Source organism: Tasmannia lanceolata, unplaced genomic scaffold, assembly GCF_043159265.1.
Source record: "Tasmannia lanceolata isolate RefF3 unplaced genomic scaffold, GAP_Taslan_0.1 ptg000003l, whole genome shotgun sequence".
Lineage (NCBI taxonomy): Eukaryota > Viridiplantae > Streptophyta > Magnoliopsida > Canellales > Winteraceae > Tasmannia > Tasmannia lanceolata.
This window is the reverse complement of record NW_027518680.1, coordinates 62,342,468-62,486,646: the sequence shown is the minus strand read 5'-3', so window position 1 is coordinate 62,486,646 and position 144,179 is coordinate 62,342,468. Positions and strand designations below refer to the sequence as shown.

General features: G+C 37.2%; 6 protein-coding genes, 1 long non-coding RNA gene and 11 pseudogenes across 10 annotated transcripts; 10 read left to right on the top strand and 8 right to left on the bottom strand.

Annotated features, from left to right (window-relative positions):
• Positions 1-5,647: 5,647 nt before the first annotated feature.
• On the top strand, positions 5,648-6,669 carry LOC143864225 (VIN3-like protein 2). The gene is made up of 2 exons (XM_077375120.1): positions 5,648-6,138; positions 6,245-6,669. Exons 1-2 carry the CDS (start codon positions 5,778-5,780, stop codon positions 6,481-6,483), a joined length of 600 nt encoding a protein of 199 aa, XP_077231235.1. The 5' UTR covers positions 5,648-5,777; the 3' UTR covers positions 6,484-6,669.
• Positions 6,670-8,386: 1,717 nt separating this feature from the next.
• Positions 8,387-8,971, bottom strand: LOC143870025 (putative LRR receptor-like serine/threonine-protein kinase At3g47570 pseudogene; annotated as a pseudogene).
• A 2,658-nt stretch (positions 8,972-11,629) lies between these two features.
• On the top strand, positions 11,630-17,191 carry LOC143864210 (uncharacterized). The gene is made up of 3 exons (XR_013241119.1): positions 11,630-11,691; positions 12,786-12,826; positions 16,444-17,191. It is a non-coding gene; the product is annotated as an uncharacterized LOC143864210 (long non-coding RNA).
• A 16,292-nt stretch (positions 17,192-33,483) lies between these two features.
• LOC143870024 (inactive LRR receptor-like serine/threonine-protein kinase BIR2 pseudogene) lies at positions 33,484-34,263 on the bottom strand (annotated as a pseudogene).
• Positions 34,264-36,226: 1,963 nt separating this feature from the next.
• On the top strand, positions 36,227-43,839 carry LOC143870023 (uncharacterized). Its single transcript, XM_077376544.1, has 7 exons — positions 36,227-36,637; positions 42,436-42,477; positions 42,554-42,646; positions 42,725-42,826; positions 42,933-43,232; positions 43,497-43,721; positions 43,816-43,839. Exons 1-7 carry the CDS (start codon positions 36,227-36,229, stop codon positions 43,837-43,839), a joined length of 1,197 nt encoding a protein of 398 aa, XP_077232659.1.
• Positions 43,840-51,925: 8,086 nt separating this feature from the next.
• LOC143870022 (uncharacterized) lies at positions 51,926-55,214 on the bottom strand. Its single transcript, XM_077376543.1, has 2 exons — positions 52,516-55,214; positions 51,926-52,347 (listed from the first exon to the last, which is right to left on the bottom strand). The coding sequence occupies exons 1-2, from the start codon at positions 55,202-55,204 to the stop codon at positions 51,926-51,928; spliced, it is 3,111 nt and encodes a 1,036-aa protein (XP_077232658.1). The 5' UTR covers positions 55,205-55,214.
• Positions 55,215-64,481: 9,267 nt separating this feature from the next.
• Positions 64,482-65,780, top strand: LOC143864201 (VIN3-like protein 2 pseudogene; annotated as a pseudogene).
• Positions 65,781-71,680: 5,900 nt separating this feature from the next.
• On the bottom strand, positions 71,681-72,613 carry LOC143870021 (receptor kinase-like protein Xa21 pseudogene; annotated as a pseudogene).
• Positions 72,614-72,616: 3 nt separating this feature from the next.
• On the bottom strand, positions 72,617-73,231 carry LOC143870020 (putative LRR receptor-like serine/threonine-protein kinase At3g47570 pseudogene; annotated as a pseudogene).
• Positions 73,232-75,574: 2,343 nt separating this feature from the next.
• On the top strand, positions 75,575-76,579 carry LOC143870019 (uncharacterized). The gene has a single exon (XM_077376541.1). The coding sequence runs from the start codon at positions 75,575-75,577 to the stop codon at positions 76,577-76,579; it is 1,005 nt and encodes a 334-aa protein (XP_077232656.1).
• An 8,412-nt stretch (positions 76,580-84,991) lies between these two features.
• On the bottom strand, positions 84,992-88,352 carry LOC143864185 (uncharacterized). The gene is made up of 2 exons (XM_077375068.1): positions 85,653-88,352; positions 84,992-85,488 (listed from the first exon to the last, which is right to left on the bottom strand). The coding sequence occupies exons 1-2, from the start codon at positions 88,339-88,341 to the stop codon at positions 85,040-85,042; spliced, it is 3,138 nt and encodes a 1,045-aa protein (XP_077231183.1). The 5' UTR covers positions 88,342-88,352; the 3' UTR covers positions 84,992-85,039.
• Positions 88,353-96,436: 8,084 nt separating this feature from the next.
• Positions 96,437-101,629, top strand: LOC143864193 (VIN3-like protein 2; annotated as a pseudogene).
• Positions 101,630-102,684: 1,055 nt separating this feature from the next.
• Positions 102,685-106,124, bottom strand: LOC143870018 (uncharacterized). The gene is made up of 2 exons (XM_077376539.1): positions 103,418-106,124; positions 102,685-103,249 (listed from the first exon to the last, which is right to left on the bottom strand). Exons 1-2 carry the CDS (start codon positions 106,122-106,124, stop codon positions 102,864-102,866), a joined length of 3,093 nt encoding a protein of 1,030 aa, XP_077232654.1. The 3' UTR covers positions 102,685-102,863.
• An 11,641-nt stretch (positions 106,125-117,765) lies between these two features.
• Positions 117,766-122,592, top strand: LOC143864179 (VIN3-like protein 2; annotated as a pseudogene). The gene is made up of 2 exons (XR_013241116.1): positions 117,766-118,386; positions 122,266-122,592. The product of XR_013241116.1 is annotated as a VIN3-like protein 2 (transcript).
• A 2,177-nt stretch (positions 122,593-124,769) lies between these two features.
• On the top strand, positions 124,770-125,661 carry LOC143870016 (VIN3-like protein 2 pseudogene; annotated as a pseudogene). Its single transcript, XR_013244921.1, has 2 exons — positions 124,770-125,130; positions 125,237-125,661. The product of XR_013244921.1 is annotated as a VIN3-like protein 2 pseudogene (transcript).
• A 1,741-nt stretch (positions 125,662-127,402) lies between these two features.
• LOC143870015 (putative LRR receptor-like serine/threonine-protein kinase At3g47570 pseudogene) lies at positions 127,403-127,987 on the bottom strand (annotated as a pseudogene).
• Positions 127,988-134,653: 6,666 nt separating this feature from the next.
• Positions 134,654-135,376, top strand: LOC143864171 (VIN3-like protein 2 pseudogene; annotated as a pseudogene).
• A 3,721-nt stretch (positions 135,377-139,097) lies between these two features.
• LOC143870014 (VIN3-like protein 2 pseudogene) lies at positions 139,098-139,956 on the top strand (annotated as a pseudogene). Its single transcript, XR_013244920.1, has 2 exons — positions 139,098-139,458; positions 139,565-139,956. The product of XR_013244920.1 is annotated as a VIN3-like protein 2 pseudogene (transcript).
• Positions 139,957-144,179: the final 4,223 nt, after the last annotated feature.

Here is a 144,179-nt window from a genome sequence, read left to right as displayed (position 1 = left end):
CGTGTCGACACTGGCACAGAGTGTCGGACACGGAAAACCACCAAAATTTTGAAACATTGACACGTCTAAAATAGAAAGTATATAAAATCATAGTTTGTCGATATGGATTCGTGAGTCGAGTTTCAACATGGATATGAGTTGTCTTCCATGGCAACATCTAAAAATATAGAAATTGTGACACGAACGTACACATAAAATTATTGATTATTACACAAATATGTGTCCAGACACCCAAATTAACCGACACACCTAGCAATACAATTTAAAAGTGTCCAAAGGAGTGTCGACATGTGTGGACATGCGTGTTGTGTCGGACACGGCAGGACACATGTGTCAACTATAAATTCCAAGTGCCGGCTAAATCATAGGTACTTTCCTCTCTATTGGGTTCCTCAAGAACCACGCTGAGAATTGAATTTGATTTTATCATCTCGAAATTTGGATTTGCCAAGGCAACGCTTCCCATAATGAGAACATTGTTGTTAAAAAACTGGGGAAACATGTCTTTCTGTTGATGGTTATTACTGATTGGGCGGCTATGTCTCAAAGTTGTTCACATAACTGAATTATGAAGAGATAAAACAAAGATGTTATGTAATATGGTGTCTAACAAATTCTATCATTATACATTATTATATCTATTAACTTTCAAATTGTGTCATTATGCCTTAAAGTTGCAAATTTTGACAATGTGGTGTTTTGGAATTCTGCAGTTTTTTTTCTTCATAACTACTTGTATACAAGAAGGATTTTTCTTATGCTTTAATACATGTGATATGTAACCTTTTGAATTTCTAATATTTGTTTCTACACGTAATATTTGATGCCTATGTGTAATCTATATGACATCTTTATTAGTTCCATAATTCTAGGTATTTCATACCTTTTTTTGAATGATTCTAGGTATTTCATACTTATTACAAGCTTTTTCTCCTGTTAATAATTATTAATGCAACGGAAGAAAATTTCTACTTGAAAACTCTATTACCCTTACACTTGTAAATGGGGGAGCTATACTCATGTTTTACATGAATTGAGTGCTAGTACTTCTAGGAAACATGTTAAATATCCATTTTGTTTTCATTCCAAAAGCTTGAGTAAATTAGATATTTATTTATTATGTAATTAGAAATAGTGATTTGTATCTTATAATCTATAACTTTTTTGTTCCTGAGTGATTTAGAGTATGTGAAAATAAATTTCATGTTTCAAACGCATGTCACTCTTTTTTTTATAATTATCATGTTTTCTCTTATTACTGTCACATATTTGCAGTTATAATTTCGAGTATGTATCTTATAAATGTTTTTTTGAATTTTTTATTAATTCCATCTAATTTATACGTGTCTTATATCCTATGTCATTGTATAGAATACCTATATCTGTATTTGGGTCAGATATTTTGGAAAATATGGAGTCATATCTCCATTCCTGCGGCCATGTCCATATCCATGTTTGTATTTTGGGTATCATAAGGCAAGCTTCTAATGCTTCAAGGAGTGATTTTTCTCGGGCACTTTTTTTTTTGTTCTTCTCCTTTTGATTTAGCCTTGGGGTTCACCTCGGCCGCTTTGTAGATTTTCCTTGATTTGATTAGTATATCTGTCATTTACCCTTTGAAAAAAGGCTATGATTTAGTTGACACTTTGAATTTATTGCTGACACACGTATCCTTCCATGTCCGACATGACACGCATCTCCACCTGCGTCAACACTCCTTCGGACACTTTCAACTGTACTAGTATAAGTTATTGTGGGTGTGTGGACATGTTTTTGTGTTGAGTCAAGTGTGACATTCTGTTTTATTTTTGCATATTGTGTTTACCTCTTTTAATATTAACTATTCTTTTATTATAAACTCTTTTAAGCTCTTCTTTGACTAATATTTGTTGTGGTATCATATATACTTTCTATTTTAGCAGTGTCCCCATTTCTAAATTTTGGGGGTTTGCCGTGTTCGACACTTCGTGTCCGTGTCAACACGCAACACCTGTGTCTGTGTCCACTAATCATAGATAAAAGTTCTATTTCTGCTCAGGCATCTATTAAGTGTGCAGTGTAACCTGGTTAGTTTGGATTTTGCCAGTTTTCTATTTTGAGGAAAGGGATTTTTTTCCTTACAAGTACACATATCACAATCAATTACTTGAAAAAGTCACTTGGTTTTACTTGAGGTTCTTCGTTACATCCTGTTATTAACCAATTGCAATTACAATATCGGCACTCGACTATACTAACAGTTTCACTCGGTCGTACTGTCAGTTTTTGTGAATGATTATTTTTGTTTATCCTTGTTAACATGTTTCCAAGGAACATCCTGAGGTTGGGTGAGAAGCGAAAAGCATTCAGTTTAGGATTATCTGTACTTTTATGGTTAACCAGGATAAAGTAACAGTTACGTTGGTTTCTTACGAGAAATGGAATCAATGGATACCTGCACATGGAAAAGACATGTTTAGCTATTGTTTATGTGAGGGCAAAAGAGCTGAGGTACATGCCTGTTTACCAATTCTTCCTGCAATCATGTGATGATGTTTCACCTAAATCTCGCAAAAGACCTGTCACATGGTTGATATTGTTTGCTTTTATTGGCGTAGAGGATTTGATATAGTATTTGTTACCTTTTATTATGTTTCTGAGGTTTTGTTTAATTCCTCAAGACCTTGTTTCAACTTTGAACCATGAACAAGCTCTTTTTTTCCTTTGTGTGACAATCCCGGCAGGATTCCCATTGTACGAGAATAATGTATTGCTTTTTGGGTAAATTTTATATGTTACAGGGCATCAGTCTTGTTCACTGTTAAAGGGCTGGGAGGCCTTGCTCTATATTGTAAGCAAAATTTAAACAAAACCTACTGGTGATGTTAATCTTCAAACTTTTTTCTTTGGCGTTTATTAGACTTTGTAAGCTACGTACCTTTGAACCTACTTAATTGCATTTCTGGCTCCTAACTTTGGATTGTTACTACTTGAAGCATCAAAATCTCAACTTTTAGTCGCTTGAAAATTCTCGGACAGAAAATGATGTCCCTACCTTATCCTGATCTTTTTTCATTTCGTATGTTGTTTTTATGAGAAGTTAGCAACTGTAATACAAGATGTAGATCACTGTTTAAACACCCTTTCCCCTCTTCATCTGAGTTAATGATTAATTCGTCCTAGTTGACTCCGTTTACATTGGGTAAGTTATTGTCCTAGTGCGAGTTTACAAACAATGGTTGAATGGCTAACTAAAACTCTGCTTTCAAGTCAAACCCTTTCTCGTTTGATGCAGGTACGATGCTGGAGGCAACAGCTAATAATAGCGAAGGATGCTAGACGAGTTGATGTACTGTGTTATCGGGTCTCTCTAAGCCGCATACTTCTCGGTGGAACCAAGAAATACCAAAAGCTACATGAGATTGTGGATGAAGCAGCAAAGAAGCTTGAGGCAGAAGTTGGATCTTTGGCATGTGGCATTGTCAACAGGCACTCATCTGGTACAGAGGTTCAGAAGCTGTGTGATTTTGCATTGGAGACGCTAGACTCTATACTTTCTTGTGTTTTGAAAGTGTTCCCTGATTCTAAGATGCAGGGTATGGATTGCTTGGAAATCCCTATAACATGATAGTATATTTTGCTTGCTCGTAAGGCAAACATGGACAGTATCAAGAAGTCATTTTGAGTGCTTAACATTTGCAGATGCCAGTTTGATGTCTCTCACCATTATCAGCTTCGAAGATGCGTCTTCGATTTCTGTTATTGTGGTTTTGGGCTCAGAAGATGCAATATCAGGAGAGGTTGCAGGTTACACCGTATGGCATCAAAAAGCTGATACTACTGACTATCCAGCAGAACCAACCTGTACTTTGCTCATACCAAACACACGATTTTTGGTATCAGATCTTGGTGCTTCCTCTTCGAGACAGGGTTTGAGCTGAAGAACAAGCTAACTGCGCCCTCATCGTGGATGAAAATAGGGTTAAATGCAAGATTCAGAACATGCTCTTAAACCAGCCTGTGTGTGGAAATCGAGTTGGTGGAGAAGGCGACCATCAATCTTTGTGCCGTTGGCATGGTCTTTGATCTCATCCTCAGCGACATGGAGATGCCGCTGGTATAAAAGACGGGCCGAAGGTAAAGCATTCTAGTTCTTGTAGGGATAAAATTGCCATTTCATTCTTGTTGGTATGATCTTCATTTGTTTTCAGCCATACATTTATGGAATCGCTTACATGAAAATTGAATAACATTTCTTTACATGGGCTATGTGTCTCATCTCATGCAAAAGCTAGTTTTGGGGAAAAATTGTCATTCCATCACATCAAACTCAATCAGAGGATAAAATGACTAGAAAATTTACCCCATAGCGGCATCTAATTTTGAGTCCAGCAGTTCTGTACTCAAAGTCATTTATCAAACGAAATGATATCAGCACAACCATATTTTGATAATATGCATGAACTCACCTTGCTCTATATGCTTAACCTGTTGTTACAATTCCCAAAAAGCTTTAAACCACGTTGAACAGCTGGCTAAAGCACATGTGACAAGTTGAGTTCGTGCCTTAATCCTTTAGCTTCTCAAAATAGTGCCTAAATGAACAAAACGCCCAAAATTCTCATGAAAATATTCATGTTTATGATTAAATATATTTACAAAATAATTTGTGAATCTTCGATTAAATTCTTGACATTGCTATTGGATAGGCAGCATAGTAAGCACCGTGACTATCCGATCACAATCAAGACCTCTGACTAGAAATTCGATGTAGACAGGTCATAACATAATGTCATAGAATTTTTTCCAGCTATGAATCTAGCTACTTTCTATGATAGCTAGTTAAGCTATGGCAGAGATCACCATATTTTAACTTTCTAAGGTGGTGGTTTACTGTGTACAAAGTTCACCTACACAATGAGCTCCTCTCATGATAATAAGAATAAACATATACCAGTAGGTATAACTCTACGATACATGTTATATGACATACACGTCAAGATGTAATTCTAGATATGTTAATATATTCACGAACTGGGTGTTACTAAATTACACTTGTCAGAATTAGGACTGAGGTACATGCCTGTTTACCAATTCTTCCTGCAATCATGTGATGATGTTTCACCTAAATCTCGCAAAAGACCTGTCACATGGTTGATATTGTTTGCTTTTATTGGCGTAGAGGATTTGATATAGTATTTGTTACCTTTTATTATGTTTCTGTGGTTTTGTTTAATTCCTCAAGACCTTGTTTCAACTTTGAACCATGAACAAGCTCTTTTTTCCCTTTGTGTGACAATCCCGGCAGGATTCCCATTGTACGAGAATAATGTATTGCTTTTTGGGTAAATTTTATATGTTACAGGGAATCAGTCTTGTTCACTGTTAAAGGGCTGGGAGGCCTTGCTCTATATTGTAAGCAAAATTTAAACAAAACCTACTGGTGATGTTAATCTTCAAACTTTTTTCTTTGGCGTTTATTAGACTTTGTAAGCTACGTACCTTTGAACCTACTTAATTGCATTTCTGGCTCCTAACTTTGGATTGTTACTACTTGAAGCATCAAAATCTCAACTTTTAGTCGCTTGAAAATTCTCGGAAAGAAAATGATGTCCCTACCTTATCCTGATCTTTTTCATTTTGTATGTTGTTTTTATGAGAAGTTAGCAACTGTAATACAAGGTGTAGATCACTGTTTAAACACCCTTTCCCCTCTTCATCTGAGTTAATGATTAATTCGTCCTAGTTGACTCCGTTTACATTGGGTAAGTTATTGTCCTAGTGCGAGTTTACAAACAATGGTTGAATGGCTAACTAAAACTCTGCTTTCAAGTCAAACCCTTTCTCGTTTGATGCAGGTACGATGCTGGAGGCAACAGCTAATAATAGCGAAGGATGCTAGACGAGTTGATGTACTGTGTTATCGGGTCTCTCTAAGCCGCATACTTCTCGGTGGAACCAAGAAATACCAAAAGCTACATGAGATTGTGGATGAAGCAGCAAAGAAGCTTGAGGCAGAAGTTGGATCTTTGGCATGTGGCATTGTCAACAGGCACTCATCTGGTACAGAGGTTCAGAAGCTGTGTGATTTTGCATTGGAGACGCTAGACTCTATACTTTCTTGTGTTTTGAAAGTGTTCCCTGATTCTAAGATGCAGGGTATGGATTGCTTGGAAATCCCTATAACATGATAGTATATTTTGCTTGCTCGTAAGGCAAACATGGACAGTATCAAGAAGTCATTTTGAGTGCTTAACATTTGCAGATGCCAGTTTGATGTCTCCCACCATTATCAGCTTCGAAGATGCATCTTCGATTTCTGTTATTGTGGTTTTGGGCTCAGAAGATGCAATATCAGAAGAGGTTGCAGGTTACACCGTATGGCATAAAAAAGCTGATACTACTGACTATCCAGCAGAACCAACCTGTACTTTGCTCATACCAAACACACGATTTTTGGTATCAAATCTTGGTGCTTCCTCTTCGAGACAGGGTTTGAGCTGAAGAACAAGCTAACTGCACCCTCATCGTGGATGAAAATAGGGTTAAATGCAAGATTCAGAACATGCTCTTAAACCAGCCTGTGTGTGGAAATCGAGTTGGTGGAGAAGGCGACCATCAATCTTTGTGCCGTTGGCATGGTCTTTGATCTCATCCTCAGCGACATGGAGATGCCGCTGGTATAAAAGACGGGCCGAAGGTAAAGCATTCTAGTTCTTGTAGGGATAAAATTGCCATTTCATTCTTGTTGGTATGATCTTCATTTGTTTTCAGCCATACATTTATGGAATCGCTTACATGAAAATTGAATAACATTTCTTTACATGGGCTATGTGTCTCATCTCATGCAAAAGCTAGTTTTGGGGAAAAATTGTCATTCCATCACATCAAACTCAATCAGAGGATAAAATGACTAGAAAATTTACCCCATAGCGGCATCTAATTTTGAGTCCAGCAGTTCTGTACTCAAAATCAATTATCAAACGAAATGATAACAGCATAACCATATTTTGATAATATGCATGAACTCACCTTGCTCTATATGCTTAACCTGTTGTTACAATTCCCAAAAAGCTTTAAACCGCCTTGAACAGCTGGCTAAAGCACATGTGACAAGTTGAGTTCTTGCCTAAATCATTTAGCTTCTCAAAATAGTGCCTAAATAAACAAAACGCCCAAAATTCTCATGAAAATATTCATTTTTATGATTAAATATATTTACAAAATAATTTGTGAATCTTCGATTAAACTCTTGACATTGCTATTGGATAGGCAACATAGTAAGCACCATGACTATCCGATCACAATCAAGAATTCTGACTAGAAATTCGATGTATACAGGTCATAACATAATATCAAAGAATTTTTTCCAGCTACGAATCTAGCTACTTTCTGTCTACACGATGAGCTTCTCTCATGATAATAAGAATAAATATATTTATTTCATTTAAAAAGAATTATGCCATTGAATGTATACTATTACTTTTATCTTCACTGTCTTTTTTAATTTAAACTGTCCATTTGGAGGGCATTGAAAAATTAACATTTACTAGTAGATGAGATCATTTGATAAAATTCTTGGTGGGTTCTTCCAATCCATCCACTAATCTTGTTAATAATGTAAAGTAATCAGCCACCAAAGTACTCATGGTTTACCAGTCTCACGAGCAACTATATTACAAAGGTGGATGGGTAATTTAATCTCCTGCTTCAAAGAACTATATAACCTAAACAATTTTACTAGAAAGCATTTTCATTACATAATATGCATATACATCATATGGTTCCATGCCAATAATTTAAGTGATGATTATTATTATGTGCGCAGAATCTTGGCATCAAATTTTTAGCCACCGACCACTTTTTAATGGTTTTTTTTCTCTTTTGGATGAACAAACATAACATTGTTAAACAAAGGAAATAAAAAGTTCAATGTAGGGGAAACAACATTAAGGCGGGACACAACCATCTTCATCGTGGAAGTTGCATATCTCAAGATGAGGGTATGAGAAAATGTTTGGAATGATTCTTTTCCTCGAACCAATCAACTTCGATAAACACCTTAGTCATTACTAAGATAAGATGAACCCTCATGTAAATCTGGCATCCCAGTTTGCATATCTCGATAGATGCCACGTCCGAGATATAAGTCTATGATCACATGCAATTCTCTGACGACGTCATCCATCTGCATTCGATGTCTTGGCGATTTTGCACAACAAGAGACACCAATTCTGTACATTGAGACCATACATTCATGCATTCTAAGTCTCATATTGCTATGATTTTCGTTGTTAGTATTGTTGACAACTGGGACTTCTTCTGAGAGCAATTGTGGGTCAGTGATCTCCATTACTCGATCTGGTAGAGCCATCTTAACGAACTGATAGAGACTTCCGTAAACATGCTATCGGTACGTAGGACTTTTTCCTGTGAACATCTCTAGCAACGAGATTCCATAACTGTACACGTCTCCATATGTAGATGCCTTTCCACCCATACCATACTCTTTCCATTTCAACAGGAATATAAAAATCAAAGCTTTGATCTTGTTATAATGAAAATATGAGATGTTGCAAATTAAAGCTTCATCGCATAATTAAGTTAATTAATGAAAAATTCAGAATTTTTATAAGACAACAAAAAAGAATAATTTTTTTTGAGAAAGCCATTTACCTGGAGCAACATATCCAATAGATCCCTTTATCATCATCGAGCTACTGTTTTTGTTAGGACAAGTAGCAGTGTCTTCAAAAATAAATTGTGCTAACCCAAAATCACCTACATGGGCACCCATGTCATCATCAAGAAGAACATTGCTCGGCTTTAAATCACAATGAACAAGTGGTATTTGTCCATGGTGATGAAGATAATCCAATGCAGAGGCCACATCAATGGCTACGTTTAGCTTTTGTATAAGGGTCAAGTTCATCAGTGGATGTTGCCCATCTCTACTTTGATGCAACCACTTCTCAAAACTCCCATTAGGCATGTACTCAAAAACCAAAGCTTTGAAATCATTGCCTTGGTAATCAATACTTGAGCAAGAAGTTAAGATCGTACTACACCATCTTGACGAAAACGTCAAAATGATGCCATTCTAAGTTGTTTCTCTATGATAACACAATTTTCGAGGAACTTTAATTCCTTATACGACACAAGGAAAAGACTCAGATTTTACACATCTAGGGGATAATGCAAAAAACTGTAGAGAAAATGGAAACAACGAGCGAAGTTTGTAGTAGTGGGATCTAGCGAGCGACACATTCTCCGCAATAATCAGGAATCATTATCTTTTTTGGCAAACATAAGAAGACATTCCCTATCACCACTCACCATCATCAAGGGATCTTCGTCGTCAACTTTTGACACTATTTATCAAATTGTTAGAAATTTGGGGAATTCTATTCTTTTTGGAAATTGTTTTGTAATCAAACACATATCGATGTTTAATCTATATACGTTTGAGGGGGCGTGGTAGAATATGTTGGATCCAATGGTTGGATTCGGTAAGTTCTCACCGTTGGATCATCTTGGAGGAAGATTAGGTAAGTTGGGTAAACAAGGCAACTAGATAAATTAGGCAAGTGGATTGGAAGAGGCAAGCAAGAGAGATTAGGAAAGTAGATTTGATCTGGTAGATTTGATTAGGATTATTTCCTTCTATAAATATCTTAATTCCATTCCATGTTTATCAAGTAAGTGCTCTATATAAGCACACATTCATCCCTTGTAAAAGTATCCAAAAGTTTAGTGAAATCTCCTAAATTTATCAGAGAAATAGATGATTATTCATTTTCTTCAAAATAGAAAATTACAACTTTATTTAATCCTAAGAGGTGAAATGCAACTTTTCTAGTTAATAAGAGTCCTAGCTAAATATCCTTCTTACCTACAAAATACGTGAGAGTCGTAGCTAATGGTAGGAATACTACATAATATTCATTTTCTAACTAGGTAATATCTAATAAGAAGATAAGTGATAAAAATAAGATAAATAGCTCGCATTACTATCATTCGGCATTACTGGAAACAACCGCGCTCTTCTCCTCGTCGAAGCTCTTTCATCCGTCCGAGTGTTTTAAAGTTTCGTCTTCGTGCATCCATTTCCGGCATCAAAACCGACTTTGAGGGCATGTGTGGACGTAGGTAATGTTCTTTCTTGGAAAGTAAAACTTTCCAAGAAGGTTTTTTCTTTGGAATTTTGAACTCTGAGGTTTGGTTCACACACTTCAATTTTCTAGGCTTTTAAATTTTAATGTTTGGCTCACCTCCTTTAACTTTCTGGAATTGATTGAGGAAAGTTTTATACGATGAAAAATTTTACCTACATCCAAATATGCCCTTTAGGATTCTTCGCTAGCAAAACCCTTTTCTGTTTGCAACTTCCATGAAAAAGGAGTGAGTTACTACACATTCATTACCGTCCAATACTTCTCATTATAAGGAAAAATTTTGGGAAAAATACATTTACACCCTCTCAACTTTCTGACACATTCAACGATGACCCTATAGTTCCAAGTCATCAACTACACCTCCTGACTTTTCAATGGGTTTTTTTAACGTGACGGAATGGACGAAAACGAGGAAATGCCTATAATGCCCATGTCTTCTTCTTCATAAAATTCCTCAAAACTAGGACTTTTACAGCTGAAGGATAACCTCACCAGGAAACCTCGTCGTGAGGGTGGCAATCGAAAAAAGGATATTTCTGTCCTTCAAATATTAACCCAGGTTAGTTTGAACAATTCCCTGAGGTTAAAGTGACGGCCCGTCAACAGAGGGGGTATTACCTTATACACATTGAAAAGTTAGGGGGTGTAGTTGATAACTTTCAAACTGTAGGGTCATCGTTGAATGTGTCACCAAATTGAGGGGGTGCAACTTTATTTTTCCTAAAAATTATATCTCCACCCATACTGTATTGGGGACTCCATCACACCAGGTAGGCCCTTCCGTTACCTTTATTTGCAAAAAAGAATCTTCTGCTTTGACGATTTGCAAATAGAGTAATCAAGTTGGTTGAATTTTGCAAATCAGGTTAGTCCATCTTTTTGGGACTAAAACAAGAGATTTTATACGGTGTAAGCCCTTATAGTCCCTTATTTTTCAATAAGTACTATACGTCGGTTGTACCCAAAAAACCATTTTCCATAGGATGATCCCAGCCCTCCGATCTATAGAGGAACTGCTAGTTATGGGAACCTCTATAGATCTGAGGGCTAGGATCATCATATGGAAATGATTTTTTGGGGAACAACCTATTTTCGTTATGTTCCATCACATTGACGGTTTGGATCATCCTATGGTGTGGTCCCTACAATACTTTTTGAAAAATAAGGGACTATAAGGCTTACACCCAATAATATCTCACAAAATAGAAGTTTTTTTTTTTTTTTTTGGTCTCTTCACGTTACCAAATTTGTCAAATTGTCTGTCCAAGTACAAGGTAATTCCAACGTCATATCTCCGGCCGTTATCTTGAATCTAGAAGGTTCTTTTTTTCCAAACAAAGCAAATTACCAGAATTGTTTTGCAAAAGCCTCAAATTTATATCTCCACCCTGTCACAATGAAGAGAAGGGTGGAGATATCACTACCCTTGTGATTTTCTATAAAATGACACCTTCTCTTCTCTTGTTTTCCAAGTTAGGGCTGAGAGAGAAAAAGCGATGAAGAAGAAGAAAAAGAGAGATGGAGTCGTCTTGAGAAGGTGAGGAGTTAAATTCTTCCGTATTGTGTTCTTTTATTCTGACTGATAGATCTAGGGTTGTTGGTATTCATTTCTTTAACTGTTTTTCTTTATCCTGTCCTCTGATTCTCATGATAATGATGTAAATCTTTTGGCACTGTTTAGATTAAAGGAAGTTTTTTCGAAAAGTTTGGAAAAGAAACTTTGTTTTCACCAGAAGTATTTCTTGCAATCCAAACAGGGCCTTTGTGAATCACATTAGATCATAAATAACTTACCTCATGAGATTGGATAAGAAACCAGGTTAGAAAAACAGATCAGAAATGCCTTTCTCATGCAACGGCCAGCCGCTAAATGACTTTCTACGAAAGTCCCTACCAAAACCCTTTTTACACACTATAAAAGATAATTTGAACCATGGTTGTTCCATTTTTATCTAAAAGGACCTTCAATTTATATTATTTCCCACTAAATTTTGAAAAGGAAACCCATCATTAATAATTTCACATCACACTATAGATTCAGACTTTAGCTTAAATGGTTTTCGCATCACACACCACACGGTTACCTCGCATCGGAATTAATTACTCGCAGATATGCTTGAATGACCGTCCAATACTTTTCATTCTAACCAAGCTTAAATTAGTGTAAATCCTATCTCCACCCCTTTCGTTTCTCCCTAACAGAAAGCAAGAAATTGAAGAGGATGGAAATATCGACAAATTATAGGGAAAACACTCATGTAGATTGGTATTGATGCTGCAACAGAAGTAGCAGTTTTGATATTTGATCCTCAAGCAACACCTTACAAAGTGTGTTGCTGTTTGATCAAATGTCTAGGGCGATACCGCCAATACCGATCTACAAGTGCATTCACCCTATAAAATCTCAGAAATATAAATTTCTTTTAATAATATTAATATAAATACAATTGCTACACATTTTTTTATCCTTTCGCTGCACTCTTAAATTCTTTCATTCATTACAACTAGTTAATTGAAGCCCTAACAAACGAGCTTGATTAAAAGAGAAATGGTAGAAGTAACCAAAACAATAGATGAAAATACCTTTGTCTTTTTTTGTTTCCATGCTTATACGTAAATTCCAATTGACAGGATTAACATGGTGAATGAGATGGGTGATATAGGAAAAAGAGGTACGAGTCTAATCTTCTTTCATCTTTTATATGTGGATGAAGTATAGATTTCTTTGTTTTTATAACACTATCTAAATTGTTGGAGTTATCATATGGTGCTGGAGCCTATGTGGTGCGTCAAAAGTTCCGCCCCTTGATATTTGATCCTACAGAAGCCTCTTAAAAAGTGGGCTACCATTGGATCAAATATCAAGGGCGGTACCACATGCATGGTACTTCACACTAGGGCACCATATAAGCACTTGAATAATAAAACTTTTAAACAAATGTACATCAATGCTAGTGCTAAGAATATTAGGGACTCTTTGGATACACTGTATTAGTCGCTATTTATCGATGAGATTCTCAACTCAACTCAACTCAACAAAGCCTTTGTCCCAATATTTATCGATGAGATTATTTTAATTTAATCTTTTCTGATTACAAGCTCATTATTAACTAGATATCATGCATGCCTTCTAAAAATCTTCTACTTCAAGTTTCTAATATTGAGTATAGTTGAAGCTATAATAATTAAAGCTCTATAAACAATAAAAGGCAACCCATCTAACCCGATTTCTAAAAGAGTGCTTGCCCACAAAATCCACTTTTACTATCAACAATAAAAGGCAATTACCTCAACCCAGCCTAACCAAGGTAGCATTATCTCAATGCGAATCCCTCCCATTCTGAAACTTGGGTTGGAAAGGGTCAACTGCAACCCAACCTGCCTCTAAATCTCTCAACCCTAATCCAACCCATCTAACCTGATTTCTTAAATGGATCTGGGTTTGTTTTGCATTGGTCTATAGTGAAAGCTGAAAAAAAATATAAGGTCAATTAACTGTAAGATTTTAAAAATCACAGTAAAAAAATTTGGGGGACGCAGTTGGATCGACTTGCCCAAGACCTTAGTCATAATCCAATTGGGTTGTCTTTTCCCAAGCCTAACCCAACCCATGCCAAAATCCGGATGACCTAGTTGGATTCGGGTTGAGCCTGACCCAAGTTGCACCCGTAGTTACATTTAAGCCACAGCTAATTCAAGAGTCAAGACAGGAAATCCAAAACTCGACTGTACCACAACAAGCTTTTAACTTGCCGCAAGCTTTTTTCTAAGCTACCCACATGGGTTATAGTTGTCAATACTGCCACCAACAACTGGTAAACTTTTAAAAATATCTGGTAGATCGTAAGCATCTTTGGAATCCAGTTTCGTATTTGCAAATAAGCTTAGGGCTCGTTTGGATACCACCTGCATTTGTATTTTGATTTGGATTTGAGTTTTGGATACAAAACACATCAATCATCTTCATGATCATGTTTTAAGAGAGAGAGAGAGAGAGAGAGAGAGAGAGAGAGAGAGAGAGAGAGAGAGAGAGAGAGAGAGAGGGAGGGAGGGAGGGAGGGAGGGAGGGATGTCTCACTGCTGCCGGAGCAACGTCGAGGAGCAGCGATGGTGAAGGAAGTTGCCACAAATATTGATTTCCAAATAATGTCTCGCAGAAAAGATTTGAAAATCGGAATTGTTTGCACTGTTGTAGCTGATTTGGAAATCTAAGGTTATGATCCAGTTCAAAATATTAACTAAATCCAAATCTAAATCCTGTTGGTATCCAAACGTGGCCTTAATTTAATCTAATCTTATTTGTAAAATATTAGATATTGAGGCCTCTTATGAAGCCATTAAGTATATGTCATTTCCAATGCTGTTAGAGTCATTATTTTCAAATAATCATATTTAACTTCAAGACCATTTGCAGATAACATTTTCTGCAAATAACTCTGATGGAGATCCAAAAGTGACCCTTAGCCCATGTTTGGCAACCATGAATTTGTTTTTTTATGGAATATTAGCTTACCAACTGTTGAAAAGGGGGCAAAGAGAGTAGGAGAAAGAGAGAATTGAGAGGGTATGATTGGGGAGATCCTAAGGGGGTGTAGAATAAGGAAAACAAGAACTCACTTTTGAGTAGAATTTCTTATTTTCCCTATCTTCAGCCACTTTTCACCCTCTCCTCACTAATGCATTCCCGCCCAAGTCTCTCTCTCTCTCTCTCTCTCTCTCTCTCTCTCTCTCTCTCTCTCTCTCTCTCTCCAATTGATAAACCAATATTCCACGGAAAAACATTCATTGCTGCCAAACATGGCCTTAGGGCCTCTTTAGATGCTACAAAATTTTATTCTTAAAAACAAATAAGATGAAAAATGATAAATTTCTATTCATCTTAGACAATTACGATTTACTGAAATATGTCCCTGAGTTATGTCATTCAAAGATAAGCATAGAAGGAAAAGCTTATGAAAGATAATCCTAATCTAATACCTAAATGCTTTATTGCCTAATCTACAACAACTAACACCCTAGAACCAATTTTACTAGATTTGATATACTAACATAAGTTTCTTTTGGTTTAATCTTATTTCTAAAGAGTATTTATATGCTGACCGAATGTGAAGTTCCGCGTGTGGGCGGTACCGCCCTTGATATTTGTTCCAACAGCAGCCCACTTTTTTAATAGGCTGCGGTTGGATCAAAATCAAGGGTGGTACTTTTCACGTACTACCCACACAGGACTTCACGCTCGGCCACCATATAATTTCTCATTTCTAAATAGGACATTATGGCTTCTTTGGCTTCCAAAGAGGCCATTAAATATGGCATTGCTAAAACCACTTATAGCCATTATTTGCAAACAATGAAACAATCATATTTAACTGAAAACTACTTGCAGGTAAGACCATAAGCAAATAATTTTTACTGGCATCTTAAGAGATTCCTAATAACCATAATTGTGGGAATTACACGCAGTAATCATACACTTTTGGTTAGCCCATCACAGTTTCTTCAACATGATATGGATCATTGATCCATTTGGGTTTTACTATTGATGACAATAGCCTAAAAGTCACACACATATGATGATCTATATGCACACTTAACTCCTCGAGACCGTTCCAGATAAGCATGTTCAATCAAACCAGAGAATCAATCCAATTAATGATTCAAACCATCTCTCTCTCTCTCTCTCTCTCTCTCTCTCTCTCTCTATATATATATATATATATATATATATACGAGAAAGGGAGACCAATATGATACAATAAATATGGTATTGGAATAAGAGTTTGTTTACATTTTTTGGTTTAGGGGAGGGGATATAACAACAAATATTAGTTAAAAAAGAGTTTATAATAAAAGAAGAGTTAATAATAAAAGAGATAAACTCTATATTCAATAATAAAACATAATGCCACAATTGACACGGTAAAGAAGAGTACATTTAAAAGTGACCAAAGGAGTGTTGACACGTGTGGACACGCGTGTCGTGTCGGACACAACACAACACATGTGTCAGCAATAAATTCAAAGTGTCAGCTAAATCATAACAGTAAATATAGGATTGATGATTGGGTCACATTTTTAGTGAAATATATGAGCGTTTGCATGTTTTCACCTTTCTTTTTGTCATCCCCAACTTGCTTAATAACTTGAATACTGTGCTCTGGTTCTGTTTGACTTCTTGTTGAAGCTGTCCTTGTATAACTTTTATGTCAGGCTAATATCTTGAGCCTGAAGTCTTTATCTTGCTATCTATTCCTTGCTCATCAACTAATGTAGGATTCTGTTACTCCAGCATTTGTGCTTGATCCATCCAAATGATGGAGGGAAAGAGAGAACTTCTGTATGAAGTACGAAAACGGTCACAGGGAGCCCCTGAAATGGTACAGTCATGGAGTCGGCGGGAGCTTTTGTAGATCGTCTGTGCAGAGATGGGAAAAGAGAGGAAGCTGGCTTAACAAAGTCTAAAATGATAGAGCATCTTTTAAAAATTGTATCTGAGAAGAAATCTAAAAAAACATTGACAACAAACACTTCAGGTGACACCCTTCCCCAGGAAACACCCAAATCTCCTCCCAAAGACATAGGAAGATGGATCACCCATCACGAGTGGCCATTGTAACCAACCATTTTCCAGTTGACAATGGCAATTTAATGCACTGCAAAAACTTAGCTTGTAGGGCAATTGTACGAAAACAAGATGAGTTTTGCGAGAGATGCTCGTGCTGTATATGCTACAAATATGATGATAACAAGGATCCCAGTCTTTGGATGGTTTGCAACTCCAACCCTCCTAATCAGGGCAATTCATGTGGCATATCTTGCCGTATTGAGTGTGCTATTAAGCATGAAAGAGCTGGCATTGCTGAAAATGGACAATATACAAGATTGGATTGGTGCTTTTATTGCGTATCTTGTGAGAAAGTGAATCACTTGCTTGGGTAAAACTGCCTACATGCTTATTTCTTTTTATAATTGTGTTATTAAGCTTTACTTTATTGTTGGGGTTTGGGATTTTCTTCAATATAAAGACCCTATCGTCATGTTGTGTGTGTGTGTGTGTGTGTGTGTGTGTGTGTGTGTGTGTGTGAATCTTGGCATAGGCATGCTATTTAACATCTTTTTTTCTACTAATGTCAATTAGAATAGACCTAGAACTTTCTGTGCCTTCCCAGCATAAAAATGTTGGCCTATCTAGAGGCTATTAAAGATTCTCAAATATGAATATCTGATTCTTGTGATTGTGGTTGTTTCGAGTGTTTGAAGCTGCCAGAGAAATGGTGCAGAGCGGGCAGCCTTAGGCTGCGTACCATATGTTGGTTAAGGCTTCGATGCACATTGTTTGGACTATGGAAGTTGAAAAGGCTTTTATATATCTATTTACTGTGGGATTCGATGTAAAACACTTGGGATGGAAGGATGAATGAATGAGGCTAGCTCTTCTAGCATTTTGTTGGTTTCCAATGAGGAGTTTGTGCCAATATGTTGAGGACCTTTTCATTGCCAGGCACAGTAACCTGTTTCCTCCTATGATTTGTGGACACGGACAAGAGTGTCACGTGTCGACACTGGCACAGAGTGTCGGAAACGGAAAACCACCAAAATTTTGAAACATTGACACGTCTAAAATAGAAAGTATATAAAATCATAGTTTGTCGATATGGATTCGTGAGTCGAGTTTCAACATGGATATGAGTTGTCTTCCATGGCAACATCTAAAAATATAGAAATTGTGACACGAACGTACACATAAAATTATTGATTATTACACAAATATGTGTCCAGACACCCAAATTAACCGACACACCTAGCAATACAATTTAAAAGTGTCCAAAGGAGTGTCGACATGTGTGGACATGCGTGTTGTGTCGGACACGGCAGGACACATGTGTCAACTATAAATTCCAAGTGCCGGCTAAATCATAGGTACTTTCCTCTCTATTGGGTTCCTCAAGAACCACGCTGAGAATTGAATTTGATTTTATCATCTGGAAATTTGGATTTGCCAAGGCAACGCTTCCCATAATGAGAAAATTGTTGTTCAAAAACTGGGGAAACATGTCTTTCTGTTGATGGTTATTACTGATTGGGCGGCTCTGTCTCAAAGTTGTTCACATAACTGAATTATGAAGAGATAAAACAAAGATGTTATGTAATATGGTGTCTAACAAATTCTATCATTATACATTATTATATCTATTAACATTCAAATTGTGTCATTATGCCTTAAAGTTGCAAATTTTGACAATGTGGTGTTTTGGAATTCTGCAGTTTTTTTTCTTCATAACTACTTGTATACAAGAAGGATTTTTCTTATGCTTTAATACATGTGATATGTAACCTTTTGAATTTCTAATATTTGTTTCTACACGTAATATTTGATGCCTATGTGTAATCTATATGACATCTTTATTAGTTCCATAATTCTAGGTATTTCATACCTTTTTTTGAATGATTCTAGGTATTTCATACTTATTACAAGCTTTTTCTCCTATTAATAATTACTAATGCAACGGAAGAAAATTTATACTTGAAAACTCTATTACCCTTACACTTGTAAATGGGGGAGCTATACTCATGTTTTACATGAATTGAGTGCTAGTACTTCTAGGAAACATGTTAAATATCCATTTTGTTTTCATTCCAAAAGCTTGAGTAAATTAGATATTTATTTATTATGTAATTAGAAATAGTGATTTGTATCTTATAATCTATAACTTTTTTGTTCCTGAGTGATTTAGAGTATGTGAAAATAAATTTCATGTTTCAAACGCATGTCACTCTTTTTTTTATAATTATCATGTTTTCTCTTATTACTGTCACATATTTGCAGTTATAATTTCGAGTATGTATCTTATAAATTTTTTTTTTTGAATTTTTTATTAATTCCATCTAATTTATACGTGTCTTATATCCTATGTCATTGTATAGAATACCTATATCTGTATTTGGGTCAGATATTTTGGAAAATATGGAGTCATATCTCCATTCCTGCGGCCATGTCCATATCCATGTTTGTATTTTGGGTATCATAAGGCAAGCTTCTAATGCTTCAAGGAGTGATTTTTCTCGGGCACTTTTTTTTTTGTTCTTCTCCTTTTGATTTAGCCTTGGGGTTCACCTCGGCCGCTTTGTAGATTTTCCTTGATTTGATTAGTATATCTGTCATTTACCCTTTGAAAAAAGGCTATGATTTAGTTGACACTTTGAATTTATTGCTGACACACGTATCCTTCCATGTCCGACATGACACGCTTCTCCACCTGCGTCAACACTCCTTCGGACACTTTCAACTGTACTAGTATAAGTTATTGTGGGTGTGTGGACATGTTTTTGTGTTGAGTCAAGTGTGACATTCTGTTTTATTTTTGCATATTGTGTTTACCTCTTTTAATATTAACTATTCTTTTATTATAAACTCTTTTAAGCTCTTCTTTGACTAATATTTGTTGTGGTATCATATATACTTTCAATTTTAGCAGTGTCCCCATTTCTAAATTTTGGGGGTTTGCCGTGTTCGACACTTCGTGTCCGTGTCAACACGCAACACCTGTGTCTGTGTCCACTAATCATAGATAAAAGTTCTATTTCTGCTCAGGCATCTATTAAGTGTGCAGTGTAACCTGGTTAGTTTGGATTTTGCCAGTTTTCTATTTTGAGGAAAGGGATTTTTTTCCTTACAAGTACACATATCACAATCAATTACTTGAAAAAGTCACTTGGTTTTACTTGAGGTTCTTCGTTACATCCTGTTATTAACCAGGCGTAGGTGGGATTTTTCCTGTGAGGTTATTATGTATAAGGTTTAAGAAAGCGAGCCGAGAGAGTGAGTGGAACTTGTTAGGAACTCCGCCAACAAAATTATTGTAACTTAAATTCATGGCTGTGAGTTTTGGGCAATGGGCTGTTATATTGGCCGGTATTTCACCTAGATATGAATTAAGGCTTAGATTGAGATAACGCAAATGGGATAGACGACTCATGTGTGGGGGGATTTGGCCGTAGAATTGGTTGTTTGTGAGGTCAATTTCATTGAGGAAGGTGAGATTTGTTATGTGGGGGGACATGGGTCCAACTAAGCCTTGATCGGCGAGGTTCAAGGCAATGACCCTTTGAGGATGGCGACGACTGCATGTGACTCCCTGCCATTGGCAGAAATGGAGAGAATTGTTCCATGAGGTCAAGGCTCCCTTAGGATCGGTTATTACATATTTGAAGGCGAGCAAAGCAAGTGGATCGGTTTCGTTTCCTGTGGTGCCAGATTGTACTGATAAGAAAAGCAGAGAATGGAGGGTGACATGGAAGAGAAATGTTGAACTCAATAGCCCACAACTCATTTTATTGGGAAGATCCATGGCAAGTGAAAAGAATCCCTTGAACTCTAAAAAAGCAATAGAGTCATCTTCAAACCCATCTATTTATAGGGGGGGAGAGAGAGAGGGGGGTACATTTTGATTTTCCCTCTTCACTGTACTTCTACTGGCTGATTATTTTTCATTTCGTAAAACACATACAAAAATCGACTCTTAAGATTTTCTTGGGCCCCTTCACATTAGATAATTTTAAGTGTGCTGCCGTCCAAATGAGGGGCCCTGTGCTATGGGTGCAGAGATTCTCCTAGATTTCATGAAGCAACACCGTCAGCTGACTTTTGCATGAGAGAACAGCCACCTCAGATGAATTAAATGAATAGGACAAAAGCTTGTGAATAGTGAGCCTATGTGGGTGTTCTCTTATGCAAAAGTAAGCTGTGGAATGCCTTTATGGGAAATTCCTTGGCAAATCCCTTTTACCGATTCTAATGTTTTACCAAATTATTTATAAGTCCATTAACAAGTATATGCTATGATTATCAAACCAACTAAGATTGGAATCGTTTTTTTGAGGCTTTCAAACATTTAAATGGTCCAAACAGAGAGGAAGCTCCACTTGTATTATAGTAATTTTCCTATATTCACTGTATTATAGTAATTTTCCTAGGGTTCCATTTCTTTTGAACCTATTTTTACTGTCCAAAACCTCCTAGTTGTGAATATTATTTGTATAAGACGTACCAGCCTATGAATATCGCTGCTACGGAGCAAAACAAATTGAATTAGTCTCGGGAAGTGACATATCCACCCCTTTTGATTACATGGGACACCCAGCAGCAGTGTATCAATGACTGCAGAGGAGCTGATGTGGGGCTGATTGCCATGTACCCTTCTGCTGAGTGTCCCAAGTAATCAAAAGGGCGGATATATCACTTCCCATTAGGCTCTGTCAACTGGGATGTTTATTCTTCTTATCGTCTTGACATGAAGAGAAAGGTCTATCAATTTTATTCACTTATCCAATTAAACCAATGATTTGTTATTGGAGCAGATAGCAAGGACTATTTCAACGGACATACGTTTGTTTTTCTTTCGAATAGTTTCACATAATGTTATGTTTCTTTCAATGTAAAATGTGTGTAAAACAAATTTTACACCCATTTTTAAGTTGAAAATGGGTCTAAAATTTGTTTCTCGCCCATTCTATGTCGAAAGAAGCGGAAACTATTGGAAATTAGTTGATGTAGTGAGTAATAAGCTCTGGTTGTTCGCCTATCAAGAATTCTACCTCCTGGCTAATTTTGTTCCACTTAATCACTCTTTTATAGCCACATATATTTCTAGCTAAGGAATGGGAAATCTTTCTCCTATTACATCAATCAAATGTTTCATTTCAGTTGGTAAAAGCCATCTCTTTCTCAACAATACCTTTGTCATTTGATCCAATAGCTTAGATCTGTTCTTCCCTCTACTTTTTCTCCCTACAATTCGATTGTGTACAGCAAAGACATCAATTGACATTGCCTCGAAGAAGGTATTCTCTGGTAGTGTTTTGTTTTGGTTTTTTTTTTTTTTGAATTTATTCTCTCTACACTAGACGAATTGTTAAATTCCTTATTCACAAGGCAATCAAACTAAAGGTGATAAAGTTCGGATCGATGAACGCAGTCCTTAGGGTTGTGGAGGAAAAACAAGAAGTAGAATTCTTGTCAAAATATTAGAAAAGATTCTCTTCTTTAACAAAATTGCCATTACAGATGTATGGTGCACTTTTAATTGAGGAATACAAGAGAAAAACATACAACCTAGCCCACTAACTAGTTTAGGGACTTGTAAACTCATAAATAACTTAGTAACTCACAAACACTTTAATCTGCCTAGGTACTTACTAACACTGTCGACTAAAACAGTCATATCTCACTAACTACTTGTTCGAATTTTGCATCCCTATACTCATTGTAAACATCTTTCAAAGGGATAAAACTTCATAGTTTACCATTTTTCCAAATTCTTTCATCTAGTAGTCCAAACATTGCCTCGAAAATCGAGCAGCAAACATTGTAGCGGGTATCCACCTGTATCAATCTCCTTGGTTTAACACTAACTCGTCCCTGAGTTGAAGGAGTCACTTTCATGATCTGGAATAAGATCATAAACATTGAAAGTAGTGGAAACACCGTAATCACTGAGTAATTTAATCTTGAATGCATTGTCCCCAATTCTCTTAAGCACTAGAAATGAACCATCCACACATCTTGAAGTTTGCCAAAACATCACTGGTTCAAGAAAACACTTCCTCAAGTTTTGAAGTATCGAATAATGTTCATCAACTGAAACTTTTGAGGATAAAATCTTGTTTCATAGTCTCCAAGACGAAGAGATGTTATGTCACGATCTTGAACTGACTTGAATTCATAAATATTCATTTTAGGCTTCAACATAAGATATAATAAAAACGGATCAATATAAATTGATAAAAAAAATAGATGAAATATTCTTCCATAGTGCTCAAAAGAACTCAAAAGCCTGAAGGCAAATTTCATTCAATAATCAAAGTCCATTTCATTACTTTCATAACATCTATTTGTAATAAAATAAACCCTAAAATCTAACTTAAGGCTTAAGCAAGCAATCGTAGCCGTCCATCTAAAACTTACCTAAAATAGTAATCCCGTAATAGGCACTTACCATATCCTAAAACTGCCTATAACTTAGCCAAATCAAGTCCAAATCGCATAATGTTGGGCTCCTTAGATAGGTAATCGAAAAACCTTTCTAAAAACACCAAAATTACCTAGATAGGCATTTAAGTTCCATCAAATGGACCGTTACCATCGTCATAAGCCCTCTCACAATTGTTAATTTAAGTGTGCCCGATGACATTTACTTAGACTTAGCTGCCGTGCATATGAGGGAGCCCCGTGGAATGGATGTAGAAATTTTCTAGATTTCATGAAAGAGAGCGAAAAAAATGATCTAATTTGTTGAGGAACACGCTGTGACCATATATTTATTACTGGGGTTTTGCTAGGAAATTATTGTGTAAAGGTATTTCGCAGCGGACTTTTGCATGAGAGAACAGCCAACTCAGATAGATTAAACTGAATAAGACAAATTCTTGCAAATAGTGAGCCTATGTGGCTGTTCTCTAATGCAAAGGTAAGCCATCGAATGCCTTTCCGCCAAATTCATCAGCAAATCCCTTTAAACAATTCTTCTGTTTGGCCACATTATATATAAGGCATAACAAATATTTTAAGTTTGCCCGACCACGTTTACTTGACTTAGCTGCCGTGCAGATGAGGGAGCCCGGTGGAATGGATGCAGAGATTTTCATGTAAGAGAGCGAAAGAGACGATTTAATTTGTTGACGAACATGCTGTGACCATATATTTGTTACTGGGGATTTGCTAGGAAATTATTGCATAAAGATATTTGACAACGGACTTTTGCACGAGAGAACAGCCAACTCAGATCAATAAAATGAATAAGACAAATTCTTGCGAATAGTGAGCCTATGTGGTAATGCAAAGGTAAGCCATCGAATGCCTTTCCGCCAAATTCATCAGCATATCCCTTTAAATGATTCTTATGTTTGGCCACATTATATGTAAGCCATGACAAATATTTTATATCATTATAAAACAACTAGGATTGAATCTTTCAAAGATTTAAATGATTCTTATTGTTGATAACATTATATATAAGGCATAACAAATATTTGATATCATTATCAAAACAAGTAGGATTTGAATCTTTCAAAGATTTAAATGATTCTTATTGTTTATAACATTATATATAAGGCATAACAAATAGTGAGCCTATGTGGATGTTCTCTAATAATGCAAAGGTAAGCCATCGAATGCCTTTCCGTTAAATTCATCAGCAAATCCCTTTAAACATTTCTTATGTTTGGCCACATTATATATAAGGCATAACAAATATTTTAAGTGTGGCCGACCATGTTTACTTGACTTAGCTGCCGTCCAGATGAGGGAGCCCGGTGGAATGGATGCGGAGATTTTTCCTATATTTCATGTAAGAGAGCGAAAGAAACGATTTAATTTGTTGAAGAAGATGCTGTGACCATATATTTGTTACTGGGGATTTGCTAGGAAATTATTGCATAAAGATATTTCACAACGGACTTTTGCATGAGAGAACAGCCAACTCAGATGAAAAAAATGAATAAGACAAATTCTTGTGAATAGTGAGCCTATGTGGCTGTTCTCTAATGAAAAGGTAAGCCATCAAATGCCTTTCCACCAAATTCACCAGCAAATCCCTTTAAATGATTCTTATGTTTGGCCACATTATATGTAAGCCATAACAAATATTTGATTCTACCTCGCTGATCTATAGAGGGTTAGGATGAACCCTCTGACATTCAGATTGGAGGGTTAGGATCAACCTATGGAAATGATTTTTGAGGTACATCCTATTTAGGCTGTGGCACATCTAATGGACGGTTTGGATCATCCTATGGTGCGGGCCATACCGTACTTTTAATAAAGTGAGGAGTGCGATCATCAAAATACAGTAGTGCTGATAACATTTCCCTTTCATAATATTGGTCATAATGATGTCTGTCATGGTTGATGTGTAAAGGTTGTTAGATAGTTTTAAAAAAAAGGGGCGTATAAGACTTTTCCCATATTTTGGTAGGGATATCTGGCAAACGGCCGGGCCGGGCAGGATTTGACCCAGCCCGTACGGGTCCGGGTCAAACGGGCCTGGTCAAAATGACCCGGAAATTTTTCCGGGTCACTAAGCTTGGACCTGCACCTAGGACTGTCAATCGGGCCGAGCTTGGCGGGCCTGAGGTGCTCAAGCTCGGCCCATGTCTATACAACGGGCTTCGGGCCGAGTTCGAGCCTGACTAAATTAGAAAATTTGCTTGTCCAAACTCCACAATGGGCTTCGGGCCAAGTTCAGGCTTGCCTATCACCTCTTATTTTCTGCACGAGAAAAGCCTAAGGCAAGCATTGAAAAGCCAATTTCATAGAAAGCCATTAAACTTGTTGGCTTTGGCATGTGAGAAAAGCCACACCGATTGATTTTTTGCCAGATTTTGTCTTATTCATTTAATAAATCTGAGGTCGAACTATAGCCTATAGGATATGATGATCCAAACCGTTCATATGGAGTGGGCTAAAGAGGGGCCCAATTTGTATACTTCAACGATTTGGATCATCATATTAAGTGGGCTGAAGAGGGCCAAAATAAAGAAAGAAAAAAACCTATTTAATGTCGAACTATAGCCTATAGGATATTAATGTTTAAGTAACCTATTTAATTAATATCTACTGATTTTTAAGGGCATAAAAAATCTTGAAAAATTATATAGTAAATATATTATCGGGCCCGGGCTTATAACGGGCTGGATGACCCTTGATCAAGCTCAGCCCAAATTAGAGTTCGGACTTCAACTTTTGACTAAGCTTGGTTTGGCTCGTTCTCATTTTAATTATGGGTGGGCTTTTAGCGGGCCGAACGGGCTGGCTTTGAGCTTGCCCATCCCGATTGACAGTCCTACCCGCATCCGGCCCATATGTGCCAGGTCGACCCGCGGGTCACCCTGATTTTTTGACATATTTTTTAAGATTTTTTTATATTTGTATAGGGATTTGCTAGCCACCTTCGCTAACCATTTATGTTGACTGTTTGAGAGATTTGTCTTATTGTCGCATGGTGCAAACTGCAGAGATTGGCAGAAGTAGGATTTGTGAAAACGTGGCTAGCAATAAATAATAATCATGGGTACTAAGTTTTAAATGAGAAATTAAGGAAATATGGAAGCAAAGTAGAAAATTTATGAAAAAAAAAAAACGAAAGATAATTCTAAAATATGACAATTACAGAAAAAAATACATAGAAAAAGCAAAAGTTATGACAATGACAAAAAAAAAATACATAGAAAAATGGAACAATTGCCAATGGGGAATAAACATTAGGCAAAATTATCAACAGGACCCATGCTTTTCAAAAATTATCAACGAGGGACAAAAGAGGTCTTGTCAGTAAAAGCTGGACGAAAATGCCCTTTGGCACTTACAACACATTTTGATCTTGTTTTTCCCTTCTTCCCTCTTCTTTTACTTTTCCATTATCACCTTTTTTTATTTTTTACCCTACTAGTCATCTTTCTCCTAGTTCAACCACCATTGTTGCTGGCAAATCTTGAAAACTTGAATGTTGAGTTCTTACCATCTATCTCTTTGTATTTAGGTTTTGTTTTTCTTTTTTTTTAGGGTTTTGCACTATTTTTCATTCCTCTATTAATGATTTATCTTGTTTACGGTTTAAGCGATTTGTATTTTAGGGTGGGTTCTAAAGATAATGCATGGTTGGCTTCACTCACTTTTTTGGAAGACAAGTGGTTGATAAGAAAAAGTTGATGTAATACATGAATGGATGGCTACACATTTTTTTATTTACTTAAATTTTTTTTTATAATACACAAATTGGGATGTAATACATGAAGCACATTTAATGAAAACAACATCCATTCCTTTTATTATTTCTATCATGAGCAGAATTGTAATGCCATTAGAAGAGTTGCTATAGGCAGGGGGATTTGTAGCAGAAGGGGTTTATCAACTCTCTGGAAGGGGGGTTAGTAACTCTTAAAAGTAGGGTTGCCAATTTTCGAATGGGCTTATCAAGTGCTTGAAAATTTGCCGAGGGTACTGGAGTTTTGGAAGGGGGTTTTCAAGTCTCTAGGATTGGGGTTATCTAGTATAAAAAATAGGGTTACCAATTTCCAAATGGGGTGATCAAGTCCCTGAAAATTGACCAAGGGTACTAGAGTTTTGGAAGGGGGTTTTCAAGTCTCTGGGATTGGGGTTATTTAGTATCAAAAATGGGGTTACCAATTTCTGAATGGGCTTATCAAGTCCTTGAAAATTGGCCGAGCGTACTGGAGTTTTGGAAGGGGGTTTTCAAGTCTCTGGGATTGGGCTTATCAAGTATCAAAATGGGGTTACCAATTTCCGAATAAGCCGCTTATCAAGTCCCTGAAAATTGGTGGAGGGTACTAGAGTTTTGGAAGGGGGTTTTCAAGTATTTGGACTGGGGTTATCTAGTATCAAAATGGGGTTGCCAATTTACGAATGAGCTTATCAAGTCCCTTAAAATTGCCCAAGGGTACTGGAGTTTTGGAAGGGGGTTTTCAAGTCTCTGGGGTTGGGGTTATCCAGTATCAAAATGGGGTTACCAAATTCCGAATGGGCTTATCAAGTCCCTTATGAACACGTTTTTACTTCCTTTTTTTTTTCACTCGTTCATTTTCACGTTTTTTTCTTTCTACCCTACGATTCATCTTCCTCATCCTCCATTAAAAGGGAGAAGGAGAAATGCAAAACGCTAAAACAAATGAAAACAAAACCTAGATATGTAAGATAGATGGGAATGAACTCACGTTTCAAATTTTCGAGTTTTCCTGCCTCCAATGGTGACTAAATGATGAAGAAGATGACTGGTAAGATAAAAAAACAAAGTTGAAAATGAAAAAGTAAAAAAAAAAAGGGAAAGAAGAGAGAAGAGGCAAAAGTGAAAAAGCAAAACGTGTTGCTTAAGAAAATGGCATTTTCGTCTAGCTTTTAATGACAAGACCTCTTTTGTCCCTCGTTGATAATTTCTGAAAAGCATGGGTCCTATTGATAATTCCACCTAAATTTTGTCCCCCATTGGTAATTGATCCGAGAAAAAGTAAAAGTTATGACAATTACGGAAAAAAAGGCCAGAAGGTGCCAAAATAAAACCTTTCCTTTTGCACTTCTCTACGGGCACCCGCGGGTCCACCCGGACCGGCCCGGTTTTGACGGGCCGGGTGGACTCGCGGGTCAATTTCAAACGGGTCAGTGATTGGTTACCCGGACCCGGGCGGGTCGGGTGGACCCGCAGGTCCGGGTCACTTTTTGCCGGGTCTAGGGATATCCAAGGTAAAAGTATAGGTAGTCGTCCACCTAAAGTGGTTAGTCAAATGCTAGCCCGTGGGCCACCCGATAAGTAAGGCTAGATACCACCATACTATCTTTGATTTACATGGTCTCGGAAGGATACGGTTTATAAGAGGTGGTTGAAAACAAAAGTCAGGAAAGTAAGGCGACTTCCATGAGCATGAGTCACTACACCCCACTAGTTGATAATGACACCCATACTAAAAGATAAAGAGTTCATTATTTGGAGCTCATCTGGGTTGATATTTGCACCCGACCTAAATTCAATTACTGTTTCTCTTTGCAGATCACAAAATATACCTAGAACTTTGGCTCTAATTACTTGACCCCAAGAAATTTTCTCGATTACAATAACTTTACCTTGTTTTTTGGGATGTGGGTTTATTGAAACTAGTTTTCTAATCTCAATTATAGTGACTTTGCATATGAGATATGCATGTTTTCCCTCTTTTTTTTGGATAGGTAAGCTGGGGTTTGGCGGGACCCCTACCGATTTATTTGAATAGGAAAGATATTACAACATGTTTTCCCTTATATGCATGCCCAAGCTCACATACATATGGCATGTGTTTATTTTGAATACAAACTTATAGCATAAGCTTGCATGTTAACAGTTACTCTGAAAAGGGAAATAAAGTGTTTTAGAAACCTACTCTATATGATTTTTGGTAAAGCAATACATATGACACTCCATTTTGATATCTCCACCAGAGTATTAAAAACATCTATTACTTGTTTGATAACATTGCAAAAGTGGACTCTTAAGGAACACCAATTGCAATGATTTTGGGTGATTATGTTATTTTTGGAATGCTCATATCTGTATTTGATTATACCCCATAAAGTGAATCAAATGATATGACATAAGGTTTGGTCATATACTCAGTATATATACTGTTGATACAATTATAAAGCGGTATTCGATTAGGTTTGGAGGGCCACAACATCCTATAGCTATGAGGATACCTGTGACAACCGGTGCATTATCAATGCCCATTGACACATAAAGTACAACTTTATAAAACTATACTCAAAACCACAACTCTCTCTCTCTCTTCCCTTAATTATTATCCTAATTGTTGCCCATTCCTCTTTTAGTCCATCGATCCGGCTACTATTATTCGATCTTTAAGATTCTCAAGCTGCCATGGGATGCAGGAGGAGTGGCCATGACTGTTCATCTTATGGGTTGCATTATGTCCATTGTCTTTCCAATAAGATTAACCATTGATTTTCGCCTTAAGAGTCGATTCAATTGATTATTGATCCAAAAGAGATCAATGGCTGGGAATTAACCAGTGGGAACCACCCTTTCATCTGCCCATAAATTGAATATTGGACATTTTCGATTTGGGCGGTGATAAATTCACCCCCTTCTAGTTGGCATTCATCCCCTTTTAACGCCCCCACAAATGTCAACCTTTAATTTGCACGTTAGTAGCCTTTTAAAAGCAAAAAAAAAGAAAAAAACTACAGCACCAAAATCTCTCATCCAAGGCTCCTTTTCTTCTTCTCTTCACATTCCTTGAAGAATGAATCATTGCCCTTGCTTCTCCTAAATTTGTCATTAATCACCAACTTTCCCAGTTTAGTTCTATGGCTCTGTACTGTACCGTGGAAGCATATGAGCTTGTTCGTTAGCAAATAAATTGCAAGGTTCCTCCACTGTTAAGAAGTTATGCTCGTCCATTCTATAGAACTTATGAAACCCATCTTTCTGCTCGTTCCCAGACACGCAATTTCAAAAATTGCAGGCAAGCTAAGGAGGATTCCCAAATAGAGCAATTGAATCTGAGAGACAACGATAGCAAGGGTGGAATCATTACGGTCTGTGGGAGAGAGCTCCGATCCCGGTAGAAGAAATTGGGTCGCTGGGTAGGCTGTTATCAGATGAACAGTTTTCACCTCGCCATTAAATCCTCTCGTTGCGTTGCACGGAGACTTCCCATGGATTTGAAGAAAGATTTGAGTTTCTTCGACTTGAAGATTGAAGTGGGTATCTGTGGTGAGAAACTCTATAATTTCTTTATTTTATCAAGTTAACTTGAGAGTGACATTTTATTTCCTATTTTGATTAGTCGATATTTTTGTCAGATTCGCCATGTGGTTTTTCCCTCTTCGTAGGAGGATTTTCTACGTAAATCTTTAGTGTTATTTTGTGAGATTGCTCTCTTGATTGTTTGGTTCTTAAAATTCACATATTTATTTGCTTCATAATTTTAGTGGGTTTTCATCCTTAAAAAATCCAACAGATTTACACGGCTTCTTCAGACCTTGATTTACACTGCTTCTTGGCAAAACTTTCCAAGTGGGTACCGGCTCCAGATATCCGAATGCGGTTTCTCATTTTGCATAATGTCAGATTATGATAGTGAGACTCAGATAGTGTAGGAATAGCAGGTGAGAGTGGAGAAAGCTTACCCTTTTGATGGATCTGAGAAGCTAAACTTCTCCTTGCAGTTTTTGTGGTAGGGGAAAAGTCAGCTGAAGCAGCTCCCATCCCCATTAAACATTATTACGCTATTTCTCTCTGTAGAAATTTGAACTGTGAAGACGAAGGCAAATAAATAGGGGGGGACACCTTTTCCTCTTTTGTTTTGAACTTTTAACTGGCTACATATCTTCTCATTCGCAACTTGCTGATGTAGGAAATTGCTCGTCAGGCCAGCCATCTTGTGAATGGAGACAAAAGCTGTTGTCTCCATTCACGAGGTGGCTGGTCTGACATGTGACCGACCAACCGTGAAAAGCCTTTTGCGATGGACCTTAGCAAATCCCTTTTACCAAACCATTGGGCCGCGACAAATTTCGGTCTATTATTGGCAAGTTGGGCGTCCAAAATTTGCACTCTCCAACTTGGGGAGTATTGGAGACACTCGGAAGATTGCAAAACCGTGTGGGTCCTACACAACAATAGCTACCTTTATACATCATTTATCTCTTCCCTGTATCAAGGACTCAGTTACCTATTCCGTCATATCTTTTAGAATGTATCGTTATCTGTTGTATCCTATAGATTTTATCTCTTGTATATCTCTCCCTTATGTCATGGGAGTGGTTACTTAATTGATTGTATATATACTACTACAATGGAAAGTGAAGATTGAGACTTCTCCCAAAATTAAATTATCACATTTAGTTTGGAAGAGCTGAAAGGTTGGTGGAGATTGGCATTGGTCTCCTTGGGACTGAGCAGAATTTTTGCTTGAGCTTGTGGAGGGTCTTACTCGGGGCGTTTCATGCACATAAGCAACTAGAACTTGGTGTGCATGCTGCAACAAGGATTCTTGAGTTAGAAATTGAAGATGAGATTACTCAGTACTCACCATTTGTCTTTCCAATCTATATGCTGCCTTTGGTATGTGGGATGACGCAGTAAGAGTGAGGAGGTTGATGAGAGATAGAGGGTTAAAGAAGGAAGTTGGGTGCAGCTGGACTGAGATTGGAGACAAAGGCAAATTTCTGTTGCAGGAGATGTTTCTCACCCAAATAAGGAGGAAGAGATATATCAGAAGCTGGCAGAGTTGGATGAAGAATGCAGAGGAATGAGTTTGTGTACCCGCCCAGTGCAGTTAAATAAAGACAAGGTGAGTTAGTCCCACTCTATAAACATTGTAGTGGCAATATCAGCAGCCTATATAAAAATATGGGATTTGCATTTTGTAGCTCACTTTTGCAATAGAAAACAGCCACACAGGCTCACTTTTTCGCAGATTTTGTCTTATTCGTAGGGGTGTAAACGGATCGAATTCGAATCGGATATGGCTATATCCGAATTCGATTACAGTATACACTCTCCGAATTCGGATTCAGATTCGAAGTTGACGGATATTTAATATCTATTACCGAATTCGTATCCACCGGATATTATTCTAATTCAGATATTATCCGTATCCGTTTATCTGGTAAATTCAAAGATTTTACTGCAGCATAATATCTTTCTTTTCCTTCATACTCCTCGAATGAATTTTCCAAACCCCAAAATCAGACCTCTACCTTCTCTTCACAAAATTCACTCTCAAACCCTAAAATATATGAGATCCTCTTCTTCCTTTTAAAATAAAGGCAAAGAGAGACGGTGGGGATGGATGATGGTGTTGGTAGTGGTCTTTGGGTTTTTTCTTTCCAGTCTTTGGGTTTTTTCTTTCCTTTGGAATGGGTTTGGGCTATTTTGAACAGGGGAAGTGGTAGTGCTGATTGTGGAATAGGAAGAGAAATGGGGATGGAGATGGGGATTAGGTCAGAGATGGAGGAGACTGGCGGTGATGGAGGTGGCTGTGAGAAGGTGGAGAGAGGCGGCAGTGGATTTTAATGGGGTTGGAGGCACCAAGGAATGCCGAAGATGGTGTCTCAGCCTCCTGCTTTCTCCTCTCTCTTGCTTCTCCTTGCAAACATTAGAAGTCCCCTCTTTTAATTGCATTTTGGGTTTTTATATAACCCTAAGTTGAAAATTTGATCTGAGCCGTTCATTTACCATCAATGACCTAGATGGCCTTTTTGCTTTATAATTCTTTAGAAACTATGACATCTTCTTTCAATCACCATCATCCATTTGTCTCTTTCATCCTACTGCCCACATTTGTTGCTTCATAAAGAAGCCATGTCAAACTCCAAGAATGCCCTTAAAATGAGAGATTACTTCATTTTCTACCCAAAACACTTTGTTTTTGTTTTTTTCTAAAAAGAAAATTCACTTTTCTTTTAGAAACAAAAGATAGTGTGTGATTACTAAAAATAAATATTAATGATATTATTAATAATAAATAAAAAGGATTTACTTCTCGGATTCGGATGTTAAACGGATCGGATATACCATTTACCAGATTCGCATCCGCTAAGAGTTGGATATCTCATAAACGGATTCAGATAATATCCGCTTGAAACGGATCCGGATAATATTCGCTTTAAACGGATTCGGATGCGGACGGTAATCGAATTTTCGAATATCCATTTACACCCCTACTTATTCCTATGAAGTGGCTGCTCTACTGCAGAATAAAGAGAAGAATAAAGAGAAGACGAGTTGGTCCCATTCTATAAATACTGCAGAATACAACGGTGTCAACGGCGACCGGAGCGGGAGAAGCACCAACACAAAATCCCAAAACTCAGAAGGAGACAGGCCACACCGCTAATGACACCGGCAACGACGATGATGATGAGCCGGCAGTGGTGCCGACCGCAAACCGATTGGAGAGGGAGACCACAAAGATCATCATTTCCTTCAAAATCAGCACTATTGAATGACGAGAATGAAAGAGGGATTGCGCCTGAGAGCCGATTATCAGAGACGGAGATCATTGTTAGATGTTGGAGAGTAGAGAGCTCAGTAGGGATAGCACCAGAGAGCATGTTGTCATTTAGAAGGAGGGTGTTGAGGAACTTGCAATTGGAGAGACTGGAGGGGATTTGGCCGGAGAATTGGTTGTGGGAGAGGTTGATGGTGGTGAGATAAGGGACCCAGGTGCATAGGGAGTGTGGGATTTGGCCGGAAAGGGAGTTGCTAGATAGATCTAGGGTAATGAGGCTGAGGCAGAATTGGAGGGAGGAGGGGATTTGGCGGGAGAGTTGGAGGGAGGGGAGTCGGAGGTCTATGATGCGGTTTTCTTGCTGGTTCCAGCAGCTGACGCCGGAGAATTGGCAGATGAAATTAGAGGACGTGTTAGAGAAGTTCCATGTGGGGTCTAGTTTGTGGAGGGTGTCTTGAAGTGAGGCTTTTAGGCCTTGAAGGCAACGAACGTCGTCTTCGCTTTGGCCATAAACGCTCATGGACATGGTGAGAATTATGGCAAAGGCCATGAGTAGAAACCCAACTCCTCTTCTTCCTCGGCCTTCTCCCATGGCGGATGGATTAAGAAGGAGATGGACTAATCTTTTCTGAGAGGAAGAGAGACCCGATACTACTGCTCTGGGATTATGAATAGGAGTTGTTTTGGTGGAGAGAAATAGAGAGAAGAGGGGGTCTTCGTTTCCAGTTTCGTGGGAAATGTGGCGATAGGGGCAATGGCCATCTCCTTGATGACTTGGACCCGACTATGCTGGTCAAATTGAGAAGCTTCCAACAGACTTGGCAGCAAGCTTACAATGGACATTGGATTGCCAGAATCTGGTGTTTGAATGGATATCCTATTTTGATTCAGTGAAGGGAGAATTTGTGAAACAACCAGTTACTCCAAAAGCTTGAGCGGTTTGACTTTTACTCAATCATTTATACTTCTAACACTCCCCCTCCATGTGGCTAGGGGTGCAACTCGGGTTGGATTGGGCTATGTTGAAGCCTAACTGAACCGACCTAGCTCTCAAACTGATTAAGACTAACCCGAAAAAATTAATATCTCAACCTGAACCAAACCTGAACCCGATTGACCTGGTTATGGTGATATATATCTTAACCCCTTTTGGTTTTTATGTTCTAAAAAAATAAAATAGAAAAACGGTAAAACAATTTTTTTTTTAAAACGTCGAGTTTTGATGTGTGTCCAATCAACCCAAAACCTCAACCCTATTTTGAAACTATAAGGTTAGAAAAATGTTAGATAGTTGAAGGCATGGTTTTAAATTTCGACCGAAATTTCAGATTTCGGTCGGGACCGAAACGAAATTGCACCGAAACTGAAATGTAACCAAATTTCGGTTGAAATTTCATAAATTTTGGCGAAATAATTGATAAATTAATATTATTTTAATCCTTTACCAAATTTCGACAGAAATTTTGGTTGAAATTTCAGCTTTAAAAAATGATATTTTGAGAGCTTTTACCAAATTTCAGCCGAAATTTCGGTTTCGGGAAGGTTTTAAATTTCGCCCAAAACCAAAATTTAAAACCTTGGTTGAGGGGATCTATTTGTATTCTTCCCAAAAATTTAAAATCAAAGAGGAGTGAGAGCGACGGGGGAACTTGAGAGGAAGGGAGTGGAGAGATCATGGTTTGAGCATAAGAAATCTCTCCCCCCCCCCCCCCCCCCAAAAAAAAAAAAGGAAAAATTGCCAATGGGGACATCATCAAAATATGAGCCAACAGCGACACACTTTTGAAAAATTGTTAGAGAGGGACGAAATGGGGGTTATCAGCCCTCTAAATGGGGTTATCAAACTCTCAAAAGGGTTATCAACCCTCTTTAACAATTTCTCAAAATTGTGTCCCCGTTACAATTCTTGTATTTTGGTTGTGAAGACAAAACCTAAGGACTTGTATGAGGTACATGGGAACAATGATGAGGGAGATGTCCAGACCGAGGCAGCAGAAATCCAAAATTTGGAAGACGTAAATAGCTGCGAACGAATAGATATAGTAGGGACAGAAATTGATGAACCGTTGGAACAATTGACCCAGGCAATACCAGATGATGAAGAATGTGATACAGATTCAGATGATAGTGACGGCGATGAGAGTCCCTTTGGCAACGATAAATAAACGGGATCATATCTCTTTCTCTATTTGGTGTACTGCTTTGATGGTTGATTTGTTTGAATTTTGACAAAATGTCTCTCTTTTCTTAATGTTCTTACATTTGTAGACTTTGTGTAGTGGAAAACTTGTACCTATTCTTTTTCTAAGAAATGGTTGAGGGGGTATCTTATTTGGGAGTTTTGAATCACTAAATGTTGCTCTATTCTTAATGTTCTTAAATTTATAGGCTTTGTTTACTAAAATACTTACGCCTGCTATCTTTTGAAATTTGATGGATACATGATCATCTCCACTTAAATGTCAAGTCGTTAAATTGTTATCAACTTGCAATAGTTGTATGCTTATTATTTAAGATATCAATCTCAATTGTTAATCATGTACAGGTGGTCAGACATGAGGAAACGCAATCTCACTATGCCACCCTCACATTCTCAGGCCCAAGATACACATGATGATTCCCAAGTAGGACAGAGGGATGAGCAGACCGAGGATCTGGATGACCAGGTCGGGCACTTGCATACACAGCCCTCCTCTGTTCCTGAGACACAGGATGTTGTCTCCTCGTCGAGGAGGTCTTGGAAGAGACGTGGTCCCACTTACTGCAACGATACATGGGGACGCCCTAGGAGCCAAAGGAAGAGAGTAGTGTTTAATAAATTTGGCCAGCCCGTAGGAAAAATGGGGAAAAAATTCACAAATTTCTTGGGAACTGTAGCAAGACTTGGTGCTAAGCTACCAATTGACCAATTCGACTGGAGGCAAGTGCCTCACGAAAAGAAAGAAGATGCGTGGGAAGTTGTTCAGGTACGATGAAAATAAATTGTATTATTAACTTCCTATAAGTTATTTTAGGAAGCTAGTATTTGTGGACCCCGATCCGAGAGAGGCGGCGGGGAGGGACGAGCCCCACGCGCGAAGGTCTCTATGGATCATCCACGTGAATGGAGAGCTCTACCAAGGAACTCTCGAAAGAAGAATGCCTCTCACAGCATGAGTGGCGATAAAAAGGTGAGATACCTCTCGATTCGGGGACTAGCCCAGATTCGAGGCGTACCTTAAACAAAGAAGAGTCGCCATCCAAGGAAAAAGGCAAATGGGCCCTGGATCCCATACTATGCTCTGTTGCAACGGATAACCAGAGATATAAAATAAGGTTCGTGCCTGGTTACGAATTCGGAAGGTTTAAAGAGCACCTCATCCGTCCAAGTGCAAACACCTGGTCTCTTATGCCATTTACTTAATAATTTTGAAGAGTTTTGGACGAAAATCATATGAAATGGGAACACAAATCTCCGAGAAGACGTCTATCTAATCATGCATGTCTCGGAGGAATAATAAACACACATAAAAGAAATAAAAGTGTCACCTGAGAATAACTAGGTTATGAATGTCAAACCTAAATTGGTGTCTAAGTTCTGATGTGCAAACACATGCATGCTACAGCTAAAAGCATAAGGTCTGCGCAATAAAGTAAGAAAACACTGCAAAACATAGAAAAATGACTCGATACCATACAACCCTAAGACTCTAATCTATACCTAGGCCCGAGTCTTTAGATGATCTGATGTTCATCCAAAGAAGCCTACGTATCCCCGCCTCCACGAGAATCAAGGCAACGTAGTTCTTCGCACCTATTCTAAGCTATGATGCCTAAGACATCGAGACCTCTATCCTAGACTCGATCTAAAAGACCGGACTAGTTCTTAAAGCTTCTTGTGTGATTATTTAAATTCCAATGGATTGTAGATTTTAGGACACCCTATATGCCCTAACTAAATGCAGGTTAGCCCTAAGCTAATGCAGGTGGTTCCTATAATCTATGTGTAGCTAGGCTGTATATCCTAAGAAAAACAGTAGGATCTATCGCATCTTAGACCTAGTCATCAATTGGCGATGTGGATCGCCAGCTGACCGGACGGAGGCGTAAAACTCCTAGCTAGGACTCACTCCTAACTCTAACACAAACAAATAAAACACACAACAAACAAACAACGAACGAGGGAGCAACTCCCGACTCAAAAAATTCTCTAGCTAGGACAAACTCCTAACTCTAGAGGAAGATCTTTTCGAAAAAACAATATTTTGAAAGATTTTTGTAATTTTGAAAGATTTAAAATGCTTATTTTTAAAGATTTGGCTGGACTTGGGATGTGGATCCCAAGCTGCACTACGTACCCTGTTGAAAGGGATCAAGCCAACGTAGTTCGGAACAGATTTCCTAACTACTCCTAATGACTCAAGATTTTTGAGATTTTTGGTTTTTCATATGTTTTTGTTGTTTTTAAGTGTTTTTGACTCAAGGGGGACAAATCCTATCATCATAAGGGGAGGACAGACTCCGGATATCCCGCAAAGGTTGGACAGCATCCTATGCTTTGCGGGGGAATGAACAGAATAACAACTCTGCAAGGGTTGGACAGCATCCTATACCTTGCAGGAGCGGATAGAAAAACACATGATTTGATGAGAGGTAGGATAGAATCCTAACCCCTATGATGATAGAATTTGATTCTTGAACAAGAGGACTGACTCTCTAGACTAAGGACGGACTCCTATGCTAATGACTCTGATGAGACATGACTTGTCTCCGAAAACAGAAAGATAACAAGGGCCAATAAGACAAAACATGTCTCTAAAGGGTATGAGTTGTGAGACTTGTTAATGAGACAAAGCCTGTCTCCAAAAAGATGTAACTCTTTTCTACACGAGAAAAAACTTGTCTCATATAGGGGGGGGTCTCTAACGAGACACAGCCTGTCTCTAACGGATTTGAATTTCATGCTGAGACATAGCTTGTCTCCCTAAAAATGGCTCTAGATGACTCTTTCATTGCCCTGGCAATGAGAAGGACTTCATGTTTTGAGGGATACAAAAGACTGGGCAAGTCTTAAAAATAAATGAGGAGAGTGCTACTTGGACTAAGCGAGTCCCCTATGGATGGGCTTGGGCTATCGCCTTCATCGCCCTGTCATAATGAGAAAGGACAATGGGTTCAAAGGGTGTCTAAAAAGCTAAGAAACTTCTATCTACAGAAGGAGAAAGAAAACAAGGGGGACTACCATTATCAAAAGGGATGGGGCTGCGCATATCAAATGGGGCATGAGGGCTGCACTATGGACTAGCTCTTGTGTCAAAATAGGGACAGCACTATGGACTAGCTCTTGTGTCAAAACAGGGAATGATTCATGTAGCGAATTATGCCACACAAGGAGCATAGCCATGACTGAACATATGTAATAACATAGGGCTGATTTATGGGTGGAAGAGCTTGAACAATATAAAAGTTGACCAAGGCTCAGGTTAAAAGGCCCAAGAGAAAAGCCTAGGAGTTTCAAGATGGAGATTGTGCTATCACTCAGAGAATCACTATGACTACTGTCTCACTTTGCTGCTTTCCTATTTGTTTCAATGCAAATGTGACCATGAACAACCCAGACAAGTTTACAACCCAAAAAGGAACCTAAAATATGCACTTTGTCATTACTCCTTGAGGGTATGGAACCAAGACCCAGAGAATAAAATGGATACCCTCATTAAAACAAACCCCCAACATGAATCTGACATTGAAAGACTGGAAAACCTTAGCCATAACTTTCTAGCTACAACCAAATTCTCGTGGAAAAGGTGAAATTATTAGTTGTCACACTCCTTACACTGGAAAGGGAAAGACAGATTACAAATGAGTGGGTTTGTTAAATTTCTACAACATACATTTTAGGCATATCTAAAGTAACAATGAATTTCTATGTAAAATGCAGGGAACAGCCAAAATCAGATTGTAAGCTAATATTACTACATGACTTTCCCCAAACTTTTATGAGTTAAGCATATGCATTCCTCCCCAAGACAAACCATCACATAACTATTGTAATCCTTATACTGAGCTGAAAATATGTAGCTAAGCAAAGGAAAAAAAAAATACAAGAGCTGAGCAATAGGTGCAAAAATCAATGTTCTATAAGAATTTCCCTAAACACAACAGCAAGGACAAATCCCAAAATAGACTACACAACAGTCATGAGCATAGACATGATTCAATTTCCTGAATATTTAAACATAAAACTGCCAGTCAAAAGAAGGAAACCGATTGTCAATACAACAGTTCATATTTTTCTAGCTCTTCAAACAAATTTTTGCAGAACTGAATTTGACCAAAACAGAAATATACACAATCTAATCACAACCTCATGAAGTATTTCACCTAGACCTATACATAATCTCATCCACACACAATCAGATAATCGTATCAACGGCACATTAGCACAAATTACGTTCAACTATCGTCAATACTATGAATGACTACTATCAGGTAACCCTAACAAAAAAAATTGCTACAAATCATAAGAATGAAATGGAGTTTAAGAAGAGGAAGAAGTACTTACCCTCTCTTTTAGAGTGATAGAGCAAAGAACTAACTCAAGAACATCAGAGATGATGAAATTAGCACCTGCTATGTTGAATTTTACTCACAATCTTCTTCACTGCTCTCTGATCCAATGCTTCGTATATAGTAGCTCTCTTCCTCCTCTTCAATTGCTGTTCTTTCTAGCAAATTTCACTCACATATTCCCTTCTCTACTCTTGAAATGATGAATTAGGGCTTAGGTTAAGCAAAATGCCTAGATCTAGGTTTTTTCTTCCTTGAATCTAGGGTTTCTTAGGTTGAAACAAAAAGAATCAGCAGATTTAATAATAATAAAAAAGAAAATGAAAAATACGAGAAATCTCTTGACCGGAACTCGGATTTGCCGGCGGGAATGGGCTGGCCGGAAAAGAAGACAAGAGGTAAGGGATTGGGGTTAGGTTTTTCAAATTGTGAAGAGGATGGCTGCTATGATGGAGATGCAACAAAAAGAACTTGATGTAGAACAAATGGAGGGAAGATCGGCCGGATAAAATGGCCTAATAGCCGGATTCCGGCAAGCATTGATCGGTAGAGGAGATCGGAAAAAGACAAAAACAAAGGGTTTTAGATTGAAGAAAAATGACTGGATCAGGGGGAAAGGAACTGAAATAGAAGAGGTGAAGGACGATCGGAGCTTCAGCAAGGTGGCGAGAGGATGATGGTTGGATCTCCGGCGAGATCGCCGGTGAAGGAGATCAAAAACTCTCTCTCTCTCTCTCTCTCTGATTTTTTCCAAAATGAGACCCCCCCCTTTGCAAATGAGGCTTTGCTTCTATTTTTATACTTCTTTCTTAAGTGATATTGGCACTGCTGTTTTTGATGGGCGTGCAAATACGCAAACATTTGACAGGTACACAACGGTACCATGTCTTTTCCAGCCATTGCAAGTGTAAATCTACCCCACTTCCTCTCTACTAGACAGCCCCTTTGATTTTTGTAGTTGGATAATTCTTCTTCTCCTCAATCTCAGCCATCCATCCATCTTTTGTGGGTGGGATGATTTCATTTTACATTCTTATGAAATGAAAATTGCTAATTCTTCCCAAGTTCAGCCCCCTTAATTTTTGTCCTACTATAAAGGGTGAGTGTCCGTGGTTAAAGTAGCCACAGATGAGAGCAATGGGAAGTAGCAACGGTAGATGAACACCCTTCTCCTCCCTCTGATTTGTTTGGTATGAAATTGAAGACCTCTCCTTCAAAATCTAATCGGATGGTTTTTTTTTTTATTAGCTATGATTACTTTGCTGATTTTGGTATACCCTCCTTTTGATAATTGCACATTGCATTTGTCTTTTCCTCTTTTGGTTATATAGACAGCCCCTACAACTGTACTTTTGTTACTTTTTAACCTTATAAGGGAGGGAAGTTTACTACCTCCAAAGCTTTGGCTTACCTCACACAGTTGTCCTCCCCCTTGATCAATATGAGCCGTCCAACTAGTATTTAGTAAGAAAATTATACACCTTAAATGATAATGACACCCACTCTCTTTCTCACTCTTTCTCATTAATGATATTAGCACATCCACATTGTGATATTAACACCACTCATCTTGAGGATTTCATCCCCTTCCTCTCTTGATTAGATGTACATGGAAATTTGGTAAGGGCACTCTCTTGCCTTGATAAACCACCCTCCATTGGTAATGATACATACTCTTTCTTCCTATGGACAACCCTCTTGAAATAATGCACCCTCCTTTATGAGTTGATATAGGTACTTCCTTTGTCTCAATAATACACCCTTCTTCTTCAATATTGATAACGACACAAACTTGGCTAGCCTTTTCCAGCATTTTTTCATCCGATTGCCATGAAAATTCCTAAGGACCTTTGCAAAAATGTTAAAAACCTTTCAAAGACATCATGCCCTTCGAAAGAAATGGTAAACTAGTCAAAATTTGAACCCTCTCTGTATTCGACTTTGGTTCCTCAAGAATTTATTCATCTATGGGAAGAAGGGTTCGGTCAAAATGGGGTGTCTACAGTATTATTTTGATTTTAAATTTTGTTATAATTCCATGGTATTAAAGACTTCTTACATGTCAATTTAAGATTACTATGATGTTGATGAGATGCATAAGAGTTGGACATTGAGTAATATCGGTACAAAATGGAAAGATTGGAAGTGTTATTTGAGGAAAACTTACTTCGATCCTGGTTTCCCATGCACGGATGATAGAGTAATTGGTGACTAGTGGACGGGTCTCTGCGCCCATTGGCAGTCATCGCTTGCTCAGGTAACATGCAATCTTATTTTGGTTTTAACATTAATATAAAAAAATTAACATTATTATATTTGGTTGCTAATTTCAGAAGCGCAGTATAACGAACAAGGCTAACCGATCCAAACAAGTGATGATGCACACAAATGGGACTCAGAGCTTCGCATGTAAACGCTATGATCTGGTAATTTCATAAACTTCTAATTTAATTCCTCATTTATATATTGGTTTTGACATGATAAAATTGTTTTCCTGTTGACAGGAGAAAGGAAGTGGCAAGGTTCTTAGTTGCCCTGAACTATTCAAGCTTACTCATACGAAGAAAAATGGGAAGATTGTTGATAAAGCGTCAGAGGATCTGATAGTATGTTATTAAATATAATGTGCCAATACTATATGCTATTTTTTTATTTATTTGGCCGGTTTTATGTTAAGCTTTATTTCTATTATTTTTTTTTTCTTATTTTTAGGAAAAGTTTACACAGTACGAGATGGAGCATCCTGAGTCTTCCAGTAGCAACGTTGCAATTTCCAGAGACGACGCCTTTGCCCATTTCATGGAATCAGAGAGACATGGCAGGGTATGGATGATGGGGTTTGGTACGACCCCAACTGATTGTTTTGGACCATCACCGAATCGCATGGATTATCGGAGAATGATTGAAGAAGAGCGAAATGACAAAGAACAAATTAGGGAGGATTTTCGCCAGTTTAAGGATGAGGTGACCCAACAGCTTCATAATTTCATGTCAAATTTCAGTGGTACCCAGGTAATGTTTGAAATTATGTTGCATACAAGTAAGATACAAAATTGTAAAATGAGTTTTTTTACATAACGTTTCTATTTTATAATAATTTTAGAATACTGCCGATGCGACTCCATCACGAGATGTGACTTCCCCCCTGCAAGTCACCCGCCTTGCTCCTCCACAGAGATATAATTGATTTTACATTTTCATGCAGCTAATTCCAATACTTGACTGCTATCATTGACTGTGTAATTTGCAAGTTTTCATTTCCTTAATGTTGCCTAGGTTATTTTGATGAGCTTGGCACGACCGGGGATTGAATTGGCCAAAGGACTTCTTGTGAGCGAAGATCCGGCGACGATAGTTGATGGCACACCGATTGGGCCAGGATTTTCTCTTGTTAGTGTCAGGGTTATAATAGTAGGCGATGAACTTCTGATAAGACCATCAGGACGATGGAAAACTATTAGAGACGTGGCTGGAGGACATGTCGTTTGGCCATCTTTTTGTGTAAGTTTATGATATAATTTTGGTTTTTAATATATTTTTTATCATATATTTACTAATCGTTTTCTTTATTTTTGTTTTTTTACTTTCTTTGCAGGTTAAAGAAGCACTGAGCAATTAAGTTACTTTTATGTTTGTAGTACCTTTTTGTAGTTATGGACTTGGATGTTATCTGTTTTTTGTAGTTATGGATGATGAGTGACATCATCATTGGGGACATGCTAATCTATAGATAATCTTCATGTGAACAGTGGTTGGGGATATGCTAAACTCTTGTATCCGATTCCAAATTTTTTGTGTGGACGAGGTAGTAAAGGGATGATTTTGCTGGTGGTCATATTATTTTTGCTTAATGATTTTTATATCTTATGTGTGCATAAATAAGGAGGTTGATATGAACAACTGATCAGGTAGCAAAGGGATAGGAATTGAATTCAGAATTGTTTATTCTTTACTTTCCATTCTGATGTAATTTTTCTATACTTTCCTTAATGTAACTTTTACTTTTAGTTTTCTTTAGGAATTCAGTGTAAATAAGAAGTTATCAAGTTGTGGATGGGTCATGAGTCGAGAGTTGAGAAGTTGTTGCTCACTTTCCCTACAGACACGAGATCTACGATGAGAAAGGTAGTTCCCATCTATTAGCATTAGTGTAAATTTGGGAATTTGGCATATATTTTAGTATGCCTTCATGTGTTTATTGTGTTTATGTTGAGCGTTCTTAGATTTCTCTTGCTTCTTAACATACTTACACTGTGTAGGTAGGCTGGGGAAATGTAGATTTTCTACAACCTTTCGGTAGAGTCTAGAGTGCTACAGAAGGCTTTATTCACGGATTGGATGAAAAGGTACCCTTTCTTTAATGCTAGCTTATGCATATTTTAGTTGAGTTTTTGAACAACTGATCAGTCATTATACACTTGCTTATGGCCGTAATTTGTATGGATGATTTCAAATATGTAAATGTTTAGCTTGTTTTATGCTTCTTTGTTGTATAGTTTTGGTGAATTTTAGGCTATTGAATGAGAAAAAAGCTTTAGGTAGAAACCTGTTTGGGTGAACAAGTGAAATGATTTTCCACAAATTGAGTTAAATCCCATACAAAATTTAATAATATCATCAGTAATCATTTGTTTATTTCCATTGTTTCGTGTCTCTATGGTTGTTAATGATAAGTTGATAGCTTGGTGGCTGTTAAGCTATTTCCTAACGGCCATTCAGAGAGAGAAAGACAGTAGAGGAGAAAGGCATTAGAGAAAAGGGAGCTTTGCAAAGAAGCAATAGGAGGCAGTCAACGCCTCTGTCTGTTTGTGATTTTAGGGAATCATTCTTCCGAGCTATGACCATCACCAATTGTACTGACCTAAGTGGAAATTAAGATAGAGGAGATCGATTGGGGCTGATTTGCAGAGGTGAAGAAAAAGAGGGATTTGTGAGCCGCCCATTACAAGCTTCATTTTATTTTTTTCATGAGCACAGAGCTGCTGCTGCTAGTAAAAAAAAAAAAAAAAACAAGGTATATCTCATTGTCACTATCTTTGTATTTGAGTTTATGATTGTCTTCTCGCAATTCGTTTGTGTAACTGAGATTCTCTCCATTATGCACATAGGACATGTGATTTGGGGATCATTTCTTTATGATGTATGTGTCGACTGTTTACGACAGATTTATAGGGAGCAGAAATTATTTGGGCATAATTTTAGCCCCTATTTGTATTAACCCATAATTCAGCCCCAGTTTGTGCATGATTCAACCCATGAATCAGCCCCAGTTTGTGCATGATTCAACCCATGAATCAGCCCCAGTTTGTGCATGATTCAACCCATGAATCAGCCTTTAGTTATTGCAGATTCAACCCATGAATCAATCCCTGTTTTGAGCACACTTCAGCCCATGAGTTGCCCCTGTTTCATGCACGTTTTAAGCACATTTCAGCCCCTGTTTTGAGCACAATTCAGCCCATGAGTTGCCCCTGTTTCATGCACGTTTTAAGCACATTTCAGCCCATGTTCAGTCCTATTTTTAAGCAATTCAGCCCCTGATTTTCTGCTGATTATTGGGAGGATGGATCCATGAAAACTAATTACTCAAAAGGCTTAATCTGTTGGGTAATTAATTAAGGTTCATTCTTCGAGATTTTTTTATGTATATGAATGTCTTTTCTGCTTAATAATTATTTCCCACTCATTTGGCTATCCACTCATGGAAGCATCCTCAAATCTCTCTCCCCTCTTCCTCTTTGACTCCTTTTTGGCTCCAAAACCTTCATATATATTATACATGTCTTTTGAAAATGACCCCCTTTCCCAGCATTTTCACCCACTTTTGTTTGTCTTTAACTGAAAATTTATTCGTTTCGGTGACGTTGTATTTTCCCCTACACTGATACTGTGGATTACCTGACCTGAATTGTCATTTTATTACTCTGACATATTCATGCTTGCCTTGACAGATTAAATAGGATAAAGTTACAAAGCTTGTTGTGCTACCACTTTATCCTCAGTTTTCCATCGCTACAAGTGGGTCAAGCATCTGTCTTCTCCAAGGCCTCTTTAGGTTAAATTGCATTTTCATTTCACTTGTTAACTTCATCTTTCTGAGTTAGTATATCCTAGTTCATGATCTACTCTACTGAACTTGAGCCCTTTCTCAGGGAAGACTCATATTTAGCAAGGCTACCGGTTTCTATTATAGAGTCATGGTATCAGCGTGAGGGTTATATTAAGTCAATGGCTGACTTGATTGAGAAAGAACTGAAGGGTTTCTCTAAGCCTGAAGAGGTAGGTCTTCATGATGGGGGAATGCTACTAAGAGATTTGATATGTTGCGCTGCGAAGTGAAGTCTACATTGTTTGGTAAGTTTTAGACGCAACTTCTTTGACAAAGAAATTAACCGAGTTACTAAGCTATTGGAGACATTGGGTTTATGCTACATCAAAAGGACTGGCAAAGATAAAAGGGTTTGGATATGGAGTTCCTCCGGAGTTTTAAGTTGTAGTCCTCTAACCTCTCTTCTTGCAAAAGTGTAGAGCATTCGTGCTCCTCCCAAGGTTTTCGTTTTAGATAGACCTCCTTGGCAAGATCCTCATAGTAGATCACTTGTGTAATCGTCGTATGCTTATTGTCGACCATTGTACTCTGTATGGAATTTGGTAAGAGTGGACCATATATTTATTTGTGGAGGTTGGTTCTCAGGAGGTTTCGGTTAGCTTGGCTCTCCCATTTAGGATTCTAGACCTCTCCTAGATGGTTGACCGGAGAAAAATAGAAAATACTATGAAATGTGGTTTTGTCGGCTATAATTTGAGTCTTGTGAAAGGAAAGAAATGCTCGTATCTTTAAAGGCGGCTTAAAAGCCCAAATGCCATATTCATTAAGTTGATGGCCTTAACCGTAGTCTGGGTGATGATCCTTTCAAGCTTAAGGTTCTTCGTCTCCGCCTATGACCTCTTGTACGGTTGGACATTAGGAGTGTGCAAACCAAGATCATTCCATTGGGTGGTCAGCTGAAGCTCAACTTGATGGATCTAGCATGGACAACCCAGGAAAAGCAATAGTATGCGGCCCTCTTAAGAGACCACCATAGTTCGACAAGGTGGACCTTTTTCGAGGCCAATTGTTCCTTCGAATGGGAGTCGAAGGAACAAGTTCGGAGATATTTTATTTCCTCCCTCCTTGAGGGCTATATTTCCTTTTGTATGGCTTTTCTTCTATCTTGTGTCTTCCCCTTTTTTCTCTTAATAAAATCTTTATCATTAAAAAAAATCATCATTATGATGAGACTGTGTATACTTACTGAGCATAAAAAAGTAATAGACAAAGAACATTCAAAAAGTAGTTTATATAGAATTTCCTCATAAGTAAGAAGGTTCCTTAATTTCATTTGCTTCTTCTTCAATTTAATTTGCTTCCCTTTTTAATAGATCGTTGTATTCCAATTCATTTTGTACTCAAAACCAAAAGATCAAGAAGATACCCATCTCAATTTTTCATGCTAAACTCATCAAAGTCAACGCCCCAAACAATTACAAAATATATGCAGAGAATAAGAGAATAAACAGAACATAAGAAAAAAAGGCACTGAAAAAATGATTTTACTTTGTTATTTCCCAAGGGACAATAATATCAGAATATTTGACATCCACAAAATCAAAGTTGTCATTTGGGTTTGTATTTCAACCATTTTTTGAATGGGTAATGATATTTCCACCCAATTTTTTGAATGTAACAATCACCCTGTATTCATAAATTCTTCATTGAATTTAAACATCTTTTGAGGTGTTGTTGCTTGCCTAATCATCTGGCCCATCAGGTATTCTCTTTTATAATTGTTCTCTTTATTGTGGTGAATATATCAAGTTTGTTGTGTGGAGATGAAGATTATTCACAATGGTTTCATTTGGAAGGCTATGTTCTTTTCCTTCCCTCTCTTTTTGTGGGTTTTGATGAGCTGAATATCATTGCATGTTTGCTAATGGAAAATTCTGTTTTGGAACACTAAGGATTACTGCATTTACCCAGTGTTTTTATCTCGACGTACCCGGGAACTCAAGTCCCTTGGGTTTGACATTGAGGAAAACCCCATCCTTCTTAAGCCTCCTGGAAACCAAGCTATCCAATGTTCCTGAATCTAGAAAGGAAGAAAATAATGATGCTGTTACTCAACAGATTACTGGGAAAACAAAGGCCTCTAATTTCTCGGCTTCACTCTTGCGAATTGGCTCATGGGAGGTAATTATATATTTTTTCGTTAAATTCGTCAGTATAGCTACCTATTGCAACATATAATTACTTTCTCGGCTTCTATCTTGAGTTTTTCCTACCCAATTCTTGCTCTCTTTCCACTTCTAACAGGTTTCTCTTTTAGAACATGGCCTTCTTTTTTCCAATACTAAGTCGGTTGTATTTGCTTACAGCTAGTCTCAAGCTATGAAGGGGAGTTGGTGGCTAAGTTTTACTATGCAAAAAAAAAACTTGTGTGGGAGGTACTGGATACGGGGCTGAAGAACAAGATAGAATTTCAATGGTTGGATATAACATCCCTTAAAGCAACTTACAATGACAATGGAGCTGAAACAGTAGAAATCGAGGTAATTAAAGTCAACCTTGAGGAATTTTTTGTTTATCTTTCCTATATTTTGAATATAGGTCACAATGCACTGCCCATCAACTGCAAAGACCCCTTTAGAGAAAATCCATAGGCAACAGTTTTACTCTTGGTTCAAAAACTAGGGGTGCATCTAAGTTGACTCAGCTCCTGCAACTACCAAGCCATGTCCAAGTTGAGATGAGGCTGCCTTAACTGGCAAGGTTGGAGGTCAGCTTAGTTGACTAAAAAAATTTATTCAAAAAGAAAAATAAATACCATTCAAAAAGTTGATCAAGTATTGGTCATTCATTTGTTAAACCAAATATTCATCAGACCCTGAAAATTTGTATCCAGAGTTTGTAGTCGAGTTACTTGCTATGATTGATACTATAGTTGTGACTTAGTTATAATTAAGCAAAATGTCAAAATAGATTGCTTAAATGAACCTGATAAAAATGGAAAATATCAAAGTTCTTAACAAGAAGGAAATGAGCAATTCGATGATTGATCTGTTGTGGAAAGTTATTCTGATAACTTGTTGATCAATTCAATTGTTCTGCCACTAGTTCATGTAATCCTTTGAAATTTTATAGTTGTCAGGACAGCCACTTTTCTTCGAGGAGACAAAACCACAACCCCGAAAGCACAGTCTATGGAAATCTACTGTTGATTTTACCGGCGGACAGGCATCAAGTTATAGGTAAGAATCTCTTGTACCAATTGAGATCTCTCACGTGAGAATTGACACTATTCGTTAGAAGGTATTATAGGTAATAAGCATGCTGTATCAACTTGTACAGATCTTAATGATAAAAAAATCAATAAAGAAGTCAAGACTGAGAAATCCAAATTTATCCAAAAATCACTGAAGTTGCCAAGATGAGGAATCTGAGACAATGAGCAAACCTCATCTTAACCCCCCCCAACCCACCCACGCCCACACACACACAAACACACACACACACACACACACACACACACACACACAGAGAGAGAGAGAGAGAGAGAGAGAGAGAGAGAGAGAGAGAGAGAGAGATCTGAAGCACTTATATTTTCTTTTCACCTTTGGTTTTCAGGAGACACTTTCTGCAATTCCCTCAAGGAACTCTACAGAAGCACTATGAGAAGCTTTTGAAGTCAGATGACAGATTGTCCTTACCCAGCAAGAAGCCTTACCCAATATCTGACGTCCCATTCTTTGGGCTAGAGAATATGGAAATTCAAAATTCTAATTCTAATCAGTTTTTTGAGTTTAAAGAGCAGAGTCCAAATCAGCTGAATCAATTGCTTGAATTGGAGACAAGCAACGACATTTTGCATAGCTTCACCCTCACAAGAACACCATCAGTTCTTCAGCAGCTTTCTAAGCTTGAGCTTCCATTTGCTTTTTCAGAAACGACTTCTCTTAACTCAGGTGGTGGTTCTTTCTCCCTTTCTGTATCTAAAAATTCCTTGATTTTCAATTTGACAATGATGCATTCTCCTCTTGTTTCAAATGGGAAATGCACCTAGCACCCTTATTTTCTACAAGTATCCAGCTCACTACTTAGTACAATGACAGGGATAATACACGTTCCGATTAAAATTAGCAGTTCAGAAATCAATAAAATGACAAACAGAAATGGGATCTTTTAGAAATTTGTCTTTTAGAAATTTATTGAAACAAATTACGCTATGGTTTTCTGTTATATATTGGGGCTGCTTTTCTCAATTCTATTTTTTTGTTTTTGGCTATTCAACTTCATAAAATAACCAAAATAACCACATTCTGATTAAAATTGATGCATATGATCTCTGCAAAATCTTAATGACCTCTTGGATGCCACTAATATCAGTTCTTATTTGTAAATAAAAGTCATTTTAAGTTAATCTTATTGAAAAATGAGACATTAAGGTCTCTTTGGAAGCTATTACCTATATCACTTCCAAAACTATAAAACCAAATTATATACAATTGTATGATAAAATGTGAAATTTCGTCAGTATATATTACTTATATGCCTATCTTCTTGATTTTTCAGGAATCCAGACTGAAGGCATCAAGAATGCACATCTACGTTCGAAGAGGCAGTCCAAACTATCAAACTGGGCTGAAAAAAATGCGGGCTTTGGGTGTGGAACTTAAATGTCGCACTTGTAGCCTTTAAGGCATCCCCATCGATTTCATCCATCCTTTGTAAATTTTCTTTTCTGTTAAATAAATTAAAAGTTATTTTGTCAAAATCTACAGGTTCTATACTTTTGTAAAGCAGGTTTTACATGTGTCACAGGTTCTTATATGTGAAGCAGGTTCTCTACGTGTGACAAGTTTTAATTTGTACAGCAGGTTCTGTATGTGTGTATTGTACCCATGTCTCTATGTGTGACAGGTTTTAATTTGTCCAGCAGGTTCTGTATGTGTGTATTGTACCCATGTAGTATGTACAGCAGGTTCTATTCAGCGTTTCCGTATATTTGGAAAAAAAAAATTAACACTTTTACCAGTGGTTATAACCGCCGCTAATTATTACAATACACTAGCGGTGTAAATAGCCGCGGTTTTAACCGCTGGTATATCTCAGTGTTGTTAGTTGACCCACTGATATATACCAACGGTTAAAACCGCGGCTAATTATTACAATACAGTAGCGGTGTTAATAGCAGCGGTTATAACCACTGGTATATATCGATATTTACTAGCGGTTATAACCGCTGCTAAAAGTTATATATACTTGCGGTTTAAATAGCTACGGTGATAACCGCTGGTAAATGATGGACCGACGGGACATACACCAGCGGAAATTAAACCGCGGGTAAAGTATATAACAGCGGTGTTACCCCATATTAGCAGCGGTTTTAACCACTGGTAAATATCGATTTTGTTGTAGTGCCACCACTTTTTAATTCTTTTTTTTCTCTTCTGGATGAACAAACATAGCATTGTTAAAGAAAGGAAATAAAAAGTTCAATGTAGGGGAAGCAACCTAGAGAAATTAGAAACCGTGAAAATCAACATTAAGGCGGGACACAACCATCTTCATCGTGGAAGTTGCATATCTCAAGATGAGGGTATGAGAAAATGTTTGCAATGATTCTTTTCCTCGAACCAATCAACTTCGATAAACACCTTAGTAATTACTAAGATAAATCTGGCATCCCAGTTTGCATCTCTCGATAGATGCCACGTCCAAGATATAAGTCTATGATCACATGCAATTCTCTGACGACGTCATCCATCTGCATTCGATGTCTTGGCGATTTTGCACAACAAGAGACACCAATTCTGTACATTGAGACCATACATTCATGCATTCTAGGTCTCATATTGCTATGATTTTCGTTGTTAGTATTGTTGACAACTGGGACTTCTTCTGAGAGCAATTGTGAGTCAGTGATCTCCATTACTCGATCTGGTAGAGCCATCTTAACGAACTGATAGAGACTTAGGCCATCCGTAAACATGCTATCGGTAGGACTTTTTCCTGTGAACATCTCTAGCAACAAGATTCCATAACTGTACACGTCTCCATGTGTAGATGCCTTTCCACCCATACCATACTCTTTCCATTTAAACATGAATATAAAAATCAAAGCTTTGATCTTGTTATAATGAAAATATGAGATGTTGCAAATTAAAGCTTCATCGCATAATTAAGTTCATTAATGAAAAATTCAGAATTTTTATAAGACAATCAAAAAGAATAAATTTTTTTGAGAAAGCCATTTACCTGGAGCAACATATCCAATAGATCCCTTCATGATCATCGAGCTACTGTTTTTGTTAGGACGATTAGCAGTGGCTTCAAAAATAAACTGTGCTAACCCAAAATCACCTACATGGGCACCCATGTCATCATCAAGGAGAACATTGCTCGGCTTTAAATCACAATGAACAAGTGGTATTTGTCCATGGTGATGAAGATAATCCAATGCAGAGGCCACATCAATGGCTACGTTTAGCCTTTGTATAAGGGTCAAGTTCATCAGTGGATGTTGCCCATCTCTACTTCGATGCAACCACTTCTCTAAACTCCCATTAGGCATGTACTCAAAAACCAAAGCTTTGAAATCATTGCCTTGGTAATCAATACTTGAGCAAGAAGTTAAGATCTTAATGACATTCCGATGCCGAATGTTTCTTAAGGCTTCACATTCGGCGTTGAAGCTCTTAGTAGCTCCATGTTGTTGAAGGTTGAGTACCTTCACTGCAACAACCATTTCATTGTGGTCTACAAATCCTTTATAAACGGTACCATAACTTCCAGCACCAACCAAATTTTCCAAAGAGAACCCATTGGTTGCTCTAAGGAGCTCCGCATAAGAAAGCTTTAAACATCGATCATCCAAAGATGACGTAACAGAAGGATTCTTTCTCGAGTGTCTTATCCAATAGAAGGTAGCAAAGAAACAAGATGATATAGTAAAGAATAAAACCAAACCGACTATTGAAATTATTACTCTTAGAGAATGAGATATTCCACGTTTCTGATAAACTTCGGCAGGGCATGCTGGCAACTGTAGTTCTAGGATACCCCCACAAAGCTTGTTGTTTCCTTGAACTGAAATCCCACTCGTATTTCTAAAAATCCCTTCTTTTGGTACTTCACCCACAAGATCATTAAATGACAAATTTAGATACTCTAGAAAGAGAAAGTTTTCCATGGATTCTGGAATCTTTCCAGACAAGTTATTGTGCGAAAGATCTAGCTGTTGAATACCTTTTAAATTGATCAATGATAAAGGAATGGTTCCTTGAAAGAGGTTATGATCCATATAAAGGTATTCCAAACTAAGACAGTTGCCTAACGTGCTGGGAATTTCTCCTGATAAATTATTGTATGAGATATTCAATCCCCCAAGTTGTGTCAAGCTTCCAACTTCTGATGCAAGGGACCCTGTGAAAGAATTATGGGATAAGTCAAGGTATATCGATAGAGAGGAAAGCTTAAGAATTTGTGTGGGTATGATACCACTAAGCTTATTTTGACGAAGGGTTAATTCATTCAAATATCCACAATTTCCAAGACTTGATGGAATGCTTCCTTGTAATTTATTTTCAGATAAATCGAGTCTTAACAAATGAGTTATGTTGCCAAGGGAAGATGGAATTTGGCCGAACAATCCATTTGTGTACAAGGTCAATACTTGCAGCTTGTTAAGCTTTCCAAGTACAACAGGAATAGTACCTGTGAGAAAATTCATCTCCATGCACACTCTCGTTAATCCTGAGAGATTTTCAATACCTAAAGGGATGCTCCCAAATATCTGGTTGCTTCCTAATGTCAGGTATGTCAGTTGAGTTGAGAGATTAGCTATAGAGTTGGGCAGTGCACCACTTAAGTAATTGACTGCCAGTTGTAGTACTCGTAAACTAGTACAATTGGTTAAGGAAGTGAGAAAAATCATGTCGTTGGATTTGCCTCTGCTTCCTAGCTGATTATGTCCGAAGCTAACAACATAGAGATCTTGAAGGCTTCCCAAATTCATAGGCAGTAATCCACTAAAGCTATTGACACCAAAATCAAGATATGAAAGTCGTGACGCATTAGATAATGAGACTGGAATGGGTCCTGTGAATAGGTTTAGATCGATGAGAAGTGCTTGTAAATTAGGGAGAGAGAGGCCCAGGTTAGATGAGAGGCTTCCATGCAACTGGTTATCCGCGACAGAGATTTCAACTAAAGACGAGAGATTGTAAAGCGGGGGAGGAATCATACCAGACAAATAATTAAGTCCGACTTCAAGATATTCCAAGGCTGCTAGTTGTCCAAGCTCATATGGGATGCTTCCTTCCAGACTATTCAATGTTAGCCCTAACTGGATAAGTGATGAAAGGTTCCCAAGCGTAGGTGGGATTTTTCCTGTGAGGTTATTATGCATAAGGTTTAAGAAAGCAAGCCGAGAGAGTGAGTGGAACTTGTTGGGAACTCTGCCAACAAAATTATTGTAACTTAAATTCATGGCTGTGAGTTTTGGGCAATGGGCTGTTATATTGGCCGGTATTTCACCTTGATATGAATTAAGGCTTAGATTGAGATAACGCAAATGGGATAGACGACTCATGTGTGGGGGGATTTGGCCGTAGAATTGATTGTTTGTGAGGTCAATTTCATTGAGAAAGGTGAGATTTGTTATGTGGGGGGACATGGGTCCAAATAAGCCTTGATCGGCGAGGTTCAAGGCAATGACCCTTTGCGGATGGCGACGACTGCATGTGACTCCCTGCCATTGGCAGAAATGGAGAGAATTGTTCCATGAGGTCAAGGAGCCCTTAGGATCAGTTATTACATATTTGAAGGAGAGCAAAGCTAGTCGATCGGTTTCGTTTCCTGTGGTGCCAGATTGTACTGATAAGAAAAGCAGAGAATGGAGGGTGACATGGAAGAGAAATGTTGAACTCAATAACCCACAACTCATTTTATTAGGAAGATCCATGGCAAGTGAAGAGAATCCCTTGAACTCTAAAAAAGCAAGCCTGGGTGGAAGATGTAGAGTCATCTTCAAACCCTTCTATTTATGGGGGGGAGAGAGAGGGGGGGGATACATTTTGATTTTCTCTCTGCACTGTACTTCTACTGGCTGAGGTTGGGTCGATGATTATTTTTCATTTCGTAAAACACATATAAAAATCGACTCCTAAGATTTTCGGACGGCCTTAACTTGACTTAGCTGCCGTCCAAACACGAGGGGGCCCGGTGGAATGGGTGAAGAGATTCTCCTAGATTTCATGAAGAAACACCGTCTGACTTTCGCAGCTGACTTTTGCATGAGAGAGCAGCCACCTCAGATGAATTAAATGAATAAGATAAAAGCTTATGAATATGGAGCCTATGTGGCTGTTCTCTCATGCAAAAGTAAGCTGTGGAATGCCTTTCCACGAAACTCCTTGGGAAATCCCTTCCAACGATTCTTATGTTTGACCAAATTATATATAAGTGGATTAACAAATATTTGCTATGATTATCAAACCAAGATTGGAATCGTTTTTTTTTTCACGCTTCCAAAGTTTTAAATTATGTTTGACCAAATAGTATATAATGCCCATTTGTTTGTTTTGGATTTTGAGAAAGCAATGGTCCAAACAGAGAGAAAGCTCCATTTGTCATAGCTATTAATGTTCAGTGTATTATAGTAATTTTCTTACGGTTCCATTTCTTTCGCACCTATTTTTACTGTCCAAAACCTCATGGTTGTGAATATTTATTTGTATAGGACGTACCGGCCCATGAATATCTCTGCTAGGGAGCGAAATAAATTGAATTAGTCTCGGGATGGTGATATATCCGCCCCTTCTGATTACTTGGGACACCTAGCAGCAGTGTATCAATGACTGCAGAGGGGCTGATGTGGGGCTGATTGCCACGTTCACTTCTGCTGGGTGTCCCAAGTAATCAAAAGGGTGGATATATCACTTCCCATTAGGCTCTGTCAACTGGGATGTTTATTCTTCTCATCGACTTGACATGAAGAGAAAGGTCTATCAAATTAATTCACTTATTCAATTAAACCAATGATTCGTTATTGGAGCAGATAGCAAGGACTATTTCAACGGACATGCGTTTGTTTTATTTTCAAAAAGATTTACATCTTTCATTAATGTTATGTTTCTTTCAACGTAAAATGTGTGTAAAACAAATTTTACACCCATTTTTAAGTTGAAAATGGACGTAAAAATTGTTTCTCTCCTCTTCTACGTCGAAAGAAGCGGAGACTATTGGAAATTATTTGATGTAGTGAGTTATAAGCTCTGGTTGTTCACCTATCAAGAATTCTACCTCCTGGCTAATTTTGTTCCACTTAATTCCTCTTTTATGGCCCGATATATTTCTAGCTAAGGAATGGTAAATCTTTCTCCTATTACATGAATCAAATGTTTCATTTCATTTGGAAAAAGCCATCTCTTTCTTAATAATACCTTTGTCATTTGATCCAATAGTGTTCTGTTAGATGAGGCCATATTTTATAAATATTGATTACTTATAGTATTAGAGCAGAAAGATCCATTTGATAATGAACTATTGGTTCTAACAGAAAAAAACTTTCTTGGAATTTTTTTTTCCATGTTTTATGCATTTGGCATAATGTATTGCCTAAAATCACAGGATAAAATCTTGATTAGATATAATTTGTTGATTAAGGGTGTGAGAAGCATTTCGAACGCCATTAAGAACTGGGGATTCCAATAAAAGGCGTTGAAGATACATGTACTAATCGAAGCCACACGAAGGATAGAGGTTATGCGTCATCTTGACATTTGGATCGCGGTTAGTGGACGCTTAACAATGCACTTGTTGTTAAAGTAGTTATGAACTATCAATCCACAACCATCTTTGAAATATATAAACAAGGGAAATCTCTCTATCGACACATCAATACACAACTTGTATCTTTTCTCTTATCTAGGAGTAATTTGTAGCTTAGGTCTGTTCTTCCCAGTACTTTTTCTCAATACAAATCGATTGTGTACCGTAAAGACATCACTGGACATTGCCTCGAAGAAGGTATTCTCTGGTCGTGTTTTTTTTTTTTTTTTAATTTATTCTCTCTACACTAAACGAATTGTTAAATTCCTTATTCACAAGGCAATCAAACTAATGGTGATACAGTTCGGATCGACAAACACAAACCTTAGGGTTGTGGATGAAAAACAAGAAGTAGAATTCTTGTCAAAATATTAGAAAAGATTTCTTTTTAATTTATCCCAACAAAGCCTTTGTCCCAATATTTATCGATGAGATTATTTTAATTTAATCTTTTCTGTAAATAATAACATTAATTACAAGCTCATTATTAACTAGATATCATGCATGCCTTCTAAAAATCTTCTACTTCAAGTTTCTAATATTGAGTATAGTTGAAGCTATAATAATTTTTTTTTTGAAATGGCAAGATGAATTCATTAAAAAGGAAGGGGACCGAGGTGGGCCTCAACCAAAATTACAAGAAAATAAAACAACAATAACAAGAAAGACAAATCTCAGGGAGGAAGGAAGTCAAACCACTCCAACTCCAACCTCCTAACTCCACTTCTAGCCAAGGAGTCCGCCTCCCCATTAGCAGATCGTCGAACATGATTGAAAACAATAGATGAGCCCGCAATTAAATCATCTATTTCATCAAAAATAGAAGAAAATCTCCAAGGAGGCGACACCAACCCCCTCAACCATTTAATCACATTCAAAGAATCTCCCTCCACAATAGTGATATCCATGCTATCTCTCTCAAGCCTTTTTATGCCATGATAAACCGCCCTCACCTCGGCCTCCGAGGCATCACAAACTCCAAGAGGGCCGGCAAAAGCCCATATAACTTCACCACAAGCATCCCGACACAACCCACCAACACCTGCCGGGCCCGGGTTCCCAATACTCGACCCATCAAAGTTAATTTTGAACATTTCAATAGGCGGAGCCTCCCATCTCTGAACAATCGGATGCCGGATCTTCCTACTAAAGCAAACAATCCTCCAACCCTCCCATAAGTCAAAGGCCGAAACAAAACGGAAAGCCAGTAAACTTCTCGCCCATGAAATAGTGAGCGCAATAATTTTCATATATATCCAATACGGAAATTTTGCAACCCCTTCAAAGACACGGGAGTTTCTCTCTTTCCATATCACCCACCATGTTGCAAGAAGACACAAATTCCACATTACTTTGCCCTTCTTCTTCCATGGCACAAAGGACCAAAGAAGAATCAACTCTGGAATAGAAAATGGAAAAATCCAACATATGCCAAATCTCAGAAATATCAAACTCCATACCTGACGCGTAAAGGAGCAATGCATGAAGAGATGATCCACAGATTCACCATCTTTCAAGCAGAGGGGGCAATGGTCAACAAGCATCATACCACGCTTCCGGAGGAAGTTAATCGTTTGAATCCGATCAGACATACTGCCCATTCGAAGAAACCAACTCTAGGCGGGCAATGAAATTTCCATACCTCGGCTGAAATGGAGGATACACTGCAAGGCAACAAGCTGAAATTGAAAGATTTGACAGAGAAAAAACCAGACGATTCCGCAGTCCATACTCTTTTATCCATACTGCTTCTCTTAATGTAGCAACCATCTAAAAGCTTAAGAAATTGGGCAACCGACGCTAGCTCCCGATCAAAGAAGTTCCTTCTAAACCTAGGGGACCAAACTAAACTACCCCCTTCTCGAGCAAAGCATTCAGAAACAAAACTCTCTTTCTCAGCGGCTACACGATATAAATTTGGGAATAAACTCATAAGAGGCTCATCAGCACACCACACATCCCTCCAAAATTGTATTCGATCCCCCGAATACACTCTAAATCTAACCCTCAAAAGAAAAGCAGATGACATTTTCAAAATGTCACGCCAAACATTTTCAACAGAGGCGGGTCTACCTTATACACATTGAAAAGTTAAGGGGTGTAGTTGATAACTTTCAAACTGTAGGGTCATCGTTGAATGTGTCACCAAATTGAGGGGGTGCAACTTTATTTTTCCTAAAAATTATATCTCCACCCATACTGTAGTGGGGACTCCATCACACCAGGTAGGCCCTTCCGTTTCCTTTATTTGCAAAAAAGAATCTTCTGCTTTGACGATTTGCAAAGAGTAATCAAGTTGGTTGAATTTTGCAAATCAGGTTAGTCCATCTTTTTTGGGACTAAAACAGGAGATTTTATACGGTGTAAGCCCTTAAAGTCCCTTATTTTTCAAAAAGTACTATACTTACCACACTATAGGATGATCCAAACCGTCTAGTAGGTGATGGGCCACAACGTAAGTCAGTTGTACCCAAAAAAACATTTTCCATAGGATGATCCCAGCCCTCCGATCTATAGAGGAACTGCTAGTTATGGGAACATCTATAGATCTGAGTGCTAGGATTATCATATGGAAATGATTTTTTGGGGAACAACCTATTTTCGTTATGTTCCATCACATTGACGGTTTGGATCATCCTATAGTGTGGTCAGTATAGTACTTTTTGAAAAATAAGGGACTATAAAGCTTACACCCAATAGTATCTCACAAACTAGAAGTTTTTTTTTTTTTTTTGGTTCTCTTCACGTTACCAAATTTGTCAAATTGTCTGTCCAAGTACAAGGTAATTCCAACCGTCATATCTCCGGCCGTTATCTTGAATCTAGAAGGTTCTTTTTTTCCAAACACAGCAAATTACCAGAATTGTTTTGCAAAAGCCTCAAATTTATATCTCCACCCTGTCAAAATGAAGAGAAGGGTGGAGATATCACTACCCATATGATTTTAGATAAAATGACACCTTCTCTTCTCTTGTTTTCCACGTTAGGGCTGAGAGAGAAAAAGCGATGAAGAAGAAGAAGAAGAGAGATGGAGTCGTCTTGAGAAGGTGAGGAGTTAAATTCTTCCGTATTGTGTTCTTTTATTCTGACGGATAGATCTAGGGTTGTTGGTATTCATTTCTTTAACTGTTTTTCTTTAACCTGTCCTCTGATTCTATCGTTTTACTTTGTCTTAGAACTTTGTTATTGACCTGTGAATGAATAATTATGTGTAGTTCATTTTCGAATTGAGCCTTCTGGAATAAAATTTTCTGGAAAGTGATGTAAATCTTTTGGCACTGTTTAGATTAAAGGAAGTTTTTTCGAAAAGTTTGGAAAGAAACTTTGTTTTCACCAGAAGTATTTCTTGCAATCCAAACAGGGCCTTTGTGAATCACATTAGATCATAAATAACTTACCTCATGAGATTGGATAAGAAACCAGGTTAGAAAAACAAATCAGAAATGCCTTTCTCATGCAACGGCCAGCCGCTAAATAACTTTCTACGAAAGTCCCTACCAAAACCCTTTTTACACACTATAAAAGATAATTTGAACCATGGTTGTTCCATTTTTATCTAAAAGGACCTTCAATTTATATTATTTCCCACTAAATTTTGAAAAGGAAACCCATCATTAATAATTTCACATCACACTATAAATTCAGACTTTAGCTTAAATGGTTTTGCATCACACACCACACGGTTACCTCGCATCGGAATTAATTACTCGCAGATATGCTTGAATGACCGTCCAATACTTTTCATTCTAAGCAAGCTTAAATTAGTGTAAATCCTATCTCCACCTCTTTCGTTTCTCCCTAACAGAAAGCAAGAAATTGAAGAGGATGGAAATATCGACAAATTATATGGTAAACACTCATGTAGATTGGTATTGGTGCTACAACAGAAGTAGCAGTTTTGATATTTGATCCTCCAGCAACACCTTACAAAGTGTGTTGCTGTTTGATCAAATGTCTAGGGTGATACCGCCAATACCGATCTACATGTGCATTCACCCTATAAAATCTCAGAAATATAAATTTCTTTTAATAATATTAATATAAATACAATTGCTAGCCATTTTTTTATCCTTTCGCTGCACTCTTAAATTTTTTTCATTCATTACAACTAGTTAATTGAAGCCCTAACAAACGAGCTTGATTAAAAGAGAAATGGTAGAAGTAACCAAAACAATAGATGAAAATACCTTTGTCTTTTTTTGTTTCCATGCTTATACGTAAATTCCAATTGACAGGATTAACATGGTGAATGAGATGGGTGATATAGGAAAAGGAGGTACGAGTCTAATCTTCTTTCATCTTTTATATGTGGATGGAGTAAAGATTTCTTTGTTTTTATTACATTATCTAAATTATTGGAGTTATTATATGGTGCCGGAGCGTAGGTGGTGCGTCAAAAGTTCCGTCCTTGATATTTGATCCAACAGAAGCCTCTTAAAAAGTGGGCTACCATTGGATCAAATATCAAGGGAGGTACCACATGCATGGTACTTCACACTTGGGCACCATATAAACACTCGAATAATAAAACTTTTAAACAAATGTACATCAAATGCTAGTGCTAAGCATATTAGGGACTCTTTGGATACACTGTATTAGTCGCTATTTATCGATGAGATTCTCAACTCAACTCAGCTCAACTCAACAAAGCCTTTGTCTCAATATTTATCGATGAGATTATTTTAATTTAATCTTTTCTGTAAATAATAACATTAATTACAAGCTCATTATTAACTAGATATCATGCATGCCTCCTAAAAATCTTCTACTTCAAGTTTCTAATATTGAGTATAGTTGAAGCTATAATAATTAAAGCTCTATAAACAATAAAAGGCAACCCATCTAACCCGATTTCTAAAAGAGTGCTTGCCCACAAAATCCACTTTTACTATCAACAATAAAAGGCAATTACCTCAACCCAGCCTAACCAAGGTAGCATTATCTCAATGCGAATCCCTCCCATTCTGAACCTTGGGTTGGAAAGGGTCAACTGCAACCCAACCTGCCTCTAAATCTCTCAACTCTAATCCAACCCATTTAACTTGATTTCTTAAATGGATCTGGGTTTGCTTTGCAGTGGCCTATAGTGAAAGCTGAAAAAAAATATAAGGTCAATTAACTGTAAGATTTTAAAAATCACGGTAAAAAAATTTGGGGGACGCAGTTGGATCGAGTTGCCCAAGACCTTATTCATAATCCAATCGGGTTGTCTTTTCCCAAGCCTAACCCAACCCAACCCATGCCAAAATCCGGATGACCTAATTGGATTCGGGTTGAGCCCGACCCAAGTTGCACCCGTAGTTACATTTAAGCCACAGCTAATTCAAGAGTCAAGACAGGAAATCCAAAACTCGACCGTACCACAACAACCTTTTAACTTGCCGCAAGCTTTTTTCTAAGCTACCCACATGGGCTATAGTTGTCAATACTGCCACCAACAACTGGTAAACTTTTAAAAGTATCGGGTAGATCGTAAGCATCTTTGGAATCCAGTTTCCTATTTGCAAATAAGCTTAGGGCTCGTTTGGATACCACCTGCATTTGTATTTTGATTTGGATTCGAGTTTTCGATACAAAACACATCAATCATCTTCATGATCATGTTTTAAGAGAGAGAGAGAGAGAGAGAGAGAGAGAGAGAGAGAGAGAGAGAGAGAGAGAGAGAGAGAGAGAGAGAGAGAAAGAGAGAGAGGGAGGGAGGGAGGGATGTCTCATTGCTGCCGGAGCAACGTCGAGGAGCAGCGATGGTGAAGGAAGTTGCCACAAATATTGATTTCCAAATAATGTCTCGCAGAAAAGATTTGAAAATCGGAATTGTTTGCACTGTTGTAGCTGATTTGGAAATCTAAGGTTATGATCCAGTTCAAAATATTAACTAAATCCAAATCTAAATCTTGTTGGTATCCAAACGTGGCCTTATTTTAATCTAATCTTATTTGTAAAATATTAGATATTGAGGCCTCTTATGAAGCCATTAAGTATATGTCATTTCCAATGCTGTTAGAGTCATTATTTTCAAATAATCATATTTAACTTCAAGACCATTTGCATATAACATTTTCTGCAAATAACTCTGATGGAGATCCAAAAGTGACCCTTAGCCCATGTTTGGCAACCATGAATTTGTTTTTTTATGGAATATTAGCTTACCAACTGTTGAAAAGGGGGCAAAGAGAGTAGGAGAAAGAGAGAATTGAGAGGGTATGATTGGGGAGATCCTAAGGGGGTGTAGAATAAGGAAAACAAGAACTCACTTTTGAGTAGAATTTCTTATTTTCCCTATCTTCAGCCACTTTTCACCCTCTCCTCACTAATGCATTCCCGCCCAAGTCTCTCTCTCTCTCTCTCCAATTGATAAACCAATATTCCACGGAAAAACATTCATTGCTGCCAAACATGGCCTTAGGGCCTCTTTAGATGCTACAAAATTTTATTCTTAAAAACAAATAAGATGAAAAATGATAAATTTCTATTAATCTTAGACAATTACGATTTACTGAAATCTGTCCCTGAGTTATGTCATTCAAAGATAAGCATAGAAGGAAAAGCTTATGAAAGATAATCCTAATCTAATACCAAAATGCTTTATTGCCTAATCTACAACAACTAACACCCTAGAACCAATTTTACTAGATTTGATATACTAACATAAGTTTATTTTGGTTTAATCTTATTTCTAAAGAGTATTTATATAGTGACCGAGTGTGAAGTTCCGCGTGTGGGCGGTACCGCCCTTGATATTTGTTCCAACAGCAGCCCACTTTTTTAATAGGCTGCGGTTGGATCAAAATCAACGGTGGTACTTTTCACGTACTACCCACACAGGACTTCACGCTCGGCCACCATATAATTTCTCATTTCTAAATAGGACATTATGGCTTCTTTGGCTTCCAAAGAGGCCATTAAATATGGCATTGCTAAAACCACTTATAGCCATTATTTGCAAACAATGAAACAATCATATTTAACTGAAAACTACTTGCAGGTAAGACCATAAGCAAATAATTTTTACTGGCATCTTAAGAGATTCCTAATAACCATAATTGTGGGAATTACACGCAGTAATCATACACTTTTGGTTAGCCCATCACAGTTTCTTCAACATGATATGGATCATTGATCCATTTGGGTTTTACTATTGATGACAATAGCCTAAAAGTCACACACATATGATGATCTATATGCACACTTAACTCCTCGAGACCGTTCCAGATAAGCATGTTCAATCAAACCAGAGAATCAATCCAATTAATGATTCAAACCATCTCTCTCTCTCTCTCTCTCTCTCTCTCTCTCTCTCTCTCTCTCTCTCTCTCTCTCTCAATATATATATATATATATATATATATATATATATATATATATATATATATATATATATACGAGAAAGGGAGACCAATATGATACAATAAATATGGTATTGGAATAAGAGTTTGTTTACATTTTTTGGTTTAGGGGAGGGGATATAACAACAAATATTAGTTAAAGAAGAGTTTATAATAAAAGAAGAGTTAATAATAAAAGAGATAAACTCTATATTCAATAATAAAACATAATGCCACAATTGACACGGTAAAGAAGAGTACATTTAAAAGTGACCAAAGGAGTGTTGACACGTGTGGACACGCGTGTCGTGTCGGACACAACACAACACATGTGTCAGCAATAAATTCAAAGTGTCAGCTAAATCATAACAGTAAATATAGGATTGATGATTGGGTCACATTTTTAGTGAAATATATGAGCGTTTGCATGTTTTCACCTTTCTTTTTGTCATCCCCAACTTGCTTAATAACTTGAATACTGTGCTCTGGTTCTGTTTGACTTCTTGTTGAAGCTGTCCTTGTATAACTTTTATGTCAGGCTAATATCTTGAGCCTGAAGTCTTTATCTTGCTATCTATTCCTTGCTCATCAACTAATGTAGGATTCTGTTACTCCAGCATTTGTGCTTGATCCATCCAAATGATGGAGGGAAAGAGAGAACTTCTGTATGAAGTATGAAAATGGTCACAGGGAGCCCCTGAAATGGTATAGTCATGGAGTCGGCGGGAGCTTTTGTAGATCGTCTGTGCAGAGATGGGAAAAGAGAAGAAGCTGGCTTAACAAAGTCTAAAATGATAGAGCATCTTTTAAAAATTGTATCTGAGAAGAAATCTAAAAAAACATTGACAACAAACACTTCAGGTCACACCCTTCCCCAGGAAACACCCAAATCTCTTCCCAAAGACATAGGAAGATGGATCACCCATCACGAGTGGCCATTGTAACCAACCATTTTCCAGTTGACAATGGCAATTTAATGCACTGCAAAAACTTAGCTTGTAGGGCAATTGTACGAAAACAAGATGAGTTTTGCGAGAGATGCTCGTGCTGTATATGCTACAAATATGATGATAACAAGGATCCCAGTCTTTGAATGGTTTGCAACTCCAACCCTCCTAATCAGGGCAATTCATGTGGCATATCTTGCCGTATTGAGTGTGCTATTAAGCATGAAAGAGCTGGCATTGCTGAAAATGGACAATATACAAGATTGGATTGGTACTTTTATTGCGTATCTTGTGAGAAAGTGAATGACTTGCTTGGGTAAAACTGCCTACATGCTTATTTCTTTTTATAATTGTGTTATTAAGCTTTACTTTATTGTTGGGGTTTGGGATTTTCTTCAATATAAAGACCCTATCGTCATGTTGTGTGTGTGTGTGTGTGTGTGTGTGAATCTTGGCATAGGCATGCTATTTAACATCTTTTTTTCTACTAATGTCAATTAGAATAGACCTAGAACTTTCTGTGCCTTCCCAGCATAAAAATGTTGGCCTATCTAGAGGCTATTAAAGATTCTCAAATATGAATATCTGATTCTTGTGATTGTGGTTGTTTCGAGTGTTTGAAGCTGCCAGAGAAATGGTGCAGAGCGGGCAGCCTTAGGCTGCGTACCATATGTTGGTTAAGGCTTCGATGCACATTGTTTGGACTATGGAAGTTGAAAAGGCTTTTATATATCTATTTTACTGTGGGATTCGATGTAAAACACTTGGGATGGAAGGATGAATGAATGAGGCTAGCTCTTCTAGCATTTTGTTGGTTTCCAATGAGGAGTTTGGGCCAATATGTTGAGGACCTTTTCATTCCAGGCACAGTAACCTGTTTCCTCCTATGATTTGTGGACACGGACAAGAGTGTCACGTGTCGACACTGGCACAGAGTGTCGGGAACGGAAAACCACCAAAATTTTGAAACATTGACACGTCTAAAATAGAAAGTATATAAAATCATAGTTTGTCGATATGGATTCGTGAGTCGAGTTTCAACATGGATATGAGTTGTCTTCCATGGCAACATCTAAAAATATAGAAATTGTGACACGAACGTACACATAAAATTATTGATTATTACACAAATATGTGTCCAGACACCCAAATTAACCGACACACCTAGCAATACAATTTAAAAGTGTCCAAAGGAGTGTCGACATGTCTGGACATGCGTGTTGTGTCGGACACGGCAGGACACATGTGTCAACTATAAATTCCAAGTGCCGGCTATATCATAGGTACTTTCCTCTCTATTGGGTTCCTCAAGAACCACGCTGAGAATTGAATTTGATTTTATCATCTGGAAATTTGGATTTGCCAAGGCAACGCTTTCCATAATGAGAAAATTGTTGTTAAAAAACTGGGGAAACATGTCTTTCTGTTGATGGTTATTACTGATTGGGCGGCTCTGTCTCAAAGTTGTTCACATAACTGAATTATGAAGAGATAAAACAAAGATGTTATGTAATATGGTGTCTAACAAATTCTATCATTATACATTATTATATCTATTAACTTTCAAACTGTGTCATTATGCCTTAAAGTTGCAAATTTTGACAATGTGGTGTCTTGGAATTCTGCAGTTTTTTTTCTTCATAACTACTTGTATACAAGAAGGATTTTTCTTATGCTTTAATACATGTGATATGTAACCTTTTGAATTTCTAATATTTGTTTCTACACGTAATATTTGATGCCTATGTGTAATCTATATGACATCTTTATTAGTTCCATAATTCTAGGTATTTCATACCTTTTTTTGAATGATTCTAAGTATTTCATACTTATTACAAGCTTTTTCTCCTATTAATAATTATTAATGCAACGGAAGAAAATTTCTACTTGAAAACTCTATTACCCTTACACTTGTAAATGGGGGAGCTATACTCATGTTTTACATGAATTGAGTGCTAGTACTTCTAGGAAACATGTTAAATATCCATTTTGTTTTCATTCCAAAAGCTTGAGTAAATTAGATATTTATTTATTATGTAATTAGAAATAGTGATTTGTATCTTATAATCTATAACTTTTTTGTTCCTGAGTGATTTAGAGTATGTGAAAATAAATTTCATGTTTCAAACGCATGTCACTCTTTTTTTTATAATTATCATGTTTTCTCTTATTACTGTCACATATTTGCAGTTATAATTTCGAGTATGTATCTTATAAATGTTTTTTTGAACTTTTTATTAATTCCATCTAATTTATACGTGTCTTATATCCTATGTCATTGTATAGAATACCTATATCTGTATTTGGGTTAGATATTTTGGAAAATATGGAGTCATATCTCCGTTCCTGCGGCCATGTCCATATCCATGTTTGTATTTTGGGTATCATAAGGCAAGCTTCTAATGCTTCAAGGAGTGATTTTTCTCGGGCACTTTTTTTTTTGTTCTTCTCCTTTTGATTTAACCTTGGGGTTCACCTCGGCCGCTTTGTAGATTTTCCTTGATTTGATTAGTATATCTGTCATTTACCCTTTGAAAAAAGGCTATGATTTAGTTGACACTTTGAATTTATTGCTGACACACGTATCCTTCCATGTCCGACATGACACGCATCTCCACCTGCGTCAACACTCCTTCGGACACTTTCAACTGTACTAGTATAAGTTATTGTGGGTGTGTGGACATGTTTTTGTGTTGAGTCAAGTGTGACATTCTGTTTTATTTTTGCATATTGTGTTTACCTCTTTTAATATTAACTATTCTTTTATTATAAACTCTTTTAAGCTCTTCTTTGACTAATATTTGTTGTGGTATCATATATACTTTCTATTTTAGCAGTGTCCCCATTTCTAAATTTTGGGGGTTTGCCGTGTTCGACACTTCGTGTCCGTGTCAACACGCAACACCTGTGTCTGTGTCCACTAATCATAGATAAAAGTTCTATTTCTGCTCAGGCATCTATTAAGTGTGCAGTGTAACCTGGTTAGTTTGGATTTTGCCAGTTTTCTATTTTGAGGAAAGGGATTTTTTTCCTTACAAGTACACATATCACAATCAATTACTTGAAAAAGTCACTTGGTTTTACTTGAGGTTCTTCATTACATCCTGTTATTAACCAATTGCAATTACAATATCGGCACTCGACTATACTAACAGTTTCATTCGGTCGTACTATCAGTTTTTGTGAATGATTATTTTTGTTTATCCTTGTTAACATGTTTCCAAGGAACATCCTGAGGTTGGGTGAGAAGCGAAAAGCATTCAGTTTAGGATTATCTGTACTTTTATGGTTAACCAGGATAAAGTAACAGTTACGTTGGTTTCTTACGAGAAATGGAATCAATGGATACCTGCACATGGAAAAGACATGTTTAGTTATTGTTTATGTGAGGGCAAAAGAGCTGAGGTACATGCCTGTTTACCAATTCTTCCTGCAATCATGTGATGATGTTTCACCTAAATCTCGCAAAAGACCTGTCACATGGTTGATATTGTTTGCTTTTATTGGCGTAGAGGATTTGATATAGTATTTGTTACCTTTTATTATGTTTCTGTGGTTTTGTTTAATTCCTCAAGACCTTGTTTCAACTTTGAACCATGAACAAGCTCTTTTTTTCCTTTGTGTGACAATCCCGGCAGGATTCCCATTGTACGAGAATAATGTATTGCTTTTTGGGTAAATTTTATATGTTACAGGGCATCAGTCTTGTTCACTGTTAAAGGGCTGGGAGGCCTTGCTCTATATTGTAAGCAAAATTTAAACAAAACCTACTGGTGATGTTAATCTTCAAACTTTTTTCTTTGGCGTTTATTAGACTTTGTAAGCTACGTACCTTTGAACCTACTTAATTGCATTTCTGGCTCCTAACTTTGGATTGTTACTACTTGAAGCATCAAAATCTCAACTTTTAGTCGCTTGAAAATTCTCGGACAGAAAATGATGTCCCTACCTTATCCTGATCTTTTTCATTTCGTATGTTGTTTTTATGAGAAGTTAGCAACTGTAATACAAGGTGTAGATCACTGTTTAAACACCCTTTCCCCTCTTCATCTGAGTTAATGATTAATTCGTCCTAGTTGACTCCGTTTACATTGGGTAAGTTATTGTCCTAGTGCGAGTTTACAAACAATGGTTGAATGGCTAACTAAAACTCTGCTTTCAAGTCAAACCCTTTCTCGTTTGATGCAGGTACGATGCTGGAGGCAACAGCTAATAATAGCGAAGGATGCTAGACGAGTTGATGTACAGTGTTATCGGGTCTCTCTAAGCCGCATACTTCTCGGTGGAACCAAGAAATACCAAAAGCTACATGAGATTGTGGATGAAGCAGCAAAGAAGCTTGAGGCAGAAGTTGGATCTTTGGCATGTGGCATTGTCAACAGGCACTCATCTGGTACAGAGGTTCAGAAGCTGTGTGATTTTGCATTGGAGACGCTAGACTCTATACTTTCTTGTGTTTTGAAAGTGTTCCCTGATTCTAAGATGCAGGGTATGGATTGCTTGGAAATCCCTATAACATGATAGTATATTTTGCTTGCTCGTAAGGCAAACATGGACAGTATCAAGAAGTCATTTTGAGTGCTTAACATTTGCAGATGCCAGTTTGATGTCTCCCACCATTATCAGCTTCGAAGATGCGTCTTCGATTTCTGTTATTGTGGTTTTCGGCTCAGAAGATGCAATATCAGGAGAGGTTGCAGGTTACACCGTATGGCATCAAAAAGCTGAACCAACCTGTACTTTGCTCATACCAAAGACACGATTTTTGGTATCAGATCTTGGTGCTTCCTCTTCGAGACAGGGTTTGAGCTGAAGAACAAGCTAACTGCGCCCTCATCGTGGATGAAAATAGGGTTAAATGCGTGATTCAGAACATGCTCTTAAACCAGCCTGTGTGTGGAAATCGAGTTGGTGGAGAAGGCGACCATCAATCTTTGTGCCGTTGGCATGGTCTTTGATCTCATCCTCAGCGACATGGAGATGCGGCTGGTATAAAAGACGGGCCGAAGGTAAAGCATTCTAGTTCTTGTAGGGATAAAATTGCCATTTCATTCTTGTTGGTATGATCTTCATTTGTTTTCAGCCATACATTTATGGAATCGCTTACATGAAAATTGAATAACATTTCTTTACATGGGCTATGTGCCTCATCTCATGCAAAAGCTAGTTTTGGGGAAAAATTGTCATTCCATCACATCAAACTCAAATCAGAGAATAAAATGACTAGAAAATTTACCCCATAGCGGCATCAAATTTTGAGTCCAGCAGTTCTGTACTCAAAATCAATTATCAAACGAAATGATAACAGCACAACCATATTTTGATAATATGCATGAACTCACCTTGCTCTATATTCTTAACCTGTTGTTACAATTCCCAAAAAGCTTTAAACCGCCTTGAACAGCTGGCTAAAGCACATGTGAGAAGTTGAGTTCTTGCCTAAATCATTTAGCTTCTCAAAATAGTGCCTAAATGAACAAAACGCCCAAAATTCTCATGAAAATATTCATGTTTATGATTAAATATATTTACAAAATAATTTGTGAATCTTCGATTAAATTCTTGACGTTGCTATTGGATAGGCAGCATAGTAAGCACCATGACTATCCGATCACAATCAAGAATTCTGACTAGAAATTCGATGTATACAGGTCATAACATAATATCAAAGAATTTTTTCCAGCTATGAATATATTTATTTCATTTAAAAAGAATTACGCCATTGAATGTATACTATTACTTTTATCTTCACTGTCTTTTTAAATTTAAACTGTCCATTTGGAGGGCATTGAAAAATTAACATTTACTAGTAGATGAGATCATTTGATAAAATTCTTGGTGGGACTTATCCATTTTTGGGTTCTTCCAATCCATCCACTAATCTTGCTAATAATGTAAAGTAATCAGCCACCAAAGTACTCATGGTTTACCAGTCTCACGAGCAACTGTATTACAAAGGTGGATGCGTAATTTAATCTCCTGCTTCAAAGAACTATATAACCTAAACAATTTTACTAGAAAGCATTTTCATTACATAATATGCATATACATCATATGTTTCCATGCCAATAATTTAAGTGATGATTATTATTATGTGCGCAGAATCTTGGCATCAAATTTTTAGCCACCCACCACTTTTTAATTCTTTTTTCTCTCTTTTGGATGAACAAACATAACATTGTTAAAGAAAGGAAATTAAAAGTTCAATGTAGGGGAAACAACCATCTTCATCGTGGAAGTTGCATATCTCAAGATGACGGTATGAGAAAATGTTTGGAATGATTCTTTTCCTCGAACCAATCAACTTCGATAAACACCTTAGTCATTACTAAGATAAGATGAACCCTCATGTAAATCTGGCATCCCAGTTAGCATATCTCGATAGATGCCACGTCCAAGATATAAGTCTATGATCACATGCAATTCTCTGACAACGTTATCCATCTGCATTCGATGTCTTGGCGATTTTGCACAACAAGAGACACCAATTCTGTACATTGAGACCATACATTCATGCATTCTAGGTCTCATATTGCTATGATTTTCGTTGTTAGTATTGTTGACAACTGGGACTTCTTCTGAGAGCAATTGTGGGTCAGTGATCTCCATTACTCGATCTGGTAGAGCCATCTTAACGAACTGATAGAGACTTAGGCCATCCGTAAACATGCTATCGGTAGGACTTTTTCCTGTGAACATCTCTAGCAACAAGATTCCATAACTGTACACGTCTCCATGTGTAGATGCCTTTCCACCCATACCATACTCTTTCCATTTAAACATGAATATAAAAATCAAAGCTTTGATCTTGTTATAATGAAAATATGAGATGTTGCAAATTAAAGCATCATCGCATAATTAAGTTAATTAATGAAAAATTCAGAATTTTTATAAGACAATAAAAAAGAATAAGTTTTTTTGAGAAAGCCATTTACCTGGAGCAACATATCCAATAGGTCCCTTCATCATCATCGAGCTACTTTTTTTGTTAGGACGATTAGCAGTGGCTTCAAAAATAAACTGTGCTAACCCAAAATCACCTACATGGGCACCCATGTCATCATCAAGGAGAACATTGCTCGGCTTTAAATCACAATGAACAAGTGGTATTTGTCCATGGTGATGAAGATAATCCAATGCAGAGGCCACATCAATGGCTACGTTTAGCTTTTGTATAAGGGTCAAGTTCATCAGTGGATGTTGCCCATCTCTACTTTGATGCAAACACTTCTCAAAACTCCCATTAGGCATGTACTAAAAGACCAAAGCTTTGAAATCATTGCCTTGGTAATCAATACTTGAGCAAGAAGTTAAGATCTTAATGATATTCCAATGCCGAATGTTTCTTAAGGCTTCACATTCGGCGTTGAAGCTCTTAGTAGCTCCGTGCTGTTGAAGGTTGAGTACCTTCACTGCAACAACCATTTCATTGTAGTCTACAAATCCTTTATAAACGGTACCATAACTTCCAGCACCAACCAAATTTTTCAAAGAGAACCCATTGGTTGCTCTAAGGAGCTCCGCATAAGAAAGCTTTAAACATCGATCATCCAAAGATGACGTAACAGAAGGATTCTTTCTCGAGTGTCTTATCCAATAGAAGGTAGCAAAGAAACAAGATGGTATAGTAAAGAATAAAACCAAACCGACTATTGAAATTATTACTCTTAGAGAATGAGATATTCCACGTTTCTGATAAACTTGGGCAGGGCATGCTGGCAACTGTAGTTCTAGGATACCCCCACAAAGCTTGTTGTTTCCTTGAACTGAAATCCCACTCGTATTTTTAAAAATCCCTTCTTTTGGTACTTCACCCACAAGATCATTAAATGACAAATTTAGATACTCGAGAAAGAGAAAGTTTTCCATGTATTCTGGAATCTTTCCAGACAAGTTATTGTGCTAAAGATCTAGCTGTTGAATACCTTTTAAATTGATCAATGATAAAGGAATGGTTCCTTGAAAGAGGTTATGCTCCATATAAAGGTATTCAAAACTAAGACAGCTGCCTAACGTGCTGGGAATTTCTCCTGATAAATTATTGTATGAGATATTCAATCCCCCAAGTTGTGTCAAGCTTCCAACTTCTGATGCAAGGGACCCTGTGAAAGAATTATGGGATAAGTCAAGGTATATCGATAGAGAGGAAAGCTTAAGAATTTGTGTGGGTATGATACCACTAAGCTTATTTTGACGAGGGGTTAATTCATTCAAATATCCACAATTTCCAAGACTTGATGGAATACTTCCTTGTAATTTATTTTCAGATAAATCGAGTCTTAACAAATGAGTTATGTTGCCAAGGGAAGATGGAATTTGGCCGAACAATCCATTTGTGTACAAGGTCAATACTTGCAGCTTGTTAAGCTTTCCAAGTACAACAGGAATAGTACCTGTGAGAAAATTCATCTCCATGCCCACTCCCGTTAATCCTGAGAGATTTTCAATAACTGAAGGGATGCTCCCCAATATCTGGTTGCTTCCTAATGTCAGGTATGTCAGTTGAGTTGAGAGATTAGCTATAGAGTTGGGCAGTGCACCACTTAAGTAATTGGCTGCAGTTGTAGTACTTGTAAACTAGTACAATTGGTTAAGGAAGTGAGAAAAATCATGTCGTTGGATTTGCCTCTGCTTCCTAGCTGATTATGTCCTAAGCGAAGATGATAGAGATCTTGAAGGCTTCCGAGATTCATAGGCAGGAATCCACTAAAGCTATTGCCACCAAAGTCATGGTTTGAAAGTCGTGATGCATTAGATAATGAGACTGGAATGGGTCCTGTGAATAGGTTTAGATCGATGAGAAGTGCTTGTAAATTAGGGAGAGAGAGGCCCAGGTTAGATGGAGGGCTTCCATGCAACTGGTTATCCGCGACAGAGATTTTAACTAAAGACGAGAGATTGTAAAGCGGGGGAGGAATCATACCAGACAAATAATTACCTCCGACTTCAAGATATTCCAAGGCTGCTAGTTGTCCAAGCTCGTATGGGATGCTTCCTTCCAGACTATTCAATGTTAGCTCTAACTGGATAAGTGACTAAAGGTTCCCAAGCGTAGGTGGGATTTTTCCTGTGAGGTTATTATGTATAAGGTTTAAGAAAGCGAACCGAGAGAGTGAGTGGAACTTGTTGGGAACTCCGCCAACAAAATTATTGTAACTTAAATTCATGGCTGTGAGTTTTGGGCAATGGGCTGTTATATTGGCCGGTATTTCACTTTGATATGAATTAAGGCTTAGATTGAGATAACGCAAATGGGATAGACGACTCATGGCTGGGGGGATTTGGCAGTAGAATTGGTTGTTTGTAAGGTCAATTTCATTGAGGAAGGTGAGATTTGTTATGTGGGGGGACATGGGTCCAACTAAGCCTTGATCGGCGAGGTTCAAGGCAATGACCCTTTTGTTGGGATTTAATCTTGACTACTAGATCATGATCATCTATCCACTTGACTTCTTGGCTTGGAAGATTCTTGACCACATTGGAAATCTCCTTTGTGGCATTTAATGGCCTAGGGACTATGTTTTGTATTTTGGAATTGTGCTAGTCATTTACTTTTCATGTGATAGTGTGTTAGTGGTACTTAAGGAAGCTAAGATTACTTAAGTCTTATTAAATTCGGATTTGGAATGTAGGTTATGTTTTAGACTATGTATCTTCTTCATTTGCAAGTTCTTTAATTGAAATTTGAAGGGTTTTGAGTAGTACAACAACTTGGGTTACTTTCTTTGTGTGTTTGATATCAAGAGAACAATCTTCTTCTCTTGAAACTCATATTCTCCCTCCAACCTCGTTGGTTTCATTCCAACAAAGTGGTATCAAAGCATAGGTTGAAGGTTGATCATGGCTTCCAATATGTTGCAACCTCAATTTCCTTGATTCAATGGCAAGAACTACAACCAATGGAGCATCCAAATGAAGGTTTTGTATGGATCTCAAGATCTATGGGATATTGTTGAGACCGGCATTGAAGAACCGGAGGATCAAGCGGCTCTCACTCCATAACAACTCAATGAGTTGAAGGACAATCGAAAGAAAGATAAGAAGGCTTTGTTCTTTATCTATCAAGCGGTGGATGAAGTCATCTTTGAACGAATTTCATCGGTGACTACGGCAAAAGAAGCATGGGATACACTCTATACATCGTACAAAGGAGAAGACAAAGTAAAGTTGGTAAGATTACAAACCCTTAGATGTGAGTTTGATGCATTAAGGATGAAAGATTCGGAATCGGTTGAAGATTTTTTCAATCGTGTTATTTCTCTTGTGAATCAATTGAGAGTAAACGGTGAAGATATTCAAGATCAAAGGATAGTAGAGAAAATCCTTAGAAGTTTGACTCCAAATTTTGAGTATTTTGTTGTTGCAATTGAAGAATTAAAGGATCTTGCTTCTTTATCCATAGAAAGTTTGTTGGGATCACTCCAATCCCATGAACTACGAATGAAGCAATTTGATTCTTCTCCTCTAGAACAAGCTTTTCAAACTCAAGTCTCTTTTAGGGGAGGCTCTAGAGGAAGAGGAAGAGAAAGAGGAAGAAATTCTTTTCGTGGAAGGGGGAGAAATGGTGGAGAAAGAAATCAAGAATATGAAAAAGATGAAGGTGGTTCTTCTACAAGAGGAAGAGGGAGAGGAAGACCTCTATCCCAAATTCAATGCTATCATTGTCAAAAGTTTGGTCATACCATGAAGTATTGTAGAAAGAAGATTGCGGAAGAAAGCAAGAAAGACTCCACCTTCATGCATGAGAAAGAAGAAAGTAAAGAAGAAGACACACTTTTTCTTGCTTGTAATGTGCAAGAAGTGGCTCTTGAAGAGACGTGGTATATTGATAGTGGTTATAATAACCACATGACCGGCAACAAAGGTGTATTTGTAAAGTTGGATGAATCTCTCCAAAGTGAAGTTCGAACGGGTGATGACAAGAGGCTTTCCGTAAGGGGAAGTGGTGATATTCTTGTTCAAACAAAGAAAGGCGTCAAGCATATCTCCAATATTTTCTATGTTCCCGGTCTAAAGCACAATCTCTTGAGTGTTGGGCAACTTCTAATGAAAGGGCACGATGTTCATTTCAAGGAAGATGTATGTGAAATCAAAGACAAGAATCATGTTCTCATAGCCAAGGTGAGAATGACTCAAAACAAGATGTTTCCTCTAAAGTTTCAAAGTGAAGCTTTTCCTTGCTTCAACACTATTGTCAAAGATATGTCATGGCTATGACATCTTCGCTATGGTCACTTGAGCTTTAGCACTTTATCTCTAATGAACAAGAAGCATATGGTGAGAGGCATGCCGAATATCGACCGCCAAGATCAAGTGTGTGAAGGATGTGCACTTGGAAAAGCATCAAAGAGACTCTTTTCCCATTGGAAAGGCACGGAGGGCATCAAATCCTCTTGAGCTAGTGCATTCGGATTTATGCGGGCCTATGCAAACAACATCAATTGGAGGTAATCAATATTTTCTCACCTTCATTGATGATTATAGTAGAAAGACATGGCTTTATTTTCTTAAAGAAAAATCGGAAGTCTTTGGATGTTTTAAAACTTTCAAGAGCTTGGTTGAAAAGCAAAGTGGTTTCATGTTGAAAACTTTGCGTTCCGATAGAGGTAGTGAATATGTTTCTCATGAGTTTGAGAATTTCTTGAAAGAGAATGGGATTCGGCATCAACTTACCACTTGGTACACACCTCAACAAAACGGGGTTGCCGAAAGGAAGAATCGGACGATTATGGAATTGGCTAGAAGTATGTTGAAAGCTAAAGGGATGCCTAATATGTTTTGGGCGGAAGCCGTTGCATGTGCTATTTATCTCTTGAATCGGGCATCATAAAAAAGTGTTCAAGGTATGACTCCTCAAGAAGCTTGGAGTGGTCATAAGCCTTGTGTTTCTCACTTAAGAATTTTTATCTCTTGAATCGGGCATCATAAAAAAGTGTTCAAGGTATGACTCCTCAAGAAGCTTGGAGTGGTCATAAGCCTTGTGTTTCTCACTTGAGAATTTTTGGTAGTATTGCCTACTCTCATTTGCCGGATGAAATAAGAAGAAAGTTGGATGATAAATCTGAAATATGTATCCTTGTTGGATATAGTGAAAGTTTATAAGCGTACAAGTTATTCAATCCCATGACTAAGAAGATTGTCGTAAGTAGGGATGTGAAGTTCAATGAAGAAGAACGTTGGAATTGGGATCAAAGTGAGATGAAGAAAGAAGTTTTGGTAGATATGGATGAAAGCAAATATACTCATGATGGTGGAATTGAAGAAAATGAAGAGGATGTGGCTCCTACTATCACTCCATATTCTTCTCCATCTTCTTCGGCTGCATCATCTTCATCGTCTTCAACAAGCCCCGACTCTCTTCCAAGGAAGACGAAAAGCATAAGAGAAATTTATGAAAAGTCTAGAAGAATTACCGATGAAGAGTTGGCAAATTTTGCTTTGTTTGCCGATGCCGATCCGATTAGTTTTGAGGAAGCATGTCAAAAAGAAAAGTGGAAGCAAGCAATGAATCAAGAAATGTGTTCAATCCAAAGGAACAATACTTGGGAGCTAACGGAGCTTCCAAATGGGCAAAAGACTATCAGTGTGAAGTGGGTTTACAAGACAAAGTTGAATGCAAGTGGTGAAGTTGAAAAGTATAAAGCTCGCTTAGTAGTAAAAGGCTACAAGCAAAGGTATGGCATTGATTACAAAGAAGTGTTTACTCCCGTTGCTTGTCTTGAGACAATTCGTATGGTTCTAGCTTTGGCGGCATAAAATAGTTGGAAGGTTTATCAAATGGATGTCAAATCGGCATTCTTAAATGGGTTTCTTGAAGAGGAGGTGTATGTTGATCAACCTCCCGGTTATGTGAAGAAAGGTGAAGAAAGCAAAGTGTGCCGATTGAAGAAGGCTTTATATGGCTTGAAACAAGCTCCAAGGGCATGGTATAGTCGCATTGACGGATATTTCATGAAGAATGGTTTTAAAAGATGTCCTTATGAACACACCCTCTACATCAAAGAGAACACTAAAGGTGAGCTTTTGATTGTTTGCTTATATATTGATGATTTAATTTTTACCGACAATAGTTCAAGTATGTGTGAAGAATTCAAAAGAAATATAATGCAATAATTTGAGATGACCGACATGGGTCTTCTCCATTTCTTTCTTGGTATTGAGGTCAACCAAAGAGAGGATGGAATTTTTATTTCTCAAAAGAAGTATGCAAAGGATTTGCTAAAGAGGTTTAGAATGGAAGGTGCTACACATATTAGCACACCTATGGAAGTTGGTTTGAAACTATGCAAGAATGAGGATGAGAAAGGAGTTGATGCAACTCTTTATAGAAGTCTTGTCGGTAGTCTCATGTACTTGATGGCTACAAGACCGGATCTTATGTTTGCGGTGAGTATGTTTAGTAGATTTATGGAATCACCAAAAAGAAGTCATTGGGAAGCCGGTAAAAGAATCCTAAGGTATGTAAGTGGAACGGTTGATCATGGGATACCTTATGGAAGAGTTAAAGATTCAAGTTTGATTGGTTATTGTGATAATGATTGGGGCGGAAGTGTTGATGATAGCAAGAGTACTTCCGGCTATGTTTTGAACATTGGTTCGGGTGCAATTTCATGGGCATCAAAGAAGCAAAAGGTTGTTGCTCTTTCTACGGCGGAAGCGGAGTACATTTCATTATCTTCGGCGGGTTGTCAAGCTCTTTGGCTACGATGGATATTAGAAGAACTCAAACATCCTCAAGAACGTGATACACATTTATTTTGTGATAATAGTTTGGCTATTTCACTCACAAAGAATCCAGTTTTTCATGGCAAAAGCAAGCACATAAGGATCAAGTATCATTTCATTCGAGACTTGGTAAATGGTGGAATTGTCAACATTCGTTTTTGCAAGACTCAAGATCAAGTTGCAGATATTTTTACGAAGGCTTTGAAGACCGATACATTCATCAAGATAAAGGCAAAACTCGGTATTGTAGTGGTCTAGCTTAAGGGGGGCTGTTGGGATTTAATCTTGACCACTAGATCATGATCATCTATCCACTTGACTTCTTGGCTTGGAAGATTCTTGACCACATTGGAAATCTCCTTTGTGGCATTTAATGGCCTAGGGACTATGTTTTGTATTTTGGAATTGTGCTAGTCATTTACTTTTCATGTGATAGTGTGTTAGTGGTACTTAGGGAAGCTAAGATTACTTAAGTCTTATTAAATTCGGATTTGGAATGTAGGTTATGTTTTAGACTATGTATCTTCTTCATTTGCAAGTTCTTTAAGTGAAATTTGAAGGGTTTTGAGTAGTACAACAACTTGGGTTATTTTCTTTGTGTGTTTGATATCAAGAGAACAATCTTCTTCTCTTGAAACTCATATTCTCCCTCCAACCTCGTTGGTTTCATTCCAACACCTTTGCGGATGGCGATGACTGCATGTGACTCCCTGCCATTGGCAGATATGGAGAGAATTGTTCCATGAGGTCATGGCTCCCTTAGGATCGGTTATTACATATTTGAAGGCGAGCAAAGCTAGTCGATCGGTTTCGTTTCCTGTGGTGCCTGATTCTACTGATAAGAAGAGCAGAGAATGGAGGGTGACATGGAAGAGAAATGTTGAACTTAATAACCCACAACTTATTTTATTGGGAAGATCCATGGCAAGTGAAAAGAATCCCTTGAACTCTAAAAAAGCAAGCCTGGGTGGAAGATGTAGAGTCATCTTCAAACCCTTCTATTTATCGTATGTACTGTGTTGGACTTCTAGTGGCTGAATATGGGTCGATGACCAGTTCTCTCATTTGGTAAAACACATTTAATGCCCACAAAAAAATCGATGTTTCTCGCCCATTCTATGTTGAAAAAAGCGGACACTATTGGAAACTATTTGATGTAGTTAGTAATAAGCTCTGGCTGTCCGCCTATAAAGAATTCTACTTCCTGGCTAATTTTGTTCCACTTAATCCCTCTTTTATGGCCACATATTTTTCTAGCTAAGGAATGGGAAATCTTTCTCCTATTACATGAATCAAATGTTTCATTTCATTTGGTAAAAGCCATCTCTTTCTCAACAATACCTTTGTCATTTGATCCAATAGTGTTCTGTTATAAATATTGATTACTTAAAGTATTAGAGCGGAAAGACCCATTTGATAATGAACTATTGGTTCTATCAGAAAATAAATTTCTTGGAATTTTTTTTCTTTCCATGCTTTAGGCATTTGGAATAATTTATTGCCTAAAATCACAGGATAAAATCTTGATTGGATATAATTTGTTGATTGAGCGTGTGAGAAGCATTTCGAACGCCATTAAGAACTGGGGATTCAAATAAAAGGCATTGAAGATACATGTACTAATCGAAGCGACACGAAGGATAGAGGTTATGCGTCATCTTGTCATTTGGATAGCGGCTGGTGGACGCTTAATAGTGCACTTGTTGTTAAAGTAGTTATGAACTATCAATCCACAACCGTCTTTGAAATATATAAACAAGGGAAATCTCTCTATCGACACATCAATACGCAACCTGTACCTTTTCTTTTATCTAGGAGTAATTTGTAGCTTAGATCTGTTCTTCCCTCTACTTTTTCTCCCTACAATTCGATTGTGTACAGTAAAGGCATCAATGGACATTGCCTCGAAGAAGGTATTCTCTGGTCGTGTTTTGTTCTGTTTTTTTAAAATTTATTCTCTCTACACTAAACGAATTGTTAAATTCCTTATTCACAAGGCAATCAAAATAAAGGTGATACAGTTCGGATCGACGAACGCAATCCTTAGGGTTGTGGAGGAAAAACAAGAAGTAGAATTCTTGTCAAAATATTAGAAAAGATTTTCTTCTTTAACAAAATTTCCATTACAGTGTCTGGTGCTCTTTTAATAGAGGAATACAAGAAAAAACATACAACCTAGCCCACTAACTAGTTTAGGGACTTGTAAACTCATAAATAACTTAGTAACTCACAAACACATTAATCATCCTAGGAACTTACTAACACTGTCGACTAAAACAGTCATATCTCACTAACCACTTGTTCGAATTTTGCATCCCTATACTCATTGTAAACATCTTTCAAAGGGATAAAACTTCCTAGTTCACCATTTATCCAAATTCTTTCATCTAGTAATCCAAAAATTGCCTTGAAAATCAGGCAGAAACACGGAGCGGGTATGCACCTGCATCAATCTCCCTCAGTTTAACGTCAACTCGTCCCTGAGTTGAAAGAGTCACTTTCATGATTTGGAATAAGATCATAAACATTGAAAGTAGCAGAAACACCGTAATCACTGAGTAATATAATCCTGAATGCATTGTCCCCATTCTCTTCAGCACTCGAAACAAACCATCCGCACGATCTTGAAGTTTGCCAAAACTTCCCTGGTTCAAGAAAACGCGTCCTCAAGTTTTGAAGGATCGAAGAATGTTCATCAACTGAAACTCTTGAGGATAAAAACGTGTTTCATAGTCTCCAAGATGAAGAGATGTTATGTCACGATCTTGAACTGACTCGAATTCATAAATATCCATTTTATGCTTCAACATAAGATATAATAAAAACGGATCAATATAAATTGATAAAAAATAGATGAAATATTCTTCCATAGACCCATATTTCTAATCAACATCTGTCTATCTAATGTGCTCTTACATCCTCTGCTACATCCAATTCTTTTTGTGATGAATTCGTCAAATTGCCATTGAAGTTCCTCGTGCTTCTCATTAGCTTCAACGAAAAGTATAGCATAGAAGATGCCATTTTCCTTGGTCTCTTGATCAAATTCGGTCTTTGAAAGAAAAGAGTTACTCTCCTCCTTGTCTAGTTTCAGTCCTCTTTCTATCCTAGAGGGTGACAAAGTTACCTTAATTCCATCCTTAACAAAAGAGTGGGTGTTCTTGAAGCCATCGTGGATGACTTTGTGGTCGAACTCCCTAGGGTGGCCCAAAAGTAAATGAGATGCATCGATAGGTAGTATGTCACACCAAATTTCGTCTCAATACTTAGTGCCAATGGAAAAAGGAACAAAGAAACACTTAGAGACCTTTACCTCATTTCGATGATTAATCCAATAATTGGAGAGACATTCGAAAGATAGTCGAAGGATATTTCTCTCTCTTATATAAATAGGAGTGGAGGATTTTTTCACCAATACCTAGGTCATATTTATATTGAACACAATTAGGGTTTAAGGGTTTAAGAAGGGAAGAGGAGGGGGCCGGGAGGGAGGGAGAGAGAGAGAGAGAGAGAGAGAGAGAGAGAGAGAGAGAGAGAGAGAGAGAGTCGTCATGGAAACGAAAAGCAGGAAAATGAAATGTTATTTATGGTTTTGAGTAGGATTTTAAAATGTTATGAAAATACCACTCATGAATAGACAAAAATGAACAAAAATATCAATCCAAAATAATTTCAGACCTAAATGAACAAAACGCCCTAAATTTTCATGAAAATATTCATGTTTATGATTAAATTTATTTTAATAAGAGAAATGCAAAGAAGATATGCGGGTCACTCAAATTTCCATCTCTATTCTGTCTTCTTTTCAAAGATGCATTTTTATAATAGAAGTGCCATATTATTTAATTAAATAACAAGGGAAATGTTATCAGCACTCCCGTATTTTGATGATCACACTCCTCCCTTTATTAAAAAGTACGGTATGGCCCACACCACAGGATGATCCAAACCGTCCATTAGATTGGCCACAACCTAAATAGGTTTTTCCCCCAAAATCATTTCCATATGTTGATCCTAACCCTCCGATCAATAGAGTGTTGGATCAACCCTCTAATATTGAGTCCCTCTATAGATCGGAGGGTTAGGATCAACCTACAAAAATGATTTTTGGGGCACAACCTATTTAGGTTGTGGCCCATCTAATGGACGGTTTGGATTATCCTATGGTGCGGGCCATACCGTTTTTAATAAAGCGAGAAGTGCGATCATCAAAATACTGGAGTGCAGATAACATTTCCCAATAACAAATATGCCCCTATTTTAGTATACTTTTCAATATTCCGATTTACAAAGCCTTTGCAAGATTGATTTACTTTGGCAAATTGTTCGGCATAGATCATGTTCGCCAAGTACATGCCGGTGCGTGCACACCGTCAAAGGGAACATATAGTGGTGTTGTATCCTGGAGATAGGTCGCAAGAAACCCGATTGCATATTGATTGTGAGTTCCGGATTGCGTACATTACTATTGGCAGTGAGTTCATATTCTTCATTCTAGCTGTTTGATTTGTTAATTATATTGTTGAAATATATATATGTACCCTATTTTCCCAATATATGGTTCACGTCTTCACGCTATTCTTATCTTCTCCTTTTTCTTTGCCACACTGTATGTTATATGCTTGAGATATTAAAACCTCTTTGTAAGTGAATACCTTTTCTTTTTACACCCACAAAAGTACACATTACAAATTACAGAGGGGGTAGAGAATGTCGCGCATACAATATCTCTACTAAAGGTATGGATTTGAAGATTTTGTCTTGTTTTCTTTAGCTATTGCTAGTGAAGAACCATAAGTTTGTTGTGGCTATGACAGATGAGATAAAGTTACTCCATTGATAGCTCGAAGCCTCATTCACTCCATCTAACACTTACAATTTATCGAATAAAATATTATTTTAAACACACATCTTTTCAAAATAAATATATATATTTACAAAATAATTTGTGAATCTTCGATTAAATACTTGACATTGCTATTGAATCAGATTTGTTACTAAGTTACACTAGTCAGAATAAGTTCTCATCGAATCAGATTATATGAATCATCTTTACTGAATTACACTATCAGGATAAGTTCTCATTGAATCGGATTATCTGATTCATCTCAGACAATTCCATTTGGAGATATGAGCATGCATATGTTCATCATGATCTTTTGAGGGATCAACACAACTTATGTTTATCATGGTCTAAATGTACAAGCAGCAGACTTGCCTGTCAAAGAGTCTTACTTAGTAATGGATTAAATTTGTTTGAGAAAGCCATTTAATTATATTTATTTCATTTAAAAAGAATTACGCCATTAAATGTATACTATTACTTTTACCTTCACTGTTTTTTTTAATTTAAACTGTCCATTTGGAGGGCATTGAAAAATTAACATTTACTAGTAGGTGAGATCATTTGATAAAATTCTTGGTCGGACCTATCCATTTTTCTGTTCTTCCAATCCATCCACTAATATTGTTAATAATGTAAAGTAATCAGACACCAAAGTACTCATGGTTTACCAGTCCCCACAAGCAATTATATTACAAAGGTGGGTGGGTAATTTAATCTCCTGCTTCAAACAACTATATAACCTAAACAATTTTACTAGAAAGCATGTTCATTACATAATATGCATATACATCATATGGTTCCATGCCAATAATTTAAGTGATGATTATTATTATGTGCGCAGAATCTTGGCATCAAATTTTTAGACACCCACCACTTTTTAATGTTTTTTTTTCTCTTTTCGATGAACAAACATAACATTGTTAAAGAAAGGAAATAAAAAGTTCAATGTAGGGGGAAACAACCTAGAGAAATTAGAAACCCTGAAAATCAACCTTAAGGCGGGACACAACCATCTTCTTCGTGGAAGTTGCATATCTCAAGATGAGGGTATGAGAAAATGTTTGGAATGATTCTTTTCCTCGAACCAATCAACTTCGATAAGCACCTTAGTAATTACTAAGATAAGATGAACCCTCATGTAAATCTGGCATCCCAGTTTGCATATCTCGATAGATGCCACGTCCAAGATATAAGTCTATGATCACATGCAATTCTCTGACGACGTCATCCATCTGCATTCGATGTCTTGGCGATTTTGCACAATAAGAGACACCAATTCTGTACATTGAGACCATACATTCATGCATTCTAGGTCTCATATTGCTATGATTTTCATTGTTAGTATTGTTGACAACTGGGACTTCTTCTGAGAGCAATTGTGGGTCAGTGATCTCCATTACTCGATCTGGTAGAGCCATCTTAACGAACTGATAGAGACTTAGGCCATCCGTAAACATGCTATCGGTAGGACTTTTTCCTGTGAACATCTCTAGCAACAAGATTCCATAACTGTACACGTCTCCATGTGTAGATGCCTTTCCACCCATACCATACTCTTTCCATTTAAACATGAATATAAAAATCAAAGCTTTGATCTTGTTATAATGAAAATATGAGATGTTGCAAATTAAAGCTTCGTCGCATAATTAAGTTAATTAACGAAAAATTCAGAATTTTTATAAGACAATAAAAAAGAATAAATTTTTTTGAGAAAGCTACCTGGAGCAACATATCCAATAGATCCCTTCATCATCATCGAGCTACTTTTTTTGTTAGGACGATTAGCAGTGGCTTCAAAAATAAACTGTGCTAACCCAAAATCACCTACATGGGCACCCATGTCATCATCAAGGAGAACATTGCTCGGCTTTAAATCACAATGAACAAGTGGTATTTGTCCATGGTGATGAAGATAATCCAATGCAGAGGCCACATCAATGGCTACGTTTAGCCTTTGTATAAGGGTCGAGTTCATCAGTGGATGTTGCCCATCTCTACTTTGATGCAACCACTTCTCTAAACTCCCATTAGGCATGTACTCAAAAACCAAAGCTTTGAAATCATTGCCTTGGTAATCAATACTTGAGCAAGAAGTTAAGATCTTAATGATATTCCAATGCCGAATGTTTCTTAAGGCTTCACATTCGGCATTGAAGCTCTTTGTAGCTCCGTGTTGTTGAAGGTTGAGAACCTTCACTGCAACAACCATTTCATTGTAGTCTACAAATCCTTTATAAACGGCACCATAACTTCCAGCACCAACCAAATTTTCCAAAGAGAACCCATTGGTTGCTCTAAGGAGCTCCGCATAAGAAAGCTTTAAACATCGATCATCCAAAGATGACGTAACAGAAGGATTCTTTCTTGACTGTCTTATCCAATAGAAGGTAGCAAAGAAACAAGATGGTATAGTAAAGAATAAAACCAAACCGACTATTGAAATTATTACTCTTAGAGAATGAGATATTCCACGTTTCTGATAAACTTGGGCAGGGCATGCTGGCAACTGTAGTTCTAGGATACCCCCACAAAGCTTGTTGTTTCCTTGAACTGAAATCCCACTCGTATTTCTGAAAATCCCTTCTTTTGGTACTTCACCCACAAGATCATTAAATGACAAATTTAGATACTCGAGAAAGAGAAAGTTTTCCATGTATTCTGGAATCTTTCCAGACAAGTTATTGTGGGAAAGATCTAGCTGTTGAATACCTTTTAAATTGATCAATGATAAAGGAATGGTTCCTTGAAAGAGGTTATGATCCATATAAAGGTATTCCAAACTAAGACAGTTGCCTAACGTGCTGGGAATTTCTCCTGATAAATTATTGTATGAGATATTCAATCCCCCAAGTTGTGTCAGGCTTCCAACTTCTGATGCAAGGGACCCTGTGAAAGAATAATGGGATAAGTCAAGGTATATCGATAGAGAGGAAAGCTTAAGAAGTTGTGTGGGTATGATACCACTAAGCTTATTTTGACGAAGGGTTAATTTATTCAAATATCCAAAATTTCCAAGACTTGATGGAATGCTTCCTTGTAATTTATTTTCAGATAAATCGAGTCTTAACAAATGAGTTATGTTGCCAAGGGAAGATAAAATTTGGCCGAACAGTCCTTTTGTGTACATGGTCAATACTTGCAGCTTGTTAAGCTTTCCAAGTACAACAGGAATAGTACCTGTGAGAAAATTCATCTCCATGCCCACTGCCGTTAATCCTGAGAGATTTTCAATACCTGAAGGGATGCTCCCAAATATCTGGTTGCTTCCTAATGTCAGGTATGTCAGTTGAGTTGAGAGATTAGCTATAGAGTTGGGCAGTGCACCACTTAAGTAATTGACTGCCAGTTGTAGTACTCGTAAACTAGTACAATTGGTTAAGGAAGTGAGAAAAATCATGTCGTTGGATTTGCCTCTGCTTCCTAGCTGATTATGTCCGAAGCTAAGAACATAGAGATCTTGAAGGCTTCCCAAATTCATAGGCAGTAATCCACTAAAGCTATTGACACCAAAATCAAGATATGAAAGTCGTGACGCATTAGATAATGAGACTGGAATGGGTCCTGTGAATAGGTTTAGATCGATGAGAAGTGCTTGTAAATTAGGGAGAGAGAGGCCCAGGTTAGATGAGAGGCTTCCATGCATCTGGTTATCCGCGACAGAGATTTCAACTAAAGACGAGAGATTGTAAAGCGGGGGAGGAATCATACCAGACAAATAATTAAGTCCGACTTCAAGATATTCCAAGGCTGCTAGTTGTCCAAGCTCATATGGGATGCTTCCTTCCAGACTATTCAATGTTAGCTCTAACTGGATAAGTGATGAAAGGTTCCCAAGCGTAGGTGGGATTTTTCCTGTGAGGTTATTATGCATAAGGTTTAAGAAAGCGAGCCGAGAGAGTGAGTGGAACTTGTTGGGAACTCTGCCAACAAAATTATTGTAACTTAAATTCATGGCTGTGAGTTTTGGGCAATGGGCTGTTATATTGGCCGGTATTTCACCTTGATATGAATTAAGGCTTAGATTGAGATAACGCAAATGGGATAGACGACTCATGTGTGGGGGGATTTGGCCGTAGAATTGATTGTTTGTGAGGTCAATTTCATTGAGAAAGGTGAGATTTGTTATGTGGGGGGCCATGGGTCCAAATAAGCCTTGATCGGCGAGGTTCAAGGCAATGACCCTTTGCGGATGGCGACGACTGCATGTGACTCCCTGCCATTGGCAGAAATGGAGAGAATTGTTCCATGAGGTCAAGGAGCCCTTAGGATCAGTTATTACATATTTGAAGGAGAGCAAAGCTAGTCGATCGGTTTCGTTTCCTGTGGTGCCAGATTGTACTGATAAGAAAAGCAGAGAATGGAGGGTGACATGGAAGAGAAATGTTGAACTCAATAACCCACAACTCATTTTATTAGGAAGATCCATGGCAAGTGAAGAGAATCCCTTGAACTCTAAAAAAGCAAGCCTGGGTGGAAGATGTAGAGTCATCTTCAAACCCTTCTATTTATGGGGGGGAGAGAGAGAGGGGGGATACATTTTGATTTTCTCTCTGCACTGTACTTCTACTGGCTGAGGTTGGGTCGATTATTATTTTTCATTTCGTAAAACACATATAAAAATCGACTCTTAAGATTTTCGGACGGCCTTAACTTGACTTAGCTGCCGTCCAAACACGAGGGGGCCCGGTGGAATGGGTGAAGAGATTCTCCTAGATTTCATGAAGAAACACCGTCTGACTTTCGCAGCTGACTTTTGCATGAGAGAGCAGCCACCTCAGATGAATTAAATGAATAAGATAAAAGCTTATGAATATGGAGCCTATGTGGCTGTTCTCTCATGCAAAAGTAAGCTGTGGAATGCCTTTCCACGAAACTCCTTGGGAAATCCCTTCCAACGATTCTTATGTTTGACCAAATTATATATAAGTGGATTAACAAATATTTGCTATGATTATCAAACCAAGATTGGAATAGTTATTCTTTTCTTTGTGGATATATTATCATTTCAAAAAAAAGAAGATTGGAATCGTTTTTTTTTTTTCACGCTTCTAAAGTTTTAAATTATGTTTGACCAAATATTATGTCACGCCCCAAACCCAGAATTCGAGGTAAGGCGCACGTGACAGCCGCCGCATGCCCATAGGGTCGCCCCCCACAAGCATGCAAGGCTCCTTTACAACAACTATTCTCAACAATCAGAGTAACTAATAAATGCGGAAATTTTAGTCTCAATTAGAGTTCAAATGAAATACAAATATAGATTAGGTCCATAAGTCTAAATCCAAACAATTCTTATTAGACGACAATCACCTTAATAACGTAATAAAAGTCTCTAACTCGAATAATGAAAGAAAGCAAGAAATTTCCTAAGCTCCAATCCAAGTGCCTGATCTCAGCAAGTCTACTGGTGCTCCTCTGTATCTGAAAATTGTTAAACCACATAATGAGCTAACATCCCAGCCGGTTTTCCAAATCCAAGCCAGCTAATAGGAAAAATGAAAACATGATGGTGCGGAAAAGAAGTAACATGCCATAAAACTTTAGCCAATGCAGAAATTGATAAGAATCAAGAAAATCATTTGTACATAAGCTACATAAGAAAAATACATGTTTTTACAAAAACAGTTCCAACCACTCGGTTATGCAGTTTTCCACTTGGAAATCAATGACAAGAATATATATTTTCAAACACTTGATTTTGCATCTTTCCACTTGGAAATCAAATACTTAACAGTCTTCTCTGTGGCCAATTTCCAACCTTATTGGCAAGTAGCGTAACCCAAGGCGAACACTCGTTCGCAGGACTCACAGGTCCAAAAGCGCGCAATTTAATATTATCAATAGCCAGAGGACTCCCTACTGGCCGCCCGAGATCAACCTCACGTCCAGTGTACTCACCCACTGGCAGGTTGGGCACTAGATCCCCACCAGAGATCAACCTTACTGGCGGAATCCATTCCATACCAAGACTGTATACAATTATAGATAGAAGCAATTTAATGTCTGCAATACCGTGCCATAAATTTTGTAAACGCTTCAAGCCATAGGGGACTCCCCCCATTCCAATCTATGAAAACCATATCGTAAACAAAGTGCTTTTCAAATTGTTGCTTCATGAATTCTAGTTTTCAAAATCATGTTCTTCATAAAGCTTTTTATGTATAGGAATGAAAACATTTCAAGACTAAAGGATACCATGCATAATGACATTCAACTATTTAGAATGACATACTCAAAAACGGTCAGTGAGAATCTTCTCCAAAACAAGTTCCAAGTGAGAGTAGATATGAAAAAAATTGTAATAGAAAGCTTTCAACTTAGCTAAATGTAAATATTTGATAATACACTGACATAGGGTAGGATCACCTACCTTAAGCGCTACTCCAAGAATTTCCTTTAGCGAAGTACCCAGTTTGAAACTTGCGGCTGCTAAATTAGCAGAGATTCACCAACGGATGGAGTTTATGGGCGAGATCCAATGCTATTATAAAACTATCAAGAAATGCAACTTTTATAAGTTGTTTGTAGATTTCTTGAATCCGCACGATGAGGGCAGCAGAGGCTTCCAATGGCTAAAAATATAAAAATCTACTTGAGACAAGAGTTGCAAGGTAAGGCTCATCAGTTTCTAAACCTTGGAAGCAAGCTTCAAGCGGCAAAAGAAATCCATTGCAAGTCTGGGGTAGAAGTAGATATCATAAGGCTTCTGTGCATTTTGAAACTCACGACCCTTCTCACCTTCTATATGATTTCCCTCAAGATTTTAGTGATTTTCGTTCATGTATAGAGGCACCCTCTTTCCTAGAAAGTAATTCAAATCAATTAGGCAGTCACCATTACATTTAGTGTCTTACTTTATTAAGAATAGAATCCTAATTAAATAGAGAATTAAAGACCTTCAATTAGCCTATGAAGCAGCTCCTTTCTAAAGATATGATAACCCAATATTTCCCCCCATAGGAACTGTCCAAAACGATGTGGCTCACATGCCCTTTTCGTTGCAAGCAATATTTTGAAACAAGGAATTATTGACCTTCCCTTTTTTCTTTTTGAAATGTTTGCTACCTTATTTTCTGTTAGCTGAAAATCCATAGGAGGAAACCTACCAAGATTGAATCTTGAAAAGATAGTGATTCCTAAAAAATCCTACCCACTAGTGGAAGATTCAATTCAAAGCCAAATTTAACTTTAGTGAAGGTGTTATATACGGTCAACCTTATTGTGCTTTCCAAAATGAGCAGCCTTTTAAAAGGTGTTTAAATGGACTTTACTCCATTGATGATAATAGCACCCTTTACCATTTTCAATAAAATTAATCTTAATTTCATTTGGTATTAACTCCCATTTCAAAGAAAATTCACAAGCTTCATTTTGGTAACGACACTCATTTCTAAGCAATTAATCCTGAGCTTGATTTTTGGTAATGACACCCATTTCAAGAAGTTAAAACAAGTTCAAGCATTGGGGCTGGGTGTTACATATTATATAAGGCCCATTTGTTTGTTTTGGATTTTGAGAAAGCAATGGTCCAAACAGAGAGAAAGCTCCATTTGTCATAGCTATTAATGTTCAGTGTATTATAGTAATTTTCCTAGGGTTCCATTTCTTTCGCACCTATTTTTACTGTCCAAAACCTCATGGTTGTGAATATTTATTTGTATAGGACCGGCCCATGAATATCTCTGCTAGGGAGCGAAACAAATTGAATTAGTCTCGGGAAGGTGATATATCCGCCCCTTCTGATTACTTGGGACACCTAGCAGCAGGGTATCATTGACTGCAGAGGGGCTGATGTGGGGCTGATTGCCACGTTCAGTTTTGCTGGGTGTCCCAAGTAATCAAAAGGGTGGATATATCACTTCCCATTAGGCTCTGTCAACTGGGATGTTTATTCGATCTTCTCATCGACTTGACATGAAGAGAAAGGTCTATCAAATTAATTCACTTATTCAATTAAACCAATGATTCGTTATTGGAGCAGATAGCAAGGACTATTTCAACGGACATGCGTTTGTTTTATTTTCAAAAAGATTTACATCTTTCATTAATGTTATGTTTCTTTCAACGTAAAATGTGTGTAAAACAAATTTTACACCCATTTTTAAGTTGAAAATGGACGTAAAAATTGTTTCTCGCCCCTTCTACGTCGAAAGAAGCGGAAACTATTGGAAATTATTTGATGTAGTGAGTTATAAGCTCTGGTTGTTCACCTATCAAGAATTCTACCTCCTGGCTAATTTTGTTCCACTTAATTCCTCTTTTATGGCCCCATATATTTCTAGCTAAGGAATGGTAAATCTTTCTCCTATTACATGAATCAAATGTTTCATTTCATTTGGAAAAAGCCATCTCTTTCTTAATAATACCTTTGTCATTTGATCCAATAGTGTTCTGTTAGATGAGGCCATATTTTATAAATATTGATTACTTATAGTATTAGAGCGGAAAGATCCATTTGATAATGAACTATTGGTTCTAACAGAAAAAAACTTTCTTGGAATTTTTTTTTCCATGTTTTATGCATTTGGCATAATGTATTGCCCAAAATCACAGGATAAAATCTTGATTAGATATAATTTGTTGATTAAGGGTGTGAGAACCATTTCGAACACCATTAAGAACTGGGGATTCCAATAAAAGGCATTGAAGATACATGTACTAATCGAAGCCACACGAAGGATAGAGGTTATGCGCCATCTTGACATTTGGATCGCGGTTAGTGGACGCTTAACAATGCACTTGTTGTTAAAGTAGTTATGAACTATCAATCCACAACCATCTTTGAAATATATAAACAAGGGAAATCTCTCTATCGACACATCAATACACAACGTGTATCTTTTCTTTTATCTAGGAGTAATTTGTAGCTTAGGTCCGTTCTTCCCAGTACTTTTTCTCAATACAAATCGATTGTGTACCGTAAAGACATCACTGGACATTGCCTCGAAGAAGGTATTCTCTGGTCGTGTTTTTTTTTTTTTTTTTTAATTTATTCTCTCTACACTAAACGAATTGTTAAATTCCTTATTCACAAGGCAATCAAATTAAAGGTGATACAGTTTGGATCGACAAACACAAACCTTAGGGTTGTGGAGGAAAAACAAGAAGTAGAATTCTTGTCAAAATATTAGAAAAGATTTCTTTTTAATTTATCCCAACAAAGCCTTTGTCCCAATATTTATCGATGAGATTATTTTAATTTAATCTTTTCTGTAAATAATAACATTAATTACAAGCTCATTATTAACTAGATATCATGCATGCCTTCTAAAAATCTTCTACTTCAAGTTTCTAATATTGAGTATAGTTGAAGCTATAATAATTAAAGCTCTATAAACAATAAAAGCCAACCCATCTAACCCGATTTCTAAAAGAGTGCTTGCCCACAAAATCCACTTTTACTATCAACAATAAAAGGCAATTACCTCAACCCAGCCTAACCAAGGTAGCATTATCTCAATGCGAATCCCTCCCATTCTGAAACTTGGGTTGGAAAGGGTCAACTGCAACCCAACCTGCCTCTAAATCTCTCAACCCTAATCCAACCCATCTAACCTGATTTCTTAAATGGATCTGGGTTTGTTTTGCATTCGTCTATAGTGAAAGCTGAAAAAAAATCTATAGAGAAAGCTGAAAAAAAAAAAGGTCAATTAACTGTAAGATTTTAAAAATCACAGTAAAAAAATTTGGGGGACGCAGTTGGATCGAGTTGCCCAAGACCTTAGTCATAATCCAATTGGGTTGTCTTTTCCCAAGCCTAACCCAACCCATGCCAAAATCCGGATGACCTAGTTGGATTCGGGTTGAGCCCGACCCAAGTTGCACCCGTAGTTACATTTAAGCCACAGCTAATTCAAGAGTCAAGACATGAAATCCAAAACTCGACCGTACCACAACAAGCTTTTAACTTGCCGCAAGCTTTTTTCTAAGCTACCCACATGGGTTATAGTTGTCAATACTGCCACCAACAACTGGTAAACTTTTAAAAATATCGGGTAGATCGTAAGCATCTTTGGAATCCAGTTTCGTATTTGTAAATAAGCTTAGGGCTCGTTTGGATACCACCTGCATTTGTATTTTGATTTGGATTTGAGTTTTGGATACAAAACACATCAATCATCTTCATGATCATGTTTTAAGAGAGAGAGAGAGAGAAAGAGAGAGAGGGAGGGGGGGAGGGAGGGAGGGAGGGATGTCTCACTGCTGCCGGAGCAACGTCGAGGAGCAGCGATGGTGAAGGAAGTTGCCACAAATATTGATTTCCAAATAATGTCTCGCAGAAAAGATTTGAAAATCGGAATTGTTTGCCCTGTTGTAGCTGATTTGGAAATCTAAGGTTATGATCCAGTTCAAAATATTAACTAAATCCAAATCTAAATCTTGTTGGTATCCAAACGTGGCCTTATTTTAATCTAATCTTATTTGTAAAATATTAGATATTGAGGCCTCTTATGAAGCCATTAAGTATATGTCATTTCCAATGCTGTTAGAGTCATTATTTGCAAATAATCATATTTAACTTCAAGACCATTTGCATATAACATTTTCTGCAAATAACTCTGATGGAGATCCAAAAGTGACCCTTAGCCCATGTTTGGCAACCATGAATTTGTTTTTTTATGGAATATTAGCTTACCAACTGTTGAAAAGGGGGCAAAGAGAGTAGGAGAAAGAGAGAATTGAGAGGGTATGATTGGGGAGATCCTAAGGGGGTGTAGAATAAGGAAAACAAGAACTCACTTTTGAGTAGAATTTCTTATTTTCCCTATCTTCAGCCACTTTTCACCCTCTCCTCACTAATGCATTCCCGCCCAAGTCTCTCTCTCTCTCTCTCTCTCTCTCTCTCTCTCTCTCTCTCTCCAACTGATAAACCAATATTCCATGGAAAAACATTCATTGCTGCCAAACATGGCCTTAGGGCCTATTTAGATGCTACAAAATTTTATTCTTAAAAACAAATAAGATGAAAAATGATAAATTTCTATTAATCTTAGACAATTACGATTTACTGAAATCTGTCCCTGAGTTATGTCATTCAAAGATAGGCATAGAAGGAAAAGCTTATGAAAGATAATCCTAATCTAATACCTAAATGCTTTATTGCCTAATCTACAACAACTAACACCCTAGAACCAATTTTACTAGATTTGATATACTAACATAAGCTTCTTTTGGTTTAATCTTATTTCTAAAGAGTATTTATACGGTGGCCGAGTGTGAAGTTCCGCGTGTGGGCGGTACCGCCCTTGATATTTGTTCCAACAGCAGCCCACTTTTTAAATAGGCTGCGGTTGGATCAAAATCAAGGGTGGTACTTTTCACGTACTACCCACACAGGACTTCACTGAAGTCGGCCACCATATAATTTCTCATTTCTAAATAGGACATTATGGCTTCTTTGGCTTCCAAAGAGGCCATTAAATATGGCATTGCTAAAACCACTTATAGCCATTATTTGCAAACAATGAAACAATCATATTTAACTGAAAACTACTTGCAGGTAAGACCATAAGCAAATAATTTTTACTGGCATCTTAAGAGATTCCTAATAACCATAATTGTGGGAATTACATGCAGTAATCATACACTTTTGGTTAGCCCATCACAGTTTTTTCAACATGATATGGATCATTGATCCATTTGGGTTTTACTATTGATGACAATAGCCTAAAAGTCACACACATATGATGATCTATATGCACACTTAAGTCCTCGAGACCGTTCCAGATAAGCATGTTCAATCAAACCAGAGAATCAATCCAATTAATGATTCAAACCATCTCTCTCTCTCTCTCTCTCTCTCTCTCTCTCTCTCTCTCTCTCTCTCTCTCTCTCTCTCTTTCTCTCTCTCACTATATATATATATATATATATATATATATATATATATATATATATATATATATATATATTTATACACGAGAAAGGGAGACCAATATGATACAATAAATATGGTATTGGAATAAGAGTTTGTTTACATTTTTTGGTTTAGGGGAGGGGATATAACAACAAATATTAGTTAAAGAAGAGTTTATAATAAAAGAAGAGTTAATAATAAAAGAGATAAACTCTATATTCAATAATAAAACATAATGCCACAATTGACACGGTAAAGAAGAGTACATTTAAAAGTGACGAAGGAGTGTTGACACGTGCGGACACGCGTGTCGTGTCGGACACAACACAACACATGTTTCAGCAATAAATTCAAAGTGTCAGCTAAATCATAACAGTAAATATAGGATTGACGATTGGACCACATTTTTAGGGAAATATATGAGCGTTTGCATGTTTTCACCTTTCTTTTTGTCATCCCCAACTTGCTTAATAACTTGAATAGTGTGCTCTGGTTCTGTTTGACTTCTTGTTGAAGCTGTCCTTGTATAACTTTTATGTCAGGCTAATATCTTGAGCCTGAAGTCTTTATCTTGCTATCTATTCCTTGCTCATCAATTAATGTAGGATTCTGTTACTCCAGCATTTGTGCTTGATCCATCCAAATGATGGAGGGAAAGAGAGAACTTATGTATGAAGTATGAAAACAGTCACAGGGAGCCCCTGAAATGGTACAGTCATGGAGTCGCCGGGAGGTTTTGTAGATCCTCTGTGCAGAGATGGGAAAAGAGAGGAAGCTGGCTTAACAAAGTCTAAAATGATATAGCATCTTTTAAAAATTGTATCTAAGAAGAAATCTAAAAAAACATTGACAACAAACACTTTGGGTCACACCCTTCCCCAGGAAACACCCAAATCTCTTCCCAAAGACATAGGAAGATGGATCACCCATCACGAGTGGCCATTGTAACCAACCATTTTTCAGTTGACAATGGCAATTTAATGCACTGCAAAAACTTAGCTTGTAGGGCAATTGTACGGAAACAAGATGAGTTTTGCGAGAGATGCTCGTGCTGTATATGCTACAAATATGATGATAACAAGGATCCCAGTCTTTGGATGGTTTGCAACTCCAACCCTCCTAATCAGGGCAATTCATGTGGCATATCTTGCCGTATTGAGTGTGCTATTAAGCATGAAAGAGCTAGCATTGCTGAAAATGTACAATATACAAGATTGGATTGGTGCTTTTATTGCATATCTTGCAAGAAAGTGAATGACTTGCTTGGGTAAAATTGCCTACATGCTTATTTCTTTTTATAGTTGTGTTATTAAGCTTTACTTTATTGTTGGGGTTTGGGATTTTCTTCAATATAAAGACCCTATTGTCATGTTGTGTGTGTGTGTGTGTGTGTGTGTGTGTGAATCTTGGCATAGGTATGCTATTTAACATCTTTTTTTCTACTAATGTCAATTAGAATAGACCTAGAACTTTCTGTGCCTTCCCAGCATAAAAATGTTGGCCTATCTAGAGGCTATTAAAGATTCTCAAATATGAATATCTGATTCTTGTGATTGTGGTTGTTTCGAGTGTTTGAAGCTGCCAGAGAAATGGTGCAGAGCGGGCAGCCTTAGGCTGCGTACCATATGTTGGTTAAGGCTTCGATGCACATTGTTTGGACTATGGAAGTTGAAAATGCTTTTATATATCTATTTTACTGTGGAATTTGATGTAAAACACTTGGGATGGAAGGATAAATGAATGAGGCTAGCTCTTCTGGCATTTTGTTGGTTTCCAATAAGGAGTTTGTGCCAATATGTTGAGGACCTTTTCATTGCCAGGCACAGTAACCTGTTTCCTCCTATGATTTGTGGACACGGACAAGAGTGTCACGTGTCGACACTGGCACAGAGTGTCGGACACGGAAAACCACCAAAATTTTGAAACAGGGACACGTCTAAAATAGAAAGTATATAAAATCATAGTTTGTCGATATGGATTCGTGAGTCGAGTTTCGACATGGATATGAGTTGTCTTCCATGGCAACATCTAAAAATATAGAAATTGTGACACGAATGTACACATAAAACAATTGATTATTACACAAATTTGTGTCCAGACACCCAAATTAACCGACACACCTAGCAATACAATTTAAAAGTGTCCAAAGGAGTGTCGACATGTGTGGACATGCGTGTTGTGTCGGACACGGCAGGACACATGTGTCAACTATAAATTCCAAGTGCCGGCTAAATCATAGGTACTTTCCTCTCTATTGGGTTCCTCAAGAACCACGCTGAGAACTGAATTTGATTTTATCATCTGAAAATTTGGATTTGCCAAGGCAACGCTTTCCATAATGAGAAAATTGTTGTTAAAAAACTGGGGAAACATGTCTTTCTGTTGATGGTTATTACTGATTGGGCGGCTCTGTCTCAAAGTTGTTCACATAACTGAATTATGAAGAGATAAAACAAGGATGTTATGTAATATGGTGTATAACAAATTCTACCATTATACATTATTATATCTATTAACTTTCAAATTGTGTCATTATGCCTTAAAGTTGCAAATTTTGACAATGTGGTGTTTTGGAATTCTGCAGTTTTTATTCTTCATAACTACTTGTATACAAGAAGGATTTTTCTTATGCTTTAATACATGTGATATGTAACCTTTTGAATTTCTAATATTTGTTTCTACACATAATATTTGATGCCTATGTGTAATCTATATGACATCTTTATTAGTTCCATAATTCTAGGTATTTCATACCTTTTTTTGAAGGATTCTAGGTATTTCATACTTATTACAAGCTTTTTCTCCTAATAATAATTATTAATACAATGGAAGAAAATTTCTCCTTGAAAACTCTATTACCCTTACACTTGTAAATGGGGGAGCTATACTCATGTTTTAGATGAATTGAGTGCTAGTACTTCTAGGAAACATGTTAAATATCCATTTTGTTTTCATTCCAAAAGCTTAAGTAAATTAAATATTTGTTTATTATGTAATTAGAAATAGTGATTTGTATCTTATAATCTATAACTTTTTTGTTCCTGAGTGATTTAGAGTATGTGAAAATAAATTTCATGTTTCAAACACATGTCACTCTTTTTTTTATAATTATCATGTTTTCTCTTATTACTGATACATATTTGCAGTTATAATTTCGAGTATGTATCTTATAAATGTTTTTTTGAATTTTTTATTAATTCCATCTAATTTATACGTGTCTTATATCCTATGTCATTGTATAGAATACCTAGATCTATATTTGGGTCAGATATTTTGGAAAATATGGAGTCATATCTCCATTCCTGCGGCCATGTCCATATCCATGTTTGTATTTTGGGTATCATAGGGCAAGCTTCTAATGCTTCAAGGAGTGATTTTTTTCGGGCGCCTTTTTTTTTGTTCTTCTCCTTTTGATTTAGCCTTGGGGTTCACCTCGGTCGCTTTGTAGATTTTCCTTGATTTGATTAGTATATCTGTCATTTACCCTTTGAAAAAAGGCTATGATTTAGTTGACACTTTGAATTTATTGCTGACACACGTACCCTTCCATGTCCGACATGACACGCATGTCCACCTGCGTCAACACTCCTTCGGACACTTTCAACTGTATTAGTATAAGTTATTGTGGGTGTGTGGACATGTTTTTGTGTTGAGTCAAGTGTGACATTCTGTTTTATTTTTGCATATTGTGTTTACATCTTTTAACATTAACTATTCTTTTATTATAAACTCTTTTAAGCTCTTCTTTGACTAATATTTTTTGTGGTATCATATATACTTTCTATTTTAGCAGTGTCCCCATTTCTAAATTTTGGGGGTTTGCCGTGTTCGACACTTCGTGTCCGTGTCAACATGCAACACCTGTGTCTGTGTCCACTAATCATAGATAAAAGGTCTATTTCTGCTCAGGCATCTATTAAGTGTGCAGTGTAACCTGGTTAGTTTGGATTTTGCCAGTTTTCTATTTTGAGGAAACGGATTTTTTTCCTTACAAGTACACATATCACAATCAATTACTTGAAAAAGTCACTTGGTTTTCCTTGAGGTTCTTCGTTACATCATGTTATTAACCAATTGCAATTACAATATCGGCACTCGACTATACTAACAGTTTCATTCGGTCGTACTGTCAGTTTTTGTGAATGATTATTTTTGTTTATCCTTGTTAACATGTTTCCAAGGAACATCCTGAGGTTGGGTGAGAAGCGAAAAGCATTCAGTTTAGGATTATCTATACTTTTATGGTTAACCAGGATAAAGTAACAGTTACGTTGGTTTCTTACGAGAAATGGAATCAATGGATACCTGCACATGGAAAAGACACGTTTAGTTATTGTTTATGTGAGGGCAAAAGAGCTGAGGGACATGCCTGTTTACCAATTCTTCCTGCAATCATGTGATGATGTTTCACCTAAATCTCGCAAAAGACCTGTCACATGGTTGATATTGTTTGCTTTTATTGGCGTAGAGGATTTGATATAGTATTTGCTACCTTTTATTATGTTTCTGTGGTTTTGTTAAATTCCTCAAGACCTTGTTTCAACTTTGAACCATGAACAAGCTCGTTTTTTCCTTTGTGTGACAACCCCCTGCAGGATTCCCATTGTACGAGAATAATGTATTGCTTTTTGGGTAAATTTTATATGTTACAGGGCATCAGTCTTGTTCACTGTTAAAGGGCTGGGAGGTCTTGCTCTATATTGTAAGCAAAATTTAAACAAAACCTACTGGTGATGTTAATCTTCAAACTTTTTTCTTTGGCGTTTATTAGACTTTGTAAGCTACCTTTGAACCTACTTAATTGCATTTCTGGCTCCTAACTTTGGATTGTTACTACTTGAAGCATCAAAATCTCAACTTTTAGTCGCTTGAAAATTCTCGGACAGAAAATGATGTCCCTACGTTATCCTGATCTTTTTCATTTCGTATGTTGTTTTTATGAGAAGTTAGCAACTGTAATACAAGGTGTAGATTACTGTTTAAACACCCTTTCCCCTCTTCATCTGAGTTAATGATTAATTCGTCCTAGTTGACTCCGTTTACATTGGGTAAGTTATTGTCCTAGTGCGAGTTTACAAACAATGGTTGAATGGCTAACCAAAACTCTGCTTTCAAGTCAAACCCTTTCTCGTTTGATGGAGGTGCGATGCTGGAGGCAACAGCTAATAATAGCGAAGGATGCTAGACGAGTTGATGTACTGTGTTATCGGGTCTCTGTAAGCCGCATACTTCTCAGTGGAACCAAGAAATACCAAAAGCTACATGAGATTGTGGATGAAGCAGCAAAGAAGCTTGAGGCAGAAGTTGGATCTTTGGCACGTGGCATTGTCAACAGGCACTCATCTGGTGCAGAGGTTCAGAAGCTGTGTGCTTTTGCATTGGAGACACTAGACACTATACTTTCTTGTGTTTTGAAAGTGTTCCCTGATTCTAAGATGCAGGGTATGGATTGCTTGGAAATCCCTATAACATGATAGTATATTTTGCTTGCTCGTAAGGCAACCATGGACAGTATCAAGAAGTCATTTTGAGTGCTTAACATTTGCAGATGCCAGTTTGATGTCTCCCACCATTATCAGCTTCGAATATGCGTCTTCGATTTCTGTTATTGTGGTTTTCGGCTCAGAAGATGCAATATCAGGAGAGGTTGCAGGTTACACCGTATGGCATCAAAAAGCTGATACTACTGACTATCCAGCAGAACCAACCTGTACTTTGCTCATACCAAACACACGATTTTTGGTATCAGATCTTGGTGCTTCCTCTTCGAGACAGGGTTTGAGCTGAAGAACAAGCTAACTGCGCCCTCATCGTGGATGAAAATAGGGTTAAATGCAAGATTCAGAAAAATGCTCTTAAACCAGCCTGTGTGTGGAAATCGAGTTGGTGGAGAAGGCGACCATCAATCTTTGTGCCGTTGGCATGGTCTTTGATCTCATCCTCAGCGACATGGAGATGCCGCTGGTCTAATAGACGGGCCGCAGGTAAAGCATTCTAGTTCTTGTAGGGATAAAATTGCCATTTCATTCTTGTTGGTATGATCTTCATTTGTTTTCAGCCTCCAAAGTACTCATGGTTCTCATCGAATTCTAGATCGGTTAATATATTCACGAACTGGGTGTTACTAAATGACACTAGTCAGAATAAGTTCTCATCGAATCAGATTATATGAATCATCTTTACTAAATTACACTATCAGGATAAGTTCTCATTGAATCAGATTATCTGATTCATCTCAGACAATTCCATTTGAAAATATTCATGTTCATCATGATCTTTTGAGGGATCAAGACAACTTATGTTATGGATTAAATTTGTTTGAGAAAGCCATTTAATTATATTTATTTTATTTAAAAAGAATTAACCATTGAATGTATACTATTACTTTTATCTTCACTGTTTTTTTAATTTAAACTGTCCATTTGGAGGGCATTGAAAATTAACATTTACTAGTAGGTGAGATCATTTGATAAAATTCTTGGTGGGACCTATCCATTTTTGGGTTCTTCCAATCCATCCACTAATATTGTTAATAATGTAAAGTAATCAGCCACCAAAGTACTCATGGTTTACCAGTCTCACGAGCAATTATATTACAAAGGTGGGTGGGTAATTTAATCTCCTGCTCCAAAGAACTATATAACTTAAACAATTTTACTAGAAAGCATTTTCATTACATAATATGCATATACATCATATGGTTCCATGCCAATAATTTAAGTGATGATTATTATTATGTGCGCAGAATCTTGGCATCAAATTTTTAGCCACCCACCACTTTTTAATGTTTTTTTTTCTCTTTTGGATGAACAAACATAACATTGTTAAAGAAAGGAAATAAAAAGTTCAATGTAGGGGGAAACAACCTAGAGAAATTAGAAACCCTGAAAATCAACATTAAGGCGGGACACAACCATCTTCATCGTGGAAGTTGCATATCTCAAGATGAGGGTATGAGAAAATGTTTGGAATGATTCTTTTCCTCGAACCAATCAAGTTCGATAAACACCTTAGTCATTACTAAGATAAGATGAACCCTCATGTAAATCTGGCATCCCAGTTTGCATATCTCGCTAGATGCCACGTCCAAGATATAAGTCTATGATCACATGCAATTCTCTGACGACGTTATCCATCTGCATTCGATGTCTTGGCGATTTTGCACAACAAGAGACACCAATTCTGTACATTGAGACCATACATTCATGCATTCTAAGTCTCGTATTGCTATGATTTTCGTTGTTAGTATTGTTGACAACGGGGACTTCTTCTGAGAGCAATTGTGGGTCAGTGATCTCCATTACTCGATCTGGTAGAGCCATCTTAACGAACTGATAGAGACTTAGGCTATCCGTAAACATGCTATCGGTAGGACTTTTTCCTGTGAACATCTCTAGCAACAAGATTCCATAACTGTACACGTCTCCATGTGTAGATGCCTTTCCACCCATACCATACTCTTTCCATTTAAACATGAATATAAAAATCAAAGCTTTGATCTTGTTATAATGAAAATATGAGATTTTGCAAATTAAAGCTTCATCGCATAATTAAGTTAATTAATGAAAAATTCAGATTTTTTATAAGACAATAAAAAAGAATAATTTTTTTTGAGAAACCCATTTACCTGGAGCAACATATCCAATAGATCCCTTCATCATCATCGAGCTACTGTTTTTGTTAGGACGATTAGCAGTGGCTTCAAAAATAAACTGTGCTAACCCAAAATCACCTACATGGGCACCCATGTCATCATCAAGGAGAACATTGCTCGGCTTTAAATCACAATGAACAAGTGGTATTTGTCCATGGTGATGAAGATAATCCAATGCAGAGGCCACATCAATGGCTACGTTTAGCCTTTGTATAAGGGTCGAGTTCATCAGTGGATGTTGCCCATCTCTACTTTGATGCAACCACTTCTCTAAACTCCCATTAGGCATGTACTCAAAAACCAAAGCTTTGAAATCATTGCCTTGGTAATCAATACTTGAGCAAGAAGTTAAGATCTTAATGACATTCCGATGCCGAATGTTTCTTAAGGCTTCACATTCGGCGTTGAAGCTCTTAGTAGCTCCGTGTTGTTGAAGGTTGAGTACCTTCACTGCAACAACCATTTCATTGTGGTCTACAAATCCTTTATAAACGGTACCATAACTTCCAGCACCAACCAAATTTTCCAAAGAGAACCCATTGGTTGCTCTAAGGAGCTCCGCATAAGAAAGCTTTAAACATCGATCATCCAAAGATGACGTAACAGAAGGATTCTTTCTCGAGTGTCTTATCCAATAGAAGGTAGCAAAGAAACAAGATGATATAGTAAAGAATAAAACCAAACCGACTATTGAAATTATTACTCTTAGAGAATGAGATATTCCACGTTTCTGATAAACTTGGGCAGGGCATGCTGGCAACTGTAGTTCTAGGATACCCCCACAAAGCTTGTTGTTTCCTTGAACTGAAATCCCACTCGTATTTCTAAAAATCCCTTCTTTTGGTACTTCACCCACAAGATCATTAAATGACAAATTTAGATACTCGAGAAAGAGAAAGTTTTCCATGGATTCTGGAATCTTTCCAGACAAGTTATTGTGGGAAAGATCTAGCTGTTGAATACCTTTTAAATTGATCAATGATAAAGGAATGGTTCCTTGAAAGAGGTTATGATCCATATAAAGGTATTCCAAACTAAGACAGTTGCCTAACGTGCTGGGAATTTCTCCTGATAAATTATTGTATGAGATATTCAATCCCCCAAGTTGTGTCAAGCTTCCAACTTCTGATGCAAGGGACCCTGTGAAAGAATTATGGGATAAGTCAAGGTATATCGATAGAGAGGAAAGCTTAAGAATTTGTGTGGGTATGATACCACTAAGCTTATTTTGACGAAGGGTTAATTTATTCAAATATCCACAATTTCCAAGACTTGATGGAATGCTTCCTTGTAATTTATTTTCAGATAAATCGAGTCTTAACAAATGAGTTATGTTGCCAATGGAAGATGGAAATTGGCCGAACAGTCCATTTGTGTACAAGGTCAATACTTGCAGCTTGTTAAGCTTTCCAAGTACAACAGGAATAGTACCTGTGAGAAAATTCATCTCCATGGCCACTGCCGTTAATCCTGAAAGATTTTCAATACCTGAAGGGATGCTCCCAAATATCTGGTTGCTTCCTAATGTCAGGTATGTCAGTTGAGTTGAGAGATTAGCTATAGAGTTGGGCAGTGCACCACTTAAGTAATTGACTGCCAGTTGTAGTACTCGTAAACTAGTACAATTGGTTAAGGAAGTGAGAAAAATCATGTCGTTGGATTTGCCTCTGCTTCCTAGCTGATTATGTCCGAAGCTAAGAAAATAGAGATCTTGAAGGCTTCCCAAATTCGTAGGCAATAATCCACTAAAGCTATTGGTACCAAAATCAAGATATGAAAGTTGTGACGCATTAGATAATGAAAGTGGAATGGCTCCTGTGAATAGGTTTACATCCATGAGAAGCGCTTGTAAATTAGGAAGAGAGAGGCCCAGGTCGGGCGGAAGGCTTCCATGCAAATGGTTATCCGCCACAATGAATATAACCAGAGATGAGAGATTGTAAAGCGAGGGAGGAATCATACGAGACAAATTAATCGCTCCGAGTTCAAGAGATTCTAAGGCTGCTAGTCGTCCGAGCTCATACGGGATGCTTCCTTCCAAACTATTCGATGTTAGCTCTAACTGGATAAGTGACGAAAGGTTCCCAAGCGTAGGTGGGATTTTTCCTGTGAGGTTATTATGTTTAAGGTTTAAGAAAGCGAGGCGAGAGAGTGAGTGGAACTTGTTGGGAACTCCGCCAACAAAATTATTGTAACTTAAATTCATGGCTGTGAGTTTTGGGCAATGGGCTGTTATATTGGCCGGTATTTCACCTTGATATGAATTAAGGCTTAGATTGAGATAACGCAAATGGGATAGACGACTCATGTGTGGGGAGATTTGACCGTAGAATTGATTGTTTGTGAGGTCAATTTCATTGAGGAAGGTGAGATTTGTTATGTGGGGAGTCATGGGTCCAACTAAGCCTTGATCGGCGAGGTTCAAGGCAATGACCCTTTGCGGATGGCGACGACTGCATGTGACTCCCTGCCATTGGCAGAAATGGAGAGAATTGTTCCATGAGGTCAAGGCGCCCTTAGCATCAGTTATTACATATTTGAAGGCGAGCAAAGCTAGTCGATCGGTTTCGTTTCCTGTGGTGCCAGATTGTACTGATAAGAAAAGCAGAGAATGTAGGGTGACATGGAAGAGAAATGTTGAACTCAATAACCCACAACTCATTTTATTGGGAAGATCCATGGCAAGTGAAAAGAATCCCTGTAACTCTTAAAAAGCAATAGAGTCATCTTCAAACCCTTCTATTTATAGGGGGGAGAGAGAGAGGGGGGTACATTTTGATTTTCTCTCCGCACTGTACTTCTACTGGCTGAATATGGGTCGATGATCATTTTTCATTTCGTAAAACACATACAAAAATCGACTGTTAAGATTTACGTTGGCCCCTTCACATTAGATAATTTTAAGTGGGCCGGACGGGCTTTACTTGACTTAGCTGCCGTCCAAATGAGGGGCCCTGTGCAATGGGTGCAGAGATTCTCCTAGATTTCATGAAGAAAGACCGTCAGCTGACTTTTGCATGAGACAACAGCCACCTCAGATTAATTAAATGAATAGGACAAAAGCTTGTGAATAGTGAGCCTATGTGTCTGTTCTCCTATGCAAAAGTAAGCAGTGGAATGCCTTATTTTCAGGCTTTCAAACATTTAAATGGTCCAAACAGAGAGGAAGCTCCACTTGTCATAGCCATCAATGTTCAGTGTATTATATAAGGCGTTCAAACTAACTAGGATTGCAATCGTTTTTTTACGCTTCCAAAGATTTAAATTATGTTTGACCAAATATTATATAAGGCTTGTTTTGGATTTTAAGAAACCAATGGTCCAAACAGAGAGGAAGCTCCACTTGTCATAGCTATTAATATTCACTGTATTATAGTAATTTTCCTAGGATTCCATTTCTTTTGAACCTATTTTTACTGTCCAAAACCTTCTAGTTGTGAATATTATTTGTATAAGACGTACCGGCCCATGAATATCGCTGCTAGGAGCAAAACAAATTGAATTAGTCTTGATATATCCGCCCCTTTCATAACATCTATTTATAATAAAAGAAACCCTAAAATCTAACTTAAGGCTTAAGCAACTAATTGTAGCCGTCCATCTAAAATAACATAAATAAACCTAAAACTTGACTAAAATTTACCTAAAATAGTAATCCCGTAATAGACAATTACCATATCCTAAAACTGCCTATAACTTAGCCAAATAAAGTCCAAATTGCATAATCTTGGTCTACTTAGATAGGTAATCGAAAAACCATTCTAAAAACACCAAAATTAGGCCAAAGAACAAGATTTGATGCCCTAAAAAAATACCTCAAATAAAAAGACGAAAATACAATTAAAAAAAAAAAAAAACTTTTCCACGCCAACGAACAAAACTATTCTTGGTGATTTCCGTCCGCAGCAGACCTTTACCTCATTTCGATGATTAATCCAATAAATGGAAAGGCATTCGAAATGAAGGATATTTCTCTCTCTTATATAAATAGGAGTGTGGGATTTTTTTCACTAATACCTAGGACATATTTATATTGAACACAATTAGGGTTTAAGGGTTTAAGAAGGGAAGAGGGAAGAGACTAGAGAGAGAATCGTCATGAAAACGAAAACCGGGAAAATGAAATTTTGTTTATGGTTTTGAGTAAGATTTTAAAATGTTATGAAAATACCACTCATGAATAGACAAAAATGAACAAAAATATCAATCCAAAATAATTTCAGACCTTCGATATGGGGCTAAATGAAATGTTGTTTATGGCTTTGAGTAGGATTTTAAAATGTTATGAAAATACCACTCATGAATAGACAAAAATGAACAAAAATATCAATCCAAAATAATTTCAGACCTTCGATATGGGGATCTAATGGGCACAGTTGGATCCGGCTGTTGTGCTCAAATCCTCTCCGCTAGCATTCGGATCTTTTGGATCCATTGTACCCGCTCATTTAATAAAGGGGATTTTTGTACAAGTCCCCTTGTAATGAATATAAATTACACTTCGTTCCCTCCCTAAACACAAAATATCAAGATCTCTATCCTTCAATAGCCTACTTTAGAGCAGTGGTGAATTCAACTCCTTAAAGGATGAATTCACCCCCTTGAACGGAAATCGTTAAGTTTTAATGGCTCTTGGAGTTATACTTGCTCCTCCATCCGATAAATATATCCTAACAATTCTATTTAAGGGGGTGAATTTATCACTGCCCAATTTTTATTATTCTTAAAATACCGAAATTAAATAACCCACTCTCTCTACGCAAATTAAATACCCGTCTCTCTTCTCTCTCTCTCAAATATTAAACTATCCAATTGGAATTTTAGATAGATGCCAAGACAATTTAGAAGAGGGGGAAATAAGAAGCATCCAACGAATACATAATGATCTTCAAACACGAAGATAAAGGATGCTGATCAAAATTCAAGATAGACGAGTCCTTAATCATAAGCTGCAACGTAAAGAATGTCTAAAGAGTTAAATCCCACACAGAGATAAAGAAATTGCTAATCAAAGAAAAATCAATGACCATCAAGGACTCAAGCATGCACGAACAATCAAGAAGACCCAACTCTCTCAAATTAGTTCTAAATTACTGTGCAAGTAATTCGCCCTTTGCAATAGACTCTGACATTCGGATTATCCCAATGGAAGGCCTCCACAAATAAAATACGGCTCAATTCAATCCCAAAAATTTTCTCAAAACCCAAAAGACACCCCAACCTCGATATAAGTACACCTTAAAAAACACTATATTTTCCAGACCTCACTCAATTCTCTCCTGATTAGTGGAGAGGTGATGTTAAGGTCTTCCCTCTTGGATCGTAACATCATCCCCTTACCCTATTTCGTAATCCCATAGTTATGATCAAGATCTAGGATTGATTCTCCCAAAAGACCAATGTACCGACTCTAGGCAATAAGAATTTGCCATTTCACTTCCTCTATGTGTATAATCTAAATGTGTCCGGATGGAAGATTTCTTCTACAAACTCAAGAATGAAGTAAAATATGATATTATTCCCGTCATTAGAGGGTGTATAATCTTAATTTTTATTGCATCACCTATCCACGATATGTTCATAATATCGATGGTCTGAGTCATCCTATATCACATTAGAAATTTTACGTGATTGGAATGCCTAATGATGGGTTTCCTGTTACACACATTCATTGGATTTTGTGTTGATCTGTCTGTTTCCAATTCAAAATAATTTTGGACATAAAGGTATGAATCCATGGACACATTTGAATCTAACGTTTGTGCCCATATTCTATCCATCAACGTTCCAATCTTTTAAATTAATTGGATTTGGATGCATTAACACCCCAGAGTTAGGCGTCAACAATCTCCAAAGTATTTTGTGTAGGAAGATAATATTGATACTCACTAAATCAGATAAAGTTGTAGGAAGAGTGCCGTTGTTCTATTTCCAACAAATCTCAATTTCATCCCTCCGGGAGAAGGGGAGGAGACAAATCTAGAACTATTCATCAAAGATGAAGAAGTGCAAGAAGCCAAGCACAAATGGTCAAATTACCTTGTGGGATACTTTTTGGGTAGATGACCCTATTTCATCACTCTGAAAGAAAACCTCTCTCGTAGATGGAACCTCAAAGTAGACCACCAGATGTTTACTTTGGAGAAAGGCTTCCTCCTATTCAAGTTTTCCAACTCTGAGGATTGCACTCGTTTTCTCGAAGTCCCCAGTCACAACTATGGTGGTAGGCCATTAATCCTCCAAAGGTGGACACCCAAAACTTGCCCTCGAGATGAAACTGCCATTGCATTTTCCCCTTTCACGTTACTTACATGTAAATTTGAATTGATAAGATTAACATGCTGAATGGATTAGGTCAAAGGAAAAGATGTATGACTCTAAACTTCTTTCCTCTATATTTGGGATTGATAGATTTCTTTGTTTATATTTTTGCATTATCTCAACAATAAAATCTTTATACAAGTGTAAATCAATGCTAAGAGTATTAGGGTCTCCTTGGGTGCATTGTGAATTAGTCTATATTTATCTGCAAGAATATTTTAACTTAATTGTATTTCTAAATAATGACATTAGTTAAGAGTTAATTATTAACTAGATATCATTTATGTCTTGTATAACTCTTTTATTTCAATTTTGTAATTTTGAGTACAGTTGGAGCTCTAATAATTAATGCCGCTATAAACAATAAAAGGCAACCCATCTATTGCGATTTCCAAAAGGAGCCTTTGAGCTAGAGATCACCAACTAAAAATTCACTTTTACCATCAACAATAAAAAGCAATTACCTCAACCCTAGCCCAACACAACGTAGATCTCAACCGTAACCAGACCCAATCTGAGGCTCGAATTGTAAAGGGTCAATTGTAACCTAACCAACCTCTCAATCTCTCAACCCTAATCCAACCCATCTAACCCGATTTTCAAAATTGGTCGGGGTTAGTTTTGATTGGTGTATGTCGAAAAAACAGAAAAGATACAAAAAAAATAACTTTAAGATTTTTGATATTGCAATAAAAAATTTAGCTGACAACTATTTTGCGTGTAGCAAAATTTCATCGTACTATACCATCTTGACGAAAACGTCAAAATGATGCCATTCTAAGTTGTTTCTCTATGATAACACAATTATCGAGGAACTTTAATTCCTTATACGACGCATGGAAAAGACTCAGATTTTCCACATCTAGGGGATAATGCAAAAAACTGTAGAGAATATGGAAACAACGAGCGAGGTTTGTAGTAGTGGGATCCAGCGATCGACACATTCTCCGCAATAATCAGGAATCATTATCTTTTTTGGCAAACATAAGAAGACATTCCCTATCACCCGTCACCATCATCAAGGGATCTTCGTCGTCAACTTTTGACACTATTTATCAAATTGTTAGAAATTTGGGGAATTCTATTCTTTTTGGAAATTGTTTTGTAATCAAACACATATCGATGTTTAATCTATATACGTTTGAGGGGGCGTGGTAGAATATGTGGGATCCAATGGTTGGATTCGGTAAGTTCTCACCGTTGGATCATCTTGGAGGAAGATTAGGTAAGTTGGGTAAACAAGGCAACTAGATAAATTAGGCAAGTGGATTAGAAGAGGCAAGCAAGAGAGATTAGGAAAGTAGATTTGATTTGGTAGATTTGATTAGGATTATTTCCTTCTATAAATATCTTAATTCCATTCCATGTTTATAAAGTAAGTGCTCTATATAAGCACACATTCATCCCTTGTAAAAGTATCCAAAAGTTTAGTGAAATCTCCTAAATTTATCAGAGAAATAGATGATTACTCATTTTCTTCAAAATAGAAAATTACAACTTTATTTAATCCTAAGAGGTGAAATGCAACTTTTCTAGTTAATAAGAGTCCTAGCTAAATATCCTTCTTACCTACAAAATACGTGAGAGTCGTAGCTAATGGCAGGAATACTACATAATATTCATTTTCTAACTAGGTAATATCTAATAAGAAGATAAGTGCTAAAAATAAGATAAATAGTTCGCATTACTATCATTCAGCATTACTAGAAACAACCGCGCTCTTCTCCTTGTCGAAGCTCTTTCATCCGTCCGAGTGTTTTAAAGTTTCGTCTTCGTGCATCCATTTCCGGCATCAAAACCGACTTTGAGGGCATGTGTGGACGTAGGTAATGTTCTTTCTTGGAAAGTAAAACTTTCCAAGAAGGTTTTTTCTTTGGAATTTTGAACTCTGAGGTTTGGTTCACACACTTCAATTTTCTAGGCTTGTAAATTAATGTTTGGCTCACCTCCTTTAACTTTCTGGAATTGATTGAGGAAAGTTTTATACGATGAAAAACTTTACCTACATCCAAATATGCCCTTTAGGATTCTTCGCTAGCAAAACCCTTTTCTGTTTGCAACTTCCATGAAAAAGGAGTGAGTTACAGCACATTCGTTACCGTCCAATACTTCTCATTATAAGGAAAAATTATGGGAAAAATACATTTACACCCTCTCAACTTTCTGACACATTCGACGATGACCCTATAGTTCCAAGTCATCAACTACACCTCCTGACTTTTCAATGGGTTTTTTTAACGTGACGGAATGGACGAAAACGAGGAAATGCCTATAATGCTCATGTCTTCTTCTTCATAAAATTCCTCAAAATTAGGACTTTTACAGCTGAAGGATAACCTCACCAGGAAACCTCGTCGTGAGGGTAGCAATAGAAAAAAGGGTATTTTTGTCCTTCAAATATTAACCCAGGTTAGTTTGAGCAATTCCCTGAGGTTAAAGTGACGGCCCGTCAACAGAGAGAGGTCTACCTTATACACATTGAAAAGTTAGGGGGTGTAGTTGATAACTTTCAAACTGTTGGGTCATCGTTGAATGTGTCACCAAATTGAGGGGGTGCAACTTTATTTTTCCTAAAAATTATATCTCCACCCAAACCGTCTAGTAGGTGATGGGCCACAACGTAAGTCGGTTGTACCCAAAAAATCATTTTCCATAGGATGATCTCAGCCCTCCGATCTATAGAGGAACTGCTAGTTATGGGAACCTCTATAGATCTGAAGGCTAGGATCATCATATGGAAATGATTTTTTGGGGAACAACCTATTTTCGTTATGTTCCATCACATTGACGGTTTGGATCATCCTATGGTGTGGTCCCTACAATACTTTTTTGAAAAATAAGGGACTATAAGGCTTACACCCAATCATATCTCACAAAATAGAAGTTTTTTTTTTTTTTTTGGTCTCTTAACGTTACCAAATTTGTCAAATTGTCTGTCCAAGTACAAGGTAATTCCAACGTCATATCTCCGGCCGTTATCTTGAATCTAGAAGGTTCTTTTTTTCCAAACAAAGCAAATTACCAGAATTGTTTTGCAAAAGCCTCAAATTTATATCTCCACCCTGTCAAAATGAAAGAAGCGTGGAGATATCACTACCCTTATGATTTTCTATAAAATGACACCTTCTCTTCTCTTGTTTTCCACGTTAGGGCTGAGAGAGAAAAAGCGATGAAGAAGAAGAAAAAGAGAGATGGAGTCGTCTTGAGAAGGTGAGGAGTTAAATTCTTCCGTATTGTGTTCTTTTATTCTGACTGATAGATCTAGGGTTGTTGGTATTCATTTCTTTAACTGTTTTTCTTTATCCTGTCCTCTGATTCTCATGATAATGATGTAAATCTTTTGGCACTGTTTAGATTAAAGGAAGTTTTTTCGAAAAGTTTGGAAAAGAAACTTTGTTTTCACCAGAAGTATTTCTTGCAATCCAAACAGGGCCTTTGTGAATCACATTAGATCATAAATAACTACCTCATGAGATTGGATAAGAAACAAGGTTAGAAAAACAAATCAGAAATGCCTTTCTCATGCAACGGCCAGCCGCTAAATGACTTTCTACGAAAGTCCCTACCAAAACCCTTTTTACACACTATAAAAGATAATTTGAACCATGGTTGTTCCATTTTTATCTAAAAGGACCTTCAATTTGTATTATTTCCCACTAAATTTTGAAAAGGAAACCCATCATTAATAATTTCACATCACACTATAGATTCCGACTTTAGCTTAAATGGTTTCGCATCAAACACCACACGGTTACCTCGCATCGGAATTAATTACTCCCAGATATGCTAGAATGACCTTCCAATACTTTTCATTCTAAGCAAGCTTAAATTAGTGTAAATCCTATCTCCACCCCTTTCGTTTCTCCCTAACAGAAAGCAAGAAATTGAAGAGGATGGAAATATCGACAAATTATATGGTAAACACTCATGTAGATTGGTATTGGTGATGCAACAGAAGTAGCAGTTTTGATATTTGATCCTCCAGCAACACCTTACAAAGTGTGTTGCTGTTTGATCAAATGTCTAGGGCGATACCGCCAATACCGATCTACATGTGCATTCACCCTATAAAATCTCAGAAATATAAATTTCTTTTAATAATATTAATATAAATACAATTGCTAGCCATTTTTTTATCCTTTCGCTGCACTCTTAAATTCTTTCATTCATTACAACTAGTTAATTGAAGCCCTAACAAACGAGCTTGATTAAAAGAGAAATGGTAGAAGTAACCAAAACAATAGATGAAAATACCTTTGTCTTTTTTTGTTTCCATGCTTATACGTAAATTCCAATTGACAGGATTAACATGGTGAATGAGATGGGTGATATAGGAAAAAGAGGTACGAGTCTAATCTTCTTTCATCTTTTATATGTGGATGGAGTATAGATTTCTTTGTTTTTATAACATTATCTAAATTGTTGGAGTTATTATATGGTGCTGGAGCCTATGTGGTGCGTCAAAAGTTCCGCCCTTGATATTTGATCCTACAGAAGCCTCTTAAAAAGTGGGCTACCATTGGATCAAATATCAAGGGCGGTACCACATGCATGGTACTTCACACTAGGGCACCATATAAACACTTGAATAATAAAACTTTTAAACAAATGTACATCAATGCTAGTGCTAAGAATATTAGGACTCTTTGGATACACTGTATTAGTCGCTATTTATCGATGAGATTCTCAACTCAACTCAACAAAGCCTTTGTCCCAATATTTATCGATGAGATTATTTTAATTTAATCTTTTCTGATTACAAGCTCATTATTAACTAGATATCATGCATGCCTTCTAAAAATCTTCTACTTCAAGTTTCTAATATTGAGTATAGTTGAAGCTATAATAATTAAAGCTCTATAAACAATAAAAGGCAACCCATCTAACCCGATTTCTAAAAGAGTGCTTGCCCACAAAATCCACTTTTACTATCAACAATAAAAGGCAATTACCTCAACCCAGCCTAACCAAGGTAGCATTATCTCAATGCGAATCCCTCCCATTCTGAAACTTGGGTTGGAACGGGTCAACTGCAACCCAACCTGCCTCTAAATCTCTCAACCCTAATCCAACCCATCTAACCTGATTTCTTAAATGGATCTGGGTTTGTTTTGCATTGGTCTATAGTGAAAGCTGAAAAAAAATATAAGGTCAATTAACTGTAAGATTTTAAAAATCACAGTAAAAAAATTTGGGGGACGCAGTTGGATCGACTTGCCCAAGACCTTAGTTATAATCCAATTGGGTTGTCTTTTCCCAAGCCTAACCCAACCCATGCCAAAATCCGGATGACCTAGTTGGATTCGGGTTGAGCCCGACCCAAGTTCAACCCGTAGTTACATTTAAGCCACAGCTAATTCAAGAGTCAAGACAGGAAATCCAAAATTCGACCGTACCACAACAAGCTTTTAACTTGCCGCAAGCTTTTTTCTAAGCTACCCACATGGGTTATAGTTGTCAATACTGCCACCAACAACTGGTAAACTTTTAAAAATATCAGGTAGATCGTAAGCATCTTTGGAATCCAGTTTCGTATTTGCAAATAAGCTTAGGGCTCGTTTGGATACCACCTGCATTTGTATTTTGATTTGGATTTGAGTTTTGGATACAAAACACATCAATCATCTTCATGATCATGTTTTAAGAGAGAGAGAGAGAGAGAGAGAGAGAGAGAGAGAGAGAGAGAGAGAGAGAGAGAGAGAGAGAGAGAGGGAGGGAGGGAGGGAGGGAGGGAGGGATGTCTCACTGCTGCCGGAGCAACGTCGAGGAGCAGCGATGGTGAAGGAAGTTGCCACAAATATTGATTTCCAAATAATGTCTCGCAGAAAAGATTTGAAAATCGGAATTGTTTGCACTGTTGTAGCTGATTTGGAAATCTAAGGTTATGATCCAGTTCAAAATATTAACTAAATCCAAATCTAAATCTTGTTGGTATCCAAACGTAGCCTTATTTTAATCTAATCTTATTTGTAAAATATTAGATATTGAGGCCTCTTATGAAGCCATTAAGTATATGTCATTTCCAATGCTGTTAGACTCATTATTTCCAAATAATCATATTTAACTTCAAGACCATTTGCATATAACATTTTCTGCAAATAACTCTGATGGAGATCCAAAAGTGACCCTTAGCCCATGTTTGGCAACCATGAATTTGTTTTTTTATGGAATATTAGCTTACCAACTGTTGAAAAGGGGGCAAAGAGAGTAGGAGAAAGAGAGAATTGAGAGGGTATGATTGGGGAGATCCTAAGGGGGTGTAGAATAAGGAAAACAAGAACTCACTTTTGAGTAGAATTTCTTATTTTCCCTATCTTCAGCGACTTTTCACCCTCTCCTCACTAATGCATTCCCGCCCAAGTCTCTCTCTCTCTCTCTCTCTCTCTCTCTCTCTCCAATTGATAAACCAATATTCCACGGAAAAACATTCATTGCTGCCAAACATGGCCTTAGGGCCTCTTTAGATGCTACAAAATTTTATTCTTAAAAACAAATAAGATGAAAAATGATAAATTTCTATTAATCTTAGACAATTACGATTTACTGAAATCTGTCCCTGAGTTATGTCATTCAAAGATAAGCATAGAAGGAAAAGCTTATGAAAGATAATCCTAATCTAATACCTAAATGCTTTATTGCCTAATCTACAACAACTAACACCGTAGAACCAATTTTACTAGATTTGATATACTAACATAAGTTTATTTTGGTTTAATCTTATTTCTAAAGAGTATTTATATGGTGACCGAGTGTGAAGTTCCGCGTGTGGGCGGTACCGCCCTTGATATTTGTTCCAACAGCAGCCCACTTTTTTAATAGGCTGCGGTTGGATCAAAATCAAGGGTGGTACTTTTCACGTACTACCCACACAGGACTTCACGCTCGGCCACCATATAATTTCTCATTTCTAAATAGGACATTATGGCTTCTTTGGCTTCCAAAGAGGCCATTAAATATGGCATTGCTAAAACCACTTATAGCCATTATTTGCAAACAATGAAACAATCATATTTAACTGAAAACTACTTGCAGGTAAGACCATAAGCAAATAATTTTTACTGGCATCTTAAGAGATTCCTAATAACCATAATTGTGGGAATTACACGCAGTAATCATACACTTTTGGTTAGCCCATCACAGTTTCTTCAACATGATATGGATCATTGGTCCATTTGGGTTTTACTATTGATGACAATAGCCTAAAAGTCACACACATATGATGATCTATATGCACACTTAACTCTTCGAGACCGTTCCAGATAAGCATGTTCAATCAAACCAGAGAATCAATCCAATTAATGATTCAAACCATCTCTCTCTCTCTCTCTCTCTCTCTCTCTCTCTCTCTCTCTATATATATATATATATATATATATATATATATATATATATATATATATATATATATATATATACGAGAAAGGGAGACCAATATGATATAATAAATATGGTATTGGAATAAGAGTTTGTTTAAATTTTTTGGTTTAGGGGAGGGGATATAACAACAAATATTAGTTAAATAAGAGTTTATAATAAAAGAAGAGTTAATAATAAAAGAGATAAACTCTATATTCAATAATAAAACATAATGCCACAATTGACACGGTAAAGAAGAGTACATTTAAAAGTGACCAAAGGAGTGTTGACACGTGTGGACACGCGTGGCGTGTCGGACACAACACAACACATGTGTCAGCAATAAATTCAAAGTGTTAGCTAAATCATAACAGTAAATATAGGATTGATGATTGGGTCACATTTTTAGTGAAATATATGAGCGTTTGCATGTTTTCACCTTTCTTTTTGTCATCCCCAACTTGCTTAATAACTTGAATACTGTGCTCTGGTTCTGTTTGACTTCTTGTTGAAGCTGTCCTTGTATAACTTTTATGTCAGGCTAATATCTTGAGCCTGAAGTCTTTATCTTGCTATCTATTCCTTGCTCATCAACTAATGTAGGATTCTGTTACTCCAGCATTTGTGCTTGATCCATCCAAATGATGGAGGGAAAGAGAGAACTTCTGTATGAAGTATGAAAACGGTCACAGGGAGCCCCTGAAATGGTAAAGTCATGGAGTCGGCGGGAGCTTTTGTAGATCGTCTGTGCAGAGATGGGAAAAGAGAGGAAGCTGGCTTAACAAAGTCTAAAATGATAGAGCATCTTTTAAAATTTCTATCTGAGAAGAAATCTAAAAAAACATTGACAACAAACACTTCAGGTCACACCCTTCCCCAGGAAACACCCAAATCTCTTCCCAAAGACATAGGAAGATGGATCACCCATCCCGAGTGGCCATTGTAACCAACCATTTTCCAGTTGACAATGGCAATTTAATGCACTGCAAAAACTTAGCTTGTAGGGCAATTGTACGAAAACAAGATGAGTTTTGCGAGAGATGCTCGTGCTGTATATGCTACAAATATGATGATAACAAGGATCCGAGTCTTTGGATGGTTTGCAACTCCAACCCTCCTAATCAGGGCAATTCATGTGGCATATCTTGCCGTATTGAGTGTGCTATTAAGCATGAAAGAGCTGGCATTGCTGAAAATGGACAATATACAAGATTGGATTGGTGCTTTTATTGCGTATCTTGTGAGAAAGTGAATGACTTGCTTGGGTAAAACTGCCTACATGCTTATTTCTTTTTATAATTGTGTTATTAACCTTTACTTTATTGTTGGGGTTTGGAATTTTCTTCAATATAAAGACCCTATCGTCATGTTGTGTGTGTGTGTGTGTGTGTGTGTGTGTGAATCTTGGCATAGGCATGCTATTTAACATCTTTTTTTCTACTAATATCAATTAGAATAGACCTAGAACTTTATGTGCCCTCCCAGCATAAAAATGTTGGCCTATCTAGAGGCTATTAAAGATTCTCAAATATGAATATCTGATTCTTGTGATTGTGGTTGTTTCGAGTGTTTGAAGCTGCCAGAGAAATGGTGCAGAGCGGGCAGCCTTAGGCTGCGTACCATATGTTGGTTAAGGCTTCGATGCACATTGTTTGGACTATGGAAGTTGAAAAGGCTTTTATATATCTATTTTACTGTGGGATTCGATGTAAAACACTTGGGATGGAAGGATGAATGAATGAGGCTAGCTCTTCTGGCATTTTGTTGGTTTCCAATGAGGAGTTTGTGCCAATATGTTGAGGACCTTTTCATTGCCAGGCACAGTAACCTGTTTCCTCCTATGATTTGTGGACACGGACAAGAGTGTCACGTGTCGACACTGGCACAGAGTGTCGGACACGGAAAACCACCAAAATTTTGAAACATTGACACGTCTAAAATAGAAAGTATATAAAATCATAGTTTGTCGATATGGATTCGTGAGTCGAGTTTCAACATGGATATGAGTTGTCTTCCATGGCAACATCTAAAAATATAGAAATTGTGACACGAACGTACACATAAAATTATTGATTATTACACAAATATGTGTCCAGACACCCAAATTAACCGACACACCTAGCAATACAATTTAAAAGTGTCCAAAGGAGTGTCGACATGTGTGGACATGCGTGTTGTGTCGGACACGGCAGGACACATGTGTCAACTATAAATTCCAAGTGCCGGCTAAATCATAGGTACTTTTCTCTCTATTGGGTTCCTCAAGAAGCACGCTGAGAATTGAATTTGATTTTATCATCTGGAAATTTGGATTTGCCAAGGCAACGCTTTCCATAATGAGAAAATTGTTGTTAAAAAACTGGGGAAACATGTCTTTCTGTTGATGGTTATTACTGATTGGGCGGCTCTGTCTCAAAGTTGTTCACATAACTGAATTATGAAGAGATAAAACAAAGATGTTATGTAATATGGTGTCTAACAAATTCTATCATTATAGATTATTATATCTATTAACTTTCAAATTGTGTCATTATGCCTTAAAGTTGCAAATTTTGACAATGTGGTGTTTTGGAATTCTGCAGTTTTTTTTCTTCATAACTACTTGTATACAAGAAGGATTTTTCTTAGGCTTTAATACAAGTGATATGTAACCTTTTGAATTTCTAATATTTGTTTCTACACGTAATATTTGATGCCTATGTGTAATCTATATGACATCTTTATTAGTTCCATAATTCTAGGTATTTCATACCTTTTTTTGAATGATTCTAGGTATTTCATACTTATTACGAGCTTTTTCTCCTGTTAATAATTATTAATGCAACGGAAGAAAATTTCTACTTGAAAACTCTATTACCCTTACACTTGTAAATGGGGGAGCTATACTCATGTTTTACATGAATTGAGTGCTAGTACTTCTAGGAAACATGTTAAATATCCATTTTGTTTTCATTCCAAAAGCTTGAGTAAATTAGATATTTATTTATTATGTAATTAGAAATAGTGATTTGTATCTTATAATCTATAACTTTTTCTTTCCTGAGTGATTTAGAGTATGTGAAAATAAATTTCATGTTTCAAACGCATATCACTCTTTTTTTTATAATTATCATGTTTTCTCTTATTACTATCACATATTTGCAGTTATAATTTCGAGTATGTATCTTATAAATGTTTTTTTGAATTTTTTATTAATTCCATCTAATTTATACGTGTCTTATATCCTATGTCATTGTATAGAATACCTATATCTGTATTTGGGTCAGATATTTTGGAAAATATGGAGTCATATCTCCATTCCTGCGGCCATGTCCATATCCATGTTTGTATTTTGGGTATCATAAGGCAAGATTCTAATGCTTCAAGGAGTGATTTTTCTCGGGCACTTTTTTTTTTGTTCTTCTCCTTTTGATTTAGCCTTGGGGTTCACCTCGACCGCTTTGTAGATTTTCCTTGATTTGATTAGTATATCTGTCATTTACCCTTTGAAAAAAGGCTATGATTTAGTTGACACTTTGAATTTATTGCTGACACACGTATCCTTCCATGTCCGACATGACACGCATCTCCACCTGCGTCAACACTCCTTCGGACACTTTCAACTGTACTAGTATAAGTTATTGTGGGTGTGTGGACATGTTTTTGTGTTGAGTCAAGTGTGACATTCTGTTTTATTTTTGCATATTGTGTTTACCTCTTTTAATATTAACTATTCTTTTATTATAAACTCTTTTAAGCTCTTCTTTGACTAATATTTGTTGTGGTATCATATATACTTTCTATTTTAGCAGTGTCCCCATTTCTAAATTTTGGGGGTTTGCCGTGTTCGACACTTCGTGTCCGTGTCAACACGCAACACCTGTGTCTGTGTCCACTAATCATAGATAAAAGTTCTATTTCTGCTCAGGCATCTATTAAGTGTGCAGTGTAACCTGGTTAGTTTGGATTTTGCCAGTTTTCTATTTTGAGGAAAGGGATTTTTTTCCTTACAAGTACACATATCACAATCAATTACTTGAAAAAGTCACTTGGTTTTACTTGAGGTTCTTCGTTACATCCTGTTATTAACCAATTGCAATTACAATATCGGCACTCGACTATACTAACAGTTTCATTCGGTCGTACTGTCAGTTTTTGTGAATGATTATTTTTGTTTATCCTTATTAACATGTTTCCAAGGAACATCCTGAGGTTGGGTGAGAAGCGAAAAGCATTCAGTTTAGGATTATCTGTACTTTTATGGTTAACCAGGATAAAGTAACAGTTACGTTGGTTTCTTACGAGAAATGGAATCAATGGATACCTGCACATGGAAAAGACATGTTTAGCTATTGTTTATGTGAGGGCAAAAGAGCTGAGGTACATGCGTGTTTACCAATTCTTCCTGCAATCATGTGATGATGTTTCACCTAAATCTCGCAAAAGACCTGTCACATGGTTGATATTGTTTGCTTTTATTGGCGTAGAGGATTTGATATAGTATTTGTTACCTTTTTTATTATGTTTCTGAGGTTTTGTTTAATTCCTCAAGACCTTGTTTCAACTTTGAACCATGAACAAGCTCTTTTTTTCCTTTGTGTGACAATCCCGGCAGGATTCCCATTGTACGAGAATAATGTATTGCTTTTTGGGTAAATTTTATATGTTACAGGGCATCAGTCTTGTTCACTGTTAAAGGGCTGGGAGGCCTTGCTCTATATTGTAAGCAAAATTTAAACAAAACCTACTGGTGATGTTAATCTTCAAACTTTTTTCTTTGGCGTTTATTAGACTTTGTAAGCTACGTACCTTTGAACCTACTTAATTGCATTTCTGGCTCCTAACTTTGGATTGTTACTACTTGAAGCATCAAAATCTCAACTTTTAGTCGCTTGAAAATTCTCGGACAGAAAATGATGTCCCTACCTTATCCTGATCCTTTTCATTTCGTATGTTGTTTTTATGAGAAGTTAGCAACTGTAATACAAGGTGTAGATCACTGTTTAAAAACCCTTTCCCCTCTTCATCTGAGTTAATGATTAATTCGTCCTAGTTGACTCCGTTTACATTGGGTAAGTTATTGTCCTAGTGCGAGTTTACAAACAATGGTTGAATGGCTAACTAAAACTCTGCTTTCAAGTCAAACCCTTTCTCGTTTGATGCAGGTACGATGCTGGAGGCAACAGCTAATAATAGCGAAGGATGCTAGACGAGTTGATGTACTGTGTTATCGGGTCTCTCTAAGCCGCATACTTCTCGGTGGAACCAAGAAATACCAAAAGCTACATGAGATTGTGGATGAAGCAGCAAAGAAGCTTGAGGCAGAAGTTGGATCTTTGGCATGTGGCATTGTCAACAGGCACTCATCTGGTACAGAGGTTCAGAAGCTGTGTGATTTTGCATTGGAGACGCTAGACTCTATACTTTCTTGTGTTTTGAAAGTGTTCCCTGATTCTAAGATGCAAGGTATGGATTGCTTGGAAATCCCTATAACATGATAGTATATCTTGCTTGCTCGTAAGGCAAACATGGACAGTATCAAGAAGTCATTTTGAGTGCTTAACATTTGCAGATGCCAGTTTGATGTCTCCCACCATTATCAGCTTCGAAGATGCGTCTTCGATTTCTGTTATTGTGGTTTTGGGCTCAGAAGATGCAATATCAGAAGAGGTTGCAGGTTACACCGTATGGCATCAAAAAGCTGATACTACTGACTATCCAGCAGAACCAACCTGTACTTTGCTCATACCAAACACATGATTTTTGGTATCAGATCTTGGTGCTTCCTCTTCGAGACAGGGTTTGAGCTGAAGAACAAGCTAACTGCGACCTCATCGTGGATGAAAATAGGGTTAAATGCAAGATTCAGAACATGCTCTTAAACCAGCCTGTGTGTGGAAATCGAGTCGGTGGAGAAGGCGACCATCAATCTTTGTGCCGTTGGCATGGTCTTTGATCTCATCCTCAGCGACATGGAGATGCCGCTGGTATAAAAGACGGGCCGAAGGTAAAGCATTCTAGTTCTTGTAGGGATAAAATTGCCATTTCATTCTTGTTGGTATGATCTCCATTTGTTTTCAGCCATACATTTATGGAATCGCTTACATGAAAATTGAATAACATTTCTTTACATGGGCTATGTGTCTCATCTCATGCAAAAACTAGTTTTGGGGAAAAATTGTCATTCCATCACATCAAACTCAATCAGAGGATAAAATGACTAGAAAATTTACCCCATAGCTGCATCTAATTTTGAGTCCAGCAGTTCTGTACTCAAAGTCACTTATCAAACGAAATGATATCAGCACAATCATATTTTGATAATATGCATGAACTCACCTTGCTCTATATGCTTAACCTGTTGTTACAATTCCCAAAAAGCTTTAAACCGCCTTGAACAGCTGGCTAAAGCACATGTGATAAGTTGAGTTCGTGCCTAAATCATTTAGCTTCTCAAAATAGTTCCTAAATGAACAAAACGCCCAAAATTCTCATGAAAATATTCATGTTTATGATTAAATATATTTACAAAATAATTTGTGAATCTTCGATTAAATTCTTGACATTGCTATTGGATAGGCAGCATAGTAAGCACCGTGACTATCCGATCACAATCAAGACCTCTGACTAGAAATTCGATGTAGACAGGTCGTAACATAATGTCATAGAATTTTTTCCAGCTATGAATCTAGCTACTTTCTATGATAGCTAGTTAAGCTATGGCAGAGATCACCATATTTTAACTTTCTAAGGTGGTGGTTTACTGTGTACAAAGTTCACCTACACAATGAGCTCCTCTCATGATAATAAGAATAAACATATACCAGTAGGTATAACTCTACGATACATGTTATATGACATACACGTCAAGATGTAATTCTAGATATGTTAATATATTCACGAACTGGGTGTTACTAAATTACACTTGTCAGAATTAGGACTGAGGTACATGCCTGTTTACCAATTCTTCCTGCAATCATGTGATGATGTTTCACCTAAATCTCGCAAAAGACCTGTCACATGGTTGATATTGTTTGCTTTTATTGGCGTAGAGGATTTGATATAGTATTTGTTACCTTTTATTATGTTTCTGTGGTTTTGTTTAATTCCTCAAGACCTTGTTTCAACTTTGAACCATGAACAAGCTCTTTTTTTCCTTTGTGTGACAATCCCGGCAGGATTCCCATTGTACGAGAATAATGTATTGCTTTTTTGGGTAAATTTTATATGTTACAGGGAATCAGTCTTGTTCACTGTTAAAGGGCTGGGAGGCCTTGCTCTATATTGTAAGCAAAATTTAAACAAAACCTACTGGTGATGTTAATCTTCAAACTTTTTTCTTTGGCGTTTATTAGACTTTGTAAGCTACGTACCTTTGAACCTACTTAATTGCATTTCTGGCTCCTAACTTTGGATTGTTACTACTTGAAGCATCAAAATCTCAACTTTTAGTCGCTTGAAAATTCTCGGACAGAAAATGATGTCCCTACCTTATCCTGATCTTTTTCATTTCGTATGTTGTTTTTATGAGAAGTTAGCAACTGTAATACAAGGTGTAGATCACTGTTTAAACACCCTTTCCCCTCTTCATCTGAGTTAATGATTAATTCGTCCTAGTTGACTCCGTTTACATTGGGTCAGTTATTGTCCTAGTGCGAGTTTACAAACAATGGTTGAATGGCTAACTAAAACTCTGCTTTCAAGTCAAACCCTTTCTCGTTTGATGCAGGTACGATGCTGGAGGCAACAGCTAATAATAGCGAAGGATGCTAGACGAGTTGATGTACTGTGTTATCGGGTCTCTCTAAGCCGCATACTTCTCGGTGGAACCAAGAAATACCAAAAGCTACATGAGATTGTGGATGAAGCAGCAAAGAAGCTTGAGGCAGAAGTTGGATCTTTGGCATGTGGCATTGTCAACAGGCACTCATCTGGTACAGAGGTTCAGAAGCTGTGTGATTTTGCATTGGAGACGCTAGACTCTATACTTTCTTGTGTTTTGAAAGTGTTCCCTGATTCTAAGATGCAGGGTATGGATTGCTTGGAAATCCCTATAACATGATAGTATATTTTGCTTGCTCGTAAGGCAAACATGGACAGTATCAAGAAGTCATTTTGAGTGCTTAACATTTGCAGATGCCAGTTTGATGTCTCCCACCATTATCAGCTTCGAAGATGCATCTTCGATTTCTGTTATTGTGGTTTTGGGCTCAGAAGATGCAATATCAGAAGAGGTTGCAGGTTACACCGTATGGCATCAAAAAGCTGATACTACTGACTATCCAGCAGAACCAACCTGTACTTTGCTCATACCAAACACACGATTTTTGGTATCAGATCTTGGTGCTTCCTCTTCGAGACAGGGTTTGAGCTGAAGAACAAGCTAACTGCACCCTCATCGTGGATGAAAATAGGGTTAAATGCAAGATTCAGAACATGCTCTTAAACCAGCCTGTGTGTGGAAATCGAGTTGGTGGAGAAGGCGACCATCAATCTTTGTGCCGTTGGCATGGTCTTTGATCTCATCCTCAGCGACATGGAGATGTCGCTGGTATAAAAGACGGGCCGAAGGTAAAGCATTCTAGTTCTTGTAGGGATAAAATTGCCATTTCATTCTTGTTGGTATGATCTTCATTTGTTTTCAGCCATACATTTATGGAATCGCTTACATGAAAATTGAATAACATTTCTTTACATGGGCTATGTGTCTCATCTCATGCAAAAGCTAGTTTTGGGGAAAAATTGTCATTCCATCACATCAAACTCAATCAGAGGATAAAATGACTAGAAAATTTACCCCATAGCGGCATCTAATTTTGAGTCCAGCAGTTCTGTACTCAAAATCAATTATCAAACGAAATGATAACAGCATAACCATATTTTGATAATATGCATGAACTCACCTTGCTCTATATGCTTAACCTGTTGTTACAATTCCCAAAAAGCTTTAAACCGCCTTGAACAGCTGGCTAAAGCACATGTGACAAGTTGAGTTCTTGCCTAAATCATTTAGCTTCTCAAAATAGTGCCTAAATGAACAAAACGCCCAAAATTCTCATGAAAATATTCATTTTTATGATTAAATATATTTACAAAATAATTTGTGAATCTTCGATTAAACTCTTGACATTGCTATTGGATAGGCAACATAGTAAGCACCATAACTATCCGATCACAATCAAGAATTCTGACTAGAAATTCGATGTATACAGGTCATAACATAATATCAAAGAATTTTTTCCAGCTACGAATCTAGCTACTTTCTATCTACACGATGAGCTTCTCTCATGATAATAAGAATAAATATATTTATTTCATTTAAAAAGAATTATGCCATTGAATGTATACTATTACTTTTATCTTCACTGTCTTTTTTAATTTAAACTGTCCATTTGGAGGGCATTGAAAAATTAACATTTACTAGTAGATGAGATCATTTGATAAAATTCTTGGTGGGACTTATCCATTTTTGGGTTCTTCCAATCCATCCACTAATCTTGCTAATAATGTAAAGTAATCAGCCACCAAAGTACTCATGGTTTACTAGTCTCACGAGCAACTATATTACAAAGGTGGATGGGTAATTTAATCTCCTGCTTCAAAGAACTATATAACCTAAACAATTTTACTAGAAAGCATTTTCATTACATAATATGCATATACATCATATTGTTCCATTCCAATAATTTAAGTGATGATTATTATTATGTGCGCAGAATCTTGGCATCAAATTTTTAGCCACCGACCACTTTTTAATGGTTTTTTTTCTCTTTTGGATGAACAAACATAACATTGTTAAACAAAGGAAATAAAAAGTTCAATGTAGGGGAAACAACATTAAGGCGGGACACAACCATCTTCATCGTGGAAGTTGCATATCTCAAGATGAGGGTATGAGAAAATGTTTGGAATGATTCTTTTCCTCGAACCAATCAACTTCGATAAACACCTTAGTCATTACTAAGATAAGATGAACCCTCATGTAAATCTGGCATCCCAGTTTGCATATCTCGATAGATGCCACGTCCGAGATATAAGTCTATGATCACATGCAATTCTCTGACGACGTCATCCATCTGCATTCGATGTCTTGGCGATTTTGCACAACAAGAGACACCAATTCTGTACATTGAGACCATACATTCATGCATTCTAAGTCTCATATTGCTATGATTTTCGTTGTTAGTATTGTTGACAACTGGGACTTCTTCTGAGAGCAATTGTGGGTCAGTGATCTCCATTACTCGATCTGGTAGAGCCATCTTAACGAACTGATAGAGACTTAGGCCATCCGTAAACATGCTATCGGTACGTAGGACTTTTTCCTGTGAACATCTCTAGCAACAGGATTCCATAACTGTAGACGTCTCCATATGTAGATGCCTTTCCACCCATACCATACTCTTTCCATTTCAACAGGAATATAAAAATCAAAGCTTTGATCTTGTTATAATGAAAATATGAGATGTTGCAAATTAAAGCTTCATCGCATAATTAAGTTAATTAATGAAAAATTCAGAATTTTTATAAGACAACAAAAAAGAATAATTTTTTTTGAGAAAGCCATTTACCTGGAGCAACATATCCAATAGATCCCTTTATCATCATCGAGCTACTGTTTTTGTTAGGACAAGTAGCAGTGTCTTCAAAAATAAATTGTGCTAACCCAAAATCACCTACATGGGCACCCATGTCATCATCCAGGAGAACATTGCTCGGCTTTAAATCACAATGAACAAGTGGTATTTGTCCATGGTGATGAAGATAATCCAATGCAGAGGCCACATCAATGGCTACGTTTAGCTTTTGTATAAGGGTCAAGTTCATCAGTGGATGTTGCCCATCTCTACTTTGATGCAACCACTTCTCAAAACTCCCATTAGGCATGTACTCAAAAACCAAAGCTTTGAAATCATTGCCTTGGTAATCAATACTTGAGCAAGAAGTTAAGATCGTACTACACCATCTTGACGAAAATGTCAAAATGATGCCATTCTAAGTTGTTTCTCTATGATAACACAATTTTCGAGGAACTTTAATTCCTTATACGACACAAGGAAAAGACTCAGATTTTACACATCTAGGGGATAATGCAAAAAACTGTAGAGAAAATGGAAACAACGAGCGAGGTTTGTAGTAGTGGGATCTAGCGAGCGACACATTCTCCGCAATAATCAGGAATCATTATCTTTTTTGGCAAACATAAGAAGACATTCCCTATCACCACTCACCATCATCAAGGGATCTCGTCAACTTTTGACACTATTTATCAAATTGTTAGAAATTTGGGGAATTCTATTCTTTTTGGAAATTGTTTTGTAATCAAACACATATCGATGTTTAATCTATATACGTTTGAGGGGGCGTGGTAGAATATGTTGGATCCAATGGTTGGATTCGGTAAGTTCTCACCGTTGGATCATCTTGGAGGAAGATTAGGTAAGTTGGGTAAACAAGGCAACTAGATAAATTAGGCAAGTGGATTGGAAGAGGCAAGCAAGAGAGATTAGGAAAGTAGATTTGATCTGGTAGATTTGATTAGGATTATTTCCTTCTATAAATATCTTAATTCCATTCCATGTTTATCAAGTAAGTGCTCTATATAAGCACACATTCATCCCTTGTAAAAGTATCCAAAAGTTTAGTGAAATCTCCTAAATTTATCAGAGAAATAGATGATTATTCATTTTCTTCAAAATAGAAAATTACAACTTTATTTAATCCTAAGAGGTGAAATGCAACTTTTCTAGTTAATAAGAGTCCTAGCTAAATATCCTTCTTACCTACAAAATACGTGAGAGTCGTAGCTAATGGTAGGAATACTACATAATATTCATTTTCTAACTAGGTAATATCTAATAAGAAGATAAGTGATAAAAATAAGATAAATAGCTCGCATTACTATCATTCGGCATTACTGGAAACAACCGCGCTCTTCTCCTTGTCGAAGCTCTTTCATCCGTCCGAGTGTTTTAAAGTTTCGTCTTCGTGCATCCATTTCCGGCATCAAAACCGACTTTGAGGGCATGTGTGGACGTAGGTAATGTTCTTTCTTGGAAAGTAAAACTTTCCAAGAAGGTTTTTTCTTTGGAATTTTGAACTCTGAGGTTTGGTTCACACACTTCAATTTTCTAGGCTTTTAAATTTTAATGTTTGGCTCACCTCCTTTAACTTTCTGGAATTGATTGAGGAAAGTTTTATACGATGAAAAATTTTTCCTACATCCAAATATGCCCTTTAGGATTCTTCGCTAGCAAAACCCTTTTCTGTTTGCAACTTCCATGAAAAAGGAGTGAGTTACTGCACATTCGTTACCGTCCAATACTTCTCATTATAAGGAAAAATTTTGGGAAAAATACATTTACACCCTCTCAACTTTCTGACACATTCAACGATGACCCTATAGTTCCAAGTCATCAACTACACCTCCTGACTTTTCAATGGGTTTTTTTAACGTGACGGAATGGACGAAAACGAGGAAATGCCTATAATGCCCATGTCTTCTTCTTCATAAAATTCCTCAAAACTAGGACTTTTACAGCTGAAGGATAACCTCACCAGGAAACCTCGTCGTGAGGGTGGCAATCGAAAAAAGGGTATTTCTGTCCTTCAAATATTAACCCAGGTTAGTTTGAACAATTCCCTGAGGTTAAAGTGACGGCCCGTCAACAGAGGGGGTATTACCTTATACACATTGAAAAGTTAGGGGGTGTAGTTGATAACTTTCAAACTGTAGGGTCATCGTTGAATGTGTCACCAAATTATGGGGGTGCAACTTTATTTTTCCTAAAAATTATATCTCCACCCATACTGTATTGGGGACTCCATCACACCAGGTAGGCCCTTCCGTTACCTTTATTTGCAAAAAAGAATCTTCTGCTTTGACGATTTGCAAATAGAGTAATCAAGTTGGTTGAATTTTGCAAATCAGGTTAGTCCATCTTTTTGGGACTAAAACAGGAGATTTTATACGGTGTAAGCCCTTATAGTCCCTTATTTTTCAATAAGTACTATACGTCGGTTGTACCCAAAAAACCATTTTCCATAGGATGATCCCAGCCCTCCGATCTATAGAGGAACTGCTAGTTATGGGAACCTCTATAGATCTGAGGGCTAGGATCATCATATGGAAATGATTTTTTGGGGAACAACCTATTTTCGTTATGTTCCATCACATTGACGGTTTGGATCATTCTATGGTGTGGTCCCTACAATACTTTTTGAAAAATAAGGGACTATAAGGCTTACACCCAATAATATCTCACAAAATAGAAGTTTTTTTTTTTTTTTTTGGTCTCTTCACGTTACCAAATTCGTCAAATTGTCTGTCCAAGTACAAGGTAATTCCAACGTCATATCTCCGGCCGTTATCTTGAATCTAGAAGGTTCTTTTTTTCCAAACAAAGCAAATTACCAGAATTGTTTTGCAAAAGCCTCAAATTTATATCTCCACCCTGTCAAAACGAAGAGAAGGGTGGAGATATCACTACCCTTGTGATTTTCTATAAAATGTCACCTTCTCTTCTCTTGTTTTCCAAGTTAGGGCTGAGAGAGAAAAAGCGATGAAGAAGAAGAAAAAGAGAGATGGAGTCGTCTTGAGAAGGTGAGGAGTTAAATTCTTCCGTATTGTGTTCTTTTATTCTGACTGATAGATCTAGGGTTGTTGGTATTCATTTCTTTAAATGTTTTTCTTTATCCTGTCCTCTGATTCTCATGATAATGATGTAAATCTTTTGGCACTGTTTAGATTAAAGGAAGTTTTTTCGAAAAGTTTGGAAAAGAAACTTTGTTTTCACCAGAAGTATTTCTTGCAATCCAAACAGGGCCTTTGTGAATCACATTAGATCATAAATAACTTACCTCATGAGATTGGATAAGAAACCAGGTTAGAAAAACAGATCAGAAATGCCTTTCTCATGCAACGGCCAGCCGCTAAATGACTTTCTACGAAAGTCCCTACCAAAATCCTTTTTACACACTATAAAAGATAATTTGAACCATGGTTGTTCCATTTTTATCTAAAAGGACCTTCAATTTATATTATTTCCCACTAAATTTTGAAAAGGAAACCCATCATTAATAATTTCACATCACACTATAGATTCAGACTTTAGCTTAAATGGTTTCGCATCACACACCATATAAACACTCGAATAATAAAACTTTTAAACAAATGTACATCAATGCTAGTGCTAAGAATATTAGGGACTCTTTGGATACACTGTATTAGTCGCTATTTATAGATGAGATTCTCAACTCAACTCAACTCAACAAAGCCTTTGTCCCAATATTTATCGATGAGATTATTTTAATTTAATCTTTTCTGATTACAAGCTCATTATTAACTAGATATCATGCATGCCTTTTAAAAATCTTCTACTTCAAGTTTCTAATATTGAGTATAGTTGAAGCTATAATAATTAAAGCTCTATAAACAACAATAAAAGGCAACCCATCTAACCCGATTTCTAAAAGAGTGCTTGCCCACAAAATCCACTTTTACTATCAACAATAAAAGGCAATTACCTCAACCCAGCCTAACCAAGGTAGCATTATCTCAATGCGAATCCCTCCCATTCTGAAACTTGGGTTGGAAAGGGTCAACAGCAACCCAACCTGCCTCTAAATCTCTCAACCCTAATCCAACCCATCTAACCTGATTTCTTAAATGGGTCTGGGTTTGTTTTGCATTGGTCTATAGTGAAAGCTGAAAAAAAATATAAGGTCAATTAACTGTAAGATTTTAAAAATCACAGTAAAAAAATTTGGGGGACGCAGTTGGATCGAGTTGCCCAAGACCTTAGTCATAATCCAATTGGGTTGTCTTTTCCCAAGCCTAACCCAAGCCATGCCAAAATCCGGATGACCTAGTTGGATTCGGGTTGAGCCCGACCCAAGTTGCACCCGTAGTTACATTTAAGCCACAGCTAATTCAAGAGTCAAGACAGGAAATCCAAAACTCGACCGTACCACAACAAGCTTTTAACTTGCCGCAAGCTTTTTTCTAAGCTACCCACATGGGTTATAGTTGTCAATACTGCCACCAACAACTGGTAAACTTTTAAAAATATCGGGTAGATCGTAAGCATCTTTGGAATCCAGTTTCGTATTTGCAAATAAGCTTAGGGCTCGTTTGGATACAACCTGCATTTGTATTTGATTTGAATTTGAGTTTTGGATACAAAACACATCAATCATCTTCATGATCATGTTTTAAGAGAGAGAGAGAGAGAGAGAGAGAGAGAGAGAGAGAGAGAGAGAGAGAGAGAGAGAGAGAGAGAGAGAGAGAGAGAGGGAGGGAGGGAGGGATGTCTCACTGCTGCCGGAGCAACGTCGAGGAGCAGCGATGGTGAAGGAAGTTGCCACAAATATTGATTTCCAAATAATGTCTCGCAGAAAAGATTTGAAAATCGGAATTGTTTGCACTGTTGTAGCTGATTTGGAAATCTAAGGTTATGATCCAATTCAAAATATTAACTAAATCCAAATCTAAATCTTGTTGGTATCCAAACGTGGCCTTTTTTTAATCTAATCTTATTTGTAAAATATTAGATATTGAGGCCTCTTATGAAGCCATTAAGTATATGTCATTTCCAATGCTGTTAGACTCATTATTTTCAAATAATCATATTTAACTTCAAGACCATTTGCATATAACATTTTCTGCAAATAACTCTGATGGAGATCCAAAAGTGACCCTTAGCCCATGTTTGGCAACCATGAATTTGTTTTTTTATGGAATATTAGCTTACCAACTGTTGAAAAGGGGGCAAAGAGAGTAGGAGAAAGAGAGAATTGAGAGGGTATGATTGGGGAGATCCTAAGGGGGTGTAGAATAAGGAAAACAAGAACTCACTTTTGAGTAGAATTTCTTATTTTCCCTATCTTCAGCCACTTTTCACCCTCTCCTCACTAATGCATTCCCGCCCAAGTCTCTCTCTCTCTCTCTCTCTCTCTCTCTCTCTCTCTCTCTCTCCAATTGATAAACCAATATTCCACGGCAAAACATTCATTGCTGCCAAACATGGCCTTAGGGCCTCTTTAGATGCTACAAAATTTTATTCTTAAAAACAAATAAGATGAAAAATGATAAATTTCTATTAATCTTAGACAATTACGATTTACTGAAATCTGTCCCTGAGTTATGTCATTCAAAGATAAGCATAGAAGGAAAAGCTTATGAAAGATAATCCTAATCTAATACCTAAATGCTTTATTGCCTAATCTACAACAACTAACACCCTAGAACCAACTTTACTAGATTTGATATACTAACATAAGTTTCTTTTGGTTTAATCTTATTTCTCAAGAGTATTTATATGGTGACCGAGTGTGAAGTTCCGCGTGTGGGCGGTACCGCCCTTGATATTTGTTCCAACAGCAGCCCACTTTTTTAATAGGCTGCGGTTGGATCAAAATCAAGGGTGGTACTTTTCACGTACTACCCACACAGGACTTCACGCTCGGCCACCATATAATTTCTCATTTCTAAATAGGACATTATGGCTTCTTTGGCTTCCAAAGAGGCCATTAAATATGGCATTGCTAAAACCACTTATAGCCATTATTTGCAAACAATTAAACAATCATATTTAACTGAAAACTACTTGCAGGTAAGACCATAAGCAAATAATTTTTACTGGCATCTTAAGAGATTCCTAATAACCATAATTGTGGGAATTACACGCAGTAATCATACACTTTTGGTTAGCCCATCACAGTTTCTTCAACATGATATGGATCATTGATCCATTTGGGTTTTACTATTGATGACAATAGCCTAAAAGTCACACACATATGATGATCTATATGCACACTTAACTCCTCGAGACCGTTCCAGATAAGCATGTTCAATCAAACCAGAGAATCAATCCAATTAATGATTCAAACCATCTCTCTCTCTCTCTCTCTCTCTCTCTCTCTCTCTATATATATATATATATATATATATATATATATATATATACACGAGAAAGGGAGACCAATATGATACAATAAATATGGTATTGGAATAAGAGTTTGTTTACATTTTTTGGTTTAGGGGAGGGGATATAACAACAAATATTAGTTAAAGAAGAGTTTATAATAAAAGAAGAGTTAATAATAAAAGAGATAAACTCTATATTCAATAATAAAACATAATGCCACAATTGACACGGTAAAGAAGAGTACATTTAAAAGTGACCAAAGGAGTGTTGACACGTGTGGACATGCGTGTCGTGTCGGACACAACACAACACATGTGTCAGCAATAAATTCAAAGTGTCAGCTAAATCATAACAGTAAATATAGGATTGATGATTGGGTCACATTTTTAGTGAAATATATGAGCGTTTGCATGTTTTCACCTTTCTTTTTGTCATCCCCAACTTGCTTAATAACTTGAATACTGTGCTCTGGTTCTGTTTGACTTCTTGTTGAAGGTGTCCTTGTATAACTTTTATGTCAGGCTAATATCTTGAGCCTGAAGTCTTTATCTTGCTATCTATTCCTTGCTCATCAACTAATGTAGGATTCTGTTACTCCAGCATTTGTGCTTGATCCATCCAAATGATGGAGGGAAAGAGAGAACTTCTGTATGAAGTATGAAAACGGTCACAGGGAGCCCCTGAAATGGTACAGTCATGGAGTCAGCGGGAGCTTTTGTAGATAGTCTGTGCAGAGATGGGAAAAGAGAGGAAGCTGGCTTAACAAAGTCTAAAATGATAGAGTATCTTTTAAAAATTGTATCTGAGAAGAAATCTAAAAAAACATTGACAACAAACACTTCAGGTCACACCCTTCCCCAGGAAACACCCAAATCTCTTCCCAAAGACATAGGAAGATGGATCACCCATCACGAGTGGCCATTGTAACCAACCATTTTCCAGTTGACAATGGCAATTTAATGCACTGCAAAAACTTAGCTTGTAAGGCAATTGTACGAAAACAAGATGAGTTTTGCGAGAGATGCTCGTGCTGTATATGCTACAAATATGATGATAACAAGGATCCCAGTCTTTGGATGGTTTGCAACTCCAACCCTCCTAATCAGGGCAATTCATGTGGTATATCTTGCCGTATTGAGTGTGCTATTAAGCATGAAAGAGCTGGCATTGCTGAAAATGGACAATATACAAGATTGGATTGGTGCTTTTATTGCGTATCTTGTGAGAAAGTGAATGACTTGCTTGGGTAAAACTGCCTACATGCTTATTTCTTTTTATAATTGTGTTATTAAGCTTTACTTTATTGTTGGGGTTTGGGATTTTCTTCAATATAAAGACCCTATCGTCATGTTGTGTGTGTGTGTGTGTGTGTGTGTGTGTGTGTGTGAATCTTGGCATAGGCATGCTATTTAACATCTTTTTTTCTACAAATGTCAATTAGAATAGACCTAGAACTTTTTGTGCCTTCCCAACATAAAAATGTTGGCCTATCTAGAGGCTATTAAAGATTCTCAAATATGAATATCTGATTCTTGTGATTGTGGTTGTTTCGAGTGTTTGAAGCTGCCAGAGAAATGGTGCAGAGCGGGCAGCCTTAGGCTGCGTACCATATGTTGGTTAAGGCTTCGATGCACATTGTTTGGACTATGGAAGTTGAAAAGGCTTTTATATATCTATTTTACTGTGGGATTCGATGTAAAACACTTGGGATGGAAGGATGAATGAATGAGGCTAGCTCTTCTGGCATTTTGTTGGTTTCCAATGAGGAGTTTGTGCCAATATGTTGAGGACCTTTTCATTGCCAGGCACAGTAACCTGTTTCCTCCTATGATTTGTGGACACGGACAAGAGTGTCACGTGTCGACACTGGCACAGAGTGTCGGACACGGAAAACCACCAAAATTTTGAAACATTGACACGTCTAAAATAGAAAGTATATAAAATCATAGTTTGTCGATATGGATTCGTGAGTCGAGTTTCAACATGGATATGAGTTGTCTTCCATGGCAACATCTAAAAATATAGAAATTGTGACACGAACGTACACATAAAATTATTGATTATTACACAAATATGTGTCCAGACACCCAAATTAACCGACACACCTAGCAATACAATTTAAAAGTGTCCAAAGGAGTGTCGACATGTGTGGACATGCGTGTTGTGTCGGACACGGCAGAACACATGTGTCAACTATAAATTCCACGTGCCGGCTAAATCATAGGTACTTTCCTCTCTATTGGGTTCCTCAAGAACCACGCTGAGAATTGAATTTGATTTTATCATCTGGAAATTTGGATTTGCCAAGGCAATGCTTTCCATAATGAGAAAATTGTTGTTAAAAAACTGGGGAAACATGTCTTTCTGTTGATGGTTATTACTGATTGGGCGGCTCTGTCTCAAAGTTGTTCACATAACTGAATTATGAAGAGATAAAACAAAGATGTTATGTAATATGGTGTCTAACAAATTCTATCATTATACATTATTATATCTATTAACTTTCAAATTGTGTCATTATGCCTTAAAGTTGCAAATTTTGACAATGTGGTGTTTTGGAATTCTGCAGTTTTTTTTCTTCATAACTACTTGTATACAAGAAGGATTTTTCTCATGCTTTAATACATGTGATATGTAACCTTTTGAATTTCTAATATTTGTGTCTACACGTAATATTTGATGCCTATGTGTAATCTATATGACATCTTTATTAGTTCCATAATTCTAGGTATTTCATACCTTTTTTTGAATGATTCTAAGTATTTCATACTTATTACAAGCTTTTTCTCTTATTAATAATTATTAATGCAACGGAAGAAAATTTCTACTTGAAAACTCTATTACCCTTACACTTGTAAATGGGGGAGCTATACTCATGTTTTACATGAATTGAGTGCTAGTACTTCTAGGAAACATGTTAAATATCCATTTTGTTTTCATTCCAAAAGCTTGAGTAAATTAGATATTTATTTATTATGTAATTAGAAATAGTGATTTGTATCTTATAATCTATAACTTTTTCGTTCCTGAGTGATTTAGAGTATGTGAAAATAAATTTCATGTTTCAAACGCATGTCACTCTTTTTTTTATAATTATCATGTTTTCTCTTATTACTGTCACATATTTGCAGTTATAATTTCGAGTATGTATCTTATAAATGTTTTTTTGAATTTTTTATTAATTCCATCTAATTTATACGTGTCTTATATCCTATGTCATTGTATAGAATACCTATATCTGTATTTGGGTCAGATATTTTGGAAAATATGGAGTCATATCTCCATTCCTGCGGCCATGTCCATATCCATGTTTGTATTTTGGGTATCATAAGGCAAGCTTCTAATGCTTCAAGGAGTGATTTTTCTCGGGCACTTTTTTTTTTGTTCTTCTCCTTTTGATTTAGCCTTGGGGTTCACCTCGGCCGCTTTCTAGATTTTCCTTGATTTGATTAGTATATCTGTCATTTACCCTTTGAAAAAAGGCTATGATTTAGTTGACACTTTGAATTTATTGCTGACACACGTATCCTTCCATGTCCGACATGACACGCATCTCCACCTGCGTCAACACTCCTTCAGACACTTTCAACTGTACTAGTATAAGTTATTGTGGGTGTGTGGACATTGTTTTGTGTTGAGTCAAGTGTGACATTCTGTTTTATTTTTGCATATTGTGTTTACCTCTTTTAATATTAACTATTCTTTTATTATAAACTCTTTTAAGCTCTTCTTTGACTAATATTTGTTGTGGTATCATATATACTTTCTATTTTAGCAGTGTCCCCATTTCTAAATTTTGGGGGTTTGCCGTGTTCGACACTTCGTGTCCGTGTCAACACGCAACACCTGTGTCTGTGTCCACTAATCATAGATAAAAGTTCTATTTCTGCTCAGGCATCTATTAAGTGTGCAGTGTAACCTGGTTAGTTTGGATTTTGCCAGTTTTCTATTTTGAGGAAAGGGATTTTTTTCCTTACAAGTACACATATCACAATCAATTACTTGAAAAAGTCACTTGGTTTTACTTGAGGTTCTTCGTTACATCCTGTTATTAACCAATTTCAATTACAATATCGGCACTCGACTATACTAACAGTTTCATTCGGTCGTACTGTCAGTTTTTGTGAATGATTATTTTTGTTTATCCTTGTTAACATGTTTCCAAGGAACATCCTGAGGTTGGGTGAGAAGCGAAAAGCATTCAGTTTAGGATTATCTGTACTTTTATGGTTAACCAGGATAAAGTAACAGTTACGTTGGTTTCTTACGAGAAATGGAATCAATGGATACCTGCACATGGAAAAGACATGTTTAGGTATTGTTTATGTGAGGGCAAAAGAGCTGAGGTACATGCCTGTTTACCAATTCTTCCTGCAATCATGTGATGATGTTTCACCTAAATCTCGCAAAAGACCTGTCACATGGTTGATATTGTTTGCTTTTATTGGCGTAGAGGATTTGATATAGTATTTGTTACCTTTTATTATGTTTCTGTGGTTTTGTTTAATTCCTCAAGACCTTGTTTCAACTTTGAACCATGAACAAGCTCTTTTTTTCCTTTGTGTGACAATCCCGGCAGGATTCCCATTGTACGAGAATAATGTATTGCTTTTTGGGTAAATTTTATATGTTACAGGGCATCAGTCTTGTTCACTGTTAAAGGGCTGGGAGGCCTTGCTCTATATTGTAAGCAAAATTTAAACAAAACCTACTGGTGATGTTAATCTTCAAACTTTTTTCTTTGGCGTTTATTAGACTTTGTAAGCTACGTACCTTTGAACCTACTTAATTGCATTTCTGGCTCCTAACTTTGGATTGTTACTACTTGAAGCATCAAAATCTCAACTTTTAGTCACTTGAAAATTCTCGGACAGAAAATAATGTCCCTACCTTATCCTGATCTTTTTCATTTCGTATGTTGTTTTTATGAGAAGTTAGCAACTGTAATACAAGGTGTAGATCACTGTTTAAACACCCTTTCCCCTCTTCATCTGAGTTAATGATTAATTCGTCCTAGTTGACTCCGTTTACATTGGGTAAGTTATTGTCCTAGTGCGAGTTTACAAACAATGGTTGAATGGCTAACTAAAACTCTGCTTTCAAGTCAAACCCTTTCTCGTTTGATGCAGGTACGATGCTGGAGGCAACAGCTAATAATAGCGAAGGATGCTAGACGAGTTGATGTACTGTGTTATCGGGTCTCTCTAAGCCGCATACTTCTCGGTGGAACCAAAAAATACCAAAAGCTACATGAGATTGTGGATGAAGCAGCAAAGAAGCTTGAGGCAAAAGTTGGATCTTTGGCATGTGGCATTGTCAACAGGCACTCATCTGGTACAGAGGTTCAGAAGCTGTGTGATTTTGCATTGGAGACGCTAGACTCTATACTTTCTTGTGTTTTGAAAGTGTTCCCTGATTCTAAGATGCAGGGTATGGATTGCTTGGAAATCCCTATAACATGATAGTATATTTTGCTTGCTCGTAAGGCAAACATGGACAGTATCAAGAAGTCATTTTGAGTGCTTAACATTTGCAGATGCCAGTTTGATGTCTCCCACCATTATCAGCTTCGAAGATGCATCTTCGATTTCTGTTATTGTGGTTTTGGGCTCAGAAGATGCAATATCAGAAGAGGTTGCAGGTTACACCGTATGGCATCAAAAAGCTGATACTACTGACTATCCAGCAGAACCAACCTGTACTTTGCTCATACCAAACACACGATTTTTGGTATCAGATCTTGGTGCTTCCTCTTCGAGACAGGGTTTGAGCTGAAGAACAAGCTAACTGCGTCCTCATCGTGGATGAAAATAGGGTTAAATGCAAGATTCAGAACATGCTCTTAAACCAGCCTGTGTGTGGAAATCGAGTTGGTGGAGAAGGCGACCATCAATCTTTGTGCCGTTGGCATGGTCTTTGATCTCATCCTCAGCGACATGGAGATGCCGCTGGTATAAAAGACGGGCCGAAGGTAAAGCATTCTAGTTCTTGTAGGGGTAAAATTGCCATTTCATTCTTGTTGGTATGATCTTCATTTGTTTTCAGCCATATATTTATGGAATCTCTTACATGAAAATTGAATAACATTTCTTTACATGGGCTATGTGTCTCATCTCATGCAAAAGCTAGTTTTGGGGAAAAATTGTCATTCCATCACATCAAACTCAATCAGAGGATAAAATGACTAGAAAATTTACCCCATAGCGGCATCTAATTTTGAGTCCAGCAGTTCTGTACTCAAAGTCACTTATCAAACGAAATGATATCAGCACAACCATATTTTGATAATATGCATGAACTCACCTTGCTCAATATGCTTAACCTGTTGTTACAATTCCCAAAAAGCTTTAAACCGCGTTGAACAGCTGGCTAAAGCACATGTTACAAGTTGAGTTCGTGCCTAAATCATTTAGCTTCTCAAAATAGTGCCTAAATGAAAAAAACGCCCAAAATTCTAATGAAAATATTCATGTTTATGATTAAATATATTTACAAAATAATTTGTGAATCTTCGATTAAATACTTGACATTGCTATTGGATAGGCAGCATGACTATCCGATCACAATCAAGACCTCTGACTAGAAATTCGATGTATACAGGTCATAACATAATATCATAGAATTTTTTTCCAGCTATGAATCTAGCTACTTTCTATCTACACGATGAGCTTCTCTCATGATAATAAGAATAAACATATACCTGTAGGTATAACTCTACGATACATGTTATATGACATACACGTCAAGATTTAATTCTAGATCGGTTAATATATTCACGAACTGGGTGTTACTAAATCACACTAGTCAGAATAAGTTCTCATCGAATCAGATTATATGAATCATCTTTACTAAATTACACTATCAGGATAAGTTCTCATTGAATCAGATTATCTGATTCATCTCAGACAATTCCATTTGGACATATGGGCATGCATATGTTCATCATGATCTTTTGAGGGATCAAGACAAGTTATGTTATGGATTAAATTTGTTTGAGAAAGCCATTTAAATATATTTATTTCATTTAAAAAGAATTACGCCATTAAATGTATACTATTACTTTTACCTTCACTGTTTTTTTTTAATTTAAACTGTCCATTTGGAGGGCATTGAAAAATTAACATTTACTAGTAGGTGAGATCATTTGATAAAATTCTTGGTGGGACCTATCCATTGGGTTCTTCCAATCCATCCACTAATATTGTTAATAATGTAAAGTAATCAGCCACCAAAGTACTCATGGTTTACCAGTCTCACGAGCAATTATATTACAAAGGTGGGTGGGTAATTTAATCTCCTGCTTCAAAGAACGATATAACCTAAACAATTTTACTAGAAAGCATTTTCATTACATAATATGCATATACATCATATGTGGTTCCATGCATATCTCAAGATGAGGGTATGAGAAAATGTTTGGAATGATTCTTTTCCTCGAACCAATCAACTTCGATAAACACCTTAGTCATTACTAAGATAAGATGAACCCTCATGTAAATCTGGCATCCCAGTTTGCATATCTCGATAGATGCCACGTCCAAGATATAAGTCTATGATCACATGCAATTCTCTGACGATGTCATCCATCTGTATTCGATGTCTTGGCGATTTTGCACAACAAGAGACACCAATTCTGTACATTGAGACCATACATTCATGCATTCTAAGTCTCATATTGCTATGATTTTCGTTGTTAGTATTGTTGACAACTGGGACTTCTTCTGAGAGCAATTGTGGGTCAGTGATCTCCATTACTCGATCTGGTAGAGCCATCTTAACGAACTGATAGAGACTTAGGCCATCCGTAAACATGCTATCGGTACGTAGGACTTTTTCCTGTGAACATCTCTAGCAACAAGATTCCATAACTGTAGACGGTACCATAACTTCCAGCACCAACCAAATTTTTCAAAGAGAACCCATTGGTTGCTCTAAGGAGCTCTGCATAAGAAAGCTTTAAACATCGATCATCCAAAGATGACGTAACAGAAGGATTCTTTCTCGAGTGTCTTATCCAATAGAAGGTAGCAAAGAGACAAGATGGTATAGTAAAGAATAAAACCAAACCGACTATTGAAATTATTACTCTTAGAGAATGAGATATTCCACGTTTCTGATAAACTTGGGCAGGGCATGCTGGCAACTGTAGTTCTAGGATACCCCCACAAAGCTTGTTGTTTCCTTGAACTGAAATCCCACTCGTATTTTTAAAAATCCCTTCTTTTGGTACTTCACCCACAAGATCATTAAATGACAAATTTAGATACTCGAGAAAGAGAAAGTTTTCCATGTATTCTGGAATCTTTCCAGACAAGTTATTGTGCTAAAGATCTAGCTGTTGAATACCTTTTAAATTGATCAATGATAAAGGAATGGTTCCTTGAAAGAGGTTATGCTCCATATAAAGGTATTCAAAACTAAGACAGCTGCCTAACGTGCTGGGAATTTCTCCTGATAAATTATTGTATGAGATATTCAATCCCCCAAGTTGTGTCAAGCTTCCAACTTCTGATGCAAGGGACCCTGTGAAAGAATTATGGGATAAGTCAAGGTATATCGATAGAGAGGAAAGCTTAAGAATTTGTGTGGGTATGATACCACTAAGCTTATTTTGACGAGGGGTTAATTCATTCAAATATCCACAATTTCCAAGACTTGATGGAATACTTCCTTGTAATTTATTTTCAGATAAATCAAGTCTTAACAAATGAGTTATGTTGCCAAGGGAAGATGGAATTTGGCCGAACAATCCATTTGTGTACAAGGTCAATACTTGCAGCTTGTTAAGCTTTCCAAGTACAAGGTCAATACCTGTGAGAAAATTCATCTCCATGCCCACTCCCGTTAATCCTGAGAGATTTTCAATACCTGAAGGGATGCTCCCCAATATCTGGTTGCTTCCTAATGTCAGGTATGTCAGTTGAGTTGAGAGATTAGCTATAGAGTTGGGCAGTGCACCACTTAAGTAATTGGCTGCAGTTGTAGTACTTGTAAACTAGTACAATTGGTTAAGGAAGTGAGAAAAATCATGTCGTTGGATTTGCCTCTGCTTCCTAGCTGATTATGTCCAAAGCTAAGATGATAGAGATCTTGAAGGCTTCCGAGATTCATAGGCAGGAATCCACTAAAGCTATTGCCACCAAAGTCATGGTTTGAAAGTCGTGATGCATTAGATAATGAGACTGGAATGGGTCCTGTGAATAGGTTTAGATCGATGAGAAGTGCTTGTAAATTAGGGAGAGAGAGGCCCAGGTTAGATGGAGGGCTTCCATGCAACTGGTTATCCGCGACAGAGATTTTAACTAAAGACGAGAAATTGTAAAGCGGGGGAGGAATCATACCAGACAAATAATTACCTCCGACTTCAAGATATTCCAAGGCTGCTAGTTGTCCAAGCTCGTATGGGATGCTTCCTTCCAGACCATTCAATGTTAGCTCTAACTGGATAAGTGACGAAAGGTTCCCAAGCGTAGGTGGGATTTTTCCTGTGAGGTTATTATGTATAAGGTTTAAGAAAGCGAACCGAGAGAGTGAGTGGAACTTGTTGGGAACTCCGCCAACAAAATTATTGTAACTTAAATTCATGGCTGTGAGTTTTGGGCAATGGGCTGTTATATTGGCCGGTATTTCACCTTGATATGAATTAAGGCTTAGATTGAGATAACGCAAATGGGATAGACGACTCATGGCTGGGGGAATTTGGCCGTAGAATTGGTTGTTTGTAAGGTCAATTTCATTGAGGAAGGTGAGATTTGTTATGTGGGGAGACATGGGTCCAACTAAGCCTTGATCGGCGAGGTTCAAGGCAATGACCCTTTTGTTGGGATTTAATCTTGACCACTAGATCATGATCATCTATCCACTTGACTTCTTGGCTTGGAAGATTCTTGACCACATTGGAAATCTCCTTTCTGGCATTTAATGGCCTAGGGACTATGTTTTGTATATTGGAATTGTGCTAGTCATTTACTTTTGATGTGATAGTGTGTTAGTGGTACTTAGGGAAGCTAAGATTACTTAAGTCTTATTAAATTCGGATTTGGAATGTAGGTTATATTTTAGACTATGTATCTTCTTCATTTGCAAGTTCTTTAAGTGAAATTTGAAGGGTTTTGAGTAGTACAACAACTTGGGTTACTTTCTTTGTGTGT

Coding starts and splice junctions, on each gene's coding strand:
- LOC143864225 (XM_077375120.1), top strand. CDS start 5,778: ATGGTTGAATGGCTAACTAAAACTCTGCTTTCAAGTCAAACCCTTTCT. Junction 6,139..6,244: donor CCCTGATTCTAAGATGCAGG/GTATGGATTGCT, acceptor TAACATTTGCAG/ATGCCAGTTTGATGTCTCCC.
- LOC143870023 (XM_077376544.1), top strand. CDS start 36,227: ATGAGGAAACGCAATCTCACTATGCCACCCTCACATTCTCAGGCCCAA. Junction 42,478..42,553: donor GGCAGTCATCGCTTGCTCAG/GTAACATGCAAT, acceptor TGCTAATTTCAG/AAGCGCAGTATAACGAACAA. Junction 43,722..43,815: donor TCGTTTGGCCATCTTTTTGT/GTAAGTTTATGA, acceptor CTTTCTTTGCAG/GTTAAAGAAGCACTGAGCAA.
- LOC143870022 (XM_077376543.1), bottom strand. CDS start 55,204: ATGAGTTGTGGGTTATTGAGTTCAACATTTCTCTTCCATGTCACCCTC. Junction 52,348..52,515: donor TATTGGATATGTTGCTCCAG/GTAAATGGCTTT, acceptor TTAAATGGAAAG/AGTATGGTATGGGTGGAAAG.
- LOC143870019 (XM_077376541.1), top strand. CDS start 75,575: ATGAAAGATTCGGAATCGGTTGAAGATTTTTTCAATCGTGTTATTTCT.
- LOC143864185 (XM_077375068.1), bottom strand. CDS start 88,341: ATGAGTTGTGGGTTATTGAGTTCAACATTTCTCTTCCATGTCACCCTC. Junction 85,489..85,652: donor TATTGGATATGTTGCTCCAG/GTAGCTTTCTCA, acceptor TTAAATGGAAAG/AGTATGGTATGGGTGGAAAG.
- LOC143870018 (XM_077376539.1), bottom strand. CDS start 106,124: ATGGATCTTCCCAATAAAATGAGTTGTGGGTTATTGAGTTCAACATTT. Junction 103,250..103,417: donor TATTGGATATGTTGCTCCAG/GTAAATGGGTTT, acceptor TTAAATGGAAAG/AGTATGGTATGGGTGGAAAG.